Consider the following 121,896-nt stretch of genomic DNA (forward strand, 5'->3'; position numbering starts at 1 on the left):
GGGGGAAATCTCTCACCTAATTTAAGGAAACTCAAAATGAATCCATTCTTTCATTCAGAGCTTCACGCTGCAGAGGTTCCATCTGGGACTAACTATATTTACTGAGACCAGCACCACAAAATAAAGGTTATTCAGAGCATATTGTTGTGGCTTCGGGATGGCTCTTCCATCTTCTAGAGAGTATGACAGACAGATAGGAAATTTACCCTAAATAGGGACCACACCTCAAGTTTAAGTGGAAGTATAGAAATATCACCCTGCGGATTGAGAAAGCTCCTACCCGAAGCCGTTGCACTTGCCCTGGGAAGCCGACAGGGCAGCAAGGGCAGCCTGGGTCACCTCATGGGGGGGGGGGGTGGCAATAAACAAGGTTCCACGACTGTGGCCAAGACCAAGGCTAGCTACCGAAGCCCCTGTCACGAGGGGGAGCCCTGATGGGGAGGCAAGAGCAGCTTCCTGGGCTCCACCCACTGGGCGCCCTCGCTGTCCTGTCCCCACACCCTGCTCTGCTCCGTTGGCGACTCTGGCCAGGCGAGGTCACCTCTCTGTGCCTGTTTCTTCACCTGCAAAGGAGAGTAACAGCAGCATCTGCCTGGGAGGGCTGTTCAGGGGACTGAATGGATTAATGCGCATGAAACAGGCGGCCACAGGACTCTCGCTGTGTGCACCCCACAAGCACAGCTCGTCCCCAGGCTCTAGCTGACCGGTTAGGTGTCTTGTGTCCCCAAGCAAGGGCCATGTTTTAAATGTTGGTTTGTTCGAGGTGCTTTGTTTCTTTAATGTCTGTTGTGCGTCAAACTGCATCCCCCGAAAGAGGTGAGAGCAACTTCATTCAGAAACAGTGTCTTTGTGGGTGTAAGACGAGGTCATGCTGGACTGGAGAGTAGGGCAGGCCCTAAATCCAGTGTGTTGGGTGTCCTTACAGGAAGGGAAGACTCGGAGAAAGGCGCACGCAAGGAACACCCTGCGAAGACCAGACGCGGAGGGGAGGTCAGGTGACCTTGGCTGGCTAACCTCAGTGTGATGCAGCTGTGAGCCCGGGAACCAAGGATCCAGGCCAGGAGAGAGGGCGCAGCCCTGCCAACACCTTGATTTTGAACTTCTGGCCTCCGGAACTGTAAGAGGATAAATCTGTTGCTTTAAGCCAGGCCATTCGTTGGTGATACTTTGTTACAGAAGCCACAGGAAACTAATACAATGTCTTAAATGTTTAAATTCCCTAAAGCTGGCACACAGAAGGCATTCCATACATATGGGTTGGATGAATGAGCAAACGAATAGATGAGTGAAGGCATAGAGTGGAGGCAGGCAGTGGGGGTAACCAGGCAGGTGTGGGTGTACATGCACAGCTGGAGAGGAGAGAGGGTGGGGTACAAGGGCTCATGTCTGGGACCACTCAAGCCCCACCTTAGGCTCCGAATGACAGAGACTTGCTCCTGAAAGAGCTGCCACATGGGACTATGTCCCAGCATGCCAGGGCCTCCAATTTCCCAGGAAACGAGAAATTCAGATTTTTTGGGGGTAATCCTCACCCGAGGATATTTTTTTTATTGATTTTTAGAGAGAGTGGAGCCCGGCCGGGCGTGGCTCAGCGGTTGAGCATCGACCTAGGATCCAGGAGATCGGGGTTCAATTCCCGGTCAGGGCACATGCCTGGGTTGCCTGCTCGATCAATGACTCTCTCATCATTGATGTTTCTACCTCTCTCTCTCCCTCGCCTTTCCTCTCTCTGAAATCAATAGATATACTTAAAAAATAAAGTAAATGAAATGAAGTACCTTTAAAAAAAAAAATAGAGTGGAATGGGGTAGGGGAGACACACACACACACATTGGTTGCCTCCTGAATGCACCCCGACTGGGGCCAGGAATCAAACCAGGTATGTCCCCTTTATCAGGAATCGAACCTGTGACCGACACACAACCCATCCGTGAGCAGGACCTGCCCTCTGAGTCCTCCACACTTCTCCATCGTTTGCTGAATCAAAACCATTTTGCACTTTTCTCTCCTTCCAGCAGTGACATGAGGTGGAGGTTGGTGGGAGCTGTCTGCTGTGGAGGAAGGCGTCCCGTCAGCCTCCAGCAACACCTGGCCTGGTTGCTTCTCAGGGACACCTCTGCTTCCTGCCTCTGTCCCCTTCGAAACTGAAGGCCCCCAGTCCTCCCTCAAATTTCAGATTCCTTTGCTCTCAAGGGCAAGTCCCCGGCCTGCATGTTCAGCCTAATGAGGAAGGACAAGTAAACAGGCAACTGCAATAAAGTTCCACGAATGCCAGCGGTGTGGAGGAGGCGGGGGCGACCGAGGTGGGGGGACATCCCGCCCAGAGGCTCAGAGGTGCCACGGAGGGGGCATGCCTTCCTGGGGTGTCCACTAGGCCTGTTTACGTGTGGCCTCCCTGGGCAGGGCCTGTTTTGTAGGTGGGGCCTGGATCCTCACTGCTCAGCAATTCAGAAATGTTTACCGAAATGGGTGCCTCAGATTACCGTGGTGCGGGACACTGCCCCTCTACACCGCCTACGCCCTTTGCACCCCTGTACACACCAGATAACCTTCAGTTCCCTCCCAGCACAGGCCAGGGCTAGAAGAAAAACAGAGCTCATCCCCTGTAGTTCATCCTCAAGGAGGGGGGACAGCAACTTGCGTGGCTGATAGTGTGCAACTTTGAAACATGCTGGAGGTTAGAGAAAGCTGAGACAGGAATGTCATAGCGGGAGGCCAGCCGGCCAACCCCGAGGCCTGTCAGGTAGCCCGATGCCTTGGCCCCCGAGTCGCCCGAAGCTCAGCACAAGGTTCTCACCCACACAGACTGGATGTTGCTCAAGGGGGCTAATTCTTGCTAAAAAGGCACCAATATCTAAACAACTGTAAAGCCAGTTTTCTGATTTACCTTCCTGGCAGCTATTCACGTCTGCCGTCCAGGGCTTGCACAGTTCAGGGTCTCATTCTGCGAGGACCCTGTAAGCACCAAGTGCCCATTATTTAGCAAACTGTGAGCACCTGCTGGGGAAATAATGCAGCCAAATGAGGCGGAGACCCAGGAAAGGGAGGCGGAATTGTGCAATGAACCTGGCATCAAACAAGCCAAAGTTCAAACGTTGTCCACCATTTACTAGGCAGGTGACTCTGGGAAAATTACTTAACCTTCCTGAGTCTCTTTCCTCACCTGTGAAATGGGTATGACAACACTCCCTCACCAGATCGTTATTAAGTTTACACACGGAAATTGCCTGGTTTTATGTTTATATTTATCTGGACAGGCTGTGGTGCGTATGATTAAGGGAACAGACTTTGGGACCATACACATCTCGGCCTAAGTTCTAGTTCTGCCACTTAACAGGTACATGATCTCCGGCAAGTTCTTAATTCCCCCCTCCCCCCACTAAGCCTCAGTTTGCTCACTTGTAAAGTGGGAATAAAAAATTGCTCCTAAGGGCTAAGAAGGAAATAAGATAGTTACATGCAAAGGACGTGGCAAAGTCCTAGGTGACAGAAGCATTCGACAAACAGTATGGTCTGTGATGGGATACAAACGAGTGGTACTGTAGATGTAAGAACATCCAAACCTGGAGTGAATTTTTACGAGTTTATTTGAGCCAAAACTGATGACAATCGCCAGGAAGCAAGGTCTCGAATGCTTTGGGAAAACGACAGTTTTGCCGTTTCTTTCGCGCATTTGATACTGAGGGAATGTGAGGAAGGTTGCGTGGAGGTGGGAGAAAGCGAGGCAGTAATTGGATTGCAGGAGCGCTAACAAGATTACTTGCTCTAGTTAGGCTAATTTCAGAGGGTGGTAACCTAGAGGACCAAAAACCATGGACAGTGGCTGCTTAAGGCAAAGATAACATTTTCCTAAAAAGTTACAAGCCTGGGGCTGCGGACTCACCACCACCAGACCAGCAACCTGCCCTTAAGGAGAATGATCGGAGCAGCCTGCAGGTTACTTTCCACGAAACACTTTTTGTCCACAGTACACATAGTGAAAAGTTAAAGTTAAAATTAGTAGAAACTTTTTAAATGAAATGTAACTACGGGGCCACCACACTTACAAAGTAATCACTTTGTATTTAGTTACTTAAAAACCTTTCGGAGGCGGCAGGCCTCTCACCTGAGGCTAGTTTCACGCCCGCAGAGTTTCTAAAATAACCTCATTTGCCTGCAGCCCCGCAAAAGCGGCGGCGCGTCCGCAGCACGCCGGCTCCAAGGTGAACCCGCAGCGGCGTCTCCGGACCGACCTCTCCCGTGCGTCCCAGGGGAACCCCGGCACCCACGAAGCAAGTCACACGCACGTGCACCCACCGCGCGTGCACCTGCTCGCAAGGCCGCAGCTCACTTCCCGGTCTGAGCCGAGCTCTGCTCCCCACCGACGCCGTCCCAGTTTAAAAATGGTGTGTGAAGCTGGGAAGTCACGGGAGAGTCCTCCTGACCCTGATAAAAACCCCGTCTTCCCACCCTAACCTTCCAAAGCGGACGGGGCTAAGCCAGGGGGCAGCCCTGGCCCCCCCGGCCCCGCCCTCGCAGCGCTGCTGCCCCCCCAGGCCCGGGGGAGCAAACACGCGGCCCCCCAAAAACCGGGGGCGCTCTCACGCCCCCCCAGGCCCGGGGGCGCTCACACGCGAGTCCCCCAGGCCCGGGGGTATTTACACGCGCCCCCCCCCCGGCCTGGGTGCATTTACATGCGGGCCCCCCCCAGCCCGGGGGCATTTACATGCGGCTCCGACCGCAGGGCGGCAGGTGCCGACCGGCGGCCGCGTCACGGGGCTGGTATCGGCCGAGCCGCCTTCCGACTTCGGGGCGGACCGTCGCGCGTCCCCAGCCGCCACCCGAACGTCGCACGGAACGTGTCTGAGAGGACTGGAGTTCGTGCGGCCGCCGGAACTACGACGCCGGGCCCTTGCCCAAGCGCATTCGCTTCCAGGTGAGCCCCCGGGGCCCCCGCTTGGGGCTGTGCTCTGCCCGGGGACACCGGGCCGGTGACCGCTGCGTCACCCGCGGCCACCCCTCCCGGGGCGCTGTCGGCGGGCCCGGCCCTGCCGCCCGAGGTGTGCGCGCCGGGGGCCCGGGCCGGGGGGCTGGGAGCGGGGAGCGGCCAGCGACCCGGCCTCACGGCGACCCCGTCACGGGGACGGCGGGGCCCGGTCCCCGCAGACCCGCGCCCGGGAGGGTAAAGGGCGGCGCTAGGGTGACAGCCCCGGGCCCTCCTGCCTTCCCCCGGAGCCCGGTCCTAGGGGGTGGGGCGACACGTCTTCTCCCCGAGCGTACGACGGGCGACCCCGGGGGGGCAGAAAGACGGGGCTGCGCTCCCGCCGCGGGAAGAACTCGGGCGGGAACGGGGCCAGGACCGGCCGGCAGGGAGGGGAGGGGACGGGAGCCAACCGCCATCTTCCCCCGCGGTCAAACCGAACGAGCGCGGCCCCGCGGCCGAGCCCCCACCCCGCCGCGGCGCGCCCGCTCTCGCGATACCGCGAGGGCCTCTGGGAAACGCGGGGGAGGGGAAAGCAGGTGAAGGAAGCCGGGACGCGGGGGCTGGGGCCCAGCTGAGGCGGCGAGTGGAGGCTCAAGAAGCAGAAGGGGCGGGGAAAGATGCGATCGACGCGGCGTGCAAGCCAATGACGAGCGAGCTCGGGCGGGCCTGCCGCCAATGGGCTGTGCCGCCTGGCGCGGGGGGCGGACGCTAGGGCCGAGGGTAGCTTGAGCGCGGCGGCGGCGTTGTTCAGTCAGAGCGAGAACATTCCAGAGGTGAGTCCGGTGAGGAGGTGGCGGCCCCGCGCCCCCTCCCTATCCTCCCCCGCCCCCCCCACTCTCGCGGGCCGCTGGCTGGCGGGGAAGGCGCCCCGACGCCCGTGGCTCACCGCGCCCTCTCCCCGCGCCAGGTCGCCAGGCCCCGGGCGCTGAAGGGTGTGGACCCCGGACGTCGCTGGGACAGCCCCTCCCCGCTGCTCGGCGGCGCCTGCCCGGCCGCTGCTCGCTGCGCTCCTCCGCCGCCCCTCCTCGGACTCGGGTTCACGCGCGCCTCACTTCATCCCAGTCCCGGGCGAGCAGCGTTGGGTTTATGTCTTTATTTGACGAAAACGGTGAGTCCACGGGCGGCTGGCGGCGCGGGCCGGCGGGGAGATGGCGGCCGCACAAGATGGCGGCGCGCCGCGTGACCCGGCGCGTGTGGCGCAGTTCGGGCGGCGGGCGGGCGGGCGGGCGCCCCCTTCGTGCCCCCTCCGGGCCCCGCCCCCGCCCCGCGGGAACGCGCGGCGCGGCTGAGTCAGGCCTCCGCGCTGCATTTGTGAGTCATCGCGGGGGCGGGCCGGTGCCCCCCGGCGGGTTTCGCTTCCCCCGCCCCGCAGCGCTGAGGCCTCCGGCTCGGCGGCCCCGGCCACCTGCGGCCCCGGCGAGGCCCGGCCATGGCGCGGCTCGGCGGCGTCCGCCCCGGCGCGGGCGGCCCTCCCCAGCCGGGGACGCGAGGGCTCGCGGCCGCGGGCACGGGAGCGAAGGTCAAGCGCGGGTTTGGCCGGCTCGCCGGCGGCGGGCGCGCGTGTGCGGGCTGTTGCGGGCGTGTTCCCGGGAAGTAAGCGTGGCTGCCGGGGGGACAGTTTGTGAAGGACGCTTCCGCCGTCCGGGGGCGGCCCGGGGCGGGCGGCGTCTGCGCTCCCGGTTGTGGCGCTGAGGCTCGCCGCCTTGGGCCCGGCCTTGCCTGCCCGTCTCGGCCGCGGGGAGGCCTCTCCGCCGCCACAGGTGCCCCGTGTTAGGGCAGCTCGTTCCCACGTGACATGACACGGGCGCTTTTTCACGTTGGGGAAGGAGGCCCGGCGAAGGCGAGCGCTCGGGGGGCGCCCCGCGCAGGGGGGATGTTAAACGTGGGCGCCTGTGTGTTTGCTTCCCCTGCAGAGCTGTTGCGCAGCCATTGGTACCTGTATTGGGGCAACATAGCGTACAAGCAAGGAGCTCCCAGCCTCAGTGGCGAAAACTTTTTCATGTCAGAGACCGAGAACTCTTGCAGCCGTTTATGTCATCCCTTCTTCTCCAGACAGAAGATACCAAAAAGTTGCAATCAAAGATCTCTTCATCTTATCGATAAAGCCACTAATAAGCCAAAATGTCTGTCAACGTCAACCGCAGCGTGTCAGACCAGTTCTATCGCTACAAGATGCCCCGTCTGATTGCCAAGGTGGTAACTTTTCTTCATTTTAGTAGCAAGTCTTAAAGCACTCTTCGTAGATTATTAAAAGACTGCGTCTCCTGGGTAGACAGTGCAAAATTAAATTCTTATTTCCTTTAGGTTGAGGGCAAAGGAAATGGAATCAAGACAGTTATAGTCAACATGGTTGACGTTGCAAAGGCGCTTAATCGGCCTCCAACGTGTAAGTAATGCCCCTTGGGGGAGCCTGAGAGGCTTGGTGTTGACAGGCACAGCCAGTGGTCTGCGGGTCTTGCCTGGGCAGCCCGCTAATTGGCCTAAGGGTTAAGTGGGGCGCTGGACCTAAAGCCAACTGATTATTGCCATTGGTACAGAAAACTATGCGGGCAACATAGTTCTTCACTCAATAATTTAAAAACACAGGCAGTGACAATTTTGTAAATGGCTGAGTAGCTGACAGTTAATTTAGTTAACTGTAGTCAAACTCTTTTTTCCAAACAGATCCCACCAAATATTTTGGTTGCGAGCTGGGAGCACAGACCCAGTTTGATGTTAAGAATGACCGTTACATTGTCAACGGATCTCATGAGGCAAATAAGCTGCAAGACATGTTGGACGGGTTCATTAAGAAGTTCGTTCTTTGTCCTGAGTGTGAGAACCCCGAAACGGAGCTGGTGAGTGCCTTTGGGGTGTTTGTCAGAAGCAGCAGCTGGGTACCTGCTTTTGGGATCAGTCTTGTAGCACCAAATGATGTTTTAACAAGGCAGAGCAGATGTAATTGGAAGTATAATGCAAAACCTATAAATTATGAAGATGCTCACATACTTTTTCTGAGGTAGATCCCGTTACTTGGTATGTGTTAAGCTGGTGTTTCAGACATCTTCTGTTGGTTAGATATTTTCATTCTTGTTCCTCACAGAATTTTCATCATATATTATGGATGACATACTTGTTTTTACTTTTTTGGCAGCATGTCAATCCAAAGAAGCAAACAATAGGTAATTCTTGTAAAGCCTGTGGTTATCGAGGCATGCTTGACACACATCATAAACTCTGCACATTCATTCTCAAAAACCCACCTGGTAAGTCTTCATGATGAACTTCTAAGATCTTAACCATAAAGCACCTGATTCTTGGAAACAAAATGGATGTTTCCTTGTTGCTATAAAATGAATATAAGGAGAATGGAGGGCCTAAGTGGCTTTAGAGCATTGCAAGCAACACTCTGTGTCAGATGATCAAAGCTGTCTGACACAATTTGAGCTTGCTATAGCAACAGAGTCTAACCTATTCCGGTGCTCTCTCCTCCATGGGACAAGCCGTTATATAGACTTAGACAGTGTTTCAGCTGTTGGCTAAAGTGCATTTGAGCTGTGCCCTTGTTCAAGTTCATGAATGATGGAAGAGGGTCATGAATGCTGGGTCCTCTGAGTCATCACTTCATCTTAATTTTACCCAATAGTACCACTAGTATTTTGGAACATTCCGTCCTTAACCCAAGTTTCTTCTATGAAATACAGTGAATGAATTTGGTCTGAATCCTCTTAAAATTTTAGGTAGCACTGTGCTTGGTTTTCTGAGAGGAGGGTTCAGGAGCAAACAAGTAGGGTTTTAAATGCTGATGACAGGCAGTGAGGTGTAGTCAGTTGTGGCACTCAGCTTTCCTTTTGTTGCCCGATAGAGAACAGTGACAGTGGCACAGGAAAGAAAGAGAAGGAAAAGAAAAACAGGAAGGGCAAGGACAAGGAGAATGGCTCTGTGTCCAGCAGTGAGACCCCACCTCCGCCGCCGCCACATGAAGTCAGCCCTCCGCACGCTGTGGTGAGTGCGGGGCTGGTGCAGCAGGTGCCAAGGTTGTTTAGAACGGGGCCTGTTGTAGTGAGCAGAAATGCTGTGAACAGCAGCAGGGTTTTGGGTTCCAGGTGGGGTTGATTGAATTGAGGTGAACCCAATTTAGTGGAAAATGAACTTAGATGTCATTAACCTGACTGAAAATCTGAAACATTGTACATCTTTAAGGCTGTTGGTGAAATGTCTTTGCTCTTGAAACAGGAAGAGGAAGATGACGACTGGGGGGAGGATACAACCGAGGAGGCTCAGCGGCGCAGGATGGACGAAATCAGTGACCATGCGAAAGTCCTGACGCTCAGTGATGATTTGGAACGGACTGTCGAAGAACGGGTCAACATCCTGTTTGATTTTGTTAAGGTAAAATTATTTGCTTTAGGAGAGGTGAGACATTTTCTTGACCTGTAGAGCTAGTTTCAGCCTGGCCTCAGGCTTTTGTTAGATATTTATTACTTTAAGCTGGTACTTGGCAAGGAACTTCAGTGCTATCTTTTGAATATTGAAATGCAAGGCTTGCTCTTACTTTTTCTGTGTGTTCACTCAAGTATTTATTTTTTTTAATCCTCACTTGAGGATATTTTTTCCTTTGCTTTTCAGAGAAAGTGTAAGGGGGAGAGAGAGAGACATTGATCTGAGAGACAAACATTGATTGGTTGCCTCCCTGCTGACAGGCCCACTAGGGCCTGGGATTGAGCCTGCAACTGAGGTACGTGCTCTTGGCTGGAATCAAACCCAGGACCCTTTAGTTAGTGGGCTGACGTTCTAACCACTGAGACAAACTGGCTAGGGTACAAATATTTTTCTGAGTTTGATCCCAGGCACTATCTTTGGTGGCTGTTTATCATAAAATCTGTCAAATTAGGAGAGCCATCCATGAGAGTCGGGACTAACCTATATCTCTGGAGCATTATGTGCGTCCATTTTATTGAATTGTTTCCTTGTATTTGCAGAAAAAGAAGGAAGAGGGTATTATCGACTCATCAGACAAAGAAATTGTTGCCGAAGCAGAAAGACTGGACGTAAAAGCTATGGGCCCTCTTGTTTTGACTGAAGTTCTTTTTAATGAGAAGATTAGAGAACAGATTAAAAAATACAGGCGCCATTTCCTACGAGTAAGCAAATTTGAGATTCGTAAATGAAATTATTAAAGCTGTGTGGCCTTGGAGGACATCACGTTAACCTCTTGCCTGCTTGTTCTCTGTCATCCTGAAAATGGAGATAATGGACATTTGAAAGTGTGGGACTATCTGAAAACTGCATGTGTTCTCTTACAGATAAAGTAATGCAGAGCTCTTCATGTGTTGACCTTCTCTGGGTTGTTTGTTTTTAAATATATATTGATTTCAGAGAGAAGAAGGGAGAGAGAGAGAGAGAGAGAGAAACACCAATGATGAGAGAGTCATTGAATATTAGAGTTATCAACTTAGAATAAATCTGTAAAAGCTTGTTAACACAAAGATAATCTATTTGCAGTTTTGTCACAACAACAAAAAAGCTCAACGTTACCTCCTTCATGGTTTCGAGTGTGTGGTAGCGATGCATCAAGCTCAGCTCATCTCCAAGATTCCACATATCTTGAAGGAGATGTATGACGCAGACCTTTTAGAGGAAGAGGTCATCATCAGCTGGTCGGAAAAGGTGGGAATATGCAAACAGGCTGTTTGTGTACCTTCTAATCCCTGGTCTTTCTCTACATGAAAACGCAGTTCCTCTGTTTGACTGATGTAACTTGTAGGGGCTTCCCCACCATAGCAGCTTGTTAGTAATGACAAGAAACTACTCAGACTAATAATTTTTTGTGGCATGCATGTGTTCTGTTGAGGATTAAAGAGTACGGTGTGGCCCAGTATCCTCAAAGATCTCAGTTTGAGCAGCTGTATAACTCGTTTTTGTGGGGTTTTTTTAATTTTTTAATACTTTTACTGATTTCAAGGGGGGTTGGGGGGGAGATAGAAACATCAATGATGAGTCATTGATCAGCTGCCTCCTGCACGCCCCCTGCTGGGAATCAAGCCCGAAGCCCGGGCCTGTGCCCTGACCTCCTGGATCCTAGGTCGATGCTCAGCTTTTGAGCCACGCCCTGCCGGGCAATAACTTGTTTTAAATTCCTATGAGACAATTGTACCTGATGTTTTTTAGGCCTCAAAGAAATATGTTTCAAAAGAACTTGCCAAAGAGATTCGTGTGAAAGCAGAACCATTTATAAAGTGGTTGAAGGAAGCAGAGGAGGAATCTTCTGGGGGTGAAGAGGATGATGAGGATGAGAACATCGAGGTAAGTGGGGGGGGGCAGCTGGCGCTGGGCGAGGCGGGAGGGAGGCAGGCAGGCGCAGTCTCAGCAGTGTGGAAAATAACCCTTAACACGAAGGGTGGTGGAAATCTCTCGTGTCTCCAGACATGATTCCCAAATGTCTGAGGTTTGAATAGTGCTGGTTGCTCAGAGCTGCTAGTGGTCTGTAAAAATTCACGGAATACTGTTAGTGTGGGGGAGAGCTTACTGGGTGGTGGGACGTACATGGAGGACGGCAGCTGCATCTAGGTAACTTTCTCCTCTATTTACGTTAATTTACCACTTACACTCAATTAAAAAATGTTTTATCAGGTGGTGTATTCGAAGACGGCCAGTGTGCCGAAAGTGGAAGCTGTGAAGTCGGACAGCAAGGACGACGACATTGACATTGATGCCATTTAAAGGGACGGGTGCGGCCCAGCTTAACTGTGATGCTAAGAATCCTTCTGCATCATCAGCCAGAAGTGCAACATGCGTGTGCAAAAGCTAAAATGGCTTAACATCATGCTACACTTTCTGCTAAAAACATTGCTGTGAGTGGTCTGTAATTAAGCCCAACAAGACACCTCGGGAGTCCATACACATATCAGTGAGCAGATGTAGTTTGCTTATTTATAGCATGTTTCTTTTTGAAAAATTAGTGGTGGACACATTTGGATCACATTTATACAGTTATAAAAATAAAGATTTGATTTTGGTCATTCTTAAATTTTTTGGCTCTGAATGACTTAAGCTGAAACAATTGGCTCCTTTTTAAAACATTATACCATCTTTTAACCAGATAGGATTCTTGGAGCCTGTTAGACACTGTTAGGTGCTGAGACTGTAAAGAGGTCTTCAGCAGAATGTAAGCATAAACCTATTTGTAATTACCTTACTCAGCCATTAAGAAATACAGTACTTTTTAAGTCTTATCTCTAGTCCCTCAAGTTGGCATCTGGTGACGTACATTCTTACCATGCCAAGGCGGACAGTATAACACCTTATCTTACTAAGAGTAAAAATGACCTGAGTGTCCTATAAGTAATTTTAAAAGCAGTTTTTGAAACTTGAATTTTTTTCCCAGCTCGCTTAACACTTCCCCCAAATCGTAGTCTTTGAAGTCACGTGAATTGCAAGTTGGATGAGCCAGGGGAATTATTACATTAACAAATAAGCATTTTATGTGTATGTAGCTGTTGCTTTGTGCTGAGAGAAAACTCTCAAGTTTTGGGGTGTGATGAAAAAGTTCCATGATTTTATTTGGGGGAAGGAAAAGGTGCACTTAATCTCTAGCAAAAAAAACCAGCATAATTTTTCAGCTTTTACTCTGAAAGACGGTTTAAATTAAAATTTCAAAATGTTTAGACATCCTGTATCTTTTGTTTAGTGTGAATTTTCCCTGATGCCATGGCTTGTTCTTTAATGCCTTTTACATTTGGACACACAGGTTTTGGTTGCTATCTTGCCAAAATTAGTGCTGCTGTGTCTCAAGCTTGATTTCTTTTCTTCTTTTTTTCAAAATGTCTTATTTATAAAAAGAAAACTAAAATTGTGCTTCTAAGTCAGCCTATGTTTTGGCAGGAGACTTGGGTGTCTTTTATTTCACATTGAATATAGTTAGACACTCATGAAGTCTGGTGATGGCCACTGAATACAGGTGACTAGGGCCTGGCCCAACCCTTCTTGGTCTTTAGGTTTGGAAATAACTTCCTGTGAATTCTTTGCCCAAGTAGCTGATCTAAACTCACTCTTACGGGTTCTGACTATATTTGAGAAATTGTTTTCAAAGTAGAAACTTGTTGAATTTATTGCTTTCCATAAAAAGTGCACTATGGGAATCAAGAATCATGGGGTTGGTTTTATTTGGAGCACGGGTTTTCATTCACCTCTGATTTTCTTTGATCCATCTCATTATAATGAGACCTTAACAAATGTATGTAAACATTTTTCACATTGAAATTATACAAACATTTGATATAATAAAACCTTATTAGCTTGATACTAGTGATTTTGCTGGAGAGAGATGAATTGGTCTCCAGCTGCCTTTTGATAGATTTTGATGAGAGTGAAGCAGAAGCAAGGTACCAGGAGGGAATGTGCTTTGTCACACCAAAGAGAGGAGGTTTTTGCAAACTCACATCTCACCTAGGTTTCGAATTTCTTTGCTATTGGCCAGTTTAATTTCATTATCTGAAATCCTGTGCGATATTGGTGGGCATTCAGCATACCCAGTGTCAAGCTAATGAGGTTCTGTTATAGAGGTGGGTTTTTTTAGTTTTCCCTTTTAATCTGAAGGAAGCTACGTTTAGGGCTTCTAAACACTAAAGAGAAAATTTTGGCTTAGACCGGTGTTCAGTCTGGTGCCAAACTTCCAGTAGACTCAAATCCACGTACAGAGGTATCCTAATAGAGTAATCCTTCAGTTTGCTCTATTCAACTGTCTTAAGATTTCTTGTTTTAAACAGCTACATTACTTGATTAAAACAATGTTAAAATTATATTTTGTCTCTGCTTTAATGTTAAAATTAACCTACATTTTCATACGATAGTGAAGTATTAAAATCTGCCCTGTTTTGTAGCTGCTGCTTTGGATTTGTGTTGGACTTTGCCTTTTGCAGTTACCAGCCCGACTCTCAAAACATGTTGCTTATTACCTTGGGTCCGTGGCTTTCCTTAGGTCTTGTGTTCCTGTTCTGCAACTTGAGTTGGTTTTAAACTGAAAAGGTCTGCCTTAATCTGATTTCATGAAATCCTTATGGGCACTTAACTAGGTCATGCAGACGTCAAGTTATATGGAGGGATACCTCAGAGAGGTTTGCAGGATTGGTTCCAGACCACCCCAATAAAGTGAGTTGTAATCATTTTGCTGGTGAAGGGTCTTAACCTTTGATTTGTAAAAAATAAAGTGTCTGTGAAGCCCAGTAAAAACAAAGTGTGCCTGAAGTTACATAACACAGTATGTATCTTTAGTTGATAAAGAGGGAAGTAGGGAAGATTGCTTTATTATTTTAATGTGTGTGTGTTCAGAGAGAGAAAGAGAAACATCAGTGATGAGAGTTGTCACTGAGCTGCCTCCTGCACACCCCCAACTGGGGATAAGCCCGGGGATTGCTTTCTAAGAAAGGCTTTTCTGAAGCAGGTGAACTTAGAAGGTACCAGTTTAGGTCCTAAAGGTTTGGGGGGTGAGGGGTATTCTCTAAATCAGTGTTTAGTGCTTGCTATTTTGGGGTGGGTATGTAGGGATCCCTCCCCATGCGCTGAGTAAAAGCCTATGGCTTGGAGGTAACTTCAAAACGAAAGCTCTTTCTCCCCAGGAAAGTGGACAATCTAGAAGGTTATTCTGGAATCTACTTGGAACAAAATAACCAAACCACAAGTGAGATGATATATTTTATTAAGTTTTTTTTTTTTTTTCTCCTTTGTTTTTTTAAATCCTCACCTGAGGAGGAGGTGTTTTTATTGAATTGGGGGGGGGGGGGCATTGATCAATTGCCAACTGGGGATTGAACCCAGGACCTTCGGTGTACATGGTGATGCTCAAACCAAGCAGCTCACACTGGCCAGGGCAACAAGTGAGATTGTAAATTCCTGCACAGCTCTGCAAACAGTCCTTAGCTAGTGAACTCTTCGTAAATAATTGCTGTAGCTCTACCTGCCAAAATTCAACCATAATCCAAAAAATGCAGTTAGCCCAGTCTGCACTGTCACTTTGTTCAAATTCCGGCTCATTTGACCACTTGAAAGCAGTGTGCTCAGTACCAGGAACAGGACTGCACTTCTGTCTGCCCTTAGGATAGCACACACTACCCTGTAGTGTGTGCTGTTTTTCCTCAGGGGACAGTCTTCTCTGTCCCCAGTACTGCCCACACCTTGACTTGAGTGGCAGTTCATAAGTGGAGTGATGTGGACAGGTGATTTGCCAGAGGTCTGTGCCTGGCTTGTGTAAAGCCTTGAGTCTGGCCCTGGGAGCTGCTGTCCACAGGAAGTTGGGAGCTTGTGCTTTATGTTCATCTGCAGTAGGGCTCTATATTCCAGGCTTAGCCTATGGCCCAACAAAGAAGTCTTTAGGAACCCTGTGTCTGCTTGCTTACAGCCAGGAAATGGAACCATTCCTGTGTGCCAGGGTGTGGAAATGAGTAACAACCACTAGAAGTTCTTTTCCCCAGAACCTAGACCAGGGGGTACGGTGTTGAGATCTCAAAGCAGATAGCATGCAGCGTCTGAGTTGCCCTGGTGCCTGCTGTTTGTCCATTCAGCGAGCTCTCTTGAAGGGAGATACTCAGGCTTTGGGATCCGAACTGGGTTCTGGCCAGGGTGTCTCTGTAACATTGGAAGAGCATCTCCCCATGCCTGCCTAATGGGAATGGGAATCCTGTGTGAAACAGTTTTGATTGGATCCTAATGCTGCAATCAGTAAAGGTAATGCTTCGCTGGGGCAGCTAGTCAAGAGTTCCTTTGGAAGTACAGGGCCGAAGGGCAGAGAATGTGCCACCACAATGGGGCAGTGAACTGGTGCTGGAGTCATTCACTTCCCAGCCCACAGTGAGAAGGGTTGATGGGTGTAAGGCCAGTTGATACGGCTGGACTGAGTCTGGTCCCAGCAGTCATAATGCACAGGGAAGGGGTGCTTCCAAAACATCCAGTGGGGTGTTGGCACGGAGATTAGGTAGCCCAGAGAAGGAGGGATTGCGCTGGTTTATGGTCCAATAGCACACCCACTGGGGTCTTACAACCTGGTAGGGGAGGCGCGGTTTGCCTTTGGGAGTGTCAGAGGTGGTCGTGCCGTTTTGTTCAGTTAGAGGGAAAGGCTGTCAGGAAGGGTTTTCTAGGGGGTGCATTGTGGAGTCACTGAGTTAGAAAATCTCTGGGCCCTGGGGAGCCCCAAATGGTAGAGCCAGACAGACTCAAAAAGGAGCGTTTTGTGTGAAGGGAACTTAAGCAGGCTGTGGTGACCAGGCTACACGACACAGGACATCAGGAGAGGGACAAGTTGCACAAAGGGAAAAAGATTCACCTTTGGGACCTTCGGTGTGCATATCCAGGAGGCAGCTGGATATGAGAATAGAGCTGGAAGCCCTGATTTGGGGGCCATGTCTGTCCAGGCAACAGCGGAGTGCTCAGAAGTTTCCATTTCTTTCTGCCCCATAGACATCTGCAAGAGCAGGGACAAATCTATCTGTACCCCAAGTTCCCAGAACTGGGCTTGAACACTGAGGTGCAAAGGAAATCACTGAGCGACTGGATGGGTCATGGGCGGATAGATCTGTGGGTGGGTAAATGACTAGGTGCATTGGGTGGGTGGATGGAGCAACATGCACACAGCTTTCAGGAACTAGTGTGGGCCATAGAGACCCTTCTGCTGACAGAACGCTGCGGCTGATAACAGTGTAAAGAGGAGGGAAGCCATTCTTTCACCTCTCCCCAGTGTTGCAAGCCTCTTCTCAGGCTAGTGACTTCCGGGAGATTTTTAAAGACATGGTGCCCTACTCCCTGCCCCTTAATTTTTCTCATTTTCACTCGGGAACCAGGCATTGAAGACATTCAGAAGCAACTGCATATACCTGTATGAGGAAAATTAGAGACTGACCACGCATGCCCAGGGAAAGGCAAAGGCCTGGAAAAGGCCCCAGAAGACCTTCAGTTTATACCTCAGGCTGACCTTTGGTGCAGACACAGCCTATTAAAATAATAGTAATAAAACCCACCTGCCCTGGGGAAATGGGAGAATCTGATTTCCGGAGTTACACGTTAGATTCAGGTGTCCAGTGTACAACAACATAAAAAACTCACAAGGTATACAATGTAACGGAAGTTGGCCCATCAAAGAAACATCAACAAACAGGATCCACACCCGTCTTCATGATGAAGAACAGAAGGAAAATGTGGAGAAAGTAAAGAAGAAAATGTCTGAAGCAAATGGGAATATCAAGTGTTAGAAGACCACCCAAACAGAAAAAAAACTGGAACTAAAAGGTACAGTAACAAAAATTTCACTAGAGGAAATCAAAGGCAGAAGGGAAAAAGTCAGTGGACTTAGAGCTAGGGCAATGGCTGTTACCCATTCTGAAGGACAGCGATTGAAAAGCCAGTGGAGCCTGAGTGGCCCCTGGGACACCGCGAAGACCAACACTCATGCTGTTGGAATCACAAGAAAGGGGCAGGCAGGATATTTGAAGAAATAGTGACTGAAAACTTCCCAAAGTCAATGAAAGACATGAGGCTCAACAAACGCTTTGGTAAAATAATCAACTGAGATTCGCTCTGAGACACAAAGTTGAAAGACACAAAGAGAACCGTGAAGGCAGCATACGGGTTTTTTTGTTTTGTCGGTAAGATGATCATTTCTCCTCAGAAACCTTAGAGGCCAGAAAGCAGTGGGTTGATGCATTGAAAGTACAAAAAGGGAAAAACTGCCCTTCAAAAGTGAGGGAAGCGCGGCCAGTGTGGCCCAGGGGTTGAGCATCGACCTAGGATCCGGGAGGTGGAAGTTGGATTCCGGGGGGTATGCAGGAGGTGGCCAGTCAGTGACTCACCATTGGTGTTTCTCTTTCTCCCTCTCCCTTCCTCTCTCTCAAATAAATAAAGACATATATAAAAAAAGGGAAGAATTAAGACATTCTCATATACGTTGAGGTTTGTTACCTCTGGACCTGCCCTGTAAGAAACGCTCACAGGAGTCCTGCAGGGTGAAAGGACACTAGACAGTAACTCATAGCCATAAAGAGAAAACGGTCTCAATAAAGGTAAGTACATGGGAAATTACAAAAGCTAGTATTTTAACAGAAAATGATAACTTTTTGTTTTCTACATGATTTAAGAGAATAATACATTTAAGAGACAATTGTTCATCTAAAAGCTAGTATGGTGGTATAACTGGTTCGTAACTCCAAACTATTTTCTATGCAACTTAAAAGACATGCACTTAAAAGAATTATCTTTTAGGGCACTACACTGTATAAAGATGTAGTTTTGTGCCATCAACAACTGACGGGTAATGATGGAGCTGTAAAGGAACGAAGCTTTTGTATTTTTGTAAAGCTGGTATAAATTGAAATTACAGTTTTATAACTTTAGGATATTAAATGTAATCCCCATGGTAACCACTAAGAACATAGAATATATAAAGAAGTAAATGAGAAAAGAATTTAAGCATTTAACCATAAAAGATCAAATCACACAAAAGGCCACAGTGATGCAGGTAATGAGGGACAGTGAAGCTATATGGCATACAGAAATCAACACAATTACTTCAAAAGACTGAGATTGACAGGATGGATAAAAACATGATCCAGCTACGTGTTGTCTGCAAGAGACTCACTTGAGGTCCACAAACAACTGAAAGTGAAGGGATGGAGAAAGGCACTTCATGCAAGTCGTAGCCGATAGGTGACTGTACTAGTATCAGACAAAATAGACCTAAATCAAAAAAGGTTACAAGAGACAAAGGAGAACGTGACATGTTAATAAAAGTTTCAATACGGCAAGAAAATACAATTATAAGCATTTACATACATACTAACAGAGCAGCAATATATACAAAGGAAAAGCTGACCAAATTGAAAGAAGAATTCCACAATAGCAGTTGGGGACCAAAACGCCGCACTCAGTGATGAACAGGAAGGAAGGGCCTAGAAGCTGAGCACAGCAAGCCGGCTGGTGTAATAGGCGTGGACACAGTGCTGCCCAGCAGTGCGCAGTCTTCTCAAGGGTACGTGGGACGCTTTCTAGGGCAGACCGTATGTTAGGACACGGTAACGGATCTTAAAAGATACCCCGCAAAGTATTTTCAACCACAATGGGATGAAGTCAGAACTCAACAACAGAAGTAAAACTGGAAAAGAATCGGGGACGTGGAACAAAATCCCCTTAACCGATGAATCAAAGCAGAAATTGCAAGGGAAACAGGAAACACAGATGAGCCCTCGCTGGTCTGGCTCGGTGGTTGGAGCCTCGGCCCACGGACTGAAGGGTCCTGGGTTCGATTCCAGCCAAGGGCACGTACCTCGGTGGCAGGCTGGATCCCTGCTCGGGTTGCGCGTGCGGGAGGCAACCGATCTGTCTTTGTCACATCGATGTTTCTCTCTGTCCCTTCCGCGCTCTCTGAAAAGCAAGGGAAAAAATATCCCCCGGTGAGGATTTAAAAAAAGACAAAATACAGATCAATGAAAACAAAAACACCACCAAAATAATGGGACTCAACAAAAGCAGTGGTGAGAAGAATACAGCTGTACATGCTTAATTTTTTATTGGGGGGAGAGAGAGAAAAAGAAACAGTGATTGACGTGAGAGACACCGACCGGCCGCCTCCTGTACGCACCCTGACCAGGAATCGAACCCGCCACCTTCTGTGGTACGGGACATTGCCCCAAACAGCTGAGCCACATTGGCCAGGGCTTCGTTGCGTCGTTTTTACTTTCTCTGGGTATAGGGTGTGCTTTTTTCTAACTACATGATATTAACACATAGCTCATTAATTTTTAGCCCTTTTTTTGTTATTTGACGTATCAGACTTATAATTGTCTCTCTAAATACCACTTTCATTGCATCCCACACGTTCTGATGTGTGAAGTTCTCATTACCATTCAATTCTACATTTGATCTCTCTGACCTGTAAATTACCCGGGTATACGTGTGTCTAGGTTTCTGTTTTCAGGGAAGCTTTGGGGAGTCTTGGGGTTCAGTTGCTTGCTCTTGTGTTTATTTGCCTGCCTTCGATCTACATTCAGGAGTTGGCTTTAACAGAGTCTCTTCTGGGCTTCCCTGACTACAGAAACCAGTTCCTGCTTATTAATATCCGAGCACATCAATTATTCACCCGAGCTTGGCCACATTGCACACCCCGAGTCATCCCTGCCCCTGCCCTCTTGTGAAAGGCAGCTTTGAGCCGGCAGCCCCCCAGGGAGGGCGTGTAGGTGGGACTTGCGGCTGACTCAGGCGGCCAGCCCTGGACAGCTCGTGGCTGAGGTCCCGCCGGCCGGGACAGAACCCTGTTGTGACAGCCCCGGCCGGCTCTGTGCTGCCTCGCCATGCCCAGCTCCCTCCCGAGCGGCCCGGGTGAGGTCAGGTCTGTCAGGAGGGCGGGCTAGACCTTTGAGGGTTTTGCTCTTTCAATTCTGCCCGTCTTTTACCTGGAATTATACTGGCAGCAAATGTTTTCCAAGTGCAGTTGAGACAGCTGCTTTCCCGGCTGATGTGTGCCGGGGGATATGATGAGCCATCCACATCACTGTGGCCAGCAGGTGCAGGGAGGGCAGGAAGGGCCCTAGGCAAGGCCACTCAGCCAGCTGGGGGCCGGGGCAGGGTGTCAGCTTCCCACACGGAATCCTTAACGAGGGACAGAGGCGTGGTGGGTCAGCCTTTAATTATGCCCCGGCGCACCGACTTCAAAATAAAATTCAACCCATTACTAGCGAGTGAATTACCCTCCCTTCTTTCAAAACCATAGAAATAGCCCATAGAAACTGCCCACCCATTTCAGCCACACCTCGGTCATCTTGTCACTTCAAGTTGGTGACCTTGGGTAAGCTAGTCCCTCTAAGCTGGAGTATAGCAGGCTGAACAGTGGTCCCTAAGATACCAGGTCCCGACCCTGGAATCCATGGGTGTCGCCTTGTGAAGGGAGATCTCGCAGACGTGATTCTGTGCAGGGTCTTGAGACGGGAGGTTATCCTGGATTACCCAGTCGGCCCAAAGTGCCATCACAGTGTCCTTATAAACAAAGGGAAGGTAGAGGGACGTTGGTTACACAGACAGACGAGATTGAAGTGATGCGGCCATCGGGAGCTGGGAGAGGCCAGAAACAGACCCCCGGAGCGCGTGTGGCCTCCAGACTGTGGGAATAGACTTCGGTTGTTTTAGGCCACACACAGTCGGTGGTCATTTGTCACAGTGGCCATAGGAAACTGATATGCCGAGACCAGGGAGAATGCCGCCACAGTGCACCATGGAGATGCTGCACACCGGTCCCCGTGGAGAATCCATAGCTCTGCTTTGCTGATGTGGCTGCTGGGATTCCCCATTCTAGACCCAGCTGGTGCCCCTTCCTCCAGACAGAAGGAGTCCTGTAAGCAGCCCAGGCCCAGCAAGCCCCAGGCGACCTCCGGGAGGTCTTTCAAATTCCTGCATCATCAGAGCTGGAAATGATGCCAGGCCTTTCCAGCACCTCTGTCCCTGACAAGTCCCCACCCTCGGCTTCCTCCTGGTCAGCTGAGGGGATAACCACATGAGCAAACTCTGAGGCTTCCTCCAGCTCTGACAGATAAGTCAGTCACTCATCATTTTCATTTCTCATTGCTCAGATTCAGGGGTACCAGATTCTTAAATCTGCCCAAGCCTGCTGTTCCCAGGGCCGGCTGGTGCTGGGATGTGATTTGGGATAGGAGATCCCCCTGGTTGGCTCAGGCATGCTCCAGACCCCACATGGACTCCGGGGCACAGAAGATGGAGTTGTGGGCCTGTTGCCAATGCTCGGTGTCAGCATTTACCGGCTGGGGGTTTGGCAAACTTATTAACCTTTATGAGTATCTGTTTTCTCATCTGTGAAATGGGAACTCACTCACTGCAGGGGAGGCCAGGAAGATAAGAGGGAAGCCAAGCTGGCCATTGGGCCTTTTCACATGCCACAGACAGTTGAGGGAGGAATGCCTGTAGGAGGGGGCAGCCTGAGGGTGGAATCTGGAATGCACTTCATATTTCCCAGAGCCTCCAACCTTCTGTGGCCTACTTGGGGACACACCTGGCCCAGCCCCAACTTTTCCACTGACCTCAGGCCTGATGACCCCAGGTACCCAAAATTATCATACCTCTTCTCTTCTTGGTCTCTGTGGCTTCGTTTATTGTCAGTGGTCATCTCTCTGTCAGTTCCCTATCAATTACTCAGCAAACCCCCCTCCCCTCCACACACACATGCACTGAGGAACAGCTTCTGGATCCCAGTAGTTCCCACACACTCTGACGGGGCAGTTGTGCTCGTGAGTCCTGTGGTGTGGTGGCCGGGCCGAAGCCCGCCTTTCCACCCCTGTCCAAACTGGACAGGGTGCCAGGAACACGGGCGGAGGTCAGATCTGACCTCCACACGGTGGGGTGGTGCTGATTAAGAACACCCTGGCACAGGTCTGGGGCTGGGAGGTCAGGGCCCCACTCTGGCTCTGCTGCTGACTGGCGGTGCCACTTCAGCTCTTTGAGGCTCCGTTCCTCTTCTGTCCTACGGCAGCAAGGGTAGGCCTGTGTCTTCTTCAGCTCCCCATGTCTCGGGCTGACCTTGATGTGACAAAGCACGACCTTTGCATGTACACAGCTCAGTATGTTTAGTTACATCTCTTTTGTTTCAGGAGACTGAGATAGAACCAATTTTTTTTGTTTGTTATGTCCCTGGTATCTTACTCTTTACTTTTATTGTTGACACGGTTACAGATGTCCCCATTACCCCATGTGCCCTCCTGGTTTTAACATGAAGTTAAGAAACAAGGAACGTGGCCCTGGCCGGGAAGCTTGGCTGTTTGGAGTGTCATGCTGGGCATCAAAAGGTTGCGGGTTTGACCCTTGGTCCGGGCTCATACCGGAGGCAACCGGTTGCTGTTTCTCTCTCACATCGATATTTTTCTCTCTTCCTCTCTATCTCTAAAATCAATAAAAATGTATGCTCAGGTGAGGATTAAAAATATGAAAAAAGAGAAAGCATTTCAAGAACAACTCCCAGTCCACGGATCCACAGACGGGCACAACCTGGAGCCACACAGCGTCCTTCAGGCAGAACAACACTTTGCTCCTGCCTCTCTTCATCCTGCAGCTCCTTTTCCCCCGCATGTAGTAGGTACACCGTGCCTCTGAATCCCCGCCCTTTACAGTACCCCGATGTCATCCGACATAAGTGCCATGAAAAATGCAGTGTTTCTTTAATTCCCGCCTTTATGAAAACTAGGAGCACCTTGAGTGATAGACGTGTCAGCTTAATTTCCTGCCTTTTGGCATTCACTGACTCACTAATGCGCGGCTTCAGCTTCGGTTACAAACCATCTAGGTGGAAACTTCATTCCCCAGCACTCCTGCCCAAGGGTAACTCCCTTTTATGGGTCCTGCGGGTGTTTCCCAGCTGACCTAGATGACATTCCAGTCACGGGGATGCAGAACTGAGTGCCACGCTGTGTCCTAACCTGGCCTGGCTCCTGCCCACCCCTCCAGGCTCACCTCGTGTCTTCCTGACGTTGATGCAAACCCGCCCTACTGTCTCTCACCTCTGGGCCCCGTGCAGGCCATCCTTCCTGCTCGGACTGCCCTTCCACCCCTCCTCGCCTGGCGAACTCGGCTCATGCTTTCAGGCTCAGCACAAACACCTCTCTTCAGGAAGCTTCCCGGACCCAACCCAAGTTGGCCCACATACCTACCTGCTGGGGTTCCCCAAATCTTGCCCTAACCCACACTGCAGGTGAACGGTATGACTCACACGTTTAACTAACGAGAATTCAACCACTGCTGCTTGGCCAAAGAGGGTGGGAGACTAACATTTTTAAACAGGACTGCCCTCGGCCCGGCGACCACTTGCCAGAGAGGCGGAGATGGGAGCCCCACGCGCATCTCAGACCTCACGTGATTTTAAGTTGGGAGCCTGTTCACCCTGGGATGATTCTGGTGTTTAAAGACACACGTTTCACTGAGCTTCACCCAGCAGGAAACGTCCAAGACATGGCAAGACCGTTCGCAGGCTGGGGGCACAAAAGAGAGAAAAATAAGAGAAAAGGAAAAGCAGGCGATACCCATTACAGGGGCGTACCTGGGAAGGGAAGGTTTAGGACACCGGTTCAAACCCCAGCTCTGCAGTTGGCCAGCGTGGGCACTTTTTGGTTAAGTCCTGGGAACCTGTTTCCACCAGATCTCAAGGTGTCCCTGCCCCTCCCGCAGTTACCCTGGGGCTCAAAGGAGGTCACCAAAGGGAGGGACCCGCGAGGCAGGCTCTCAGCGACAGCTCATGGCGCTCCAACCCACCCCCACCCCCTTCCTCAGAACCCTGCACCCATGGGCGCCCGCGGCCACCGGCCAGGCCCTGGGCAGGACACGGGCCCGCGCAGAGAGGAGTGAAGGGGGGGGCCGCGTTGGCAGCGCCCGGGGAGGGACCCCGGCATGCTTGCGGCGCTCAGCCCTCCAGCAGCTGCACCCTGGGGTGTCAGAAAGCCCCGGGCGGCACTTAGGAGCTGGCCCCCGGGGGTTTCCGGGGTTTCGCTTCGCCCCCCACCTCCCGCCAGCCCCTGTCCCCCGCCCCTTCCTCGGGGGACCAGGATCAGCGGGGCGCCGGCCCACGTGCCTGGGGGGGGAGCCCCTGGAGGGCGGGGCGCGCCCGCGGCCACCCCGACGCCGAGCCCAGCCGGGCGCAGGGCCGGGGCAGGCAGGAGGGGTCCTCGGCCCCCGGCGCCCCCGCCCCCCGCCCTGTCGTTGCCGCCGGGGCTCGGTTGGGGGCAGCGCGGCCGGGGCGCGACCTCACTTGGCCGCAGAGCAGGCCCTCGATCCGCACTGTAAATGCCGACCCAGCCACAGGGCCCGGGCCCCCGCTCCTTCAGGGGCGCCCGCGCGCCCTGGACGCTGGGCCCCGGCCGCCCCGCCGCCCGTCCGCCCCGCCGCCCGTCCGCCCCGTCGGGCCGCGCCGTCCCTTCCCGCCCCCCGGCCCCGGCCGGGACCGAGGCTCTCCTAGCAACAGCAGCCGGGCGGCTTCCTCGGCCGCGCCGATTGGCCGAGCTCCGGGAGGCGGCGGTGTCGTCACTTCCGGCCTCCGGAGGCAGCAAAGGAAGCCGTCGGGCGGCCATCTTGGGTCCGTGAGGCTCCGAGGTGCCGGGAGCGGCGGCGGCGGCCACCAGGCGGAGGCTGAGGCGGAAAGCGAGTCGGAGCGAGACGAGCAGCTGGGCGCAGGCGCCGCCTCCGCAGCCCCCTCCATGGTCGGCGCCCGCAGCCCGCGGCGGCCTGTCTTGCGCTCCCCCGCCCGCACATCCTCCTCCGCCTTCTCAGGGGCCGCGGGCGGCGCTGTGTGGAGGCCCCGGCCCTGAAACCCGCGGAGCGACGGGCGGAGGAGGAGGCGGCGAGGGGCTCCGAGCCCACGGGGCGCCCTGAGGCGCGGGGACGCCGGCGGGCCGACCCGCAGCCCGCCGCCGCCGCCGGCCCGGCCCCGCCACCGCCGCCCGCGGGGCTCCTCGGCGCGGCCGCCGGGGCCGGGGGAGCATGAGCCCCGGGACCCCCCGGGGGACGGCCCGGGCCCGGCCCGGGATCTAGACGGCCGTGGGGGAGGGGAGCCGCCCTCCCGCGGCGCCGCTCCAGAACCGCCGGCCGCGCGAGGACGCCGTCGCCGGCCCCTGCGGCCGAGCTGTTTTGTTTCCCCCTCGCGTGGTGCAGCAGCCGAGTGAAGGAAAATGTCCACGAGGACCCCGTTGCCCACGGTGAACGAACGGGACGCTGAGAACGTAAGTGGCCCGGGCGTTCTCGTCGCTTCCTGGCCCGTGGCGCCGTGGGCGCGGTGGGCCGGCGGGAGGCCCGCTTCCTGCGGGGACCCGGGAAGCGCCGCCGCGGTCGCGCCCGTGGGCTGCAGCCCTGCCCGCCGGGGGCCTGGGCCGGGGCCGCGCGGGGCTCAAACCCAACTCCGTTGAAAACGGCCCCGCAGCTCTGGAGGGGCCGTCGGGTTAGAAACACGCTCGCGGTGCCGGTGGAAAGGCGCCGACGGGGCCGAGCGGACTGTGCTTTGTGCCTCGTTCCTTAAACTTGTCTGGGACGGAGGTGAGCGGGCTCGAGCGGCGGCCGCCGGGGCTGCGGGAGCGCCGGGGGGAGCCCGGGGAGCTGCCGCCCGCCGCCCCGCGCTCGCTTCCAGGACGGGGTTGGCGCGCGCCCCGCGGTTCTATAAAAGGAGCCTCCGCTTTTGTCCACTACACCTTCTTAAAAAGCCCGGAGCAGCATTTCGCGGGAATGACAGCTTGCGGTGGAGACCGCGTTGGCGCCGTGCGGGCGCGCTCGGGGCGCGCCCCTGGCCTCGGGACCGTCCGGGTCCCGCTGTGCGGTCTGCAGAGCGTCGTGAAAGCAGCCGGTGGAGAAACTTTGTTGCGCTTCCATTGTAAGTGTGATGAGGTAATTCCTGGCGAGAAAAGGCCATCGCCTAGGAAAAGCTTCCTCGCGCCGCCCGCGGCCACGATTCGAGCCCCGTCCTGGGACGGCTGCGGGCAGGTGGGACCGGGCGCCTTCGCTTAGTCTCCGGAGGGAAGGCCGCTCGTTTGCGGGGCCGCGGTCGGCGGCTTCACCGGTCCCTGTGGCCCGCGCTGTGGAGCCGCTGCAGCGGGACGTGGGTGCGCGGCGTCCGGGCTGTGGAACCGGGGCCGTGAGTGGGACAGTGTTCCGGGCCTCAGCTGGGATGGGTTAGAAAGTTACCTAAAGAGGGAGGTGAGTCAACGAGCTCATTCTCTTACAGGCCTTTTGAACCTACTTCTGACTTGACCAACCTGTTCTTTGACTGTCCTTTGCAAAAAAGTGAGTTGGTTAACTTTGATCATTGGCTCTCATTCACAGAAGCAGAATCTTACATGGGGCCAGAGCAGGTGCTCCGTACTTTGTAAACAAACTGAAGCACAGACACCTTCGTAGCAGATGTGCGCTAATGAAGGATTTACACCCACTGGTCTTTTCCTTGTTCTCTGGTGAATTTGTTGAATTGTGTTGTAATCTTTTTGTGTGTCATTAGAAGTTACTAGTTTTATTCTTTAAAAACAACGTAGGGTATAGAGAGTGCCCTTATTCTCAGGGAATGTATTTAAAATTGGATTTCTGACAGTGTTACAGTCAGGTTTGTAGCACATCATGTGTTAATTTATCATACCCTGTTCCATTTTTAACTCGGGTATGGGCATGTTCTGGAAGTGGTTGGGTGTCTTTTACAGTGCGGTGCCCTTGTGTCAGTGTTACACGTCTGGCATGTACCATATCATTTACCTACCATCACTGAACTGCTAAATATTAGTCTTGCCAATTTTCGTGGTGAGGGTACAGAATGAATGAAAGCTCTCAGTCTGCTGAGCAGCTCATTTGCTAAAGTCAGGTTTATTGAGATAGAACATTCACTCTTATGCATAGTTTGGTGGGTTTTGACAAATGTATAGCCATTTAACCACCATCACAGTCAAGATATAGCATTTCCGTTGCCCAAAAAGGTTCCTGTGACTTTACAATCAGTCCCCTCTCCCTTTCCCCCGCCCCTGGCAAGCACTGACCTGTTGTTTGTACTTACAGTTTTATCTTTTCTAGAAGGTTGTATAAATGGAATCAAAGCTTATACAATCTTGAGTCTGGCATTTTTCACTTAGCATAATACTTTTTGTTTTTTTGAATTCTCACCTGAGGATATTTTTTCCATTGCCTTTCAGAGAGAGTGGGGTGGGGGAAGAAACATCAATGTGAGAGACCTCGATGTTGCCTCCTGCACGTGCCCTCCGGGGCTGGGGATCAAGCCTGCAAACGAGGTAGCCCTTGACTGAAATTGAACCTGAGACCCTTCACTCTGGGGCTGACACTAACCACTGAGAAACGGACTAGGACTACATAATAGGTTTTTTCTTTTTTTTTTTTTTTAAAAAGTATTTATTGATTTCAGAGAGAGGAAGGGAGAGGGAGAGAGAGAGAGAAACATTAATGATGAGAGAGTCGTCATTGATCGCTGCCTCCTGCAGGCCCCCGACTGGGGATAGTGCCCACAACCCGGGCATGTTCCCTGACTGGGAATTGAACCACGATCTCCTGGATCCTAGGTCGATGCTCAACCACTGAGCCACACCTGGCCAGGCTACATAATAGTTTTGAGATTGATTTATGTTTGTGTGTGTGTCAGTGGTTCATTATTTGGGTGTATCACAGTTTTTTAAAATCCATTCACCAGTTGATGGACATTTTGGTTATTATGTCTAGAACAGCTTTGTCTTTCTATCTTGTAAAAAGACTTTCCATTTTGCTTACCCTACGAATGAATTTTATTTAAATGTTTACATTAAATGTATTGGGGTAACACTGGTTTATAAGGTTATATAAATTCCAGGAATACAACTTTATAACAGGACATCTGTGTACTCCACTGTGTGCTCACCTGAAGTCTAGTCTTCTTCCATCACTGTATAGTTAAGCCCCTTTACCCTCATAGTCCTCTATCCACCCACCTTCCCCTCTGGTAACCACCATTCTGTTGCCTTTGTCTATGAGTTTGTTTGTTTGTTTGTTTGTTCATTCATCTGTTGCTTTTTGTTTTATATCCTGCATGAGTGAAGTCATACTATTGTCCTTCTGGCTTATTTCCCTTAGCTTAATACTCTCAAGATCTATCCATGTTGTTGCAAATTTTAAGTAATTACATGTATTGAGATAAGAATGTTAACAATCTGTCAAGAATTATAAAAGGCAGGTGATTTGTTACGAGAATTGCGAGAATATTCATCCTTGTCTACTATTCCGTTTTCATTTGTTTTCATATATGAATATCCACTTTTAGCTGATGAGTACATAAAATATTTTATAACTCAAAGGACTGGCCAGACAATCTGATTTAATGAGGCTCACACAGGTGACAGGAGCTGCTTGTGACCTCTGACTATTTAGTAGCAGAACCTCCAATAGGTCCCAGTTCTCCAGTTCAGTCCCCTTTGCTTTTTTGTTTATCAGGCTATTTCCCGAAAACTTATGTACTGATTATTCTTTTAGGGAGATGTAGTTGTACCAGTACAGAGTATGATTAAGACTTAAAGATGTTTTGTTGCCCTGGGCAGTGTTGCTCAGTTGGTTGGAGCGTCATCCCATACCCTGAAAGGTCTCAGGTTGGATCCCCCCTCGAAATGAGTACGGGAGGCAACTGGTCAATCTTTCTCACATCCATGTTTCCCTCTCTCTCCCTCTCCCTTTCTCTCTCTCTCTCAGGTCAATAAAAACATAATCTCAGGTGAGAGTTTAAAAAAAAAAAGTTTTGTTATGGAAAATTTCAAACAAGTAGAGAAAGTTTAATAAGTATTTGTCAATGGTTGTCAGCTGGGGACAGTTTTTGCCCTCCAGTGGACATTTCACAGTCTCTGGAGACATTTTTGGTTGTCACGACTGAAGAAGGTTGCTACTGACCTCCAGGAATACTGCTAAACATTTTACAATACACAGGATAGTACTCTTCTTCCCCAACAGAGAACTCTCTGGCCCCAAATGTCCCTAGTGCCAGGGTTGAGAAACCCTGGGGTATTGTTAGCCCCCATGTACGCAACAGCTCTGTGGCCAGTCTTAATTTCATTTGTTCTCTCCCCAAGGAGCCAGTTCAGTACATCTTATCATTTCATCTCTAACGCTTTTAGAAGAGATAACGTTTCTTTAAAAAAAAAAAAAAGTAATCATAATCCCTTTATCATAATTTCTTAATATCAGATATCTAGTCAGTGTTCAAATTTCCTTGGTTGTTTACTTTGTAAACACTCTGTTCAAATTAGAATCTATCCTGGGTCCATCTATTACAGTTGGCTAATATGTAAGATAAGATGCTTTTTAAAAAGTTTGCATTTTAATTTATGTTGTACAGTTAATTTGTATAGAGCCATGGACAAATCCTGTTTGTAGAGTGGTAAAATTAGAAATGTATTTTTCACTTAAGTTTCAAAGTGTGTGACACTTAGTAAGCCTGGGTTATTTGCCAAAGTAGCGGAGGCCCCAGGGCTTTGCCAATTATTTAACAGCTCCCGGTGTGTGTACACCACCTACTTATTATTAGTTAATGCTAACAGTCATCAGAATTTCTTTTCTCTGTGAACTAAACTGCTGGTGTTATTTTTCTATCCAGCTATTGGTTATATGAGAATATTATTATTCTGTTCAGATTTGAGTACCTGCTATGTGTATGACACTGTGCCATAAAGGATATACCTAGGAACCATGTTGCTCTTGCTCTTTAGGGCTTCCGGTTTCTGTTGATCAAAACACCCTGAGCTAAACTCTCAAACTGGAGCAAACAGCAGAATCACCTGGAGGGCTTGCTGAGGTGCTGATTGCTGGACCCCACCCAAGACCTTGGTTCTACTGTTGGGCCCTTGCGTTTTCATTTCTAATAAGTTCGAGGTGATGTAGGTGCTGCAGGTCCAGGGACCACACTTTAAGAATTGCTGCTGCCTTAGTATTCAGTGAAGGCTTGCCAATTAAACTATTCCTTTAGATTGTATTGTGACTATAGAAGAGAGATGTCCAGTAGATTCAATAAAATTTTCTGGTTCCATGAGTTTTTAAGATTGGTTCTTGGTAAGAGAGTGTGACTGTGTGGGGAATAATCACTTACTTGACTCACTACCTCAAGCAGTAGTACTAAGGACTTTATGTAACATCTCATTTAAAACATCTAATAGTATATCAATTAACCTGCTTTTTAACTTAACAAGCACAACTATCTATTAAGCTGTTGGGGCCTTTAAAAAAAGTTGGTCTCTGAAAAATTAATTTTTTTTAAATCCTCACCTGAGGATAGGTTTATTGATTTTAGAGAGAGGGGGGAAGGCAGAGAGAGAGAGAGAGAGAGAGAGATTGATTGATTGATTGGTTGCCTCCCGTATTCCCCCTCAACTGGGGGTTGAACCTGCAACCTAGGTATGTGCCCTGACCAGGCATCAAACCTGCAGCCTTCGTGGTGTAGGGGACGATGCTCCAACCAACTGAGCCACCCGGCTGGGACCAGGAATTAATAATTTTTACTTAGTCAAAGTGTTTGGGAGAAGATCTTAGGGACTTCAATTTGAGGGTCATTTTCATTTCTTCTGTATGTAAATTAGGTGAAGGTGGAAATTTGTAGTGAGTAGAATATTAGTCTTTTTAATTATGTAGCACACGATTATTTATATTGTAATTATAAGAGGCTTATACAGTTTAATATAAAGTAGTATAATGTATCTTTAATTTCCAGAGAATTCTGGCTATAGTCAAATTTATCTGGAGTTTGTTCCCAAGCTGGAGTAAGGGTCAGGGAATGCAGCCTCTTCTGATATGACCACTGGGGGGACTAAAGCAGAAAGTCACTTGTCTGACATCCATTTTAAACTTTCAAATTAAACCTGAAGAAGAAAACACATCTCTTCCCTGGAAATCCTAGCTCTAATGTTATCTTCCACAAGAATTTAAAGTATGTGCTTAGAGTTGGTCTGCAAGGGGTTTGTGCTGACCCATATGTACCTGCCTGTATAGTAATAATTGGGAGGGCCCTGGAAGAAAGGGGATTCTTAGGGGGGAGTCCAACTTTTTCTTCAAGCTAGAGTTCTTTAGCACTGCACTTTAGCCACCTGAGCTGCTCAGCCATGGATAGTCTTACATAATTTTATGTAGACTAGATAAGGCATTTTTTCTGTAGGTTATGAGGAATCTTGGTGTTCATAGTTGAAGCTTGAACAAAGAAGCTATTTTGTTTGTATTTCTTGCTAATAGTTGCTTTGGGATGGAGGTTAAATATTGTGGGGTTTGTGTTACAGACATTTTACATGAAAGTCTGTATTGTAGAATTTAATACGAAATTTGAGTAAGCTGAGGCCAAAGGTTTTTATTCCAGAATTTTACATAACCCTATTGTTTACGCAGTCAGTACCTTTATGATTTCATTGACTGCAGTAGCAGATTCTAGAATGAGAATCCTGTAGAGGAGTAGACCTAGAACCGTTTCCTAGCTCAACCTTCTGCCCTTACACTTAACTCTTCTTTATCCAGAAGAATAACTTAAACTGGGGCAGCAGCTTTTGTTGTTGAAGTATTTGAGGTTGAAGTCTTTGACTTTCTGTCCACGTACTATCTCCACCGTTTCCTTGTCCTCCGCTGCCCCCCCGCCCCCCCAGCCTAGGCCTGCCTGGGTATGCCTGCCCGTAGGCACGTGTTAGCCATACTCGTGAAGTGGACTGAAGGAGTTTATGTCTTCTCTTAAAAGAAGGTTGTCGTCTAGATGTCAAAGATATTTGGTGATAGAGAACCTTCCACATACCATGGTAATGTATTCTAATATTTTTTCTCATTTCTATTAGCTTAGTTAGGTTCTTAGCATTTACTTCCTACTTGTTATGTAGTTCTATTTACTGCTGTGGAACAAACCGCTCCACAACTTGTAGTGTAAAACAACCACCATTTTATTATGCTCGCAGATTTAGGCAGGGATGGCTTATCTCTGTTCCACTATGTTTGGGACTTCAGTTTGGGGAGTCTTGAAAGGCTAGGGGGTTGTGAACAGCTGGGCTGGAAGATCCACAGTTCCTTGACTGTTTCTTCACTCACATATCTGGCACCTTGGCAAGTATGGTTAGAAGGCTGGGCCCAGCTGGGGCTCTAGGTCAGAGCTGCTACATGGGCCTCTCTAGCACGGAGGCCTCAGTGTGCTTGGACTTCTTTCCCGGAGGCTGGGTATCTCAGCAAACAAGACAGAAGCTGCCTGCCTTTGCAGAAATCACATAATATCACTTCTGTCATTTTCTCTTGGTTAAAGCAATCTCGCACCCAGATTCAAGCAGAGGGGATGTGGATCTTACCTCTTAATGGAAGGTGTGTCAAAGACTTTGGGGTCATGTTTTCAGATCACTAAAATAGTAGCTCTTTGGGTTTATAATCTGACCTGGTATTTTATTTGTGACCTTGGACAAATTATTTACCTTCTTCGTGCCCCAGTTACCTCATTTGTAAAATGGCATTGGTAATAGTTATGACCTCATAGGATTGTTCCAAGGATAAGGCCTTCCATGCTCTAGCTTCTTTTACCTCTGTTCTCGGCTCCTACCTCTCCTCACTTACTATACTTATAGACTCAGGTGTCGTCTTGCTGTTCTTTGAACACACCAGGAACATTCTAACCTCAGGGCCTTGGCATGGATCTTCCCTTTGTGCTTTTCTTACAGATATCCACAGATACCTACCTCACCTCCTCTTTTTAGACATCACCTCAGTGAGGCTCACTCTGCCCAACCATGGACCTCCTAGTCTCCCTGACCTCGTTTTTCTTTTTTCCAGTGCATTTATTACCTTTAAATATGCTATATAATTTACATATTTCTTATGTTCATTGTGTTTTGTTAGTTTCCTCTGGTATACTAAAAGCTCTCTGAGAGCAGGACTATTTGTTTTGTCTGCTGAAACTATTCCATATATCTGGCACATGCTGGTCATTTATTACAGGTAATGAATAAATAAATATTGGTTGAATTAGTGAGACAATATGGGTAACACATTTAGTAGAACAGTGCCTGACACATAATAAGTAAAGCATAAATGTTAGCTGTCATTCATTGTTAATGAACAATGTCTTATGTCTTTCCTGTGTGCTCAGCCTCCCCCCCCTCCCCGTAGTTCATTACAGTGAGATCACCTTCCTTCTCCTTTCCTTCTTTCTTTACCCCTCCTTCCCCTCCTTCCCTCCCTTCCTTTCCCTCTTCTTTCTTAAAACCTCATACAGCTTTCTTAAAGGAAGGCTTGATGGAAAGAGTCTGGGCCTGAAAGAGAGAGATAAGGATGGGAGCCAAAGACTGACTGAGGGAGAGGAGAGATTCTGAAGACACTGCTGAGGTTGAGTGGACAAGATGTGAAGCACAAAAGAAGGAGCAACAACAAAACACAAAAAGGAGAAACTGGGCTTTGGAGTTTGAGACTTGCATTTGAAACCAGTCCTCAAATACAAGTAACTGAACTGTGGGCAAGTTAATTCACTTGTCTGTGCCTCATCTCTCTCTCTTTTTTAAAAAAATATATCTTTATTTGATTTCAGAGAGAGGAAAGGAGAGGGGGAGAGAGAGAGAGAGAGAGAGAGAGAAACATCAATGATTCGAGAGTCGGTTGGCTGCCTCCTGCACGCCCCCGACTGGGGATCAAGCCCGCAACCCAGGCATGTGCCCTGACCGGGAATCGAATCCCAATCGCCTGGATCCTAGGTCGACACTCAACTGCCGAGCCACGCCTGGCTGGGCTGTGCCTCATCTTTTAAAATTTTATTTTAAATTTTGAGATATAATCTGGTTGACCCTTGAACAACACAGGTTTGAACTGTGCAGGTCCACTTATACATGGATTTTTTCCTATAAATACTGTAAAAACATTTTTCTCTGATTTTCTTAACATTTTCTTTTCTCCTGCTTTATTATAACAGTATAGTATATAATACATATAACATACAAAATATGTGTTAATCGACTGTTATTGGTAAGGATTCCAGTAAGCAGCAGGTATTAGTAGTTAAGTTTGTTTTGTTTTTTAAAATTATATCTTTATTGATTTCAGAGAGAGGAAGGGAGAGGGGGAGAGGGAGAGAGAAACATCAATAATGAGAGAGAGTCATTGATTGGCTGCCTTCTGCACGCACCTTACTGGGGATTAAGCCCACAACCTGGCCATGTGCTCTGACCAGGAATCGAGCCGAGAGCTCCTGGATCACAGGTCGATGATCAACCACTGAGCCACACTGGGCAGTAGTTAAGTTTTTTGAGAGTCAGAAATGACATGGATTTTTGACTGCATGGGGGAGTGGGTCAGGCGCCCTTAATATCCGCGTTGTTCAGGGGTCACTGTAGTTTCAGGTGTACAGCATCAGGATTTCATATTTGTATAATTTGTGAAATGATCACCATAGTGAGTCTAGTTAATAGTAAACATCCATTGCTACACAGTTTCAATTTTTTTTCTTGTATGAGAATTTTAAGATCTCTTACAGTAACTTTCAGATATACAATACAGTATTATTAATTAGTCCCATGCTATATATCTTTTTTATTTACTAAAAGAGAATAACACCATCTACTCAGGGTAGTTGTGATTAAAGAAAATGATACCTATAAAGTGCCCAGTTCACTTCACATGTTGGGGGTTCTATAAACATTAATTTCCTCTTACTGTAGCTTTTGTAGTAGTATTCTAAAGACCTGGATAATCTAGAGTGTTTTTGGTTTAGTATCCAAAGTTATTGACCCACTTTTCTATCTTTGCTATTTCTAACTGCTCACCTATAAAAATTGATACTCCAGCCAGACAATTCTGCTCGGCTATTTGTTCACCCAGCAATTTCACGCTTGCTGGTTTGCCAGGTCCTGTGTACTCAGAATACAGAGATGAGATGGTTCTTGCCCACGAGGAGTTCATAGTCAAGTACTTAGTATAGGAATTAAGTAAGCTAAGGTTTGGGGATGGGAGGGGTAGCAAGGCAGAGGGACAGCCTAGTCAAGAGCATAAAGATAAGAAATTGTCAGCAATCATGATGCTAAGGAACTAAAGCCATTTTATTCATTTATTTATTTTTTTAGTGTTAGTGGCACATGAAATGAGAGAGTTGTGAGAGATGAAACTGGCTAGACCTGCAAGTTAAGGGAGGTCTTTCCTCCCGTCCCCTAAGCTTTCTTAGCTTTCCTTGTGCTAGTACCTGGCTTGAAATGACCTTCATTTCCCATTAGAAGTCTACTGCTTGCCCTTCAGAGGCTCTGTCCCTTCACCTCTAGAACACCTTTTTTTTAATCTCACTCAAATGTGGTCATATCCTCTGAGCACTTAGAGTTGTGTTACCCAGTACAGGAGCTACCAGTCACGTTTGGCTACTGAGCGCTTGAAATGTGGCTAGACTTAATTAATTAGGATGTTCTGTAAGTGTAAGACTTATACCAGATTTCAGAGATAGTTTGAAAAAAAGAATGTAAAGTATTAGTCTTTTTATATTATACGTTGATATGTTTGGGAATATATTGTGGTAAATAAAATGTTATTAAAATTAATGTATCCTGTATTATTTTTACTTTTGCGACTAGAAAGTTGAAAAATACATATGTAGCTTACATTTTATATATTTGGTGGACAGCACTTAAAATACATTTGATGGACAGCACTCAGATTTTCTCATGGGGCAGTGACTCTTCCCCATGTTAGCTCTGCAGCTAGGTTATGAATAACTTAAAGGTTTGGCACCATACTTTTCTGTTTGTTTTTATCCCCTTGTAGTACCTGGCACTTAATAGTTGCTTAGCATATAGTTAACTGGTCAAAACCTACTGAGTCAGAGTTTTTGTTTGGCCACAATTTATTTGTTCCTTATAGTTCTGAGGATTAGACAAGTAAATTATTTTTCAGTATACAAGTAAATTGTTTTTTCAAAATAATTTAATTGTTATGATAGTTCACCTGCTATACCAATAAAAGTATTTTATTAAAAGTGAAACCAAGTCCTGGCCTGTGTGACTTATGTTTGTTGAGCATTGTCCTGTGCATGGAAAGGTCACAGGTTTGACTCCCAGTCGGGCACATGCCTGGGTTGTGGGCTCCTTCCCCAGTGGGAGCTGTGCAGGAGGCAGCTGCTCAATGTTTCTCTCTCTCTCCCTTCCACACTCTCTGAAAAAGCAATGGAAAAAATATCCTCAGGTGCGTATTAAAAACAAAAACAAAAAAATACTTGATTGCTAAAAAATGCTAACCATCATTTGAACCTTCAGAAGTCATAATCTTTTTTTGGTGGAGGGTCTTCCCTCAGTGTTGATTGCTGTTGACTAATCAAAGTGGTGGTTGTGGCAGTTTCTTAAAATCAAGATAACAGTGAAGTTTGCCACATTAATTGACTCTTCCTTTCGTAAATTATTTTTTGTAGCATGTGATACTGTTTGATAGCATTTTACCCACAATAGAATTTCTTTCAAAATTGGAGTCAGTCCTCTCAAACCCTGTCACTGCTTTATCGAATAAGTTATGTCACATTCTAAATCCTTTGTCGTCACTTCAACAGTCTTCACAGCATTTTCACCAGGAGTGGATTCTGTCTCAAGAAACCACTTTCCTTACTTATCCATAAGAAGCAGCTCCTCATCTGTTAAAGTTTTATCATGAGATTGTAGCAGTTCAGTCACATCTCCAGGCTCTGGTTCTAGTCCTTTTGCTGTTTCTACCATATCTGTAGTTACTTCCACCACTGCAGTTTTGGACCCCTCAAAGTCATCAATGACAGCTGGAATCAACTTCTTCCAAACTCCTGCTAATGTTGATATGTTGACCTCTTCTCGTGAATCATAGATGTTCTTAATGACGTCTAGTATGGTGAATCCTTTCCAGAAGGTTTTCAATTTACTTTGCCCAGATCTATCAGAGGAATCACTATCTATGGCAACTATAGCCTAATGAAATGTATTTCTTAAGCAGTAAGATTTGAAAGTAGAAATTACTCCTTGATCCATGGGCTGTAGAATGGATGCTGTGTTAGCAGGCACGAAAACAACATTAATCTCTTTGTATATCTCCATTAGTGCTCTTGGGTGACCAAGTGGATTGTCAATTTGAAAGGAATCTTTTTTCTTCTCTGAGCAGTCTCAACAGTGGGTTAAAATATTCAGTAAACCATGTTGTAAACAGATGTACTGTCATCCAGCTTTGTTGTTCCATTTGTAGAGCACAAACAAAGTAGGTTTAGCATAATTCTTAAGGGCCCTAGGATTTTTTGAGTGGTAAGTGAGCATTGGCTTCAACTTAGTCACAGCTGCATGAGCCCCTGGCAAGAGAGTCATGTCTTTTGATGCTTTGGAGCCAGGCATTGACTTTTCTCTAGCTGTGAAAGTCCTAGATGGCATCTTCTTCCAATAAGTTAAGGCAGTTTTGTCTACATTGAAAATCTGTTGTTTAGAGTAGCCACCTTCATTAATTATGTTAGCTGGATTTTCTGGATGGCTTGCTGCAGCCTCTTGCTCCTTTCACCTTGAACTTTCACGTTATGGATGTGGCTTCTTAAACCTCACAAACCAACCTCTGCTAGCTTCCAACTTTTCTTCTCCAGCCTCCTCAGTTGTCTCAGCCTTCATAGAGTTGAAGAAAGTTAGGGCCTTGCTCTGTATTCGGCTTTGGCTTAAAGGAATATTGTGACTGGGTTGATCTTTAATTCATCCCACTAAAACTTTCTCCACATCAACAAGAAGGCTATTTCACTTTCTTATCATTCGTATGTTCACGGGAGTAGTAGTAGGGTTACTTGCAGACAAGTACTGTGATACTGGAATAGTTGATCTGATAACTGAGACAGCTACTAACTAATGGGGCCAGTAGCATATACAGTGTAGAGACGCTGGGCAAAGGGATGATTCACATTCCAGGCAGAACAAAGTGGATGGTACAAGATTTCATCTCACTACTCAGAATGGTGCACAATTTTGAAACTTATGAATTGTTTATTTTTGGAATTTTTTATTTACTGTGCACCACAGGTAACTGAAACTGTGGAAAGTGAAGCTGGATAAGAGGGACTGCCGTTATGAATGGTTACTTTCAGTTAAATTTTGTGGTAAGTCACTACTGGTGTAGAGAAATGTTATAGGTTGATCTTATACCTTGCCAAGCTCTCCCATGAGTTTCAGTGGTATTTTTGATTCTTTTGGATTGTATGTAGATAAATAATGTACAAATAATGGTATTTTTATCTCTTTGCTTTGATCTACATCTTAAAACTTTTTCTTTCCTTAAAGTGTTGGCCATGACCTCCAGGATTATGTTAAGCAGTTTCGTCTCGTTTTTTATTTTAAATGATTCTAAAATTTCTCCGTTTAGTGTAATATTTGTTGAAGGTTTTTGGTCTGTGATTTTTATCAGCTTAAGGAAGTTCCGTTCTGAGTTCCTAGTTTGCTAAGATTTAGTTTTTCAAATCACAAATTGTTGAATCTTATCTTTTTTTCAAAAGTGAATCGATTTTATGAATATCTCTGAATTACAAAATACTTGGGGAACAGCTCTTTATTCTCACAATTTGGCTTTATAGGTTTGTTTGTTTTTTTCACATTGAAAAACCTGCCCATATGTTAATGAGGCGGCTTGTTTTAAGGATTAGGAAGGATGTCATTTGTTTTACAGAAGGGACAGAGCTCCCTTCAGGCAGAATTGAAACGTAGCGTAAAGTTGTTGAAAACTTTTAAACATGATTTTTTAAGTTATCTTACATTTCAACTTGGTGCTTTACCAAATAGGTGTAAGGGCAAACCTGGAACCATATTTATTATGTTAGTTTTGTGTCTCGAAGGTCTGTATTCTCATTCGTGCCTTGTGGTTATGATGATTTTCATTTTATGGCTGAATATGTGGACACATTTTCTTAAATGAACTGATAGGTATAACATAAATGAGTGCATTTCCCATTCATTTTCTTATTGCTTCTTACATTAGTATTGATACAGCCCTGACCCCTGTAAATAGTGCTTTGGCTGAAAGTAACAAAACCTAACCAAATAGGGGTTTGTTTTTCTCACAAAAGAAATCTAGGCAACTTGTAGCTTTTGGTTCAGCAGTTCAATAATATTGGATCTGGTGGTTTTAGAAAATACTCTTGTCTTTACTTTCCTAGAACCTCTTAGTAGACGTTCACTAATGAGAACTGGCCAGAGCTAAGCCATATGCTACCTCTAGCTGCAGGGAAGTTTTAGAAAACAAGAATTTAGCTAGCCCTGTTGCCTTCCCAAATACATCCAGCATCTCTTAGAAACGAAGAGGGAAGGAATGGATATTGAGTAGATAACTGCAGTGTTTGCTTTGTTTCCTAATAATGGCAACTTAAATGTTTTGCATTACAGCAAAGTTTTAGTTTGAAAATGAGCGCTTTATGAATTTGTCTTTGGCTTGATTCTGCCTTATTTTTAGTAGCAGTGTACATATTCTAGTTTTCTTGGTGGATGAAGTAGTGATCGGCTCTATTCCATGGGAGGGAGAAGGATCAGGACTCCTTTACCTTTAAGAATTAAATTCAGCAGCTCAGTACCTGTTCTGTGATTAGTGCTGCTACAAAATGTTATAAAATGACTAAGAATTATGTAACTTTTTTTTTTCTTAACCCTCACCATTGCTTTTCAGAGAGAGAATGGAAGGGAGAGAGAGAAACATTGATTGGTTGGGTTGCCTACTGCACGCATCTGGACCAGGGCCAGGATGGAGCCTGCAACCGAGGTATGTGCCCTTGGCTGGAATCGAACCCAAGACCCTTTAGTCCGAGGGCTGACTCTGTAACCGCTGAGCCAAACCAGCTAGGGCTTATGTAACATTTTTGTGTCCTCAGCTTGTTTATTGGCTCCCTATAGAGAAAAAAATTTCATATGTGAAATGATTAACTAAAGGTACAAGACTTCAAAATTATTTGTTAAAATGTTTAATAGCATAATTTAGTTGTTGCTTTAGTCTTTTATCAACAAGACCTCATTTATTATAATAGGCTATTTTCCCTACATTCTGATTTGGAAATTAGAATCCTTTTTGCTATAGGGACAATGTTATAAGTTGCTTAGATTTATAACTAGTTTATAAAATTCTGTTTTACTAAGATATATTTAAAATAAAAACAAAGACAGCCCTGTCCAGTGTGGGTCAGTTGATTGGAGCGTTGTCCGGTACACCAGAAGGTGGTGGGTTCAATCCCCAGTTAGGGGTGATACAGAAGGCTTTTTCTCTCTCCCATCCTCTCTAAAATCAATTTAAAAAAAAACCCAAAACATAAACATCGTTGTTTGTAATGTTGTATTACGTGATAGAGTAAAACAGAAGGAAACCTATCCCAAAATCTGGTACATCTGGAAAAATATTTAGTTAGATGAATGTGAGAAGGCAGATGGAAATTAATGTGGAAATTCTGAAAAGGACATCTTTTGAGTACATCAGAGGTTGATGGCACAAATCCTCACCCCCCCATTGCTTTTCAGAGTGGAAGGAAAGGAGGGGGAGAGAGAGAGAGAAAGCTCGAAGAGAGAGAGATGCATTGGTTGGTTGCTGCCCACTTGGGGCCCGGGATCAAGACTGCAACCGAGGTACATGTTCTTTCCTGGAATCAAACCCCGGACCTTTCAGTCTACGGGCCAACGCTCTTAACCACTGAGCCAAACTGGCTAAGGTTCTTTTTAAAAAAAAATTGATGTGAGAGAGAGAGAGAAAGAAACATTGATTCATTGTTCCTCTTATTTATGTATTGGTTGATTCTTGTGTGTGCCCTGACCAGGGATTGAACCCCCAACCTTGGCATATCTGGACGATGGCCTAACCAACTGAGCTACCCTGCTAGTTCGATGGCAAAATTCTTAAGCTTTTACTTTAAAAGACTTGTTTTTCTTTTTTCCTTGATGTCAGTGTATTACAAAGTAGTTTCTGATGTTTATCAGCTAGACCCAGACTTGTTTGGACCTATAGGTAGGTTGATGACATTAGAAGGAAGGGGCATTGTTCTGAAAAAAAGTTAGAAAAGAGAAAAGAATGAAGGAGGTTGAAAGTGCCTGTGTGAGTGCTGTGAGAGTGAGAAGTCTTCCTGGAGGTAGGGGTAAGCAGCCATGGAAGGTAGGCCGTGGGGCGTGGTATCCTCTGAGCATGTGTGAGGAGGGAGGAAGCTTGTACCTGCAGAATTGTACTGGCGGTTGTAACTCTAATACTTCTATGTTTAACACAGTTAGAGGTGTATATAATTTGTTTTACCTTTATGGAGCATATTGAGTACTTTACTCATCTATTCAACGAATATCATCAAGGGCCACACAGTCTGGCTCTTTATTTAAACACATTGTTTTGAATTATTGTTAGCAGCATAGTGTAGGAAGAAATTGGGAATCCAGATTCTCTCTGGATTTCTCACTAGTGATGTGGTCGTGCGTAAATCACAGAGGTACCCTCATCTGGTGAAGGTAATGTTAGCCTTTTGCCTGTTTCACAAACTGTGGCATAGGGTCATATGTGCCAGAGCATTTAAAATAGCACATGGGAAAGTTACGTTCCTGACTGCCGGCAGTCCTGTTACTCCTCTTTCATGTTACAGCCACGTATAGAAAACATCTCTCTTGAAGCACCCAGCTGAACTGCAATACTTGGTATTGGGTATTTTCCTCCTTCGGAGTATTCTCATTTTCCTCATAAATTTATATCATGGGCAAATTTCTTCAAAGTGCTGGATGCATTAGGATTAAAATTGAAGCAGTAATGTTTTGTTTCCTCAGCTAGAGGCCCTTAAAACTTGGTAGGTATTGTGTGTTCTCATGTCCTTATCTTTGTTGTATGTTGTGTTGTAGCACACGTCACATGGAGATGGGCGGCAAGAAGTGACTTCTCGCACCGGGCGCTCTGGAGCTCGATGTAGAAACTCTATAGCTTCCTGTGCAGATGAACAACCTCACATCGGAAACTACAGACTGTTGAAAACAATCGGCAAAGGGAATTTTGCAAAAGTGAAATTGGCAAGACACATCCTTACAGGCAGAGAGGTAAATCAGAATTATGCTTAATTTCTGTTACCACACTTACTCTGTTTAGTTCCACAAGAGAGAAAGAGGAAGAAAATATACAGATTTGCCCTCCTTTCTAAGCTAATTAAACATTTTTTTGAAGAACAAGAAGTATATTATCTGGGAATTCTTTTGCTCTCCTGTTTCTTTAAATGTTGTAAATATTACATTGATTGATTGAATAATCTTCTGCCCTTAAAAATGGATAGTGTTTTATTCTTTTTTAGTAGTATGTGCCACCGTAGTAAATATTGTTTTAACTTCATGCATGCACATGGTACTTGCAGATCAATAGTGCTGTTTTGTTACAGATTTATCCTTAAGAAGTTTCTTCATCTCCTCAAACACATTTCTCACAGCTTATGTTTGATGGGTTATTGTGGAGGAAGGCATGTGTTTTCCTCTCGTGTGATACCGGCTTTCTGCTCAACTACTTTGCGTATTTGTCAAAAATATTTCTGTCAAAACTAAATTAACTCCCTCCTCACGTTCTCCCTGGGCAGTATACAGCTTGCTGTGCTTCTTGCATTTAGGTCTTTGAACCTATTTTTTCTCTGCCTGAAATACATTTCAGCCTTTTTGTCAGGATCACTTCTAGGAAGTAGTTAACAGATTCCCTTTCCCCAGGCATGGGACTCATGTTAAAAATCCTGATACTCCCGTAGATAGCATGTTTTCCATTTATTGGAATTGCCTGTTTACCTGTCTTCCCCCTCTAGTCTGCAGGGTAGGTATCAGTATCTGGCACATATCAGGTACTTAATATTGTTGACTGAATGGAGTGATACTTTTGAAGAAAGCTTTTTTTTTTTTTCTTTTTTTTTTTAAATATCTTTATTGATTTCAGAGAGAGGGAAGGGAGAGGGAGAGAGAGATAGAAACATCAGTGATGAGTACATTGATCTGCTGCCTCCTGTGCACCCCCTACTAGGGATCAAGCCCACAACCTGGGTATGTGCCCTGACCAGGATTGAACCTTGATCTCCTGGATCATAGATCCATGCTCAACTACTGAGCCACACCGGCTGGACAATTGTTTTTTATTTTAATAATGAAAGATTCATGGGACATAATGGTAATTTTCCTTGGCAATGTGCTTGACCACGTCTGGATCTTAGTGCTCATAGATCCGACACGTCTGTTTAATGAACATCATCTTCCAGGTGGGTGCTGGTGCTAAAGTTTATCCTGTCAGTGGTTATTGGGTGGTTTCTGATTTTTGCTGTTACAAGCATGTGCAGTGAACATTCTGTAACATAACTCTCTGTATTCTTGTTAAGAGTGTTTTTGTAGGATAAATTCCTAGAAGTGGAAATCCTGGGTCAAAGGGGATGAGCGTTTAGCATTGTGGTAGGTGTTTGGTTTTCAGAAAATGTCATACTACTTTATTAACCTACCAAAACAAATAAGGGTGTCCATTTTTCTACAGTCTTGCCAACACGACTGTAGATTATTTTTGTCTATAGAAGATGGTGAGATCGTTGTGTTATTGGTGGAGAGCTGTCCTTTTCCCCACCGGTTGCTGGTGAGAGTTGGTTTCTTGCCATATCACAAGAAAAGGGATTTTTCTGAGACTCCCACAAGAGGATGAGATATTTCTGTGAGTTTCCAAGGTCCTGCCGTGGAAGATGTATAACTGTGACTTCAGCAGAGCTAGGATTAAAGCCATTGCCCAGAGTTTCTGTTCCATGTTGGGGGACAGTTCATTCCAGCTTCAGGCTAGCTTAGTTTGTTGTTCCCCGCTGCAATTCATTAGTCTATTGCATGTGCGGTCTGCAGGGCCACGTGGCTGTGGAGGGAACACGGCAAATGCAAGGAATCAGGAGCAAAACCAAAAGAACCAGAGAGCTAAGAGTGCCAAGAAGAGCGAGAAGTCATTTGCCTTGGGATTATGTATCCCCCAATTTTTGTGGGCTTGCGGTGGCCCAGCCCCTTCTAGCCAATGATCTCTGTTCCCAGGTTTGACTGACAGAAACCTTCCCTGCATCACCCCGACTTACTGCATATGTGCCCACCTCCCCTTTGTCCAGTCCCTTCCCCAGTGATCTGCAGGGAATGGACCCTTCGGGAGTGTGAAATTGCAGCTTCCTGGTGAAGCTGCCCGAAATGGCAATGGTTCTAATGTCTGGCCTCCCTTTTGCTCCTTTCCTATTGTGTATTAATAATTAGCTAATTACAGTGGTACCAAATGGATTATAGCTCTTGGTGACTGCAGACTCCTAGAGTGAGTGAGTAGGAAAGGTAGGAGAAGGTGATTAGAAAGTGAGAAACTAAAAATTGAGATCATAAAGGGTTTTCAGATATTGGTAGTTCCAAAGACAAGAGTATAACAATGTAAGTGGCTAATTTATGTGACTTTGTTTGTTTCTACAAGTTTTTTAGACTCTTCTCATTTATTCTAGCTGTTCAGAAATTTCACAGTGAGGTGCCCAGGAGTTGGTCTTCATTCATTGTTCCTGGTGCTCATTGGACCCTTTCAATATAGAGATTCTTGTTTTTCAGTTCTGAAGAATTGTCTCATTTTATTATTTAAAAATCTTCATTCTGGAATTATAATTAGAGACTGGAACTCTTGAAAAGATCCTTGATTTTTGTTGTTGTTGTTTGATGTGTTTTCTGTTCTGTGTTTTTATTTTACTTTCTAGGCGATTTCTTTAATTTTATTGTTCAGTCTTGCGTGCTCGAATCTGTCCTTCCCTTTCATCCCAGCTCTTTCTTGTCTTCTGATTATTTGTCTTTATAGCATCCAGTTCTGTTTTCTCTCTCCCTGAGAGTAGTGACCACTTTATTCCCTCCCCCCCCTCGTCCCCCCTTCCCTCCTTCCCTCCTTCCCTCCTTCCCCCCTTCCCCCCTTCCCCCCTTCCCTCCCTCCCTCCCTCCCTCCCTCCCTCCCTCCCTCCCTCCTTCCTTCCTTCCTTCCTTCCTTCCTTCCTTTTTTTAAAATAGGTTTTTACTCCCTGCATTGTTTCTCTTTTCTCTGGTGTTCTTTCTTGGTGTCTCTCTTTCATACAGACACTTTCTTTGGAATCTGGTAATCTTTGGTTGTCTATTTGTATTTAAGGTGGGAGCCCTAAGAAGCTGATCAGAGGTTGGGTTTGCATGTGTAGGGTATGTTTACCACGAATCTTTCCTGTTGGGAGTTGTTTAGTGCTTTTATTGGAGGACCCCAGATGTCATTAGATAGCCTTTGGCTCTCTTCTCTGGGAACATGCAGTTTCTCTAGATAAGACCCTTCATGTACTTTTAGCTGCATCTGTCAAGTGTCTGTGGGCTCTGGTTCATTGAAAGCAAAAATGCTTTCTTGAATGAGCTTATCAGCTGTAAACTTGAAGAATAATACTGATTATAATAAAGCCTCTGCATTTCTTCTAAAAAAAAAAAAAAAGACAGACTCCTCTGTTCTGCCTGAGAGAAGGTGGTGGTCCCACCTGTCAGGGGCAGTCTGACACTTCGTTTCACATTTTCCATCACCATGCCTCACTCCTGTCCTCTGCTGGGACCTTTAGTCCAGAGCTTTGTCATCTTCTCCACAGAGTACATTTCTAGCCTCTTAAGAACCAGTAAGTTATTGGTTGGTTTGGGGAGCAGCAGACATTCTGTATACAGGCTTATGACCTTGGAATTAGCTCAGCAGCTCCCACATCACCTTTGGTTCCCCGGGACCTCCAAGTCTATAACCCTTTCCGAGTTGTGCTGGGCAAATCACATTGTTTCTGGTTCTTAGTTTCCTCTGTGCTCTCTTTCAGGAAATTATTGAAATGTCTTTCCCACTGTGTCTTCTCACCATGTTACTTTTACTCCTGTCTGCCTTTACTGTCCTCATTTAACTGCAGGTGTCCTGTTTCCTATACTAGAGGAGACGACAGAGCAGGGAGGAGGAAGGATTAGAACTGGAACCTCATTTACCCTTGGCTTCTTGGTGATCAAAAAGTATGTTTTGTTGATTGTAAGGATGATGAAATCATAGCTCTTCATCCTGGGGTGTCTGAACTTGAGATTTTACATAAATGGCTATATATTTTAGTCATGACATTTTTGTTAGTGTGTGAAGACTATGTTAGCTTAAGGGAAAGTTTGGAAACTTGAGAGGAAAAACAATCCCAGTCATAATACCCTGAACACCATTCTTGTCTTTGTATATTCTCCGTATTTATATGTATGTTTTCTTAACATACTTTGGGTCATAATTTTGTATCCTGATTTTCCCCCTCACAATTTTATCCTAAGCAGTTGTGCTTGTTGCTGCGTAACCACCTTAACTAGGTGGCAGTGGTTATGTGCAGTTCCATTGATTAACAACAGTTCTCAAACTTTTTTGTCTCAGAACTCCTTTAAACTTTTAAAATTGAGGGCTCTTGCCCTGGCTGGGTGGCTCAGTTGGTTGGAGTGTTGTCCCGTACACCAAAAGGTTGAGGGTTCAATTTCTGGTCAGGGCACATACCTAGACATACCTAGGTTGTGGGTTTGATCTGTGGTTGGGGTACGTACGGGAGGCAACCAGTCAGTGCTTCTCTCCCCCTCTCACCCCCTCCCTTGTCTGTCCCCACCTTTCTCTAAACAATAAAAACATATCTATGGGTGAGGGTAAAAAAAAGAAAAATTTGAGGACTCTCAGAAGCTTTTGTTTATATGGTGGTATTTATTGATATTTACTATAGAAGTTAACACTAAACCTAAAACATATTAACTCACTTAAAAGAATAACCCCTGTTACATGTTAATATAAATAATGTATCTTTATGAAAAGCAACTCTTCCAAAACAAGTTATTGAAAAGAGTAACACTTTCAATTATTTGCACATCTCTTTAGTGTTTGGCTTAATGGACGTTAGCTAGATTTTTCATACCTACTTTTGCATTCAAACTACTTTGGTATGTTGTTTTGGTTCAAGTGTATGAAGAAACCTGACCTCCCACAGGTACATGGCTGGAAGAGAGAGGAGTGTCCTAATCCCCTTTCAGGTGCTTGCAGATATTAGTCTCGGATGGTCTACTAAAACTCAACAAATGGTAGTTTCTTTGAGGAGGGGCAGTGCTTAGTCGAATGTTTATTCAAAACAACTATAGTAACTGACAAAGAAGAGTTAGTACCCAGAACAGTTTGCTTCATTTGGAAGTTCATAGTGGCAGATTCAGAAGTGAGCAGCAGAGGGTGGAAGAGCCTTAGTGTTCTGATGGCAGATGTGACTGAAAAGCATAAAGGTGGCTGTCATGCATTTAGTACAACCCAAGGTCATGTCTTCACAGTTCACGTGCAGAAAAAGAAAAACCCACATAAACCCAATTCCTACAAATTAACAATCACTCAGTTACAGTTGTGACACTTTTTAAAATTATGGTAAAATATACATAAAATTTACCATTTTAATGATTTTTAAGTGTACAGTTCGTTGGCATTAAGTACGTTTGCATTGTTGTGCAACTGTCACCATTATCTGTCTCCAGAACAGATACAAGGTGATACTCTGCCTTGTTTCAGATTTCATAAAACAAATGTCCTTTCTGTGCTCTGTTTAGTCTGTGTTTTTTCACATTTTTGTGCTTTTCGTTGGCAATTTTGCTGTTCATGGCTGAAGTACTAGCTAGTGTGCAAGCATGTGATGTGATCACCTCATAGAGAAAATACAAATGTTAGATAAGCTTCGTTCAGGCAAGAGTTCAGTGTTAATGAATCAATAATCCGTAGTAAATAAGGCCTCCTAAATAGAAACATGCATAAAACGAGGTTTTGTATTGATCAGTTGATGAAAATATTCTAAGGGCTCACCAGAACCTACCCCTCCTTGTATGTCCCCTAGGAACAGTGTGGTTTAGTGCTCACTAATTCAGTGTACACAGGGACTTCATAGAACATTGTTATACTATCAATAACAGAATCAGCTGTCTCTCTTTTTTTTTTTTTTTTTGAAAGATGGGACTTAATTATTGCTGATGTTTTCCTCTAACAACAGATACATATAGAAAGGGTAGAAAAAATTATAGGTGTTCCTCAAGTGTTTAATGATTTTTTATTCTCTGTTAATGTTTTCAAGAGTAGAGCACTGCCCTGGCTGGTGTTGCTCTGTGGTTAGAGCACTGGCCTGCACACTGAAGGGTCTCAGGTTTGATTTCTCATCAAGGGCCCATACCTGGGTTGCATGTTCGATGCCCAGCCCTGGTCAGGTTGTGTGCAGGAGGCAACCAATCAGTGTTTCTCACACCGAAGTCTCTCTCCCTCTCTCTTCCCTTCTTCCTCCTTTCCTCCTTCCCTCCCGTCCACTCTCTCTAAAAGTTAATGGAAAAAATACCTCAGATGATGATTAACAAGACAAACAAAAAGAATGGAGCACTAAGAAGCAAAATTGACAGCTCTCTACATTGGAGAAGCTGCGTGGAGGGTGTTGGCCGAGTGCCCAGCTTAACTTCATGGTGGCTAGGAAGAAAGTTGGCTTTCACACTGGGACCTTCCACATACACAGCACAGAGTTACTTTTTTTGGTCTGTTACACTTTTCCTATATTGTACCCTCTGTGAGCACACTCTGGGTTTGTATGCACCCTGCTGCATGTGCCTCTGATTTTTATCTCCCAGAAATTGCTTAAAGTTGCTTATCTGCTAATGGCACCCCTCCCATTACTCTTTGCCATTCCTTGTTTCTTTATTCTTTAATTTGGCTGTCAGGTAGGAGAAGAGAAATGCATGGGATCAGTATGTCATCTTTAACCAATGTCCTTATTATGGTTATAAAATAACTTCTCCGTTAGTTACTTTTATTTGTTATATATTACATAGTTTTAAGAGTCAAGGCTTGTTTAAAAAAATAATGTCCCCTGGGCTCCCCCCATTTTCTAATATTTTAAGACATTCACTTTTAGTCTTTTAAACTGATTCTTTGGTTTTAATTTTATATCTTTAATAACATGCTTTTATTCTTGATTATAGATTTTTCAGTTTTAGGCATTATCTGTTGATATTTTTTCATTATGGTTTTTAAAGCCATCATTGACTTCTTTAAAAATAAAGTCTTTATTGAAATACAACACATCCCAGAAAAGTGCTTAGGTCATAGGTGTACAGCTTGATGAAATATCACAAAGTAATCATGTTTGCATTACAATGGCCTAAAATATACTAAGGGCAAAAATATATTATGACTTGAACCCCAGAAGCCTTCCTTCTGCCTCCTTCCAGTTTCTTCACTATTCCTCTCTAAGGGAACCGCTGTCCTGATTCTAACACCAGAGATGATTTTTTGTTTTTTTAAAATTATACTAATGAAATCATACAGTATATATTATTTCGTGTGTGTCTCTTTACTCCACTTTATGCTTGTGACATTCTCCCATGTTGTTGTGTATTACTAGGTTTTAATTTGAAATTTTATTTTGTAGCCACCTGTTCTAGTTGTTTGGCTTGGTCTTTATTGCTGTGGACTTAATTGTGTTCCCCAAAACCCAGATGTTAAAGCCTTAACCCCAGTGTGACAGCTTTGGAGAATGGGGCCTTTGTAGAAGTAATTAAGTTAAATTAGGTCATAAGGGTAGACCCCTCATCCAATTGGGTTCGTGTCCTTATAAGAAGAGCCACTAGAGAGCTTGGGGGCACGGGGGGGAAGGAAAGCAGCCAAGTGCAAGCCAAGAGGAGAGTCCTCCAGGAACCGATCATGCTGGTACCCTGATCTCAGCCTCCCAAACTGTGGAAAAATACATTTCCGCTGTTAAGCTACCTGCTCTGTATAATTTTTTGTTATAGCAGCCCAAGCTGAGTAATATGCCATTCACAGGCTATTGTGTCCCCAAGGACTTGGTATCTTTTTTGTAGTCTGCTCTTTTAGTGATGGTGGATGCTTTAACACCTGTTTGGAGCTAGGTACTAGGATCTTTTGACCAGTAGTGAATTGACAGGAAGTGGAAGATAAGATTTTTTCTCCAGTGGGTGTGTGCTATGGGTTTGTTGGGCCCTTTTGGTTTAGGAATGTTGGGGGGAAACCCTTGTCATGCATGAGCGCTCTTTATTTCTATTCTGTAATTTTCCACTGTGCGTCTGGCATCAGGGTGAATCAATGGAATTTCCCAGAACTTCACAGGAGTGGCAGGGACACTCCTCTTCCTCACCTAGTGAACTCCCTTTTTCTGTACTCTCCCTTCCCCCCCGCCCGAAAAAACACCAACACATCCACAACCTTGGGAATGGGTGGGTGGTTTTCTCTCCAGTCTCCGTCTTCCAGAGTCAGCGATGCACCACAGTTGTCTCCTGTTTTGGTGACCTCGAGGTCTGAGGTGCTCTTCGGGCTCCAGCTCTGGACCAAGGTTATTTTGGTAGTTGAGTCATCACAACCGGGAGCTGGAAGGAAGAGGGGATTAGGAGCTTCCTCCTGAGGCTTCAGTGCCCCCCCCCCATATTAAATGACAGTGTTTCACATTGAGGACACTTGCTTTTGATAAAATGACTTCGGTTTGATTTAGTTGAATGCAACATATTTCAGCTCCTGTTTTTGCTTTAGGTACTATTTGAATAGCACTATTTGAAAATGTGCAAAAACAGAATCAGAATAGAATCTTCAGATTAGAAGATGGATATTGAACAGAACCAGAAGAAACCAGTGATCAAGAGTTCAGTCATGAGAGTTAACCAGATCTCAGAAGATCCCTCCCTCCCTCCCTCCCTCCCTCCCTGAAATCAATAAACATATCCTTGGGTGAAGATTTTTAAAAAATAAAGAGTAAAATAAAATGCACATAATAAAATTTACCATCTTAACCATTTTTCCATTTTTAAAAAATATATTTATTGATTTCAGAGAGAGAGGAAAGGGGAGAGAGAGTCATTGGTCTGCTGCCTCCTGCATTCCCCCTGCTGGGGATGGAGCCCACAACCCAGGCATGTGCCCTGACTGGGAATCAAACTGTGATCTCCTGGATCCTAGGTTGATGCTCAACTGCTGAGCTATACCGGCCGGGCAGAAAATCTTATTTTTTTATTGGACTCAGACTTAGAGTAGAAGCTGTCAGAGGACAGCCTACACCTTCAGGCTTTTTTCGTTGTCCTCCATTCTCTCAACACGTTTAGCACACTCTGTGGCCTCTTTCTTGTTTCTCTTTGTATGCCGTATGTTCAGAGCAATGTGCTGACACTTGTGATGCAGGACACATGGAGTGAGAAGATATGGAATCTTGGGTGCTTTGGTCCGAGGTTTCTTATCTTCTTTGTTTAGGGGCTTGCTCGCATCATCCTCTTTAGAGTTTGAAAAGTTTGTGGGTTCTGCTAACTCTTTTGGGTCCCAGGCAATGAGGCACAGTGGTATCAATGAGACCAGGAATATCTTTCATCCCTTTTTTTACAATGACCAGGTCAAGAACACTGAGATTGGCATCCACAGTCCAACTCCAAACAGATTTGCACCTCCTTTCTGCAGTTCTCCCTGGTCTGTAACAGGAATGCCCCTTCCTCAGTAGCAGGTGGACATGGGTCAAGACACCCTGCTTCATGGGGAAACTGTTGTTCCCATTGCTGTTGAACCACATAAGCCTTCCATTCTCCACCCAGGATGTCAGCAGCAACTTCTGTGGCCACAGGCTTTGCATAAAAGGTACAAGGAATGTGTTTATCATCTACCTCAGTGAGTTTCTGGCGGTCAGTGGCTCAGATGCAGGTGTTCAGCTTCATCTTAAAGCATAGAGACTGCCTCCAAGGCGCTGTGATGAAGAGCTTGGCGTTATCTTTTGATGCACAAAATTTAAAACTTGTAGTGAAGTCCAGTTTGTCTATTTTTTCCTTCTGTAACCTATGCCTTTGCTGTCATACCCAAGTGATCACTGCCAATGTTATGAAGCTTTTGCCTTGTTTTCTTCTAAGGGTTTGATAGTTTTAGGTCTTACATTTATGGTCATTGATCCTCTTTGAGCTGATTTTTATATATGGTGTTAGGTAAGGATCTAATTTTATTCTTTTGCATATGGATGACCAGTTTTCCCAGCACCATTTGTTGAATATTATTATTTTGAAATTAATTGTTCACTTATTTTTACACTTTTTCAGTTTTCATTTGTAGTATGGTAAATATCTAGATATATAACTCACGTTTGGGGGGTCACCTGTAATCTTAAGAGTGGAAAGGGGACTAAAAAATTGGACAACCATTGACAGAGACTCTTCAAGCTTTTTCCCCAGACTTTGGCTACAGCCCCTTTCTTTATTAGTATTTCTTATTGGATCTGTGTTCTGAAGGATGCACAGTAGGAAAAACAGCAAGATCATTTATTGTCCTGGACCTCAGGTGCAAAGCTGAGTTAATTATGCTCCCCTAGTTCATGGCAAAGCCTCTTGTTAACTTGTTCCCTCCCATCCTCTGTTGTCACTCCCATCCTCCATTTCTGGATGTCCAGTTTCTAGAAATCACTTTTTATAAGAGAAATGACAAACCGAACAGGTAAGGATGCTGGCATAGGTCCACTTAGTAAATATTTAAGATAAGAGGTGTGTATAACTAGAAGCTATAGGGTTTTCTGTTTGTTTGTTTCATCGCATGGCTTGTCTTTGGACTGCCTGTGCTGTACTCGTCCCTGTTGATTCACTTGTCGCCTCTGTGTTTCATTTGGTTAGTCTGCAGATCAGTCTGGAGCTAGTCACCTTTCCTTCTTTAACTGCCTGAAGGGCTTTTCTGTATTTTAAAAAATTAAACTTTAGTTGGCATATGATATTAGCTTCAGGTATATAACAGTGGTTCCACATTTGTGTACCTTAAAGTGTGATTAGCACATTAAATCTAGTAAACATCTGTCACTGTGCAATTATCACACTCTTATTGAATACAGTTCCCCTTAACTTTTTCACCCATCCCTGCACTTCCCACCTGCCCTCCCCAGCAACCATCCGTTTGTTCTTTGTTTCTATGAGTGTGTTTTTTTGTTTTGTTCGTTTGTTTTATTTTATTTTAGTTCCACATTCAAGTGAAATCATGCAGTAAATACTGTCTTTCTCTGTCTGACTCATTTCCATTTAACAGAATACCCTCTAGGTCCATCCATGCTGTTGCAAATTTCATTCTTTTTTATTGCTGAGTAATATTTCTGTGTGTGTGTGTGTGTGTGTGTGTAATTACATCTTTATCCATTCATCTATTGATGGACATCTAGGTTTCTTCTATACTTGGTCATTGTAAATGCTGCTGCAGTGAACATAGGGGTGCATATATCTTTTCTAACTTTTTAATAATAAAATCTTTTGCCCTGGCAGAGTAGCTCAGTTGGTTAGTGTCCTCCTGATGTGCCAGGTTTCAGGTTTGATCTTTCTCAAATGAATGAATATTATAATAAAATGTTTTTAAAATTTTCTGATTGAATAGCAACGTATTTGTTTGTATATTTACTCAGTTCCGGCTGTGTGCAAGGTACTCTAGGAGGCGTTCTGGACTGTATAAACCTATAAAAGCTGTGGTTCCTGCCCTTAACAACTCAGTCAGATAAAATTAAAATGTCAGTAAATAGTGAATAGATTTGCCACATTGCCATATGTTTTTAGAAGTGTTTTCGTTGTATAATCTCTTTTTTTTTATCCTTTGGTTTGTGAGATTTTTTCCCCCCTGTGTCTATAGGTGTTTTCATATAAAATGTTATAATAGTACCCTTATTTGCACAAAGTCCCTCTTTTCAATTTTTAAATATTTATAAGATATAAAATATTATTGTAACTAGTTGAGTTTTAGGTGAGGTTTGTTTACTTGCTTTTTAACAATGCCACATGTCTGGGCATTTACAAAACTATTACCAGTTTGTAAGTACCAAATTCTTAAAATGCATAAATTTTTATTAATTTATTTTTTTCTAGGTTGCAATAAAAATAATTGACAAAACTCAGTTGAATCCAACAAGTCTACAAAAGGTAAGATTGATTGATCGAGTATCCAGTACTTTTAAAATGATTTTTAGTGCTAATTGCCATCTAACTTGCCTCTTAAATACCTCCACTGGTATTTTATTTATTGTGCTTAGTACAGGAAAGCTTTCTATTTCTCAAAAGAATGCAACTTAAATATAGTATTGTATAGATGTAGTATTGTAGTAGTAGTTGGATTTTTTCCTTCAGTTGAAGATAACGCTTTTTAATGTTCTTAGTAGCAAACTGAAGGCTGTACTTTTAAATTGAATGTTCTAAATGATGATTAGAGTTTTTAAAAATAAGACAGAACAACGTATTTTCATGTAATTAGTCTTCGTCAGCATTATACACCATATGACTAATACTGAGATCTTTCAAGTCAGCATTTTGGCTTTATTAAATGTCACACTAGGTCACATTAAGGAGTGCTGATTAATTCATATAAAAGGGACACTGAATGATAGTTGAAAAAAGGTGTTTATAATACACTGTTGCCATCTGTATCACCTAATGTAGCTCAGGACTTCTCAACCCTGGTGCCTGTTAGAATCAGTTGGGCCTCTTCAAAGCCCTGATGACTGGCCCACAGGAGAGATTTAATAGCTCACGTAGGGCCTGGACATAGGCATTTCACTGGTGCCTCTGCAAATGATTAATGGCCTTTATAATAAGATCCTTCTAGTATTTTTAGTTTAACAAAGCCTTTTTATATACTTTATTTGATTTCTAGATTTGGCCTATAGTAGGTGTAGGGTACAGAGACATTGCACTAGACAAGAAGTCCTGGATTTTAATCCCGCTGTGACACTTAGCCAAATATGTAAATTGACCTTGAGCAGGTCACTTAACTTTCTGGACCTCAGGTTTCTCATCTTTAAAATACAGATAATTTCATTATCTCAGGATGGATTGTTAATGAAGTAATGCATATTATAAAAGCTTTGTAAACTGCAAAGCACTGCACATGTAAGATACTGTAAGTGTAATTCCCTGTGTATATTCCTAGTGTATTCCTAATGGTTATTTTCCAGTTATGTCATAAGAATTTTTAAGCCCTGTTCATGTGTGTGGGGTGGAGAGGGAGGTAGACTTCACCTTGCAATGGTATTTAAACAAGTGGTTCTGAAAGGCATAGTGGGCCTTACGGGTTCTCAAAGTGGCCCTGGAACAGCTCCAAAAATTCCAGTCCTTTGTTCTGAAGAAGAAATTATATTTATTTCCTTAAACTTTTATTTCTTTATATAGCTGAGGACATGGTACTAACTAAAACTAGCATATAAGTAAGTTTACTTCAGTGTTCAAGTTCAGTATTTACATGATGTTACAAATCTTCCGCTGTCCAAGTGTCCTTGCAGGTAACTGGAATTCTAGCAGTTTTCTAGGGAGAATATTTTTTTATTGATTTTTAGAGAGAGAGAGAAAGAGAAACATCGATGAGAAACACCAACTGGCTGCCTCCCTCACACCCACCCACTGGGGATCAAGCCTGAAACCCAGGCATGTGCCCTGACTGGAAATCTAACCAGTGACCTCTCTGTGCCGTGCACGACACCCAACCCCTGAGCCACACTGACCAGGGCTCTAGGGAGAATTTTATTATATTTTCTTGTGTTGCTTATAATTTTTCCTTCTTTCTTTTTTCAGTATTTTTTGGCCATAATTTTTAATTGCTGTTAATTTTTATTATTATTATCATTATTGAAAATTATTGTTTGTCATATCATTATCAGTTTAGTACGGGGTAACTAGCCTTATAGTGTGATTATGCAGATTTGCATCACCATTAATTTTGGCACATAATCTGATAGATGAGATTTTGAGGTTGTCACGTAGTTCAAGTATGAGCCATCCACAAAGACTTATCTGTCCAAGTTAAACAACTTGGTAGGTGTAATGTTTTCAATTTATAGGGCATTGTTTTAAATTGTGTGAATAAGTTTGTATTATTTTCTTATAAATTAGAAGCAGTTTATATTTCTTTCAAAATCTTCACTGAGTTTATTTTCCATGAAAAAATGGCCTTTTTTTTTTAATCCTCACCTGAGAATATATATATTTTTTCATTGATTTTTAGAGAGAGCATGGAAGGGAGGGGTCAGGAAGGGAGAGGGAGGGAGGGAAACATCGATGTGAGAGACACATCTATTGGTTGCTTTCCACACGTGCCCTGACGGGCCAGGATCCAGCCGGCAATGGAGATATATGCCCTTGCCGGAGAATTGAACCCACGATCCTTTGGTCTGCGTGCTGATGCTCTAACCACTGAGTCATACTGGCCAGGACAAGTCATGACTCATTTTTTAACAATGTGGTTTACCTTTTAAAAAGTACTAGTCTTTATTAAGACACGCCAGTACACTAAGTGTAACCCATCTAAAGTTATTAACATTTTGCCTTAGCTGGTTTGGCTCAGTGGTTAGAGCGTCAGCCCATGGACTAAAGGGTCCTGGGTTCAGTTCTGGCCAAGGGCACCTCCATTGCAGGCTCGATCCTCAGCCCTGGTTATGGTGTGACTGGGAGGCAAATAATCCAATATGTCTCTCTCACATTGATGTGTCCCGTCCCCCCCAAAAGCAATGGAAAAAATATCCTTTGATGAGGATTAAAAAATAAAAATAAAATTATTAACATTCTTTTCAGTCTTGGAGTAGACCGTTAACATAAAGAGGAGGGATATGAGTAGGTTATGAACACAGTGAAGCCAGGCTGAGTGGATTCAAAGCCAGGTTTCAACCTGGCCTCACTGTGACCAGCCATTTAGCCTCCATGGGTCTTTCACTTGTAAGATGGGAATGATCACTACCTCACAGGGCTGCAGTGAGAATTAGTAAGTTAACATTCAGAACCTTGTGGGAGAGCTGAGACTAGTGTGTGGCTCAGGGTAGGGACTGAGTGTTTGCCATTATTGTACATCCTACTGAAAATTAGGTTTTTGTTTGCTTGGTTTCCGGTAGTGGGAGATGTTTTTGTTTATTTACAATTTTCCCCTCACAGGAAATAAGTAAAGCTTAAGAATTGAATGGTAGATTCTGCCTTGGTCTCTTTTGTGGGACTTGATTGCTATAGACTACTAATAACAGCTAATATTTGACCATTTATTATATGCTGAGCACTGTTCTAAGTGTGTTACCGTATTAACTCATTGTATTCGTTTGCTCAAGCTGCTATAACAAAGTACCATTACACTGGCTGACTAAACAACATACATTTATTTTGCATAGTTTTAGAATGCACTCATTCATTTAACAGATTAGGGTGCCAGCATAGTTGGGTTCTGGTGAGAGCTCTTTCTGTTGCTGCCTTCTCACTGTGTTCAAGGCTGGGAGAATGCAGTGCCAGTGCACACAAGCGCACTCTGGTGTCTCTACTATAAGGGCACTGAGCCCGTCATGAGGACCAACCCTCATGACCTCATCTAAACCTACTCAATTCCCAAATGCCCATTTCCAAATATCATCACCTTGTGAGTTAGGGTTTCAACATGTGAATTTGTGGGAGACAAAATTCATTCTTAGTATTCATTTAATCTTTCCAGTTTCATGAGGTTGTAAAGTTCTTTTATTCAGGAAATAGATGCCAGGGAGATAAATTAACCTGTGCAAAGTCCCCAAACTGGATACTTAGTCAGTCATTCTTTGATAGGTTTAGTTAGCATTGAGTCAAGCGTTGATGAATTCTAAATGAAACATGTTTGCCACAGTTCAGATGGTGGAGCGCTTGTGCTAAGCAGTGACCTGGCATCACTACTGTATATAAGTACATAGGAGTTCATCGTCATCAATACTAGAGCCTGTGCCTCCCATGCTCATACATATATAGGCGTTAAACTTTTCCACAGCAGCTGATCTGATAGGGATCTTTTCTTCTTCATACTGTGTTACTTCAGTGTTATTACCATGTTGATTTTCCAGTGAGGAGACAGACTGAGAAGTGGATGTAGTCTTAACTCTTCAGCCAGTAAGTGATGGAACAAAGATACAAATACTGGTCTGACTCTGAAGTATGGGCTCTCTTCATCCCATTATGCCACTTTACTGTAATTAGTTAAGTTGCCCTCATTCAGGGTTTGTAAAAACTTGGATGGGAACTAACCCAAGGCTGTCCTTTGCAGGAGCTATAAAGAAGTTAGTCGTTTCAGGTGTGGAGGAGTATTGCAAGTGCTTAAGAGAGCAGGCCTGGAGGGGGGTATAGCAGGGATAAATGGTGATGGAAAGAGACTTGACTTGGGGTGGTGAGCACGTAATACAGTGCACAGATGTGCTGTGGAAGTGTGCACCTGAAACCTGTATAATTTTGTTAACCAGTATCACTCCAATAAATTAAATTTAAAAAAGAAAGAGGCAGGTCTTTTACCTCACCTACCCTTCCAAAAATTGCATAAGCCATGTTTTTATGCAGGTTTGTTTATTTGCGCACTCATTTATTTAACAGACACTTATTATTAAACACCTGCTGAATGCCAGGCACTGTCTGAGAGTTCAGCTCAATTCTGACCCAATCTACTCGGAGATAGAATCAGATTCCGCAGGTAAAGGGTTTAATCCCACCACACTGCCCTCCACTTCAGGTGCCTGTGCTTTTGACTGACCAGCTACAAATTGTAGGTTCCAACGATCCCCTTTTTGGCTCACAGAACTCAAGAAAAGCTGTTTACTCATTCGATTACTGATTTATTGCAAACGATAGTAAAGGATGTGATAACAGTGGATGAAGAGATACATAGGGCCCCCAACTCAGTGAACCCATGTGGTCTGCAGTAAATTTTACCTCTGCCTGGAAGGATCTAAATATTTTTCACCAAATAACAAAGAATGGAAAGACCGTTGCAGCTGTCTTTGCAGTGTTGACATGGGAGTTCTCAGTGTCGGTGTACACGTAGCCTGATCTTTAGAGCAGTGCAGGTCCCTGAGCTGGAGGAATATGAGCCGGAGGTTACATCGGCTGGGTCAGGCGCCTTGAATGCCTCAGCCCTTTTAAGGAACAGTCGTCTGTGTAATAAACTTTTCAGTGATTCCCCCCTAACATTCCCCTGGGTTCTTATGACTAAGATCTTGTTATCAATCATCTTGGTAGCAGAAATTTAATTGTCAGCATACTGTGACACAATGAATTTAAATAGTACTGTCTTTCTTAAACTGGAACCACTTAATTAAAAATAAGAAATTTGTAATGTGTAATGAGATAATTGATTTTTTTAAATGTGTATTTATGGTAGCTAGTTAGCAGCTCTAAACCCGTCTAAGAACGAAGGCTGCTCTTTCCTATGCCATCTTGTTCAAATGTCACATGCTCTAGTTTCTAGATTTTCTTCTTTCCTTTTGCCCTAGCATCTGTCTTCTAGAAACTTCTACAGCGCTTTTCTTTTTTTTTGTTCTCTAGTCTGCTATATGGAGCTTATAGAGGTTAAATCTACTACTCCAAACATAGCATGCTTATTTTGGGTCTTGGTTCAGTCTTCCAAGTAAATATTCAGCTTCTTGGGACAGCCACAGGAATTGCCCTCAACATAGGCCTAGTTTATTTCATGTGTGTTGTTTTTTTCCTTAATCTGAATTCATTTGATTTCTGCTAATACTGGTTTTCTGCCATAATTCCAGCCTATTGGGGTATTTTTATTTAAAAAATATATCTTTATTGATTTCAGAGGGAGGAAGGGGGGGGGGGAGAAACATCAGTGATGAGAGTCATTGAGGGGCTGCCTCCTGCATGCCCGTACAGGGATCGAGCCCACAGCCCAGGCATGTGCCCTGACTGGGAACCGAACTGTGATCTTCCAGATCATAGGTCAGTGCTCAACCGCTGAGCCACCTGTTGGGGTGTTTCTAGTGATGAGTCTTTGTGTTAGCTGTCACTTCTAGCTCGATGCTGTACAGATTGGCTAAGGACGAGTTCACCCAGTCAGAATACCCGACAGGGCTCTTCAGTGGGAGCCCATCCTTTAGTTGATCCTGCTGGCCCAATAATAAAGCATTTTTTGAGTAAGGTTCAGACACCATTCTGAAAAACAGACTTTTAGTCCGAGAGAAAGGGAAGTCACTGTGTTTTTAAAAATTTAATCAAAATTAATGAGGATAAAAAACAATTAAATTCAAGTCTGCTAAGTATATAGTAGGTTGCCAAATGATTATTGAAGCATTATCAACTCCTGATTCCTTTTATGAGGGGTGGTTTTTTTTGTGGAAAAATCCTACTTACACCCACTCAGGCTTTTTTCTTTTTAAAACCAGTGTGTGTTTTGGAGCCACTGTTAATGCTTAGAGCTCTGTAACAGTGGTGGCCTTTTTTGGCATCTCAAGGAATCTTAGTCGTGGAACAAGTCAGGAAACTATATAATTTGAAGGCAGAGAACCAGCTCATGCTTTTTATGTGGTCCATGATGGAATTACTTTTGCTGCTGCCACCACTGGGCTATTTGGGGCACTTTGGCTTCAGTCTCCTTAAATCAGTCATTTTTCAATCCTTGCTGTACATTAGAATCATCTATAGAATTTTAAAAACCCAAAACAACTTGGGGTGGTGAACACACAATATAATATACAGATGATGTGTTATAGAATTGTACACCTGAAACCTAAATGATTTTATTAACCAATGTCACACCAATAAATTCAATTAAAAAATAAATGAAGTTACCATACAAACTTGAAAGAAATGTTTTCTCCAAAATGCCCCTTTCAAGACCCCCAGAGGTCCTGGCTTGATGGCTCCAGGGTGAGGCTGAGAGATCGATCCCCAGTGCACAACCCAGGCGCGAATGGCCCCTAGACTTTCTTTGGTTTCCCTTAAAGTTAGTAATTTCCCTTCCCTTCCTAAAGCTAATCTCCTCCAGTGTCCTAAGTCTTAGACTGCTGCCATTGCTGGCTGTTTGCTACTCTCTCCAAGTCTCCTGGGAATGACTTCATACCCAGTATCTTCACTTCTTTCCTTCCCCGTCAGGTGAAGCACAGATCGTTTTCATTGAACAAGTCTATTCATCTTTTCCTGTTTTAACTCCTTCCTCTTTTCATGTTGACTTGTAGCAGGCTAACAGTTCAGGTCATTAGAAAAAGTGGGTATTAGCCCGGCTGGCGTGGCTCAGTGGTTGAGTGTCAACCTATGAACCAGGAGGCCACGGTTTGATTCCTGTGAAAAACATATTTTAGGAAAAACATATTCCTAGGAAAAACATATTTTAAAAAGGTGGGTGTTAGAGTCCTGAATATTATTGACAGTCTGGCATCTGTATTCGGATTAGTGTAATGGATCTGGTACACTGATAGAAACAGAGTATGGTAAGTGAAATTGAAGACAAGTCCCTTTTTTTTTTTTTTTAATATATCTTCATTGATTTCAATGAGAGAGGGAGGGAAGGAGAAAGGTAGAAACATCAATGACAAGAGTCATTGATCGGATGCCTCTTGCACTCCCCCTACTGGGGATTGAGCATGCAACTGGGGTATATACAACCTGAGCATGTGCCTTGACCAGGAATCGAATTGTGATTTCCTGGGTCCTAGGTGGATTCTTTACCACTGAGCCACGCTGGCTGGGCAAGCCCCCCCCCGCCCTTTTTTTTAAATGGAGCGTGTCTTTTTTTAAAAGATGTTTTTATTGATTTTAGAGAGGGGGATAGAGAGTTAGAAACATCAATGAGAAGCATCAACATTGATTAGCTGCCTCCTACACGCCCCCTGCTGGGGGTCAAGCTGAAACCCCGGCATGTGCCCTGACTGGGAATTTAACCGTGATCTCTAGGATCATAGGTCGATGCTCAACCGCTGAGCCACGCCAGCCAAGCAAGACAAGCCCTTCTTGATTATACATATTTAACCTATTGAGAATAAAATGTATCTTTCTTTATTGTCAGATTTCAAAAGCGGTAATAGAAATGGAAGAAAATCCAGCTTCAGCGTTGCTGCTGCTTTCTGGGAAACTTTTCATTATTGCCAGACTTATTTTCTCTGGCAGGAAATAATAATAAGCTTGATATTTAGAGTAGATTGAGAATTGAGAATATTAGTATTTAATTTTATTTATTTAACATTTTAAAAAATGATTTCAGAGAGAGGAAGGGAGAGGGAGAGAGAGAGATAGAAACATCAATGATAAGAGAGTCATTGACCAGTTGCCTCCTGCTCACCCCCTGCAGGGGATCCAGTCCAAAACCCGGGCACCTCCTGCTTCATAGGTCGATGCTCAACCGTTGAGCCACACCGGCTAAGCTAGAATTTATTTTTAATTGTACCACTGATTCATTGCGCTATTTTAGAAAAGTCACTGAAAAGCCAATATTTTAAATAGGTTAAACTTAGGACATAGCATGGACTCATTTGCAGAAATCAAAAAGTACACACACACAGGAATATTCTTGATACAGCCATAAAAAAAGAAGGAAATCCTGCTTTTTGCCACAACATGGATGGACTTGAGGGCATTATTCTAAGTGAAGTCAGAGAAAGACAAATACTATATATATCATTTATATGTGTACTCTTAAAAAACCAAACTCATAGAAACAGAGTGGTTGCCAGGGGTGGGTGGCAGGGTGGGTGAAATGGGCAGATGGTGGTTAAAGTTATAAGATGGATAAGTTCTGGGGGGCTAATGTGTAGCATGGTGATGATAGTTAACAATATTGTTTTGTAGGCTTGCAGGCTGCTCTGAGAGTAGATCTTACATGTTCTTACCGTAACAGTAAGAACAGAATGGTCATTTGTAAGGTGATGAACATGTTAACCCTGTTGTGGTAAAGGTCTCACAATATATGCAGGGGGTATCAGATTATCACATTGTAAACTAACACAGTATTCTATGTCAGTTATACCTCATTAAAGCAGTGGGGGTGGGGATTTTCTGAGAGAAAATAATTCTAACCTAGAATTCTTTACCCAGTCACGTGAATCAAAACATCTGGAGTTATGCAGGGTCTTAAAAGTAACCATTCACCTTCCCTTGCACGGTAGCTGTTGGTGATACAGATTTCACCACAGGAGAAAGTACCAGGAAAGAGCAAAGCATGGGACCCGGGGCAGAAAATCCACACAGTGGACTTGGAGAACACAGGACCAAGGCCTCCAGAGTATGAATACCTACAAGGGAAAAAAGGATTACTTGATTATTGAGAGGAGAGGTACACCTCTGCCACAGAGTTTAAGGGTGAATTAGTGAAGTGACAGGTATATAGAAAACTTAAGTGAACAAAATAACTGAGGCAGTTATTAGCTCCAAGGAAATTTAAAATGGAAATAAATTTCTAGCATGGCTCTAAATAATATTTATATGATGTAAGCAGTAATTTAGCCAAATATTATGATAACTTATTAGGAGGAAGGAGGCACGGTTATGTGGGTTGGACAGACGACAGGATATAAGAGCCAGATCTTCACTGCCCACATGAAGAAGTCAGTAGATAACATGAGACAGGGGCTAAACAGTCATTGAAAAGCACCACAAGCATGCTGTTTAGAAGTAAGGTAGCAAATACCAGTGTTGAGAGTGCTTCCCCTTGTGAACAAGGATTGGGGGTGGAGAAAGATACTATATTAAATAGTTTGACTTTTAAAACTGTGTAATTTGTGCTATTTTTATAAATAAAAATTAGAAAGTGCCTTGGCTGGGTGGCTTAGTTGGTGGGAGTCTTGTGCCATACACCAAAAAGGTTGTGGGTTCAATTACCGGTCAGGACACATACCGAGGTTGTAGATTTGATCTCCAGTTGTGTGCATATGGGAGGCAACTGAGCGATGTTTCTCTCTCTTTCTCTCGCCCTCTCTCTTTCTCAAATCAATAATAACATGTCCTCGGGCGAGGATTAAAAAAGGTTAGAAAACAGTATCTATTTAGCCAAAATGTGATAGAACCTCGTGAAGAGGATGGGAAACGGAAGCATAAATGTGTCTGGGAGGGCTTAGGAAAGCTAAATCCAAAGTAGGAGGACACAAAACTGGAAAATCAAGAAAGCAGTGTGTTCTGGCTTTTTAGTAATATGTAGGTAAATAGTAGATAAAATAGTGACAGAAGTTGAAAGGATTGCTCCTGCAAAGTCAGCAAGGAAAGGGGGAGCCTGGTGGCTTTGGATAAGTACCCAACATCGTCTGCTGTGGCAGACAGAGGTCTTATTTCCTCATGCAGTTGGCCTCTGTACAACACAGGTTTGGACTGGGCAGGTCCACTCAACAAACACCCGTGTTGTTTTCCATCCATGGTTGGGAATCCACAGATGCCAAGGGCCTACTGTATGCTTTGATCTATACCATTTTATATAGGGCACTTGAGCATCTGCGGATTTGGGTATCCACCGGGGGTCCTGGAACCAATCCCCCACAGATACAGAGGGAAAACTAAGTTTTGGGGGGTCAAAAGTTAGAAGTGGATTTCCCAGGCCCTGGCCAGGTAGCTTAGTTGGTTAGAGTACTGTCCTGATACACCAAGGTTGCGGGTTCAGTCCCCGGTCAGGACACATAAAAGAATCAACCCGTGGCCCTGGCTGGTATGGTTCTGTGGTCAGAGCGTCAGCTTGCACACGGAAGAGTCTCGGATTCGATTACCAGTTACGGGCATGTACCTGGGTTGCAGATTTAATCCCCGGCCCCCATCAGAACAAGTCTCTCCCCCTCCCTCTCTCCCTCTCCCCCCTCCCTTTTCCTCCCCTCCTCTCTCCCTCTCTTCTTCCTTCCCCCTCCCCCTCTCCACCTTCCCCCTCTCCCTCTTCCCCCTCTCCCTCCTCCCTCTCCCCCTCTCTTCCTCCCCCTTTCCCTCCCCCTCCCCTCCCCCTCTCCCTTTCTCTTCCTCCCTCTCCCTCCCTCTTCCTCTCTCCCCCTTCCTCTCTATCTCTAAAGTCAATAAATAAAATTTTTTAAAAAGTTCCATGTTGAGTTCCCGTCTGGGTACCAGCTTCCTTCTGCGGCTCGACAGCAGGCCTGAGACCAAGGAAGGAGAAAGAGTCAGTTGGCCTGGACTTGGCAGACCTGCAAGTCTGTGGTTCACAGCACTGCCCAGAGGCTGGAGTGGACTGGAAGGATCCGACTGAGTCAGTACTGGAGTAATTGTAGTCAGGAGCAAGTGGAGACCCGGGAAGCAGCGGACAGGCGGGAGAAGCCCTGTCGGAAATGGAAGGAAAACCAGGAAACGAGAGCGAACCAAAGCTTGAGGGGGAGGAGGAAGAGGAGGAGGAGGAGGGTTCAGAGGAGGAGGAGGAGAGGGGTTAGAGGAGGAGGAGGAGGGGCCGGAGGAGGAGGGGAGGGGTCAGAGGAGGGGTCAGAGGAGGAAGAGGGGCCGGCGAGGGGGAGGGGCAGAGGAGGGGGAGGGGCAGAGGGGAAGGAGCCAGGGGAGGGGCCGGAGGGGGAGGAGCCAGAAGGACCTTTTAGAGAAAGGCGGACTGAGTCTCTCCAGGCATCTAAAGAAGACTCCCGCAGCGGGCACTGAAGCAGGGATGAGTGTTTAGGGAGGTGAATGAGACTGATGCTACAAGGAGAGTAAGAAACACACTTGGGGTGAAGCGCTGGAAGGTTGACCGGGAACCATCCTTACCCCTATTTAATGTAGTTGCCTTGATTTTTATTTCTTCTGATATTAGCGTTGCCATATAGCTTTCATGTGATTTGCATTTTTCTGATAAACCTTTGTCCATTTTTCTACTACTAACTTGTTGCTATTAGTGGTTTTTAGATGCATCTCGTTTCTACATCTCGTTATCATATTTTGAACCAATCTCCAAGTTTCTGCAATTTAATGGGAGAGAGAGCTTTACTCATTTTACAGAAGGAGGTCCTCCTGATGGGATATAAAATGAAAAATGTTACTAAGGAATATGTGAATATCATATTTTTAAAAGGGAAGAGTATGTTTGTATATACATATATACACAGAAAAACGTGTGAGGGATGAAATGCAAAAAAGTTCATTGGTAGGATTATGAGTGATTTAAAAAATTCTACTTACTGGTATTTTTCCTTATTCCTAGAATATATACACATTGTTAAAATAAAAAAAGTTTTATGACAAAAAGTGGTAAATAAATAAATAAAAATTTAAAAAATCCATGTTGATTTCTGACTGTGGGGAGGTCGGTGCTCCTAACCCCGCATTCAAGGACCAACTGTTTATATAAAGGTCTTGTATATTGATAAAAAACAGGAGTATAGAACCTAGTAGAAATAATTAGAAGATACACTCAGGCAGTTAATAGGACAGATGGTCAGTATTTAAGTAAGAATGATCACCATCTTTGTTTAACCCTCACCCAAAGATATCGTTTCCATTGCTTTTCAGAGAGTGGAAGGGACAGAGAGAGAAACATTGATGTGAGAGAGACACATCGATTGGTTGCCTCTTGCATGCTCCCCGACTGGGGCCGAGCCTGCAACTGAGGTATGTGTCCTTGGACAGAATCGAACCTGGAACCCTTCAGTCTGCAGGTCGATGCTCTAACCACTGAGCCAAACTGGCTAGGGCACAAGTTGTTCACTTTTTTAAAAGTTCTATGCCAGCCCGGCTGGGCGTGGCTCAGCAGTTGAGCGTCAACCTGGGATCCAGGCAATCGGGGTTTGATTCCCGGTCAGGGCACATGCCCGAGTTGCGGGCTCGAACAATGACTCTCTCATCATTGATGTTTCTATCTGTCTCTCCCTCACCTTTCCTCCCTCTGAAATCAATAAAGATATATATAAAAAAAAAAAGTTCTATGCCAGCCCACCTGTTGCTGTGTTTTCTATATCGGCAGCTTGTTCTCTGTCAGTTATTTTACATGAAAATTTCAAAGGGGTTTGCATGGAATCCTGGGGTACGTGTGGACTTTGGAGTCAGACAGCTCAGAGTCCTGGCTCTGGCACCTCCAATCTGGGGGAAGTCCTTGGACAAGTTTCTTAACTAAGAGTCACCTGACAGGGTTGGGAAAATTCAGTTAGATGTGATAATAGGTGTGAAGCATCTGGTTCTGCTTCAGGCACAGTCAGCACTTGGTAACTGTTAGCTTCTTGCTTCCTCCCCCTCTTGGTTAGCTTGGTGTAGAGTTTATTAACTCATTTCTTCCTGATACGTGATTCTGATAGAGGTAATGTCCGGACACTGCCCTACTAGGGAAACTTTGCTCTTTCTGCTTGCACGGTTAAGCTTGTACTCCTCATCTCAACACCTTTCCTCTGTGTTTTCGCAGCTCATCCCTTGGTGTGACCTGTGCTGTAATTCAGGAGTTCTCACACTTCCATGTGCTGTCTGTAGTCTTTTAGTTATCTACTGCTCTCTAGCAGATTACTCCAGAAGTTAGCAACTTAAACAGAATGTTGTATTATTTCGCAGTTTTTGAGTCATGTGTTTGGAAGTGACTTAGCTACATGGTTCTGGCTCAAGGGCTCTCTGGTAAGATCCACAGCTACAGGTACCCGAAGATTTGGTTGGTGCTGGTGGTTTGCTTCCAAAAGGGCCCTCTCACCTGGCTGCTGTCAAGAGACTGCAGTTGCTCACCAGCTGTGGGCATGAGTTCTCCTTGCCATCTGGGCCTGTCCATCGAGGAGCTTAATGTCCTCATGACACAAGCGAGTGATCTGTGAGAGCAGAGAGGGAGCCACAGTACCTTTTATTGGCCAGGTCAGTTGTAAGCTCCCCACCATTGCTTCTGCTTTACTTTCTTAGAAGCAAGTCACTGAGCCTGGCTGGGCGTGGCTCAGCAGTTGAGCATCGACCTGGGATCCAGGCGATCGGGGTTCGGTTCCTGGCCAGGGCACATGCCCGGGTTGCGGGCTCAATCAATGACTCTCTCATCATTGATGTTTCTGTCTCTCTCTCTCCCTCTCCTTTCCTTTCTCTGAAATCAATAAAGATATATTTAAAAAGAAAAAGAAAAAAGAAGCAAGTCACTGAGTCCCCCTGCACTCAAAGGGAGGGACATGAAGTTTTTCCTTTTGAGGGAGAATTGTCAAGGAATTTGTGGACATACTTAAAAACTACCACACCTGGGGTGTTTGTTGAAAAATAGGATTCTCAAGGCCCACTTCAGATCTAGTGACAGGTGGGCCTGGAAACCTGCAGTTTATATCATCATCCTAATGATTGATGCAGGTGGCCTGGGCCCACGTTGGAAACACACTTGTCTGCCAGACAGGTCACTTGGTCTTCCGTAAGTAGTTCTCACTGGTCACACTTCCGTCTCTGCTCAGGTACCCGGAGCACACAGCCCATTTTCTACTGTAGCACCCTTCTTTAGGTCCTGCAAAGTCCAGTTACCTACATGGTACCCTCTAACATGTGAACTCTCCCTCTGTTGAACTCCTCTAATAGTGCGTCTTTTTTTTTGCTTTTTAGTTCCAATTACTTTGTTTCACTGCTGTACTGCTAGTAGAAATTTTAAAAAACAATTGCCTTCTTTCCCTCTGCTCTCCTTCCAGCAGAACTATAATAGCTCTGTAAGAACAGGGTTCTCATTAGACTGCCAAGGAGGCTTGCTCACACCACACTTCTCGGGAGTTAGTACTTTCCTGCAGGCATTTATCAAGCAGATGAGTCCCTGTGTGTGTTCCAGGCTTGGTTTCACCTATGGGAGGGAAAGGAGACAGATACCCCAAAATGTACCATCACAGCTTGGAAGCATCCTAGGGAAGAATGCTGCAAAGCAGAGGGGACCAACTTGGGCATGGTTTTCAGAGAAACCTGCCAGATGCAGTATCCTAAGCTGTGGTGTGGCGTACGACCTGGAGCTCTTCTAACTTAGCTGTTGTGGGAATAACGGAATTCAAACTGTAGCTACAGGTTCAACTCCAACAGGTGGGAACAGGATTTCTGTGCTAGGTGGCAGAGGGGAGCTAAGAAAGAACCATGCTGAGTGGTTGTCAGGGTGGCTGTCTTCTCATCTGAAACATGAAATGTGGGAATGACTGCAGTAGCAACCAGAGGTATTTGTGTTGGTGATGAAAGTGCCCCTGCCTTTGGAGATGATTCAGTATTCCAGACAGGAAGTCTGTGCATCTGATTCCATGTTTTTAAGTTCTGAGCTCAGTTCATAGGTCAGATATATCCGTCTCTCTCTCTCCATGCTCTCAGGTGTTAGCTGCTAATTCACTTCTAGATTAGATCTGGTGGGCGAGGAGAAGCACAGTGAGAGCCTTGTGATTTCTCACAGCTTCCTTTCCACATAGCCAGCCTCCTCACCTGTGTGTTAGGAGACTGACCTAGGTCTGGCCAGACTCCCACAGACTTTCCTCTCTTTTTCTAGTTTCTACTTGTTTGCAAGAGGGTTGGGTAGGATGGCCTCTAAATTTCTGTTATTTTCTGAGGTCATCTTATATTAGTCCAGGCCATAATGCTGTGATCCTCCTCAGAATTCACAACATCTGTTTATACAACAGCAATTTAATATTTCTCCTTACTCTGTGTGATGGCTGGGCAGCTCTGCTGGTCTTGACTGGGCAGTTTATCTCATGGTCTTCCCTGGGTTCACTCGTGTGACAGCATTCAGTTGGCGAGTTGGTGGGGGCTGCACTCAGTTGGAACAGTGGGCCTCTTTCTATATACAGTCTTTCATCTTCATATTATGGCGACATCCAAGAAAGCAAGCCTCGCTCTGCAAGCATTTTATCCTGCCCCTGCTTGCTTCCATTTCTCTAGTGTCCCATTGGCCAAAGCAAGTCACACAGCCGGTACAAAAGTGTGAGCCCGTGAGGCAGTACTGGTTAGAGCCATTAATGTAAGTCTCTCAGTGTCCCTGCTAAATTACCAACTCCAGTGGGGATTTCCTGTAGTAGTTTTGTTTAAAATCTCTCTTAGAATTACTTGGAATTGTAAATCTAATACACTCATGATGTAGTTCACTGGGACTAGACAAGTTTTTATTTGCAGAATTAGAACCCTTGGCTAGATATTGAGTCAAACTAAGTTTAGTCACAAACTATTCTTGCCTGATTCCGATCTTATGTGTTCAAGATAGCAAATTAGAATTAAAACTGTGGTATCGTTCTCCTCTGGCACCTCTGCTTTTTCACAAGATAAAGTTGAAGCGCTTGGTATTGGGATATAAAGCTACTTCATAGTTGTGCTTTCATGTTAGTTTTAGAGGTGGGATTACTGAACTTTACCAATGCATTGGTTCTCTAGGTAAAAATTTAAATTTATATTGCAACAGTGGAATAACCTGTGTACTAACCTGTGTTGGGGGGATTGTGTGTTTGTTTTTTAGCTCTTCAGAGAAGTAAGAATAATGAAGATTTTAAATCATCCAAACATAGGTACTTTCTGCTTTCTTAAATACTTTTGGGTCTAAACACATTCTTAAAAGTATGTCTTAAAGCTAAACATGTATTCCAGGAGGGAGAGGAGATTTCCCTCCTCCCAGCCCAGGTACACTTTTGATAAAGTATATATCTAGATTGTTTATCATTTGTATTAACTTTTTGAAATTACTAAAGACAGGTTAAAAGCTTAGATATTAAACTTCTGAATTTAAAACTTTAATACAGTAGAAACATCTATAATTAGATCGTAATATTCTAATTTTTAATATATTGGAAAATATAATTGTATTTAATTCATAGAGAGAAGGGAATTCTATTAAGTCAGAATTAAGATTTTCAAAGATACAATGCCTTTTGCTGTAGCTGTGTATCTTAAGAAAATATTTGTACACTGAATTGTTTTAAAGACAGCATAATTATCTACTGGGATTTTGACATGAATTGCTTTATATGGCACAGGTTTGTTTTATGTGTCGTCTCTGCACAGCTCTGCTAAGTGTGATGTGTGGGCTTAAAGATGAGGAAGGGTCATGGTCCTGCCCTCATCATAATTGTAGGACCAGGATAAAAGTATGCAGATTACCTAATCCTGACCTTTTGATCCTTCATATCATAATAGACCTTTAAAAATAATATAACTGCTGTTTTACAGTGATAGCTCCTGCAGTCTAAAAATACTACTTCAAGAGTGAAATAGCTCTTTTATCATATACATAATGAACATTTAGTAAAAGCGATTAGAAGAATAGTGAAATACAAAAAGCAAACATGAAATATCTCTTAAGACGGCCAGTTTACTATTAGCATGGCTCCTGGGCGGTGGGAGGGGTGGACGTACTAACTACTAAGAAAAAAACAATGCCACAAGCCATCATCCCATTATCAGTGTGATAGTAGTTAGAATGTGAAAAAATGTACAACTTAAAATCAGTAAAATGTGAGATGTTTGGAGAAAAGAAAAATAACAAGGGATATAATAGTGGGAAGAAAACCTCCCTTCACTTTTGTTTCAACCCTTTGGGTTAGCTAGCCAACTCTGGATTTTAAATTCTAACTTTTCATCCAAAACACTTTATTACTATTTCCTAAAACTAGCAAACTTAAACATATTTATTTTATTTTTTAACTAATTAAGTTGTACCCTGATTGGAGTTCTCTCTACGTATTACTAACTGACGTATCTTTGATAAAAGATTTAAATTCCTGTTGGATTAAAATAGTTTTCCCAGGAGACCTAATATTTGCATTGGAATTTTAGAAAGGTTTTGTTCATATGTTGATGGTTTACCAGCATATATGTCTTAAAGATTTCTTTCAGTGATTTTTCTTAACAACCAAACATATTATCTTAGTAATATCATTTTATTCATTAGTTCAACAAACATATATTAAATACTATGTTAGGCACTTTATTTGGTCTATTACTCTATGTTAAAACATGAGAAAATAGCCCAAAATAAAAAAGACTAGCTTTCCCCCTCCCCTTGGTAAATTTAATTTTAAAGTATGTATTACCAAAATTAAGTAGATATGCAAAATAGTGATTTTATGGCTTTAGAAATTTACTTCATTTTTATTTAAAATATATATATATATTTGATTATTTTAAAATGGTTTTAAGAATTAGCAGTAATAGGAATATTGTTTCTCTCTGTCACAGAATCTGGTACAGCAAAATTACCCACTGAAAATAATTCTTTTAAAAGTTCTTTCAGTTAATTATAGTATAATCCCTTCTACCTCTTTCCATCTCTGGCTTCAGAATAGTAACAAAGGAACCTTGTTTTTGGGAGAATTGTGATGTTTCTCAAGCAACAAAAGCCTCAGGTGGAATTATATATACCCTTGAAGCCAGAACTACAAGTGAATGGACTTGCACTTGCAGGAGTAGAGTAGATCTGAGCAGTCGCTGCAGTTTAAATGTGAAATAAGAATGCTTTTCCTGAGGTGGGAGGGCAGCTAGTCAGTCTGGACCCACTACCAGACGTGATGGAGGGATGGGCCAGACACTCTCCACCAGGCTTCTGAATGCATGCTGAGGAACATTGTCCCAGCACCCAGAAATAATATTTTATTTTTATGGAATTCCATGCTTTTACAAAATCCTTTCTGTTGTAATATATGATAAATGCCCTGAAAGCAATTTTTAGAGGGTCAGCTATTAAAATCTTAAACAGAAAAACGTTACTTTTTGTAGTTGCAGTTCATATGTACATGGTATATGCGTATAAACATTTGTTCCTTTTTCTCCTGTGTCCTCTCCCCTCCCCCAGTGAAGTTATTTGAAGTCATCGAAACTGACAAAACACTCTACCTAATCATGGAGTATGCAAGTGGAGGTAAGAAATTTCTATGTTTTTCTTTCTCCCCGTGGAAGAAGCCATAGTCACGCTGCCCACATTGATCGTTGTTGAGGTTTCTTTCATATCCAGTCATAATATGCTAGAATGAGAATCAGAAAAGCTGACTGTGAGCAGTTCTGTGGGTTGCTGTTGTTTCACTATTAGCATTTTTAATTGATAATATCCAAATACTTATATATTTTTTTATCTGGTAAAATATACATAACATAAAAGTTACCATTTTGTCCATTTCAAGTGTATAGTTCAGTGGCATTAAATAATACATATTGTTGTGTAATCATCACCACCATCTATCCACACAACTCTTCATCTTGCAAAAACTAGCTGTGTCCCATTAAACACTACTCCCCCCCTCCGGATTCTGGCAGCCACCGTTCTGCTTTCTGTCTCTATGAATGTGACTGCTCTAGGGACCTTATATGAGTAGAATCATACAGTATTTGTCCTTTTGACTGCCTGTGTCATTTAGCATAATGTCCTGAAGAATCATCTATGTTGTAGCATGTGACAGAATTTCCTTCCTTTTTAAGGCTGAATAATATTCCTCTGTGTGTGTGTGTGTGTGTGTACGTACACCACCATTTATTCCAAGTACTTGGAGTTTTAAATAAAACACTGCATTAGCTTGTTTGAAATAAATGTGTTTTTCTTTATTAGTTTTTTTTTTTGCTCATTTTAAATTTTTATTGATTTTTAAAATACATATCTTTATTAATTTCAGAGAGAGGGAGAGACATAGAAACATCAATGATAGAGTCACTGATCGGCTGCCTCCTGCATGCGCCCCCCCCCCCCCCCCCCCCCGGGAGATTGAGCCTGAAACCTGAGCATGTGCCATGACCGGGAATTGAACCTGCATCTCCTGGATCATAGGTCAATGCTTAACCACTGAGCCATGCTGGCCAGGCTCCTTATCAGATTTTAGTGTCATTGGTGTCCACCTTTCCCTAGGCCAGAAGTGGGTGTAATACATATAGATTTTCCTTAAACATTAGGGACTAGTAATTATTTGCTTGCAGGGTTATGTCAATGTAGACATTTTTCTGAAATGAATATATATAGCGGTTGTCTTTTATGAAGGTTCTCATTTTAGGGTTGGTTTGAGGTAGGCTTGTAGTTTTTGGACCATGCGTGAGTTTGTCTGTGGAGGTCAAAAGCTTTCCTGCTTATCTTTGTATTCCCTGCCTCTAGCACAGTGTCTGGCACACAGTAGATTCTCAACAAATAAGAATTGAATTGAATTTATAAAATTATGAACTACTGGGGACATAGTCTGTTTGACTCTATAGTATAGCTTAAATTGTTTTGGTTAGAGTTTCAGTTTTTCATTGGCTCTTTGATCCAGGTTAGAAAATCTGGAGACTGAAAGTTGAATTGCAGCCCCATTGTAGTGAATTAACCATTAAATAACAGATAATAAGCCTGTTGTGAGCAAGAATAAGTTCTAGTAGGCACACCTCTGACACCACTTTTTCATACTCCTAATTCGTTATAAGTTGTGTGATTTCTATTTTAAATGTGTGGTTGCAGAATTTAGTTGGGATTTTCACAATTGAATAGTAATAGAAAGAACTGAAGGTTAATTGAAGAACCAAAAATCTGTATGGAGTTCTAATACTTTCCACTCATCTTACAGAGTAAATATTCATAACCTTTTCATTTGTGTAGCCTCCACTGTGCACAAGTGCCTTCTCTTACTGATCTTTCCTTGACTTTCACAAAGACTCTGCACTGTGGCCTGGCAGGAAGTGATGGGCTTTTACCTTTGAGGCAAGGAGGCCACGAAGTCTTGCTGTGATCTCTCTGCCAGGCCTGGAGCCCAGCCTTCTGGCACTATGTAGCCTTTCCTGGTTTTGTTAGCTGGTCATGGCTTTCTGTTCCCATCTATTGTAGGTAACAGTGTTGTAGAGGTGCTTCTTCTATAGGGGCAAAACAAAAACATCTGAGGAGCATCCAGTTTTAGTACAAAGGGGATGGGCTTTGGGAAAGAAAGGTGGCAGAGTGACATAAGTTACGTATCTCTTGAGTTTCTCAGTGACTTGCTAACATAGCCCTCCTCTGAGGAGCATTATAAAAGCGTTAATCAATGGTGTTAGTTTATTGGCTTGGGCTATTTGTTTTAATTAGCTCAACAAAGCGCTGTCAATCTTCAGGACCTCTATTTGATTGTTTATGTGTTTCATTAGATCTACTACCTACTTCTCAGCCTGGTATTTTTCAGTTTAGTAGAGTCATAGAATTATAGAATTGGAAGGAATCTTAGAAATCATCCAGGACACCTACCTAATTTTTACAGATGAAACCAAAGCCTTGAAAGGGGTTCTATGCTAACACTGCCATTGCTAGTGGCAGGACCTGAACCTTCATCCAAGGTCTTTCTCAACTGTCCTGTCCAGTGTCATTCCATCAACCACAGGGTCCCTGATCTGGGTGGAGAGAGCACCATTTGCTATTTTTTCTCTAAGAAATAGCCTTTAGAGGTTTTCAGTTTAGGTGCTTAATCTGAGAGCTTATACATTTTTAATAAGAAAAAAACATCTGGATTGAATTCCTGATTTATAACTTAGTAATTGTGAGTATGACTTTAATGGTTTTTAAATCTCTTAAGAGGTTTATATTGTATTTGAATTTATAGAAATGTTTCTAAGTTATATTGACAGACTTGGACTTTATCTGTGAGAGCAGAGGAGACTATGAAATGACTGACCTCTTACAAGGGTCACTCTGGCTGCTAGAGGGAGAAGCAGGTTAGAGGTAAGGAAGGGACAGACCTACTACAACTAGTGGAGCTAATCTATTCATTTTTTTTAACTACTTGTTTTGACATTGTATACTATTCTGTAAATAGAAAGGCCATTTACTTAGGAAATGCTGACATTTAACTTCATGAGTCATCAGAGTTAAATGAATCTTTTGGTATAAATTAACAATATGTAATACCTTTTAAAATATTATTATGCACTCAAGTGATAACTTAAAAATATTTATTCTCCATTATTTAAAAATTTATTCAGAGTTAGGGCTAAAAGTTTAAAAATCAGAGATATTAATTACAATTCAGAATGACTTTTTCCTCAAAAATATTTGTTAAGTTCTGAACGAGCTGTTTTTAAGTATCAAAATATTTTAGTTAAATGTTGTCACTGATGGTAGTATTCCATTTGTTCCAGATTGATAACCAATTGGCAGTACTGATACATTCTCTGAATGTCACCTCTCTTCCCCAAGGAATGAATACTGGGAACTACCATGTCAATGCCCACCAACGCGTTCTCTAGGCTTTATCCCCGCATTTTGTCCTGATTCCCCCTTTCTCACCATCACTTCTCTGTCCCAGTCTAGGCCCAGCACTCTCATCCTGTCCCTTTCCCACCCCTAACCTGCTCCTCCCTCTAGCAGCCAGAGTGGCCCTTGTAAGAGGCTAGTCGTTTCATTTTCTCCTCGGCTCTCACTTGGAGCTATGCCCGAGTCCTTACCAAAGCCCATCAGACTCTTTAGCACCTCACCTCCTACCCGCTCCTTTGCCCATCCACTGCCACCCTTGCTCTGTGCTCACAGTGGTCAACAAAATGCTTGCACACAACACACTCCCTGTTCCTTTCCCCATTTTTCTCCACAGTGCTTCTTATCATCTGACATGCTGTATATTCATTTGTCTGTCTGTTCTCGCTCTCCCCTACTAGAATGTAAACTCCATGAGAAAAGGGATTTTGCTTTGTTCACGGCTCTGTTTCCCCAGAGCCTGGGACAGTGCCTGGCAGTTAGTAGGCACTCAATAAATGTTTGTTGAATGGACAAATATATTTAGGACGTCTCCTACTTTGTTATAGTCCTATAGTGAAGGCATCCTCTTTTAACACAAATAACTTACCCATTTTAACTTTCAATTTTAATTGCTAAGTTTTTATTAAAGCATATTAAAAACAATCTTTAAAATAAAAGTTGTACAATTTAAACATGATAATTTAATTCCAGGGCTTTTCTCTAGCTTCAAGATTTTGTCGATGAACTTTGCTTGTAGTTAAACTAAAGGCTTAGTTTAAATTCCACATATTTCTGTTTATCTTCATACCTATATTTAAAAATAAAATTAAGGCATTGCTAAAAATGAAACATCATCAATTTGTGGAAAATTAATGCTCAGAAGTAGGACTTCTGCTTACTTTTGTTTCTCTCAATTACAGGTGAAGTGTTTGACTATTTGGTTGCACATGGAAGAATGAAGGAAAAAGAAGCGAGAGCTAAATTTAGACAGGTATGAACTAACCTGCCTCTGGTGTGTTAATCTGGTAAAGTTATCTCACTTAAACCCTGAAGCAAACAAGTGTTTGCACATATAAATGGTTATAGGGCCCATTAGATGGAGCAGGCAGTTGGCCATTCAGTATTCTGTTCAACAAAAATTTTTTCAGTGCCTTCGGTGCCTAAGGCACTGTGCTGGAGAAGCTTGGGTTCTTCTGGCTTTGTGATTGCGATTTCAGCCTCACACTTCGCCTTAGTTCTTGATAGTCGAGCCTTTAAAAACCAGAGCCTTTCACAGTATTTATGATTATACTAATTAAAACCATTTCCAAGTTTTTAACAATAAGTGTCACAGTCCAAAACTTATCATTAGTTTTTTCTTTACCCTGCTCTTCTAAAGAGACACTCATTTTAATAAGCAGGTTTTAAGGATAAAGGTGACTTAACTCTCCTGTCTTTATTAATAATAATTACTATTGATTGATCACTACCTGCCAGACAGTGGGATAGGTGTTTTACGTACATTAACATAAATCCAGCAGCCTTGTGAGTTAAGGAATATTATGCCCATTTGCTAAAAAATAAGGAAACTGAAACACTGGCAGATTAAATAATTTCCCCCAAATTTTATAGCAGAGGTGCCATTGATTGAGACCCAGGTCCTGTGATTTTGAAACTCAAATTTTTACTCATTATGTTGTGCTGTTAATAGACTAGGAATCAGCAAGTTTTTTCTGTAAAGGGCCACTGAGTAACTATTTCAGGCTTTGTAGGCTATACAGTCTCTGTGCAACAGCTTAACTCAGAAGTTGTAGTGTATACCTAGCCTTAGACAACATGTAAATGATTTGTTCACCTGATTGTGTCCAGCAAAACCCTCCCTCCCTCCCACCCTCCCCCCCCCCCTCTCTCTTTTTTTTTTTTAAAGGACTTGCTGCTAGGGGTAAAATCTACCACCTGAATAAAGTCCATTGTCTTTTTTTTTTTTAATGTTTTTATTGATTTTCGGGGTGGGGAACATCGATGAGCCAATCACTGATCAGCTGCCTCCTGCATGCCCCCTACTGGGGATCCAGCCCACAACCCAGGCATGTGCCCTGGCTGGGAATCGAACCCTGACCTCCTGGTTCACAGGTGACACTCAACCACTGAGACACACTGGGCAGGCCAACAAAACTCTTTACCAAAACAAGTGGTGGGCGGCGTTAGCCTACAGGCATGATTTGTCCATCCTGATGTAGGGAAAGGGAAGAAGCAGGTTACTTTCTACTTTCACACTGGCTCTGCCTTCCCATGGCTACAAGTTCTTCGTTTGGTGGCCAGTAGCCTCACTTCTCTAGCACTTTGGAGTTTTTGTGTTATTCACATTCAAGGCTGTCCAGGAAGGTACAGACAGGAGCCTTTAGGGTTTCACAGTGTTTGCAAAGGCACTGTTAGCTGATTTTCAGGATTTCTCTTGATTTGCTTAGTCTAGTCTTTATGGTTAAGGGCTTATTTATGAGTTTCTTAACTTCTGCTGTTCTTTAAGTTTAAATTAAAAAGCTTAAAAATACTAATGGTACTTGGAATTGAAACCTATTAAATATCAAAGTTGAAACTAAGTTTTGGCTATCATTTTTGACTTCTCTGATCATCAGTTTTTCTAGTTATAAAAAGAGGAAGTTATACTTGATGAATCCTGAAGTTCTTTTCAGTTGTTATTTTATTCTGTTGTCTATGGAAGGAAACTCCAGTTGCTCTTGATTACAAAACAAGTCTGTTTGGCCCTTTCTGTAGCTGTACTCCTAATTTTTATTTCATTTTATTTATTTTTTAAATATGCCTTTATTGATTTCAGAGAGAGGGATGGAGGGAGAGAGATAGAAACATCAATGATGAGCGAGTCATTGCTGGGCTGCCTCCTGCATGCTCCCCATTGGGGATCTAGCTTGCATCCCGTGCATGTGCCCTGACCAGGAATCAAACCAGTGACCTCTTGGTTCCTGGTTTGACGCTCAACTGCTGAGCCACACTGGCTGGGCCCCAGGTTTTGATTTTTAATTTCTTTCAGGAATTCTGAAGCCTTTATTTGAGGAACCTTAATGGTCCAGTGTCATGAGCAAGGGAGTATCCCCAAAACAAGTCACACACACATTTGTGTCTTTCCATAATGTCAAATTTATTAGGGGAGATCTCCCCAATAAGCTAATAGAGTCACACACAGGTTACTCACAGAGGGGGGGAGCTTATGTGATAGAAACGAGCAGAGTGAGTGTCTGGCACGAAGTCCCAGTCCCTGGTGGCATCTACAGGTGGAGGGGCGGGTGTCGGTCTCAAGCCAGGTAGCTATAATGACAGCATGTGACTGCTGGAGTGGAGGTCTGGCAAGACTCTGAGCATGACCCATGGTACAACCAAGCTGGAGCATTGGGTGGTTGGAGCTCTGATTTCTTATAGCCCATCGAGCAGAGGTCCCACTCATATCCATGTCCAGATGAAGTCCTTATCTAAGTGTCCAGACTTATGGTTTTGGGTGTTCCAGCCCTCATAAGGGTGTTCCCGTTACACCCCACTACCTCAGTCTTGACATAGCACTTGATGTAACTATCATGGCTGACAGTGACTCCATATTGCATTGTCAAAAGTGTCCAAAAAGTCTGCTTTGCTCTTGCTCTCTACATCCAGGAAAGGTCGTTTCTGGGCTTTGACAATTAGCAACATGACTTATAGTGCTTACAGTGAATAGTAATTCTCCTTACGATGTAGATGTAAGTAGTGTCTTACGATGGCTTATTCAGACCTGGAAGGACCGAGCATGATAAGGGTGTTTCTCTTTTTCTCTGTTTCTAATTGCCAGGCTTCCCAAACGTGTGTAAGTCCTCATTACTATGACTAGATTAAAAGTTTTCTATCTATGACAAAGCGGAAGGTATGCCTCGCACGAAGTACACTATGCACGATCTGTTTTCTGTATAAAGTCTGCCCTTCTTTCCTTATTTATCAGCGGATGGTTTCCTCTTCCCGCGTCCTTCACCAGTCCCATCCTAGTTATCGCTTGTGCTGTTTTAAACATATATATATATTTACTGATTTCAGGGAAAGAGAGAGAGAAACATTAATGATGAGAGAGTCATTGATCGAGCCCACAACCCGGGCATGTGCCCTGACGGGGAATCGAACCCCAGTCGCCTGGATCCTAGGTCAACGCTCAACCGCTGAGCCACGCCCAGCCAGGCTCGCTTATGCTGTTTTAACTTTTTGGCTGAGTTCTTGTTCTTTTCAAATGAGGAGACTAGCTTCCTGGTTCTGTCGTCCCCCCTCACCGCCATCTTGGAGGGTTGGTGACGTTGCTGCCTGTGTCCTGTCATGTGTTACTGGGAGTGAATTAGGCTTGTGTTCAGATTCCAACCTGGAGAACGTCTGGGTTCTCAGCCTTCTTTGGAAGTAACTGCTTCTAGCTTAAAGGTAGAATGCCAAAAAAAAAACCACACCGATTTATTTAGTATTTTCAGGTTATTGTGGCGTTATTTTAGCTTTGAGCTCTTGGTAAAAGAAGAAAATTTTTTAATCTCTTGAGAACGTGTAGGATATTGCGAAATCTGATTCAGAAGCAGACCTTCGAGAGAAATGTCAGTATGGGGGGAAATCCGAGGGAAATTGGGTCAGGCAGAAGTCAGGTAAAAGTTACCTGTTTCCTAGGAAATAAACATGTTACTATGTTTTGGGAAAACAAAGCTATTTCACTTTCCCAGTTTTCCTGCTGACAGAGTAGAAACAGCATTTCCAAAATATCCGATGCTCTTAAACCCACACTTTGGCATTGGAGTCTTAGTGCCTATGTTGATTTGATGAGCTCTGAGCTCCTGAATATTCACTTTGTGATGAAGTGTGAAGCTGCTGATTGAGGCCTTCACTTCGTATTGTCCCACGAAACCAAAACATCACAACCTTCTGAGTTTGTATGTCCAGGGTAGGTGAGTGCATGCGGCTTACAATTAAAATTAGAAAACGATTTGGAGAAGTAAGTAGTATTTTCATTATAACCCCAGTTTTGTTTATTTAAGCAAATGCACCAAAATACAGGAGCTATCTCTATCTGGTGGTAGTACGGGCATATACAGGGTAGGGCCAAAGTAGGTTTACAGTGACGAGCACATGAAAGTGTATTCTTTTATTATTTATTAATTGTAGTGTTTTACATATTTGTATAAACTTTTCTGTACTTCATGAAATTTCTACAATGAGCATATAAACTTTTATAATTAGAAAAGGAGACTTTTGAAAGAATTACTAGTAAGTGTAAAATTTTAGCAAAACAGTTGTTTCACAGTGTTAGTCATAGGACTAATGAAAAGCTGACTTTCTGAAAGCATAGCATCTGCTGAGAGTAGGAGGGGTCCTTGTTGGTGGAGCAGGAATGGTTTTCATGGTTTGAGGTTCACGTATATCACACCCTTCTACTTGAAGGAAGAGAAAACTGATCTTCAGAGAAGGGAAGTAACTTTGCTGTCCTTAAACCCACATCAGCTAAAAGGAGGGGAGAGTGTTGTAGGGAGTAGAGTGGCTGGAAGGAAAGTAATTAACAGGAGAAGCAACCTGGGTGAGCACCTGGCCATGCCTAGAACTGCTGGTTTGGTTTGGAGTTGATTACAGGGGTGTGGTAAGGTTGTACCTGAGACATCTGGTCCTGGGCCCAGGGGCAGCCAGGGTCCCTCAGATCCTGATGGGTTGTTGGGCCCTGGTGCCGCACTCAAAAGTACTGGAATGTTGAGGGGCAGGGCCCCAGAAGAGGCAGAATTTCCAGTTAAACTAGAGAGAGCAGTAAGGACATTCTGCACCCATCTCTTGCCCTCACTCCTGAACTTCTTCAAACTAAAAAGTTCAGAGCATGAGAAGGTTATATTTAGAGATCCACACAAACGTTCAAGTGTTCACTGAGTGTTTAGCATGTGCGAACATTAGTGACATATTTTCATCTCAACTACAAATCTGCACCAGCGATTACTGTTAACATTGCATCTCTCCTGTCCAGATAGTGTCTGCGGTCCAGTACTGCCACCAAAAGCGGATCGTTCACAGAGACCTCAAGGTGAGCCCCAGGACCCTTACCAGAGCACTCTGTTCCTGCAGTCTCACTTCTCCTGGCAGCTGTGACACGGAGAAGGCATGAATTAGACTGAGCCGTTACGTGCAACAAAATACATCCTGTAGTAATTGAATCCTTTAATCCAGTTACAGTAAGCAGCATTAAAAATAAAGAAAAATGAGTTTCTTAGAAGTATTCTGCATCACGGCTAAAGCAGCTTGTAGTTGGTTTCTGGAGAAAAATTATCACCAACAGATAGTGGCCTCCCAACATGCACGCTCTCACCTGGACACAGGGCCTCAGTGCCACCTGGCACCCCTTTCTGTGCTGTCAGCAGCAGTGGCTGTTTGAGACCCCCTTCAAGTCCTCCACCTCTGCCCTCGCTCTTGGCATAGGATACGGTTTCCTGTTTCACAGAGAAACTAGAAACATTGGGCAGAAACTCCCTCAGTTTCCCAGTAGGCCCTCACTTAGCTGCACCTGCACCCACCTTCACCTCTCAGAATTGTCTTGTTACAGGACAATGGGGCTGGCCCTACCTTTGTGTTCTGGGCCCTGTCTCCTGTCCCGTGTCATCCGTCCCCGTCCCCCCCCCCAGGCTACATTCTCAGCAGTAGCATTTACAAAAGCATGCTCAATTCTGTTCTATCTTTTACCGAAAAACCTCTCTGCCCCAATTTTCTTTCTAGATCCCCTTTTCTCTTCTCACCTTCACAGCCATATTTCTCTGAACACTGTCTAGATTCTGTTTTAACTCAGTCCTCACTTCCTCTCTCCTCATATAATTGTGATCAACTCTCTTACGCCTCTCCACACCCACCCTTGCTGCATTCACATCCGCTCTGGTAGCTGCAGTGGCTGCCGGTATGTTGACCCCAATCCATTCCTAGCCAGAGCTCCCTTCTTATCCAATATCTAGCTGACAAAAGGACACCTTCACCTAAGCATCCCTTGGGCACCTCAGGCTCAGCAAGTTCACAGCCTAAAGCTCTTTCTTCCTACACTGGAATATTAATTTCTCATCCAGGTACCTCTCTTTCCTTTGCCATACCATCTCCTCAGTCCCCAGGTCCTTTTGCTACTGTTCCCTAAATGTCTCCTGACCGGTTCTTTCCTGTGCCTGTTTCTACTGTCCTGATCCAGACCACCAGCGCCTTGAACTTGATTAGCACACTGGCTTCTTGCCTGGTCTTCCCCGCTTCCAGTGTTGTGTCTCCCTCCTGTGTTTCCCACATTGCAGCTAGAATGGTCTTTTGCAAACACAAATAAGATTGTTGTTTCCCTGCTTAAACTCTTCCCTGAGGTTGAAAACCCAAATTTCTGACTACTGGTCACTCTGCTGGCCCTTTGTGATTCAGCCACGGCCGCGTCCCCAGCCATCTCTCTCTGCATCTCTCCCCCACACACTGTCTTTGTTTCTTGAGCAAACATTCTCTCTCACCTTCTGGGTTTTCAGGCTGTCTGTTCTGCCTGAAATATCTCTCATCTCTCGGCAACATACCCACTACTGTCAATTAAACCTTCAGACAGCAGCTTTGACTTCACCCCCTCAAGGAAACTGTCCTGCCCCTTTCAGGGCTGGCCACGGCTCCCCACCTCCTCTGCCACAGCAGTTAGATCTGAGAGTGCAGCCGCTTATTTTTCGGCTTCATCCTTCTAAACCCTGAGCTTCTTGAGGGCAGAGACCCTTGTCTGTCATCATATATCCAGACACTGACATAACCCCTGGTGTGTAGTTGTATAGGCAAATGTTTGTTGGAACAATTGAAATCACCGTGATCTGATTCTTGAGTAAGGTTTAGGAATCCCTATGTCCCCCAATAATCGCCATTATACAGCTGTTTAGCGGTTTTATGAAAGGTGGCTATCCACTTAAAGCTAGTATTCATTTTTTTAAAGCCTCCTATTCTTAATTTAAAAGGCTGTTTATTAAAAGTTTTTTGGTTTTTCTTATCACGGGGCATTTGTTGTTTAAATTAGTGCTAGAATTCATTTATACCTCGTCTCTTATTGGTTGTTAATGTTAAAAAAGTAGAAATCCTGATTTATATTCTTTTTTTCTGGAAAGAATGTTTTCTCATTTTACTCATTAGGATGTATTAACTTTATATCATTACAAAAGGCTTTTATGAAATGCCTAATTCTATCATAGTTCTAATTATATTTTGGTTAAATTTCATTTTTGTCTTGATGTTTTCCCTCTAGGCTGAAAATCTATTGTTAGATGCTGATATGAACATTAAAATAGCTGACTTTGGTTTTAGCAATGAATTTACTGTTGGCAGTAAACTGGATACATTTTGTGGTAGTCCTCCATATGCAGCCCCAGAGCTCTTCCAGGGCAAGAAATACGACGGGCCAGAAGTGGACGTGTGGAGCCTCGGTGTCATTCTGTACACTCTGGTCAGCGGGTCGCTCCCTTTTGATGGACAGAACCTAAAGGTATAAGAAGCAGTTGCATCCAGGTTCATCAGAAAGCTGGAAGGATTTTATAAAATGATGACTGTTACTGTTTTAATGTTATGTCAGTATGGGAGCATGGGGTTTCTTTTTTAACCTCAAACTCGACTCACTAGTTTTCTTTCCTCTCTACCTTCACAAAGGAACTGAGAGAGAGAGTATTAAGAGGAAAGTACAGAATCCCTTTCTACATGTCTACAGACTGTGAAAACCTTCTCAAACGTTTCCTGGTGCTAAATCCAATAAAACGAGGCACTCTGGAGGTAATCGCATAAGTGGTAATATATAACAACTTTGGAGACTCTCTAAAATATTTTTAGAACTTGGCTTGAAAACTGTATTAAAAACTGTCCTGGGGCTTTTAAAGCAGGATTTGAGACATTAAAAACATTTTTTTAAGTTACCCTTTGAGCTGTAATCAATGAAATGTTGAAAGTAAGTTTTCCTAAATATTGTGATCATGAGAATAGTCTCTCTTCTGCTACTAATGAATAGTTCGCCTTTCAGCAAATCATGAAGGACAGGTGGATCAACGCAGGGCACGAGGACGACGAACTTAAACCATTTGTCGAGCCAGAACTAGACATCTCAGACCAGAAGAGAATAGGTAATCACTCTGTGCTGCATACTGTGTGCGCGGTGACATTCTGTTTACTCCCATGCTATATGAATCAGCTTATCTGTTTTGCAATGTTTGGGAACTTTTCTGTTGTTTCCTATAACAGTACTCAGTACCTTAGAAATAAGCCAGCTGCCCATTTTTGTTAGGAAATGTGTAATCTTTTGGGTCAAATAAAGGAAATTATTTTATCTTATAACACAGTGCTTTCTTACCCAACAAAACACATAAACTATATGCCTTTTTTTTTAGATATTATGGTGGGAATGGGATATTCACAAGAAGAAATTCAAGAATCTCTTAGTAAAATGAAATATGATGAAATCACAGCTACGTATTTGTTGTTGGGGAGAAAATCTTCAGAGGTAAGAGTAATCAGAAAAAACTAAAATATCCTTTGTGTAAATTACCAGTGTATGTAAAGTGTCTTCTTAGTTTTTATTTTTTTAATATCTCTTACTCTTGGTATATCATTTTTTAGTTCATCTGCAAATGAATCAACTCTTCTGACCTTTATGAGCTACTGTTTTAACTTTAAGATAATAGCCTTTCAGGGCGCAGCCACAATGTCTGTGAAGCTGCCCTAGGAGCCAGAGTTCTTGTATCCCCTTTTTCCACTTCCCGTTGCAACCAATAAGGGTTGTTTATACTGTTAAAAATAATAACAATAATCTTAATGGTGATATTGTCACAAACTTGGTTAACCTATAGCTATTCATAGTTTAGAAATGATGTAAAATATCAGATGAAGTAAATAGAGCATTTAAGTCATTTCAAAAAAGCCTAGAAAGAAGATGGTAAATACCTCCTGTCCTTTTGTGAGTTTCTCCAGCAGTCAGAACAATGCTGTTACCTGAGATGAGGGCTATCGTATTTGTATGTTTGAGACGTCTCTCTAAATGATCTGTTTATGAGAGGTTTGCGTGTTATGAGTTTAGTTTCCTAACCAACCATTTGGATTCGTGTGTGGTTTGCTCTGTTTTTCTCATTTTCTCTTAGCTGGATGCTAGTGACTCCAGTTCTAGCAGCAATCTTTCACTTGCTAAGGTTAGGCCAAGCAGTGACCTCAACAACAGCACTGGCCAGTCTCCTCACCACAAAGTACAGCGAAGTGTTTCCTCAAGCCAGAAGCAGAGGCGATACAGTGACCATGGTAAGTTGAGACCATCCCCATGTGTTCTCCGGGCGTCTCCCCTTACGCAAGAGGCCTTCTCACATTGAGCAGGGCCTCCTGGGGCTGGGTTGGGCTTGATTTCCGCCGTCCTCTAGGTGCTGACATGATTCTCTCAGGCTGTGTCTCCTTGGTGCATTCTGTGCCTCTTGATGGATAAGACCTAGCTGGGTGGAAACCTTACCACTTGCCCCTCTGGGACCCCTGCTGCAGTCTGTAGTTCTCTGTTCATTCCCTCCATCTCTGCTGTCTGGTAGAACTTTGTACAGTGTTGAAATGTCCTGTCTTTGCTGTCCAGTAGAGGAGCCACTAGCCACATGTGGCTACTGAGCACATAAACTGAGGAAATGGTTTTCAGGGTTTTTTTTAATAATTACATTTATGCAGCCACATCTGACCAATGGCTCATATTGGATAGCATGGCCCTGAAGAATATTTGGTACCCCAGTTTTTTCTTAGTGGTTTAAAGTTTTGACAAACGTCATTCTCAGCCACACTCTAGCTGTTGATGTGTCTAAACACCCTCACTCTTAAAATTTTCACCATAGAAGTGAATCTCTTATAAGACTTGGGACCCTCAAGGGTATGGTTACCCAACTTGACAGTCTGCCTTCAAGGCAGTCCCATGTGTTGGAATCCAGACATTGTAGCATTTGGGTGTTTATTTGCCTGTAACTGTGAATGTTAATGTTGCAGGTATTTCCTTTAAGTCCATTATTCTAGGATTCAGGAACCAAACCTATGTTGGCCTGGTCCTAACTTTTAAAAATACATCCTCACATGGAGCATCCATTTATCTCTGTTCAGTTCACTTCCCTTCTCTGGATGTTGTCACCTCCGTTTTTTCACTTTGAGAGCTGGCACTTAGAACTGCACGGAGCATTCCAGGTGTGGACAGCTTGGGTTTGGTACGAAAAGTGATGACACTTTGATTGGTTTCCATTTCTCTTTCTGCTGATGCCATCTGTCCACATGGTTTGGGCTGAAGCAGCACGTTATACTGATACTGCCAGTAAACTGCCTATATGTCTGCAGTTTGATGGTCTTAACTGAGAGCTTGGAACCCATCTGGCTCCAGGATTTGTGCTCATGGCAGTTGTAGACCAAGTATTCATCTGGGTCTCTGTCTCTTGTGTTCATACTGGTTGCTAATAGGGTTTTTCAGTGCCTGTGGACTGCCGGGAAATTAGCAGAAATGCCTACATATTGCTCCAAACCATCCAATTTAAAGGGACTTGTTCCTCAATCCTGGAAGAAAGCTGGTAATGGAGTTTTCTCATACCTCTAGTGCAGGGGTAGGGAACCTTTTTTCTGCTAAAGGCCATTTGGATATTTATAACATCATTCTTGGCCATTCAGAATTATTAACTTAAAAATTAGCTATGAATAAAGCTCCTAGATTTATTTCTAGTCCCACCTGCGGTTGACTTGGCAGGGCCAGACCAAATGATTTTGAGGACTGTACGTGGCCCACAGGCCAAACGTTCTCCACCCCTGATTTAGAAGGCTTGAGTGGCCCATAAATCTGGACTGTTTTGTTTCAGAAGGTGATGGCATCTCTTGTACAGAAGGATGTAGTGCTCTCATGTGTACCAAGTGAGTCAGTTTATTCTGGATGGGCTGTGTGCATAAAGTCAGTTTGATTAGTTATCTGTACAGTAACTGTCTCTCCAGAGGTTTCTGAAGGGTAACTGTACATGCCTAATAATAATCAGTTTTTAAAACTTTACATAGATGCCCTGGCTGATCTTGCTCATTGGTTAGAGTGTGGGTCCACCCATCAAAGGGTTATGGATTCGATTCCTGGTCCAAGGCATGTACCTGGATAGAAGGTTCGGGGTGGCGGGGGGGGGGGGGGCAGCCAATCGATGTGTCTCTCTCATATCAATGTCACTCTCTCTCCCCCCCTTTCCACTCTCTCTAAAAAATCAATGGAAAGAATATCCTCAAGTGAGCATTAACAAAAGACAAACCAACCAAAAAACTTTACATAGAAAGTTAGGGACTAATAGTGAAATTTCAAAATTGAATTCATTACATAGAGAAAACATTATACATGAATGGGACACATCTTAATGGATTTTACCGTCTTATATTTTTTAGATGAATAGCAATCTTAGGTCATCTTATACAATGTGTTTATTTTCACAGAATAAAATGTGAAACTATATTCTGACTTTTAAAGAGTGAACTCTTTATTTTAGCTGGACCAGCTATTCCTTCCATTGTGGCGTATCCAAAAAGAAGTCAGACCAGCACTGCGGACAGTGACCTTAAAGAAGATGGTGTTCCCTCCAGGAGGTCAGGCAGCAGTGCAACTGGAGGGAAGGGGATCGCTCCAGCCAGTCCCATGCTTGGGAATGCGAGCAATCCCAACAAGGCGGACATTCCTGAACGCAAGACAAGCTCCACTGTCCCTAGTGTAAGTGCTTTTGATCTCTAGAGCACCACGGGGATTGTAGGGTGAAGTGTTCCTATGTGCTCATCTGCCCCCTAGATGAACAGTCAGACCTTTATGTCAAGGGTGGTTTCTAGTTATTCCACAAACATTTGCTGAGCTTTAGGCTGTGTCAGAGGCTGAGAAATGGAAAGACCTCATAGTTGAACAGGAAAGAAAACCAAATGATAGTGCAGACAGGTGATCACATACACAGCACTGAGGGCTCTGCCTGCCTGTGGGCCAGGGAGGGGGTTTCCACTGCATTTTCAGAGTTCTTACAATAAAGAACTTTGACTGCATCCTTACCATGTGCTGGGAACTGTGCTAGGTGCTTTTTTGTGTATTAGCTAAATTTTAAGGTGAAGAAAAGTTAGGTTATTGCTTAAAATCACCTGAATCCACCTGTTAATCCCTGCCTTTAATAAAATCTCCCCAGTGAGCAAGTAGTATTTGTTAAATAGAATCTGTTCAGCTTTAGAAACTTTTCCATTAATTAAAATGTGTCTTATCTGACCCAATGTAGTAATTCCGTCTAGCACTTCTAAAGGCATTTTAGGAAGAAGTCACAGAGAAAGAACAGTTTTAAGGATATTCTATAACCATGCTCTTCTCTACAAACTGAACAGTTAACACAGCCCTCCTCCACCCCAGATAAAAACTTAGAGTGAGGACCGGGGGGGCTCTGCTGCTCCCTTGGAGAGTCTTGTCTGTGCCTTCTGGGATATGAGTGCTCATAAAGGAGCCCAGAGGGTTTTGTCTGCTCATCCTCTGATCTTGGGCTTTATCCCAGCAAACCCTGTGTGAAAAGGGTTTTTCCTTTTGGCTTCCTAATGCCATCAAATTGGATTGTTATTCTTTAGCCCTGCAGTTTAAATTCAGCCTCCAACTCTTGGTGACAGTCTCCAGAGGAAGGTAAGAACCTTGTTCTTTGCCTTCATAACTTTCCCTCCCTGCTGCCCTACTCATCTGCACACCTCCCTTTTGAAGATTATATCCAAGCATTATCAGTCACCTACATTTGATTATCCACAAAGGAAAGGCTAACGTTACTGTTATTTTCTCCATTAGTCTTTGGAGTTTAGTATACATGGTCTGCTGAGCTAATTAAAGGTGACTGCTTTTATCTTTTTTTTCTTTTCTTTTTAATCGTCACCTGAGAATATGTTTTTTTCATTGACTTTTAGAGAGAGAGGAAGGGAGGGGGGGGGACATCAATGTGAGAGAGAGAGAAACATGGATCAGTTGCCTCCTCTACGTACCCTGACCAGGGATCGAGCCCACAACCTGGATATGTGCTCTGACTGGTCGGTAATCAAACCAGCAACCTTTTGGTGTACCAGATGATGCTCCAACTGACTGAGCCACCTGGCCAGGGTTTATCTTTTTTTAAAAATTGTTCTTATTTGATAAAATTCCTTAGTTATAACTTTTGTTCCTTTTTAATTTTGAAAGTAAAGCTTATTTATTTATTTATTTATTTATATTTATTTATTTATTTTAATTTTAAGAGAGAGGGAGAGAGAAATAGAAACAGAAACATCAATGCTGAGCTGCCTCCTGCAGAGCCCCCTACTGGGGATCAAGCCTGCAACCCAGGCATGTGCCCTGACCTGGAATCGAACCTGTGACCTCTTGGTTCCTGGATGGTTGCTCAACTGCTGAGCCACACCTGCCAGCCTGAAAGTAAAGCTTTTAAAATTGGTGTGGAATTAACATGACATATAATTAACCATTTTAAAATGTACAATTCAGTGGCATCTAGTTCATTCACAGTGTTATGCGACCACCACCGACCTCTGGTTCCCAGACTTTTCAGCACAGCAGAGAAACACAGAACTTTTCAGTGCCCATTAAGTAATCACTTTTCTATCCCCCTTCCCCCAGCCCCTGGCCGTTTTCTCTCCCAGTGGAGTTGCCTGTTCTGGGCATTTCCCATAATTGGACTCAGACAATAGGCAGCCTTTTGTGACGTGCTTGTTTCACTCAGCATCATGTTTTTAGCGTTCAAGCTATAGCCTCTGTCAGTGTTTCGTTCCTTTTAACAAGCGACTGCTTTTCATTGATGGACATTTTGCTTGTTTCTTAGTTATTATGAATAATGTTGCTATAAACATTCATGTATAGGTCTCTATGTGGACTTAGTTTTCATTTCTCTTGGGTTTATACCTAGGAATGAAATTGCTGGGTCATGAGGTAATTCTGTATTTAACTTTGTGAGGTATGGCCCAACTGTTTTCCACAGCGGTGGCACCATTTTGCATTCCTATCCTATATGAGAATCCCTGTTTCTCCACATCCTTGCCAACACTTATTTTCTGTTTTTTATTATAGCCGTCCTAGTGGGTGTGAAGTGGTGCCTCGTTGTGGTTTTGATTTGCATTTCCTTAGTGACCAGTGCTTGTCCAGCATCTTTTCGTGTGCTTATTGGCCATTTGTAGGCCTTCTTTGGAGAAACATCTATTCAAGTCCTTTGCTCATCTCTAAATTGGTTTGCTTGTCATTTTGTGATTGAGTTGTAAGAGTTCTTTATATAGTCTGGATATTCAGCCTTTACCAAAAATATGATTTGCAAATATTTTCTCCTCTTCTGTAGGTTCTTTTCACATTCTTGATAATATCCTTCCCCCCCCCCCCAGTCCTCACTGGAGGATATTTTTTTCATTGATTCGAGAGAGAGAGAAACATTGATGTGAAAGAGAAACATCAATTGGTTGCCTCCCGTATGTGCCCCAACCAGGGATCAAACCTGCAACCTGCATGTTGCCCTGACTGGAAATGGAACCTGCAACCTTTTGGTGTACAGGACGATCGATGCTCCAACCAACTGAGCCACCCGGCCAGGGCTAGTTTTATAGTTTTAACTCTTTTGTTTACGTATTTTTTATTTGTATATTTACCTTACATTTATAACGCTTGCTTTTTAATTTGTTTGAAAGTGTTAGCTTTGAAAACAGTGGATCTGTCTTTGTACTCTAAGTAATCTGTGAATTATTGATGGATTATAGCAGCCAGCTTTTCACAGTCACTCTGCATAGCCACTCTTCATCTTTTCTGCCTTGGGGCGTGGTGCTCTCTTCACTCCCTTTCTGATCTTTTAGCCAGTACTGTTGATATTTTAGTGTAGGTTTATTTAAGGACTGGGTATTCATGTTTATTTAAGCGAGTTATTTTTTTCTCGTACTATGCTTACTAAACAGTTTAAGACAAAAATGCCCCCTTTTTTTAAATAGAGTAATACAGCATCTGGCGGAATGACTCGGCGAAATACTTATGTTTGCAGTGAAAGAACGACAGCTGACAGACATTCAGTAATTCAGAATGGCAAAGAAAACAGGTAGGAAATTTTACCTGTTTGCAAGAAGTTTGTTTTTCCCAAGAGAAATAGAAGCATATTATTTACTTCTCAGTTTTTATAATCAAAATTCAAATAATAGTGGTAAGTATTCTCTAATGGTAAGTTAAATTTGAATGTGAATTTTTAGTGAGATACTAGATTTCCAAATTCCTCTCGTCCAGAGCTTATCCTCCGCCCGGCTGTGTGATGATTATTAAAAGGGTTGAGTTAAACCAGGGAGCTTTCCTGCAGGAGGTAGATAGTAAGCTATGGTTTAATTGTAGAATAGTAAAGTCAAGATTATTTTGTGCACATTAATAAAACTTGATCAAGACCAAAAGGGAGAACAATAAGGAGCCGTGCTTCTGAGGGCCGTAGATCATGAAGTGGAGACAGGGGTGTGTGAGCCTTTAGCTCTAGGCCAGCAGTTTGCCAAAGGTGCCAGGTAGATGAGTATTACCATAGTTTCCACCCTAAAAGAGACCTACTCGAGAATCGCAGAGTAATGAGTGTGTATCTTCTGAGTGTTTAACCTGGTGGAAAGGTGAGCAGACCTAGAACAAGCATAATTTAGAACACATGGTAATATGTCAGGAGAGAGTCATCATGCAGCTTTCTTGGGGTCACACAATAAATAGAGTTGGAAAAGTGAGAGGAAGTGGGTCCAGAGACCTTGGGGGTAGCGCTAGTTTGTGGCGGGGAAAGGAGAGAAGATGGATGGGTAGAGCAGGTAACTAGTCCTGTACAGAGCACAGCTCCCAGGCGGCGTGGGTCCTCTTCCGCCCAGACGAGCGGCTGCTCACACCAAACCCAGTGTGCTGAGCAGATGCGGCTTCTGCGTGGAGGCCTAGATCAGTCTGCGTCACTGGTCGTCCCCGACCTCTTCACTTGAGCACTGTTTGGTCATTCCCAGGTCCAGCATCAAAATTGGTTCTTTTTTTCTTCCATTTACTTTCTGAAATGGCACCGTAAGCTTTCTCTTTCCTGTAGATCTCATTAGTCACATGAAACGTTTGATCACTAACTTCTGTGACAGCCTAAGTAAAGTTGTTCTTTCCTCCTCCATCCTTAAGACCAGACTATGCTTTATATCATTCCCTCTTCCACAGACCACTTAAATTTGAATTGATATGAAGGTAAAAGCTTTTTATGTAAGGTTATGTAGATTATTCACTGAATTTCTAGAAATACTTACATTCCAGTATTCTCTTTGCTGATTCCTATGTGTGTGCTTGTTTTAACATTGTCTCTTTCCTTATGATTAAAAACTATTAATGACTTATATGGCAACTGGGCTAGACAGCTTACAAATACTGATTGATTTATTTATTTAATAGTTGTCCTGGTAAATTTTTTTTTATTACAGTTACATTCTCAAATCTATAAATTTCTTCTAGTTCAGAGTGATTTAATAGAAGATATCAATAAAACACTTAGAAGCTTCTAATATATATTTTAGTCTACAGAGCTATAAAAATGTTTCATGACCCTCTCTTTTCATGAGTTCTTGAAGTTGTTGAGCTATTTATCAGATTCCTTTTGAACTTTAAAATGTACAATTAATTTTCTGAGGTACAGCCACTGTTTAAGAGGCTGTTAAGATCAGAATCTGTCTCCCCCCTTTTTATGTTTGTGCACATGCTCTTCTGTTTCCCCTTTCCTATAGTGATTCAGTTCACTCCTTGGAAATAGTTTTAAGAATTCTCAGATTTTTTTTGGAGACATCATCGCCTGACTATGTTTTACCTGCAGGTACCGTCCTTGTTGGGGCCGACTACTTCTTGTCCTGACTGGGCCTCATTGCTTCTAATAGCATCAGTCATCACAACACTTTGCTTCTCAAGGTGTTGTCTTTACCTTTAACCAAACAGAGCCTCAGCGCCAAACCACACGAGACGGGGCCCATAATTTTAATAATAACTGGATTTTCTTTCTATCTTACAAATGAATTGAAAGCGGATTTCCACTTAAGGCAGTAAATGTGGCAACTTTCTCACCCTTAAAATAGATGCATGAGTCATCAATTAGATGCACTGAGCCTTCTCTGTGGACAGGTGACTTCTTAGACCGATGGATGCTTCTTCCTGTCCCATAGACATCTTAGTCCTTGACAAAATACCAGTGAGCTCACGATGCCTGGGTCTGTGCTAACTTCTGAAAGGACATTAAGTTCTCTTTTTAGCCTTGAATATGTTTGACTGTTTTCTTATATGTGTGAACGTTTATACAGAATTCCAACGTGAGAATGATTATGGCTGATAAAAACTGTACGGAAGATTAAATATAATCTTAGACAAGCTCTTCTTTAGCTGTCTTTAGCATTCTACTTTGAGCATGGGATGATGATTTTTTGGTTTCGTTTTTTGTTGTTTTTTTAATCCTTGAGGATTTTTCCCCCCATTGTTTTGCAGAGAGGGGGGTGGGGAGAGAAACATCAGTGTGAGAGAGACACATGGATTGGCTGCCTCCCACACGTGCCTGATGGGTGCCGGGGATTGAGCCTGCAACTCATCTGTTTTGTTGCTTGCTTTGTGGTGCAACGTGGATTAAATTTCTAAAAAATAATTCACTATTTGCCTTTAAGATTAGTATGTAAAAAAATTTAATAATTTTTCATGAAAATATCCATTTACAATTCCTTTTTAGGAAGGTCTCTAACTTCATCAAGCTTCTGTTTTGCTGCAAGGTGTCTATCCAGACTCCTGCCTTGCTTACATGCCTTGTAGACCTTGCATGCACTGTCCAACCAGTGGCAGTGTGCCTTGTGGGGAATAGATCCAGCAGCTCTTGCTCAGTATCTCACTCAAAGCCCTGTCCTTCCCCAGAGCCTTTGGACCATTTATAATTCCCCAGGGAAGAAGCCAAACAACCCCTACCTCCCCTTCTTGCCCTGCTTTCCTTAATGCATCCATTGATCCAGCTGCCAGTTTGGACAAGGGAGTGTCAGCAGCTGGCAGAAGGGATAAAGTGTGTTGCCCCTTGCCTTGTCCTGAACAGACAATAGAGCAGAAAGAGTTGTATTTATCTTAACTTGTTAAAAATAAAATTATATGTATATATGTATATGTCTGTCTGTATGTATTGGGAACAAGCCAGGTATGTGGCAGGTGAACAAGCTTTAATGAAACAGGTCATCTGTGAGTCCCTACAACTTGAAAATTCAGGGAGAGGAGTCAGGGCACAGCTCCTTGTTCTGTTCTGATTCCTGTCCTCGGTCCCTGGTTGGGCCCCGCAGTATCAGACTATCTTCCCACACTCAGCTCTGCTCAAACAGGAGCCTAGGGGTGTGTCCTCTATCCCCATTGGTTTGGCTCTAACCCTGTCACTGGCCAGGAAGGCTGGGAAAGTCTGGGGTAGAGTCAGCAACATATAGGGCCCGGGAGCCTTCCCCCGCAGAGCAGGATTCAAGTGTTGTTGCCACAGGGAAAGAGTGAGTGCCGAGTGACAAAAACACAAAACCAGATCTATTTTTGTTTCTAAGGCATTTGTTTCCAGTAGTTCTAGGACTATGGTAGAGCCACTCTCCCAAGTCAGAGGGCAGAATTCTCAAACAAAAATTCAGGGACAAGCAGGTCTTATTAAGCGGTTTATTGTAAAGACCCACCCCCCTCATACTGAGACTTTCAAAATTCCAATGCTCGTTTCATTAACTTCCCTTTTCAGTTAGGAGAACACTTAGCACCTGCTGTAGCCAAGGCTCTCTGCTGACACAGGGGACACAGGTGGGAGTGCAGGCCTTGCTTTCAGGGCACTTAAGCAGGAAGAGTCACTGGGAAACGGGTGCAGAACAGCAGGTGTGCTCACCAGCTGCACAGAATGGAATGAAAATAGAAAGATGCCCACCTCCAGGCACAGAGAACAGTTTCTGCACAAGTTCTTCGACCTGATAATGCATGACCAAGGGACTGCATGTTGCCAAGAGGGCCAGAGAATCGAGTTCTGGGAGGTGATGCAGAAGGTAGAGCCTGGAGAGATGGCAGGGCCTAGGCTGTGGGTGCTTAAGGATGCAACTTGGGTGCCAGGGCAAGGTGTTTGAACTTCATCCTGAAGACTGTGATTTTGAAAGTTTATGAGTGACAAGGTTGGGTTTGTATTTTTGGCAGCTCAGCTGTGTGGTGGACAGGTTGGAGGGTGTGTGGGCGAAGGCCAGGGTACCAGTGAAAACTGGAATGGACCTGTGACAGACAAGGCTCTGCGCTCAGACCCTGCCTGTGAAGGGATCGGAGAGGTGGGTGGGGCTGGCTGAAGCCGCTATTCGGAGGTTGACACCCACAAGATGCCACAGCTGCTCTGGCTGCTCTGGAGGGTGGGGCAGGAGGGAAAGAACCAGCAGTTCCTGAAAGTATTTCTGCAGAAAGACCCTGAAAGAGTATAGCCAGAATTATACATCCTGATTGTCCTTAAAGGAAAGAAACTGTCCCTTGGGCATTCCAAGGACACACTGGACGAGCTGGGATTAAGGACAGCTGTGTGTGCCAGGTGCCACTGCAGGCGTGCAGCCACTTCTGCCTCTCTCTCTGTAAACGGCTCATTTGCTCTCTCGTTTAGTTCCACCTTGAAAAGGGGAGCCCCTTGACCCCTAAGGAATTTTGGCTTGTTTATGAAGTGAATGTCCATTGAGTAGGAAGATTTTCAGCTCTATTTAATAACTAGTTACTAGGCTCGTGATCTTACTAGTCTCCTTCATTTTACTAGTCACTGCTCTGGGAACAGCTCGGGAGCACAGTGTGTTTGTGCTCTAGATTGACGTGACCACTTCAGTTTGCATGGAGATTTTTAGGGTAGGTTTTATTTTATACACAGCTCAGAAGATATTGTCCCTCTGGCGTAAATAGCCAAACATGTAAGATATTTTCTTTTCTTTAAAGCTGATAACACTTTTAAAATTATTGCTTAAAAAAGCAGCTACAAATTAGCAGTTGCTCCACAATCCGCAAAACAAGTCTAAGATTTTGTATTTTGACAGAAATGAGATGGTTTGGGGAGGAAGGTGAGTGCTTTAAACCCCAGGTTGCTCTTTTTGTCACTGGTCCACCATCCTGTTGTTTCTGCCTCTGCCTGAACCCAAGCCCCCTCCCAGCCTGGCATAAATGTTGGCTAACGCAGCTAGCCCTGCCTCGGTTTGTACCACACCTTCCACCTGTCAGCTGAGACATTAGGCGTCGATGTCCATGTCGGCCTCTGGTCACCCTAAGATGGCAATAGCTCCAGTAGACAGTGGAGGCGATAACGTCGGGGCTGTGTAAGAAAAATGCATATCCCTCCTAGCTAACGTGTGCCCACTACTGCTTAATTTCATGGGTGGGTTTTATAGTCCAAAGTTTCCTTGTGGTTATCCACAGTGTTCCTCGTATGTGTGGTTTTAGTTCCGCACATCCTCCCTCGTGGTGTCCTCGGTCATCTGTTTGTCTTCGTGCCTTTGCATAGTACAGAGGGGATGAGAGTTCCCCTCCTCTGCAGGCTGCTTTCAGCATGTGGAGCTTTACAGTATTTATGCCATTTGTGTGCTTCCAAAACTTTCGGTTGCCTGTTCTTCAGTTTCACCTGTGTAGCCTCTCTTTCCTTTATATCGGCAAGGTTCTCTGCATGTGAGCCATTTGAGAGGGAAGCAAAGGAAAAAAGCTTGAGTTTCAAGCCATTCTATGTCCTAGAATTTCCCTGCATTATCTTGTCCTGAAAATAGGTCTGCTGTTCTTTTAAAGTTCACAAGGCTTTGTTCCATTATATGTGATTCCGCTGGTCCCCTTTCCCATTTAACTTATTTTGCTCCTAAGACCTGTGAAATACTCTTTGGGTCTGGATTTATTAAAACTGGTTTTCTCCACTCTAGATAAAAGGTATATTGTGACTGTAATTTTTGTGTGCCATGTTTGCCACAAAGCCAGATTTGGTAAACAAAAATGTAAAGATCTGTATTTTCTGACCTCGTAGCACTATTCCTGATCAGAGAACTCCAGTCGCATCCACACACAGTATTAGCAGTGCGGCCACCCCGGATCGAATCCGCTTCCCAAGAGGCACTGCCAGTCGTAGCACTTTCCATGGCCAGCCCCGGGAGCGGCGGACTGCCACGTATAACGGCCCACCCGCCTCACCCAGCCTGTCGCATGAAGCCACGCCACTGTCACAGACTCGAAGCCGAGGCTCCACTAATCTTTTCAGTAAACTAACCTCAAAACTCACAAGGAGGTAAGTGCCAGGTGGAACTGGTGGTTTGGAGCAAAAAGAGACCTGTCTTCTCTCTGTGTGAAGCCACTACTGGCTGCGGTTCATTTTGTCTTTAGCTCATGTTTTTCTGGTTTATGTATCTAACTAGACTTTAAAATCTTTTAGGAGAGATATCCTGGTAAAAGTTTTGGGGGGTGGGGGTGTCTTTAATTGCTATTTCTTTGCATCACACATTTGTCTGCATGGATGGTCTCTACGGCAGAGCAGGGCCCCAGACCAGGGTAGATGGGCTGGCGCCCCGTGAGCGGCCATTGAGGAAGACACACTTCCTCTTCTCTCATCTCATTGTCACTGAGGAATCTTGAAATTGTGCTCTCGGTCTCAGTGAGTTATAGTGAGAACAAGGTAACTTTCTGAAATAGAGTTATGGAGATAAAATCCTGGTTTCTTCTCAGAAAGAAACTAGTATCTGGTTGTGTATAAAACCTTCATGTGTCCAGTAGGCTGTCATTCGGAGCCTTGGGAATCTCTGGAAATCTCTATGGTGCCCTTGAAGTATTTAAATTTTATTTCCGTTATCTAGCTAGAGGTTGCAAAAGCCTAGAAATATTGGCTGCTTCCAGAGGAAAAAGAAAAGATCCACTTTGTACCATTAGCAAATAGCCAAAGGCACCTTTATCCAGAATCTTGCCCAGGACAGCTGAGATCCCTGCATGTCCAGGATGCCAGAGAAACTGAGAGTGCACCTTGCTCTGGATTAGTGTGTCTGAGTGTCCTGCAGGTTTGCCTGTTTCAGACCCTCCTGTTCATCCTGTGTCTCACTCAGCACAACAGTGGATCCTCTCAGAGTCTAGAGTGGTTGACGCCTCCTCCTGTCTCTGCACTCCCTCTGGCCCATTAGCTTGCTGCTTAGTTTCACGCCATCTTTGTATTTAACCTGTAAGCTAAGTACTGTACCACTTTTTCAGTCTCCTTGATTCCTCCCATAGTTTTATAAATTAGATCAATCATCTAAAAGTTAGATGAGTCACATTACACTGTTTCCCCAGATGATCTGTTGACGGGACATTGAGTACTAGATTAGGCAGGACTTCTGACATCCAGTAGCATTGACCAGAGGTAAGAGCAGTCAAAAGGTCTACCTATTACTCTCTTCTCAGCCCCTTTGCTGAGACACCTCGCCCCAGACTGGGCAGAAGAGCAGATGCCCTAAAAGGTCTTGCCAGATTTGGAGTTCCATCCAAGAAGAGTCTGCCGCTTCCCCCCCACCCCCCCAAGGGTAATTCACTTCTTCCTTTCCATGTCATCCCAGGCTGCCCTGTCCCCCAGCTCCTTCCTTGGGGACTAGGTTGAAATGGAATCTGTCTCTGAAACTTGGATGGTAGGAGGTGGAGCCTGGGTATCATTCACTTGCTTGTTCACCGTCCTGACTCTGCTTCGTATCACTTGGTGTTTTGCCCTTTGAGCGTGGAATACACATGCAGCAATGAGGTCTGGCTGAGCGCTGGTCACAGCAGTCAGCTTGGTAGCCCTCTAGTAGACTCATCATTAAAACCCTTGAATTTATTTGTCTCCTTTGTGCTCCTTTTTTTTTCTTTTTCATCTTAATATATGTACTATCATTGATAAAAATAGTATCTGCTACCATTTATTGAATGCTTGCTGTGCACTAAGTGTATGTACACACATTCTCAAACACTCAATCTCCACAGTCTACCCTGTGAAGTAGATATTACCCGATTTTATAGAAGAAACGGAGAGGTTCAGAGAGATTAAGGCACCTGGTTAAGACCCTACAGCAAAAAAGTGCTGAGCCAGATCTCTTGAAGCCACTACGTTGTGCTCCCTACAGAAAACTGTAAAGGGACTGTTGTAGGCATTTTCTAATTAAATTTATTTCATGTATCTGAATCAGAATTGGAGGTTAAGGTTTCTTGTTTAAAAATCTAGGGGGTCATCTTATTTTACAGTTCCACCCCCACATTTTCCAGAAAGGTCATCTTCTGTTTGAAAGTTTGCAGGCTGAGGTCTGTAGTCTCCTTGGTGCTATACTTCAGCTGTAGCCAATTCATTCTTAAAGACAGTCAGTCCTTGCTGCCTTAGTCCTGTCAGCCTCTGGTCCTCCCCAACTGTAACTGTAGCATTGCCGTTCTGGTGCCTGAAAAGTTTGGGTGTTTGCACTTAGAACTGCAAAGGAGACCTGCCCTGACGTGGTGGGCAGAGAGCCGGCGCCAGCACACCTGCTCTCTGCACCCTGCTCTGCCCTGGATGCCCTGTTGTTTGGGAGAGCTGTGGGCCCTGCCACCTCTGAGGCCCTGTGCAGTCAGCAGGAGCGAGGCAGGATCTCAGACCGCAGCTTCCTGCTCTTTATAACTCAGGGGTTCATGAGAGGAAAAGTTGAGAAGCAGTCCTATGGTCCTTAACCAATAACACTGCCTTTCGTCATGTAGAAAACTTGGAAATGAAAGTATCTTTTTTAAAGACTTTTTAATCAACCTTCAGCTAAAATAATTTTTTGAGTAATACTGCCTTTATGTAGTGCTTAATTATTTAAAAAATATTTTCAATGCATGATCTTCTCTTCCTGCTGTGTACCACTTTTGATCTGATTATGAAGTGGTTGGTGGTTACCTACAGTAGTTAGAAACTTTTTTAAATTGGTCACTATCTCAAGCAATGCCAAAGTTACCTGAGTTAGAAAAAAAATCCAGGGATTTATTCATTCAGTCAGCAGATACATACACGTGCCTCCTGTGTTCAGTCACAGAACTGGGCATTAGAGGTAGTTTGACGAGCCCAGGCTACACGTGCTCAGGAACGCTGACAACATGGCCACACCAGCCTGACCCTTAGTGTGAAATGTCCAGTGCACCCTAAGCATCTTCTTAAAAATTTTTAACAACCAAAGCACTTTTTTAAAATTCAGTTCATTACTAAAACATAAGAATGCATCGCCTACTGTTATATCGTCATGTAATTTTCACTCACTTCAGTATCTAAAACTGAAAAGCTTGCTTCATTTTTAAACCCTAATAACTTATTTTTTTCATAACTACTGTTAATGTTTAAATCATCTTCCTGAAGTAATGATTCTCTTAATGGTTAAACATTTTATAATGAAATTTTTAATGTTTCTGTATAAGAACATGAAATTTTTGTTCATAAGATACTCTGTAGAAAATTGAGAAATGTTGTCTTATTACTAGTTCATTGCAAATGCCTTAAGTCATTTATTTAAAACAGGATGTTGACTTTATGATCATAAAACATATCCATGTGAAGAACCTTAAAAAAATTCATTACAGCTAATGTCAGTGTTCACTGCTAAGTTTCTGTTTACAAGTACAGATATATTTATAATTAAAAGATCACATACTCAATTATCTGTAATAATTTTGCTTTTTCAACATATATCACTGTTTCATTTTTCATTGTTCATTGGACAGAGAAGGAGCCCTGTTTTATTTGTTGTTTCTCTTTATAACTGACTGGATTTTATATTTTATTTGTGCAAGTAATTTTTGTTAATTTTTTTTTTTTTTTTTTGGCTTAATTTCTTTTAGAAACATGTCATTCAGGTTTATCAAAAGGTAGGATTTATATATACACTTTTTTTTTTTCCAATCCTCACCCCAAATTGGCTCCTGCAATTAACATCAGGTTTGGCTTTCTAGCCTTATTTTTTGTTGTTGTGTTTTTTTTTTAAACTAAACTTCCTGCTGAGAACTAAATACTTATTTCTTTGAAAGGAAACTGGAAAGAAATAGATTAACTCTTTTAGGCATTTTTAAAGGGATGTGGCACCCATGTAACAAGAGGCCTACGCATGCTCTGTGCATTTTCTTTCTTCGGTAGAATTATTTAGCATCCAAATAATTCTGTCTTCATACTAATAACACTTAGCATGCTTCTGTTTGAGGAATGAGATGTGCAGTAACACTGATGTACATTTCATGGGTGGGCAAAGGTAAGTGGTGATTGTGTTCATTTTCATTTCACAGAGGGTTGAATTAGCAAAAGGCTCTGAAGTGGAAGGGAATGAGCTAGTATTATGATAAAATTCAAACTTACAGCCTACTGGGTCTGGGCTTGGGAAGCTGCATAGCAGAAATGTTGTAATGTTTTCAGAGTTGAAAAGTAAGTAGTAGTATATATGAAAGCCACTTCCCACCAGCCACTGACGAAAGCACATCTCGTTTTTAATTAAAGCGCTTTAGTAAATGCTGTTCCTACCAGATGACTTTATTTTTAATTTAATCTTCACCCAGAGAATTTATTGATTTAAGAGTGAGAGAAAGGGAGAGGGGAAGAGAGAGAAACGTTGATGTCAGAGAGAAACATAGATCGGTTGCCTCTCATATGCACCCCAACTGGAGACCAAACCCATTAACCCAGGTACTTGCCCTTGACTGGGAATCAAACCCTCGTCCTTTTGGTGCCCAGTCAACTGAGCGTTGGGGCCAGGAGTTGTTTGTTTTTGTTTTGTTAATCCTCACCTGAGGATATTTTTTCCATTTTCAGAGAGAGTGGGAGGGAGGGAAGGAGGGGGAGAGATGGGGATCGAGCCTGCAACCCAGGTATGTGCCCTTGACTAGGAATTGAACCTACAACCCTTCAGTGTGCGGGACGATGATATAGTCACTGAGCCACACCATCCAGGACAAGATAACTTTTTAAAAAATATATATGTTTTTATTGATATCAGAGAGAGTAGAGATATCAATGATGAGAGTCATTGATCGGCTGCCTCCTGCACGCCCCCTGCTGGGGATTGAGCCCAAAACCCTGGCCTGGGCCCTGACCGGGAATCGAACCACAATCTCCTGGATCCTAGGTCAGTGCTCAACCACTGAGCCACACCTGCCAGGCAAGATGACTATTTTTTTATGCTGACAGTCGAGAGACCAATAGTGTTGCTCACTATCTTGGAATACACACATCTGAGAACAGGTCATTCGGGAGAAAAGGGACATCTATAGTATTTTAAACAAAAATAAAATTTAAAAATATAAAAAAAATTTTAAAAGATTAACTTTGCTCAGAAAAAACCCACAAACGTCTGAAGCAGAAAATCTGCCATTGAAGCTGCACTGTGCCTGTGCCTCTCCGCTCACCAGAAGTCTGGGCTATGGTTTCTGGTGATGAAACCAGTGGTTCCCTGAGAGACTTTGTTAATGTGAGTTCTTTTTCAAAAACTGGGAAGACTGCTTTCTTCCTGAGGGAAAGTCCACTCCGTGGTGGTTTTGAATTGATTGTCCCAGTTGCCAGGTTTTTCCTTGGGGAAAAAAAATTTGCATTTGAATGTAGAATTCAACTGATAAATCCATTTTCCCTTTCATGGAAACCCATTATATTTTGGGGAGTGATTGGTCAGCATAGCTCCAGTCAAAGGCCATGAGTGCTCTGCTGCCAGGGCAGGGCAGGGCAGGATACCTGTCGCATCTGGGAAGCAGGTGTGCAGCCTGCCACCTGCTTGGCCTGTAGATGCCTGGAGAGGTGGAGCGCTGGCTGGCTCACCACTGAAAGAGCCCTAAGCTCACTGGTGACTTTGGGTTTGTTGTTTTTGCGGTGTTGTGTTTGTCTTGCGCGTCGTGTGCTGCTGTGTAAGACCTCTTTTCTCTCTCCCACTTCTCTGCTTCTGCGTTCTGTTCGTTGAGGCTTCCGACCGAATATGAGAGGAACGGGAGATATGAGGGCTCCAGGTGAGGGAAATTATTTTTTTAATATATTTTATATTGAAAACTGTGGCAGAGGCAGTGCTGTTTCCTGCTGCCCTGTGGGTTGCTTGGTGGGTCCGCACTTTGTGGTTGGGAAGCACAAATGCCACTGCTGTCCCCTGGCGGTGGACCTGGGCCAGAGCTGCGTTGCCCCCCAGGACCACAGGAGGGCGCCAGAGTGCTGCCACCTGGTCCCAACTGACCTGGGCTTCACCTTGGCGTATGGGTGTTAAAATACAGTGCCCCCTGTCTTGCTCTAACGACCAGAACTTAGGTCTGGAAGTTGGTGGGAGCACTCCCGATACCTCAGTGACCCCTCACATAGTTCTAGTCTCAAGTAATGAAAGCAGTGAGTAGAATGTTCACATATTTCAGGTTAGATCTTTAGAAGGAGGATTATGTAGTCGAGTGTTTTGCTTTTACATGTTGTGTAGCTGTCATTGCTCAGGTGTGGGGCAAGAGAGCTGGGCCTAGAACTCCGTCTCCGTGATTGGTGCCCTCTGTGCCCTTTCTGGTGGTTGCCATTTGCTGTTTCAGGTCCTCGTTGGCCCATCGGCCCCCTTCCTGTCTTTCTAAAGCACAGCTCTGGTCATGTGACTTTTCTGAATGAAAACTTGCAGTGGCCCCATTGCCTGACCGACCATGTCCATGCAAGGCCCTATATGGCCTCAGCAGCCACCTACCCCCGGTTGAGGCAGAATATTGGGGTAAGAGCCAGGCAGCAGTCTACCCCAGGCCCGCCCATTCCAGCCTGGAGCAGGCTCTAGTCGTCCAGAGCGTGCTCCCCAGTCCGTGATAGGCCCTGCCTCCTGGTGTGGTAACAACAGCATGGGAGCACTGTGCCCCCGGTCAGTCAGTCTGTACACTTGATCACGTCAGCTCCAAATACCCTGTGCCTTCCAGCCTCCTGGCCTCTGCTGACACTCCCTCTGCTCGACACGGAAATGCTTCCCTCACCTCCTCAGTATTGGTGAAACCCATCGGCTCTTCAGAGCTCTTCCCAGATGCCACCCCCTCCAGGAAGCATCTCCTCCTTATCCTGCCCTCGTTTCCTGGCACTCCTCCCAGGAGGTGGGCCGGGTCCCTCTCCTGGGACCCTAGTCTAGTGACTGCCTGTGCCTTTCCTGTGTCACTGCTGTTTCCTTATGAGGCAGTCTTTTCTCTCCTAATCCCAAATTAGTTTGAGAGCTTTTGCTCATTTTTATAACCTTTTTAGTATCCAACACAGCATTTTATACATAGGAAGCTTCCAATCAATTTTGGTGGATGTGACTCCAATGGAATATTCTCCTGGCAGGTTGGCAACAGGGAGAACTGTATGCACAGTAAATTCTATGGCCTACCCTCAGCTCTGATATATTTGCCATAAGATTAAGTGTATTTAATATCCTATACTGGATGTTTTTAATGCACAAGAGTGTTAGGTATTCACCATCCAGGTATACATACAGAAGCATGTAAGTAACGGTCTGTGTCAGTAATGATTAAGTTCCTCAGAACAGTAAGGTAGTAGAGATCTGTTCTTGGGGTTCCCAAGAGAAACCTGCCTGGGGACCACAGCTTGTATTTGTGAATCCATAGTTTGCATTCAAACAGGTCACTTTAGTACTCAGCAACAAATAAGCCTTAACACTTCACTTTTTTATTTCAGTAGTAAGATAATGTCACCTAAGAATTTTTTTAAACTGAAGCTAGACATTAAAATAGAAGAAAAAATACTGAGGTGGGTGGAGGGGATTGAAAGAGTGGCTATGTGCTCAGCCTCTGGAGCCTTTTGCAGGGAAAGCAGTGTTTTGTTTTTGTTTTTTAAATATATCTTTATTGATTTCAGAGAGAGGGAGGGAGAGGGAGAGAGAGTTGAAACATCAGTGATGAGAAAGAGCCATCATTGATCAGCTGCCTCCTGCTCGCCCCCAACTGGGGATTAAGCCCGCAACCTGGGCATGTGCCCTGACTGGGAATCGAACCTCCATCTCCTGGATCCTAGGTCGATGCTCAACCGCTGAGCCATGCCTGGCCGGGTGGGAAAGCAGTTTTAAACTGTTGAATCACCAGTTATCCAAAGTAGCAGTTACAGTGCAAGCTGTGATAAGTTAAAAAGAAACATCACAGGAGCCGAGCGGGGCTGGGCCTGTGAGAGGCCCTGGTGGCTCCTTGCCGCCTGGAGGGCAGAGCTGAGCTCTTGGATGCATGCTCGGCTCTCTCTTTCTACTTTGCCTGATTTAACAAATTATCTTGTTAATTTTAGTAAGCACATGACTGGTGAGGTTTCACAGCCAGGTAGATTTTCTGCATGTGTGGCTTATAGTTTTGGGGGGGAGCAAACAGATGAGTACTTCTTAGAAAAGGAGCAGATAACCACGTGAGCCTGTGCAGGAAAATGTGGGGGTCGGTTCTCTTGCTGTGTGGAGAGTCAACCGGGCACTAGCTAGAAAAGAAAGGGTAGGCTGTCCCGTGCAAATAAAAATAAACCTGCCACTGTGCATTTCAGTCGCAACGTATCTGCTGAGCAAAAGGATGAAAACAAAGAAGCAAAACCTCGTTCCCTGCGCTTTACCTGGAGCATGAAAACCACTAGTTCCATGGATCCCAATGACATGATGCGGGAAATCCGCAAAGTGCTGGACGCCAATAACTGCGACTATGAACAGAGAGAGCGCTTCCTACTCTTCTGTGTCCACGGCGACGGGCACGCAGAAAACCTCGTGCAGTGGGAGATGGAGGTGTGCAAGCTGCCAAGACTGTCTCTGAATGGGGTCCGGTTCAAGCGGATATCAGGGACATCCATAGCTTTCAAAAATATTGCTTCCAAAATTGCCAATGAGCTAAAGCTGTAACGCAGTAATTATGGTGTAAATTAAAGTAGCAGTCTAAAGTTTTCCTGAACACTGATGGGAATGTATAGGGTAATACTTAGGCAATAACGTCTGCATCTTCTAAATCATGATATTAAAATATAAGGACGAGAGCACGCCTGGGAGCGAAAGCTGGCCTCTTTTCTACGAATGCACTACATTAAAGATGTGTGACACGTGTGCCCTCTGTCTTATTTGCATTGCCCTGAAGGTCGGCGTGTGACCTCATCTCCATGTGCCCCATGTGGGTATGAGTGGGCCGCGAGCGTGGGGTAGCACACGGAAGCACCTCCCTGCCCTGGCTGCCAGAGTTGTCCCAGTGCCTCTGTGGGAGGCCATTGGTGCTAAAACGTTAAAATTGCCAAGGAGGAAAGTAACTGAACTACTACCAAGAATTAACCTTAAGACTAGTTGATAATTAATACAGGTTTACAGTTCATGCCTGTGGTTTTGTGTTTGTTGTTTCGTGTGTTTTTTTTAGTGCAAAAGGTTTAAATTTATAGTTGTGAACCTTGCTTGTGTGTTTTTCTAAGTAGATTCACAAGATAATTAAAAATTCACTTTTTCTCAGTAAAACCTCGCATTGTACTGTATTTAAGACTCAGTTTAAGGCAGTGACTGAGAATCCAAGTTTTTGCCTTCACCAGCAAGTTGAACAAAGCCAATGGAGAGTGTGTGAGGCCTGGGGCCACTTTGTCCTTAGCCGGATCCTTACATCTTAGGATTATGAGCGTCTTTTTTCCCCAAGGCAGTAAAGGGAGAAGACGGCCTCCTGGTGACCTGAGAAGGAAGGGAGTTGGGAGTGGCTGCAGCTTCGGCCTCAGCCTCAGGAGCCCAGCACTCCTGTGTGCAGCACGGTCTGATGGTTCCAGATTTCCTCTCCACGAAGTATGTCCCTTTCCTCTAGTTTTTGTGATTCAGTATATGAATTCCACCGACAGCTTTTTCCAGCACCTCCCCGGTCATAAGAGGGGTGATGAACTCATCGGTCAGTTTGACGCTTTGCTCTCTCAGGGAAATTGTCATATTGATTGGTGTGCTGTGTGGCCTCTGGGTTTGTTGTTGGTCACAGTAGGAAAGTCTGGACGGTCACTCAGTCACAGACACTTATGTCTGCCATGGCAGGACACCGTTCTAATGTCTTTGGGACACATCCATGAACAAAACAGAGAGCCCTAGTCTCTTAAATCTTATGTTATGAAAAGATGGCAGTCAGCAGTAGTAAGTAAAGTACCTGATGTGGAGCAGAGTGGTCAATGCCATGGAAAAAATCGCAGTGCTGGGTTAGGTCCTGGGGTTTGGACAGGCGCTGTGTGCAGTAGGGGGATGGGTGGGGTGGGGTGGGAAGCTTGAGCAGGGACTGGGCTTCCAGGGAGGCACCCAGCAGAGGTTCGAGGCCAGAGCGCACCCGTGTGCTGGAGCAGAGTGGTGTGAGATGGCACTGAGACACCCACTGAACCTTGTTGAAGGTTATTACAGATATGTCTCACTCTGACATGGGAGATACTGGGGGTTTCCAATGGAAGAGTGGCACAGCCTCAGGTTTTCAGAGGGCTGCACTGCAGCTGTGTTAGGACTCATCCTAGGGAGCAAGGAGAAGCCAGGGAATTAGGAGGCTTTTGGTGGTGATTAGGCAAGAGATGCTGGCTGGTGAGACGATGGCTGGCTTATGGATATGCTTTGAAATCAGAGTCAAATGCATTTGCTCTAGGGTTGGATATAGGTGAGTGAGAAAAAGCCGAAGGCAACTATTCAATTTCTAGCCTGAGCACCAGAAAGAATGGGGTTGCTGTCTCTTGCATGGCAGCAGGTTGCTGTGGAGAAGTTTGGTCTGGGCGGGGAAGGAGGGCAGGTTTTGACACCAGGTGGAGACTGTGGAGACCCTGGGAGCCCTCAGCAGGTGTTTGGTTCCTGTTTAAAGCTGGGAGAGAAGTTCACTGGAAGAGAGAGGACAAGTCCTGAGCCCCAGGTACCCTGAGGGAAACCCTGGGGAGAGGAGGCTGAGCTTGCAGGGAGGGGGTTGGAGCCCAGGCCTGGGGGCCACTGGAGCTGGGAGAAGGGGGGCACACTGGGAAGCATGGCAGGGCTGAGTGTAGACCACATCTTACTCATCTACTGGAGCATTTGGATCCTTCTTTATTAAGTAAATAAATAGGATCCCTCCCCTCCTCTTTCCTCTGGGGGCATTTCCACTTTCTTCCCCTGCCCTGGCCTTTGTGTCAGGCATTGCTAGCCCAGCTCTGGCCTGTGTTCCTGTCACCCTGCAGTTTGTGAGATGACGTGGACCTCTGCCCAGCGCAGGTGTGGCTGCAGCCTGTTCTTCCTGTCTTTCCGCTGAGGAAACCTTTCCAGGTGACCTCATTTGTGTTCTTCAGGACAGGTTGAACGCTGTAAGCGAAACGCCTTCAAGAGAAATTAGTTGACCACATGCCCTGATGAAGTGGCCACTTTTCATGCAGAGAAAACATTCGTGTTATTTTCAGGTGCTTATTTGTGGTCACGTCTGCGCCCTGATACCCTCATCCAGTGAGAAGTGGGTGTGTGTTTGGGATACCAGTGTTCACCAGAGTCGTCCAAGTTGGTCATATCACAGGCTTTACTACTAATTGACATTGATTTGGTTTCAGTGGCAAGACGGGTGTTACCTTATACGGAGGTTAAAACAAGAAATCTCATCCTTTACCAAGGGGTCCAGGCCCTTCCTTTAGATTCTACATTCTCAGGATATGGCATTTTTATTGTGCATACAGTGGGTTTTGTAAACGTTCTAGAGTGCTTGAAAATCACGTAAGCAGCAAAGACAAGGCCCCATTTTTCTCTCATCCACTGCCCTAGAATCCCAGAGAGGTGAGGTGAGCTGAGGTGCCTGGCAGGCAGGTGCTGCTGGTTTTATGTACCCGACAAGCAGAGTGTTGTCTTACTCCAGAAAATAAGGTTAATACTCCAGTTATGCCAACCATCCTCTGGTCAGGCTCAGGCAAGCCAGGAACCAAGACACCGTTCCTTAGTGACGCGCCCAGCTCTCAGGTTGCCCTGCCGTCTCTGGACGTGGAGACTCGAGCAGAGAACCGAGGAACCTGCCTGCCGTTCAGAAGGAAGCACAGCTGTGGCCCTTCCCTTTCACAGCACAAGTCTCCTGTGTGTGCATCCCATGGCCATTGCTGTGGAAACAGTCCCTGAAGTGCCCTGTCCGGGCAGCGCCTGCTCAGTGAGTGATGCGGGGCCAGCACAGACCTCAGGAGCATCGGAAATGGGGTCAGGAGTGAGCAGGGGTCTGGACCAGAGAGCTTGGGATTTTGCTTTGGGGGGATTTTTGTTGTTGGGTTTTGGTTTTGGGGGTTTTTTAACTGATAATTTGCCATGAGACCCTTTAATGGGGGGAGTTCCTCTTTTTGTTGTTTGTTCTAACTGAAACTTACTTTTATTCAAAAAATTACAGATGTCTCCTTTTCTCCCCACTGACCCCTCCCTCCCCCTACTCACCCCTCTCCCCAGTCCCTCACCACATGATTGTCTGTGTCCTTGTGTTATGCATATAAATTATTTGGTTAATGTCTCCCCACCCCCAGGAAGTTGCTCTTGAAGTTGGTGTGAAGTGATGGGCATGTCTTCCGGGCATATGACGGCACAGGTGCCTGGGTGTGACTGTCCCTAGAGGGGACCCCAGGCCCCCTTGCAGTGGAGGACAGAGTCCAGCAGCTTTGTCAGCCAGGCTTGGCTTTGCCACTTTCAGGGACCAGAACCCAGGCAGAGGCGACACTTCCTCAGAGGCAGGCCAGTGTGGCAACTGGCACAGGTGAGGTTCAGGGTAACGAGTGTCTCAGCAGCATTATGGTCCTCAGGTCAGAAAGCTCGAGCAGGGCCTTGCGCCTGTCTTGTGTCCTCTGGGCAGGTGCTCTGGACAGACACACGGACAGGAGTGGGTTCTGCCTCAGATGACATTGGTCATCAGATGTGAAACTCAGGGTTAAAAGGCGTGGCTTAGTGCTTTTTTAGTGCCTTCATCGGGGTCTCACACCATAGTCACACGGTCATTGTGGTTGGATTTCAATCAGTGTGAGTGCTGGTGTCAGAAGGTCAGAGAGCCATGGTGTTCACAGTTGTCCTCGCCTCTGCATGCCATGTCACAGGCACCAGTCCCAAGGGGAGACCTCAGCAGAAGGCCTGGTCCGGGGGGTCACCTGGGAGTGGAGGCTAGACCGCTGCCCACTAAGAGGGCCTGGGCCTCTGAGGGTAAAGGCAGGGGAACGGGGCCACGTCGTGTGCTTCTGTTGCCCTTGGCTTTGGTTTCATTGCTTTATGTGGATCCACTTTGGTTCTTTCTGTGTGTGTGGTGAGGCTGATTGGTTACAAGTCCTGAGGTTCTCGCGTGTTTTTCCAGCTCCGTGGACAGTCATCGCTGTGGTTTCTGGCTGTGGTGAAATACCTCCTTACCCCATGGGGTGAGAACTAGGGGCCCACATAGGGGCATCGCTGAGAAAAGAGACAGCTGATCAAAGCTGGGCTCTTCCCCCCAGCCTGTGCTTTGTATTTCCTGCTTGTGCTCTTCTCCCACCCACTTACCCACCTCTCCGGGTTATTTTAAGCCAGCATTCTAGAACTCATCCCTCCAGCAGGGGCGGAGTTTCAGTTGTTCAGCAGGGTGTAGAGGGAGAGTGCTGGCTGGTCCTTCCTTCTCCTGATGCAGGTCAGCTCTCTGGACTACCCTGGCCGTGTCTCCTGCTCTTGGGAACTTTATAGTCAAGGCTCCGGGATTTGGAGACACACATTGTGTTCCCTCCCTGAATTTTGCTTCTCCAAGTTAAACCACCTCAGCTCTTCTCAGGTGTTTAAGGAAGAGACCCGAAGACTGCCCGTCACTGACTGATTGTTCCTATGTTCATTCAGCAACATGCATATTTGGAGCAGGTTAGGGTGGGACAGCTACTCTGGAGGGCCCTGTGCTGAGCTCTGGGGATCCCAAGATAAACCAGGTAAAACCTGTGTCTTCTAAAAGCTCATTCTCACGGGAGACGGATACAGACACAGTCTCAACCCAGCATGGCCAGTGCTGTGTGAAGGAGTGCAGGGCAGGAAGCCGGGCTAGGTGGGCGAGGCGGGTACAGATGACGGACCGCCTGATGCACCCGAGCCAGGCTGCTCAGTGGAGGAGGAAGGAGCAGCGCGTGCAGAGGCGCAGGGCGGTGATGGGGCTGGACAGGCTCTGTCTTGTCGCTGTCGCAAAAAAGTGTGTCTCAGTGCATCTCTTCTGTTAAGGGGACCTTGGCCCAACAGTTCCTTCGGGAGTGATCTGGCAGGCTTCAGACCAAAACAGACCCCATTGCCCTGGGTGGGGAGCCAGATTCTGGGGACCAGAGAGGAAGCACCCTGGCAGGAGGACCTGGCATGCTGGCTCCTTCCAGAGTGAGGTCTGCGCCGACTTCCTCTGCCTCCTGGGAGGAAGTGCCAGCAGGCGTGGGTGGGTGTGATTCATTCTCCAGGCAGACACGTTTAACATGGAAATAGGCTGGGGAGTAGCACACACGTCACGTTCATTCGCACGACATCAGGAGCTGTGTGGCTCTGCCAGTCCTGGGTGCGCTGTGCACTCCGGGCACTCGCTGTGTGGACACGTTCCTCTGCCCAGTCCCCAGGCCAGCTTCTCCTGGCTCTTCAGCACCCAGCTCAGATGCACCTGCTGCTTCCAGTCCTAGGAGTTCACACTCGCACCTCAGCTCAGTTTGCCGCCTCTGCTGCCCCTGTCCCTGGCCCAGGTCCTCTCCCCGTGTGCTCCGAGCTCTGGAGAATCTCAATGGGCTTGTCCTGTGGGCTCTTGGCCTGTTGGTGGTGGGTGGGAGTCCTGTCACCCAGGAAGGCCGTGCCATGCACCCTTTGTCTTGGTGTCTCTGTGTGCAGGCACGTTGCGCTGGGCTGCATTTCCTACTGTGAGGTCATTAACAGAATGAACCAAAACACAAACTGAACTGGAAAGTCCTGTCATCCTCTGTCCTCAAGGCTGGGGGACAGGAGAGCAGTCAGCGCCTCAGCCTTCCCTCTGGCATCCAGGAAGAATGAAGAGTGGGAGGCATTTCCCTGAGACAGGCACTGGGGCCCTGACTGCTGGTGCCGCCAGGGGCCCGCCAAGCACAGTGTCAGGTGTGGATGGTTCTGCGGCACCTTTACTATGTCTTCCTAAAAGCGAAATGCATTTGAAGTGCAGCTTACTGTGCTGAGCAGTTTGCGTCAAAGTGTTGACAAAACTGGACTTCATTTTAGTGAAAATTTCATGGAGGTGTTGGGTTTTTTTGCTAAGTTATGTATTTCTGGAATAACCTGGGCATGTGTTCACACAGACCACCTGTACCAGTCATGGAAGCAGACCAGTTGGGGTGGGACGGGGTGAATGGGGGAAGACCCAAGGCCTGACCCCGGAGTCTGTATTCTCAGACAGAAAAGCCCCAGTGAAGCAGTTATGTGAAGGGGAAGTGTGACAAAGGAGAATGACCTGGGAGGGCTGAGGTCCTGCCAGAAGGAAGGCTGGGGCAGGTGGGGAACAGATGCGGGCCCTTGGCTTTGGGTGGGCCGGGCAGAGTGTGGAAAGCAGAGGGAGCCCCCGGTTAAACCGAAATGGCAAAGGAAAAAGGGTCTGGGAGGGTTGGTGGCCCTGCCATCAGTCTCAGGTCTTGCCTGTGCCGCCCTACGTGCACATTGGCATGGCGACTGCCCAAGGCCAGACTGTGTCTGCAACCACTGGTGTCAGTTTCCACTAAATTCCTGGACAGATTCACAGCCAAGCCCTGCAGGACCCCGAGCAGACCAGCGAGCACCTAGCTGGGCCCCACCTTGCCGGGAGGGATAGTGAAGGCCAGAGCAGGGCCCCAGCCTCGGTCCCCATCGCCAAGTCCAGAGTGGTGCCAGCTGTCACAGGCGTGCACCAGGCCGAGGGCGCTCGTCCTTGTCGCAGGATGGCTAGCAGCCCTCCACAAAGGCATCAGAAACAGGAGGAGCTGCAAAGAGTACTGTTAGCTTTTCTGGGTCTGAAGTTAATTATTTAAGCCAGGCCTTCAGGTGGTTTTTTGTTTATTTTTTAAACCTCACCTGAGGATTTTTTTCCCATTGCTTTTTAGAGAGTGTGGAAGGGGGAGAGGGAGAAGTGTGTGGGGAGAGAAACATCAGTGCAAGAGAGACACATCGATTAGTTGCCTCCCCCACAAGCCCCAATCGGGGCCGGGGATCAAACCTGCACCCCAGGTACGTGCCCTTGACCAGGAATCGAACCCATGACCCATTGGTGTGCAGGCTGATGCTCTAAATACTGAGCCACACTGACCAGGGTGCCAGGCCTTTGGTTTTGATGAGCCCCAGCGCTCAGAAGGGTGTGGAAGTCGGGACTTCTGAAACCACGTAGAACCAGGTCTGCAGAGCCGGCTCGGGGGAAAAAGGTGGAAAGAATACCCACGCCAGGAGTGCCTCCTGCCGAACGCAGCCAGGCGGACTTGGGAACCAGGACTTCAGCCAATTCACATGTTAAAAGCCTCACTTCCAGCTGAAATCCTGTCCCCTGCTCCTGGAAACCTTACAGCCCCGAAGATGACTTCTTGCCATCAAAAGATTGTTTTCCTCTGTTATCTGTGGGAAGGGAAATTAACTCGGAATCGAGTGAGTACAAGGTGCCGCCCCAGGGTGCTGGAGGAGGCTCTGGTGTCAGCTCGGGGCTCCAAATAGAAACAGAACAAGGAACCTTCAGGCAGCCGCCGCCTCCTCAGCTCCTGCTAAGAGCAGCAGGTCCTGCACACTCACACCCGGGCCGGAATGTTCTGGAAAGTCAGAGAGCAGTGAGAAGAGCCCACGACTTGGAGCCAGGTGGTCTGGTGGCCCTGACCAGTCCTCGCTCCTCTCCAAGCCTCAGTTTCCACCCCTCCCCCCAAGGGTGGGTGGTGATTGTTCGAGCAGAGCTCATGAGGGGCGGGGACAGCGACGTCCTGCCTCGGTTGTCTCCCACGAACTGACACATTAGAGCATTTAAAAAAACATTTAAAGAAAAAAGAAAAAAAAAACATTTAAAGAATTTGGTTCAGCTTATGTAAGACATGTTCGCTGTAGGAAATTTGGGAAGTAAAGTTTGAAGAAGGAAGTCACCTGTTACCACCTACAGCTCACTACTGTTCCTTGGGGTTTTTCCCACGTGTTCTGTGTGGGATCTGAGTACAAGCTGTTTTATAACCCGATTTTACACTTTTGAAGCACGCTGGCATCTCCTTCATGCTGCTGTGGGTGCCTGCGTGGTGCCTCGGGGGTGCCCTGGTGTTTAACCAGCCCTTTATGTTGTTGGCAGTCTGACCAGTTCTTCCCTGCTCTGTGTAATTGTATCTCTTAATTACTTCTGCAGGGCACTGAGTGTTTCTCAAAGGGGCAGGGGGCAATTTCAGTCCCCATGGGGCATTTGGCAATGTCTGGAGGCATTTTGCATTGTCATGAGGAGGGGTAGTTAATACCGCTGGTATCTAGAAGTTGGAGGCCCCGGGGATGAGCGCCTGGCAGTGCCCGGGGACAGGCCCCCACAGCTGTCCTGCCCGGATGTCAGGGGGGCCGCAGTAGGGAAACCAGGCAGTGGGCTCATTCCTTAGCCACGGTGGCAGTGACAGGTCTGAATGCTGCCCGGCTGCCGGTTGCTGCCCTCCACCTGAGACGTGAATAAAGTGTGTTCCCTCTGTAGCGTGTGGCGCCATTTCATAGGCTTCCCATGTTTGACCGTAATTTCAAGGAAATGTCCAGAGGAAAGGGGAGGTTGTGGAGCCCTGGTCGAAGGGTCCCTGCGTGGACTGCTGAGCGGAGATCCTGTCCCGGAGAGTTACGGCAGCTAAGAGCGTGCGTTCAGTACAGCAGATGCAGGGAGAAATCAGAGTGCCGCGGAGGGCGACGTGGCTAGAAAGTCTGGTGGCCCGGAGCTTAGCTGCGGTGTCCAGTCGGGTGTAGCTGAGCCTAAGACATAGCCCCAGGGAGCCTGCTTGGCCAGGTTCCTGAGGGGCCTGGGTGAGAGGGTGGGGTTCGGCCTTTCCAGCCCTGAGGGAGGTGGCTTTAGTGGCTTTACTGCCTGGGGAGAAACCCTGCCCTGGCCCTGCCACCCTGGGCCTTCCTGGGTGGCATGCTGAGGGAGTGCCCTGTTCTGTAGTCCAGGCGATGAGAGGGGCTGAGATATTTTATCAGGAAGTGATGTGGCTGCCTGAGCAGGCCCCTCAGGCACCCAGGGCACACATGCAGGTGGGGTGGGGACACTCATCCCCTCACTGGAGGGGCAGAGGCAGACCCGGCCAGGAACCCTGTGGCCCACGCACTGTCACTGCGCAGCAGGGCCTCTGTGCCAGCGACACGGCGAGACTGGGCCAGGAAGGCATCCCAGCGCCCCTGCGGTCTCCTGCATGCACTGCCCTCCACCTCCCTCTGCAGGGCCACCTGCCTCTCCCGAGGGTGTACTTCCTGGGCTGGCTCAGCCCTTCCTCCCGAGTTACCATGTGGCCTGACCCAGCCCCAGTGGGCCGAAGGACTCTGAAGCCAGGAAGGGAGCCCTGCCTGATGTTTCCCTGGCCTGGCCCTTCCTGTCTCAGCCTGGGCCCGAAGGATGGGTGCAGGAATTCACCTCCCCACCAGCCCTGTGCACCAGGGGCCAGCCCAGCCTGGTGTTGACTCTCAGTCCCTGGCAAAGGGCCCTGACAGCCCTTTCCAGCCTGGACACCACCTGCTTGGACCCCTCAGACCAAGCCCAGCCTCCAAGACAGATGCCAGGACACCCCTGCAGCTCCTCCACTGCTGCGCTTTCCCCCACACCAGCTTGTCCTAAGCCCTGGGGTCTGGGTTGACAAGCTGCCCTGGCCCCAGGTAATGAGAGCCCACAGTCTTTAGTGGACAAGTCTGCCCAGCCCAGGATGTGTGGTAGGCACAGAGGCTGTACCTGGCTTCTCTCAGTTGCAGGGTAACCTTGGGAGGGTAAGGCCTGCCCAGCCCAAACTTGAGTTGGGCCACCCCAGACCCTGGTGGGGGCTGGGGAGTGGCAGGACAGAGGCAGCCCTGGCCAGCAGGTGGCAGCACAGACTGTCCTGGGCGCTGAGGAGCTGGAGAAGGAACTGCCAGGCCCTGGCTGACTCACCAGACCCGCCCCTGCTCCCCAAGCCCTGGTGGAGCCCCTCAGGGTGCCCACCCATGGTGATAGACCAGTCAGGGACAGCAGCAGCTGGGGCGTGGCTGGGAAACAGACCAAGAAAACCAGCCCCAGCCCCCCTCCTGGCCGTGGACCTTACGGTGGGACCCACTGTGGGAGTCCAAGGGGCTAGTTCAGCTGAGAGATGATTTAGCAGATGGAGTGGGTGTTGGGAGGGGGGTGGCTGCCAGGATGACTGGAGGACCACGGTTGGGGGGGGGATTTGGGGTGGAGGAACAAATGGGATCAAGTTTCTGGGCCCCTCCCCCCTCCTCACAGCGTGCACACCTCCCCCACTCTGCATGCTGGGGCTGAGCTGAGCCAGGCTGCACCCCCAGGCACAAGTGCTCTTGGACGCTCAGGTTGGGGCTCTGCCACCCTGGACTCCTCCTCCTGTCCCTGCCCCCAGCCCACCCCAGGCCTGCAGGGGTGGCCAAGAGGGGCTCCTGGAATAAGACCCGGTGGGCACAGCAGGGTCACCACCACAGAAAGGACAGACTCAGGGCAGGCCAAAACCCTAGTTTATTTCAGCATCAGCAACATCTTGACCATCACAAAAATAAACTCTACCTAGGGCAACAGAAGTCTCTACGGCGAGGCTAAGGGCTCAGCCGCCAGGCGGCGAGCATCAGGGGTGCACGGTGGGCACTGCCCAGGCAATAAGTTAGGAAGCAGCAGGGCTGGTGGCTGTGCCAGGTGCCGGGCGAGGCATCACTTCTGGGCGGGGATGAGGTCGTCAATGGCCTGGCCCTGCTCCAGCCGCTGCTCCATCTCCACCAGCAGCTTCACGCCGTCCACCACCATCTGCACCAGCTCCACCTCGGAGAAGCCCAGGCGGTCCGCGTTGGACACGTCGAAGACGCCGCCCACAGCAGCGGTGTCCACGCCACCTGGGGGGGGCAGGCAGGTCAGTGGGGCTGGGTGGGGGCTGCCCGGGGGAGCTGTGGGCAGGCCCGGCCCGCTCACCTGTGCCTCGCTTCTGAAGCCGCAGCCGCTTGAGCACCTCCGGGAACTTCTCGTGCTTGCCCAGGTGGGGCAGCTTGATGTGCACACCTGCCCGCAGTCCCGTGCCCAGGTTGGATGGGCAGGTGAGGATGTAGCCCAGGTGGGGGTTCCACATGAACTCGTAGTTCTTGGACTTGAAGAGGGTTTCGATCTGAGGTGGGGGAGAAGGCGCCAGAGGTGAGACCTGGCCGGTCACCCCTCCCGCAGGGACCAGCTGGGACCCAGGAGCCCCCTGGCAGGATCCCTGGGCTCCCCAGGGAGACTGACAGGTACCAGCCCCTGCCTGGCCCTGCCCCCTCCCTGGCACCAAACCCCCACTGGTGCCAGCTCCTGCTGGGGGCCAACTGACCTGGGTGAGGCCATTGCAGAACCGGGTGAACACCTCCTTCATGTTACCCCCCTTCTGCATGGAGATGACCCGCAGGTGGTCCTCCTCGTTGATCCAGACCAGGAAGGTTTTATTGTCATTGTGCCTGGGGGGGGGGGGCACAGTCAGGCCTCCTCCCGCACTGTGGCCTCAAGGCACATCCAGCAAACACTCCAGGGGAGGGCTTCACAGGTCAGCCTGAGGGGTTCCTTCCAGCTGTACCCCGGGGGCAGGCAGAGGGGCCGGGACGCCTCAGAAACAGTTCAGAAAGCCCTGAGCTGTGCCCGTGGCGCCAGGCATGTGCTTGGGGGGCGGGCACTGAGGGAGGGGCAGGGCAGCCAGGACAGCCCCCCAGGGGAGAGCACTGCACCTGGGGCCGAAGCCGGCCCTACAGACAGCGGGGGAGCCGGAGGCTGTGAGCCCGCCCTCGCCCCGCTGGGACCGGTCCGCGTCACCCAGCACCCGGCGGGGGGGGGGGGGGGGGGGGGGGCAGCCGGGAAGCGGGTGAGAAAGAAAACAAGACGCTCCAGCTCCCAAGAGGGGGTGCAGGAGAGAAGCCACGGGGACCTGCCCCCCGCCGCTAGGATCCCGAGAGACGAGGCCTCCAGCAGCCCGGCCCCTCCAGCACCTGCGCCGCCAAGGTCACCTGGGAGGAGGCCTGGCGGCCAGGAACCTGTCCCAGGAGCGGCCCCTCCCTCTTCCTCCTCGGGGAAGGCGGGGGACCCCGGGATGGGAGGGGGAGGGGAGGGGAGACTGAGAGGGGAGGGGGAGGGGAGGAGGGGAGGGGGAGGGGAGAAGGGTGGGGGGAGGGGAGAAGGGGGAGGAGAAGGGTGGGGGGAGAAAGGAAGGGGGAGGGGAGGGGAGAAGAGGGGAGAAGGGGTGGGAGAGGAGGGGAGAAGAGGAGGGGGAGGGGAGAAGGGGAGGAGGGGAGGGGAGGGGGAGGAAAAGAGAAGGGGTGGAGGGGAAGGGGAGGGGAGGGGAGGAGGGGTGGGAGGGAAGGAGGGGAGGGGAGAAGAGGGGAGAAGGGGTGGGAGAGGGGGAGGGGAGGGGAGAAGAGGGGAGAAGGGGTGGGAGAGGGGGAGGGGAGGGGAGGGGAGGGGAGGGGAGGGGAGGGGAGGGGAGGGGAGGGGAGGGGAGGGGAGGGGAGGGAGGCGCGCACCAGATGCCGCGGGCGTCCGGCCAGTCCCGGGCCATGCCGGAGGCCAGCAGCAGGGGGGACACGGGCTTGTCGAAGAGGAAGTGGTCATCGATGAGCTGCTGCTGCTCCGCGTCGGTCATGCTCTTGAGCGCGTAGTACTTGCCGGCCAGGTCGCCGTCCAGGCTCGACAGCGCTGCGGAGAGGCTCGCTCAGGGGACGCGCGGCGACCCCGGCCCCCCCGCCCCGGCGCCCAGCCCCGTGGGAGCGCCGTCCACGCGGTCCGGGCGGCGGCCCGAGCGATGCGGGCGCGGCGGGCGCAAGGCGGGGCCCCGTCCCTCGGGAACCCGGGCGGCGCTGGCGGAGCAGCGGCGGCGGCGGCTGGAAGACGCGTCAACAGGGCGGGCGGGGCCGGGGGGCGCGGGGGGCGCCGGCGGGGACCCCTACCTTCCACCGCGAGCTTCTCGATGGCGCGGCGCTCCCCGCGGCTGCAGTGCGGGGGCAGGCAGAAGCCGCGGATGCTGCGGCCGGTGCGCACGCGGGAGCTCAGCACGTAGTTGGGGTCCAGGTCGTCGCCGCCCTGCGGGCCGAGCGGAGGTGAGCGCCGGCCGGGCACCCCTCCCACCGCCCCCCACCCGGGCCGCCCCGCACCTGCAGGTTGTCGGGGTTCAGGTCGGTCTTGTGCTCGTCGCCCGGCTTGTAGCCGCCATGCCGGTCCTCGATGATGGGGTCAAAGAGCTCCTTGAACACGTCGTACGACTCCTCGTCGCCGGCCACGCAGCCCACGGTCATGATATAGGGGTGGCCTGGGGGAGGGCGCCAAACGGGGACAGTGACGTCACACTCGGGCACGAGCCAGCGGCCGGGACACCCGCAGCCGAGCGCCGAGCCCCGGCCCGAGGTGCGCTCTGGAGGGCGCTGGCCCCCGGCCCCGGGGTGTCCTGCGGGCAGGGCGCCGACACCCGGACCCCGGGCCTGGGCCGCGCGTACCCGGGTTGTCCACTCCGGTCTGGATGACGTCGTCCAGCGTGAAGCCGCTCGGCGTGCTCTTGGCGCGCAGCTCGGCGTACAGCTCGGGGGTCAGCACCTTGGCCATGTGGTTGTTGTGGCTGCTGAGGTCGGGGAACTCGTCCTCCGCCGGGAAGCGCAGCTTCAGCGTGTTGTGGCTGTTGGAGAAGGGCATGGCGGCGGCGGGCTGCGGGCGGCGGGCGGCAGGGCATCAGCGGGGGCTCGGGGCGCCCGGACTCCCCGGGGCCTGCAAACCACCCAGGGCTCCGTGGCCCCGGTCCCCAGTCACCCCTGGACGCCGCCAAGGTCAGCGGGGTCCACCGCGCGCGCTGGGCGCGTCCGCACCGCCCTGGCCCCCGGCCCTGCGGGCGCTCCCGCTCCAGGCGGGGGTCCTCGCCGCGCCCGGGGCGCACGATGCCGCGCTCCCCGCGCCCCTCCCGCGCGCAGCGCCCCCGCCCCGACGCCCAGCGCGGCCGTCCCGGGCCCTGGGGCCCACTCACCCGGCGGCCAGGCGAGAAGGGAGCGCGCGGTCCTTCCGCAGCTCTCGGAGCGGCGCAGGCGAACGGCGGCGGCTCCGCGCTCCCGCGGCTCTTAAGGGGCGCAACGCGGGCCGCCCATTGGTCGCTATTTATAGCCCATTCATTCCATTGGCCCGCGCTGCGGGGTGGTGTCGCCGCTTTGTCCGCCGCCCGCAGCTCCAGCCCACCGCCCCCAGGCCGCCCACCCCGAGGATCCCCTCTCGGGGACCCCGTGCATCCCACCTACCCCGCCCGTCGCCCGCCCGGGACCCCGAAGCCGGAACCTCAGGCCTTTGGACATCCTCGAGTGCTCCCCGACCCTGCCTCCGGGCGGGAAACTGAGGCAGGAGAGCCACCGTGCTCTTGGGGACGCTCGCGCTGGTCTGCACCCCGGCTCCCGCCTTCCCTGCCCCCACCCCCAGTCCCCGGACGACGGCGGCGAGGGGCCCGGCGAGAGCGCCCCGCGCTGCCGCCGCAGGTGCTCCCCCACCCCTCGCGGTCCAGCGGGCTCCCAGCCGCCGTCCTTCCTCAAGGTGCCCCCGGCATCTCCGGGCGGTCTTGCTGCAGAGCCGCGAAAGCGAACCCGAGGCGCAGCCTGGCCGCGGCCCAGCCCGGAGGCACCCGCTGTGCCTTGACCTTGGGCAAGTCCCCGCCGAGCCCCGGGGGACCCGAGCCGGAGACCCCCGGGCCCTGCCTCTCCCGGTGGATGCGGCCCAGAGGGGGCCCCTGGGGAGC

General features: G+C 46.0%; 3 protein-coding genes and 1 pseudogene across 9 annotated transcripts; 2 read left to right on the top strand and 2 right to left on the bottom strand.

Moving 5' to 3' along the window:
* Positions 1–4,460: 4,460 nt before the first annotated feature.
* Positions 4,461–13,743, top strand: EIF5 (eukaryotic translation initiation factor 5). 2 transcript variants are annotated; one of them, XM_081151182.1, is made up of 12 exons: positions 4,461–4,915; positions 5,871–6,071; positions 6,877–7,156; positions 7,268–7,349; positions 7,628–7,800; positions 8,097–8,208; positions 8,808–8,947; positions 9,179–9,334; positions 9,925–10,086; positions 10,448–10,612; positions 11,114–11,248; positions 11,576–13,743. In XM_081151182.1, exons 3-12 carry the CDS (start codon positions 7,085–7,087, stop codon positions 11,663–11,665), a joined length of 1,287 nt encoding a protein of 428 aa, XP_081007308.1. In that variant the 5' UTR covers positions 4,461–4,915; positions 5,871–6,071; positions 6,877–7,084; the 3' UTR covers positions 11,666–13,743. The 2 variants fall into 2 exon arrangements, with proteins under 2 accessions (XP_081007308.1, XP_081007307.1); XM_081151181.1 differs by lacking the exon at positions 4,461–4,915 and adding an exon at positions 5,481–5,736.
* Positions 13,744–25,473: 11,730 nt separating this feature from the next.
* MARK3 (microtubule affinity regulating kinase 3) lies at positions 25,474–107,134 on the top strand. Of its 5 annotated transcripts, none has more exons than XM_081138981.1 (18): positions 25,474–25,686; positions 42,253–42,444; positions 54,271–54,324; positions 70,466–70,514; positions 72,794–72,859; positions 77,068–77,138; positions 82,137–82,193; positions 84,396–84,632; positions 84,794–84,913; positions 85,158–85,257; positions 85,522–85,634; positions 86,269–86,422; positions 88,645–88,862; positions 92,111–92,214; positions 98,146–98,403; positions 101,946–101,972; positions 104,040–104,084; positions 106,591–107,134. In XM_081138981.1, exons 1-18 carry the CDS (start codon positions 25,636–25,638, stop codon positions 106,934–106,936), a joined length of 2,262 nt encoding a protein of 753 aa, XP_080995107.1. In that variant the 5' UTR covers positions 25,474–25,635; the 3' UTR covers positions 106,937–107,134. The 5 variants fall into 5 exon arrangements, with proteins under 5 accessions (XP_080995107.1, XP_080995108.1, XP_080995109.1 ...); XM_081138983.1 differs by having other exon boundaries at positions 25,529–25,686; positions 86,317–86,422; XM_081138982.1 differs by lacking the exon at positions 101,946–101,972.
* On the bottom strand, positions 51,464–52,334 carry LOC308566108 (small ribosomal subunit protein eS6 pseudogene; annotated as a pseudogene). Its single transcript has 2 exons — positions 52,323–52,334; positions 51,464–52,071 (listed from the first exon to the last, which is right to left on the bottom strand). The product of its transcript is annotated as a small ribosomal subunit protein eS6 pseudogene (transcript).
* Positions 107,135–117,632: 10,498 nt separating the features above from the next.
* CKB (creatine kinase B) lies at positions 117,633–121,387 on the bottom strand. The gene is made up of 8 exons (XM_081140387.1): positions 121,144–121,387; positions 120,626–120,830; positions 120,287–120,441; positions 120,083–120,215; positions 119,660–119,831; positions 118,483–118,606; positions 118,095–118,284; positions 117,633–118,018 (listed from the first exon to the last, which is right to left on the bottom strand). The coding sequence occupies exons 2-8, from the start codon at positions 120,816–120,818 to the stop codon at positions 117,840–117,842; spliced, it is 1,146 nt and encodes a 381-aa protein (XP_080996513.1). The 5' UTR covers positions 120,819–120,830; positions 121,144–121,387; the 3' UTR covers positions 117,633–117,839.
* Positions 121,388–121,896: the final 509 nt, after the last annotated feature.

The sequence above is a fragment of the Miniopterus schreibersii genome (assembly GCF_964146895.1).
Source record: "Miniopterus schreibersii genome assembly, chromosome: 1".
NCBI lineage: Eukaryota > Metazoa > Chordata > Mammalia > Chiroptera > Miniopteridae > Miniopterus > Miniopterus schreibersii.

Coding starts and splice junctions, on each gene's coding strand:
- EIF5 (XM_081151182.1), top strand. CDS start 7,085: ATGTCTGTCAACGTCAACCGCAGCGTGTCAGACCAGTTCTATCGCTAC. Junction 8,209..8,807: donor CATTCTCAAAAACCCACCTG/GTAAGTCTTCAT, acceptor GTTGCCCGATAG/AGAACAGTGACAGTGGCACA. Junction 8,948..9,178: donor TCAGCCCTCCGCACGCTGTG/GTGAGTGCGGGG, acceptor CTCTTGAAACAG/GAAGAGGAAGATGACGACTG.
- MARK3 (XM_081138981.1), top strand. CDS start 25,636: ATGTCCACGAGGACCCCGTTGCCCACGGTGAACGAACGGGACGCTGAG. Junction 25,687..42,252: donor ACGAACGGGACGCTGAGAAC/GTAAGTGGCCCG, acceptor GTTGTGTTGTAG/CACACGTCACATGGAGATGG. Junction 104,085..106,590: donor GGGAGATATGAGGGCTCCAG/GTGAGGGAAATT, acceptor TGTGCATTTCAG/TCGCAACGTATCTGCTGAGC.
- CKB (XM_081140387.1), bottom strand. CDS start 120,818: ATGCCCTTCTCCAACAGCCACAACACGCTGAAGCTGCGCTTCCCGGCG. Junction 120,216..120,286: donor TGAACCCCGACAACCTGCAG/GTGCGGGGCGGC, acceptor CTCGGCCCGCAG/GGCGGCGACGACCTGGACCC. Junction 119,832..120,082: donor CGAGAAGCTCGCGGTGGAAG/GTAGGGGTCCCC, acceptor GCCTCTCCGCAG/CGCTGTCGAGCCTGGACGGC.